Source organism: Chelonia mydas, chromosome 1 (assembly GCF_015237465.2).
Source record: "Chelonia mydas isolate rCheMyd1 chromosome 1, rCheMyd1.pri.v2, whole genome shotgun sequence".
Lineage (NCBI taxonomy): Eukaryota > Metazoa > Chordata > Testudines > Cheloniidae > Chelonia > Chelonia mydas.
The window spans coordinates 209,003,467-209,146,844 of NC_057849.1; the positions used below are offsets into that span (position 1 = coordinate 209,003,467).

The window sequence follows — 143,378 nt, forward strand, 5'->3', positions numbered from 1 at the left end:
TTGCTAAAGTCTGCCTTCTTGAAATCCATGGTTTTTATTTTGCTCTTCCCCCTCCTACCATTCCTTAGAATCGTGAACTCTTACCATTTCATGATCACTTTCACCCACACTACCTTCCACTTTCAAATTCTCAACCAGCTCCTCCCTATTCGTCAAAATCAAATCTAGAACAGCCTCTCCCCAGTAGCTGTCTCCACCTTTTGAAATAAATTGTCTCCAATACATTCCAAGAACTTGTTGGATAATCTGTGCCCTGCTGTGTTATTTTTCAAACAGATGTCTGGATAGTTGAAGTCCCCCATCCCCACAAAGTCCTGTGCTTTGGATGATTGTTAGTTGTTTTAAAAAAGCCTCATACACTTCTTCCTGGTTAGGTGGTCTGTAGTAGACCCCTACCATGACATCACCCTTGTTTTTTACCCCTTTTATCCTTACCTGGAGACTCCATCTCAACCTCAGTCCAAATGTATATATATTAAAAATGTAAGGCAACATCTCCTCCTTTTTTCCCCAGCCTGTCCTTCCTGAGCAATCTGTACCCTTCTATACCAATATTCCAGACATGCATATTATCCCACCCGGTCTCTGTGATGCCAACTATGTCATAGTGTGTTTATTTACTAGCATTTTGAGTTCTTCCTGCTTATTCCCCATACTTCTTGCATTAGTATACAGACATCTAAGATACTGATTGATTCCCCACCTCCATTGTCTTGTCTCTCCTTTATCCCTGCTATAACAGCCCATGCTCCCCCCAAATTCTGAATCTTCTCCCAGGTCTCCATGTTCTTGACTTACCTGCAGGCTTTGGTCACCTGCCCCCTGCAAAGCTAGTTTAAAGCCCTCCTCACTGGATTAGCCAGTCTGTATCCAAATATGCTCTTCTCCTTCCTTGATGGGTGGACCCCATCTCAGCTTAGCAATCCTCCTTCCTAGAACAGCATCCCATGGTCAAGGAAGCTGAAGCCCTCCTGGTGACACCATCTTCGCAGCCAGGCATTCACCTCCAGGATGCATCTGTGTCTGCCTGGGCCCCCACCCTTAAAGAGACATATGAATCTTTAGCGCATCTGGCATGTAAATATCTTGTGATGTTGGCTACAACATCTGCTTTCACTTTCATGTGACATTGTAAGCAAGAAGTGGGCATCATTATCTCCTGCAAATGTAAACAAACTTGTTTGTCTGAGCAATTGGCTGAACAAGAAGTAGGACTCAGTGAACTTGTAGGGTCTAAAGTTTTACATTGTTTTATGTTTGAGTACAGTTATTTTTTGTACATAATGCCACATTTGTAAGTTCAATTTTTATGATAAAGAGATTGCACTACAGTACTTGTATTAGGTGAATTGAAAACTACTGTTTCTTTTTTACAGTGCAAATATTTGTAATAAAAATATAAAGTGAGCATGGTGTACACTGTATTCTGTGTTGTAATTTTAAATCAATGAAACTGTAGAAAACATTCAAAAATATTTAAATAAATGGGATTCTATTATTGTTTTACAGTGCGATTGATCAGGATTAATTTTTTTAATTACTTGACAGCCATAGTTTGTGCTTGAGATTAAATAAAGCAGAGAGACTTTGAGAAAAGGCATTTCTGGTGAGAGTGCTGGAGGCTAATAACGTGAAGGCTTTAAGTAAAAGCACTTGATTTTGTGTGATTTATGCCAGCCATATAGCAGATGGAGGTGCTTGGTTTACTTCCTGATACCACCTCACAGAGAGTAAAGTTACCACAAACTTTGGGTTTAGGGAACTCCAGGTAATATATAGATGGATGCAAATACTCAGTTCTCTGGTTACTGTTTTCCTAAGCAACACCTGGGACAAAGATTATAGATCTTTGCTCTCCACATTCATTGCCTCAGCAGCTGAGTGGCAAATTAGGCCTTCAGCAGCAAGAGGGTCAGTCCTAAAACAAAGTAGATATAATTTTGGTGAGATGGAAATGATCATTGATTGGTGCAGGAAGATACTTGTTATTGCAGGTGGTAAAAACCAATCCATGCAGTCCAGTTAGGGACATAAATAGATGTGATCTCACTCTAAAATTTGGGGGTCTCTGGTGCATGCCAGAGACTAACTCCTGCTTTCCTAAGCTGTTTGCTTGTTAAGTATCCCACCCTGACAATTTTAAATCTGTGCTTTCAGACCTTCTGACAGCCTGTTGGCTTCTGGGTGAGGTTTAAAGTGTTGGATTTGAAGCTTCTATGAAGCTGTAAATTATCCAAGGCCTACCTGTCTGAGAGACTTCCTCTTCTCCCTCTGCTGTGCTGCCATATTATAGTCAGCCAAGGTGCTCAGAGAGAGGCAGTTGATGGCAGGGAATTCCCTGTGAGGGCCCCTTAATTTTGGATTTAACTCTCCAGTTGGGCTGAAATAGGCCAAATGTATTGACCCTCAGGGCAGATCACAAATCCTATCGATTTGAACAGCCAACTAAGGAGGGTTATAATAGCTGAGGTTTCGGTTTTATTTGAGAATCTGAAGGGTGTGGATTTTCTTTCAGGTTTTCTTTCATAGACTGAGCGATTCTAAGGTCAGAAGGGACCACTGTGAGCATCTAGTCTGACCTCCTGTATAACACAGGCCAGAGAACTTCCCCAAAATAATTCCAGTTTGAATTAGAACATATCTTTTAGGAAAACATCCAATCTTGATTTAAAAATTGCCATGGATGGAGAATCCACTGTTACCCTTGATAAGTTGTGACAATGGTTAATTTCCTTCACTGTTAAAAAGTTGTGCTTTATTTCCAGTCTGAATCTATGTAGCTTCAACTTCCAGCCACTGGTTTTTGTTATATTTTTGCTGGCTAGGTTGTAGGGCTCTCTGTTATCAGATCTGTTCCCCATGTATGTATTGTGATGACCTGTCCCTTTAAAAGTTGAGTACTCCCCACCCTCCCTGCACCAGCACTGCCCCCACCACAGTGCAAAGTCTCACTTTCCTGTTGGTTTCTGTTTTGTAGCCTGAACAATAAAGTCTCCTCAGCAGACAGCTCTGTTTCTATCACCTTACCCTGTAGGGTGACCAGATAGCAAGTGTGAAAAATCAGGATGGGGAGGAGGGGTAATAGGTGCCTATATAAGAAAGCCCCCAAAATTGGGATTGTCCCTATAAAATCGGGACATCAGGTCACCCTATGTCTATCTCCTTCTCTTCTGGATCCAAATATAACAGATACTTACAGACTCTGATCAAGTCACTGCTTCTCTGGGTAAAGCTAAACAAATTGAGTTCCTGAAGGCTATCACTATAAGGCACTTTTGTGACTTTTCTCTGAACTCTTCAATTTATCAACAACATCTTGAATTGTGGACACCAGAACTGGACCCAATATTTCAGTAGGGGTCACCCCAGTGACAAATCCAGAGAGAAAATAACCTCTCTGCTCCTACTCCCTCTATTTATACATCCAAGTATCACATTAGCCAAACTCTTTTGGCCACATTGGAAACTCATGTTTATCTGCTTATCCAACATGACCACCTAGTCTTTTTCCCCCCAGAGTTCCTGCTTCCCAGGATAGAGCCCTCCATCCTGTAAGTATGACCATCATTCTTTGTTCCTACATGTGTAACTTTACATTTGGCCATATTAAAATGCATATTATTTGCTTGTGCCCCATTTACCAAGTGATCCAGATCACTCTGTATCGTTACCTGTCCACCTCATTATTTACCACTCTCCCAATCTTTGGGTCATTTGCAAACTTTACCAGTGATGATTTTATGTTTTCTTCCAGGTCACTGATAAAAATGGCAAATAGCACAGGGCCAAGAACCAATCTCTGCGGGATCCCACTAGAACATCCCCACTCTAGGAAGACTTCTCATTTACAATTATCCCATTTTGAGACCTGTCAGTTAGCCAGTTTTTAACCCATTTTAATCTGTGCCATGTTAATTTTGTATCATTCTAATTTTTGAATCAAAATGCTGTGAGATACCAAGTGAAATGCCTTACAGAAGTCTAAGTATATTACAGCAATACTATTGCCTTTATCAACCAAACATGTAATCTCATAAACAAAAACACAAACAAACAAGTTAGATCCTGTAAGACTATTTTCCATAAAGAGATTATGATCATGCATTTTTACATTTCACTCATGCAGATCATCTCACATGGGATGTAATACCAACTAGATCAAGTTTATGCTCAAGAATGAGCAATTGGAATTCCTATTGTTTATTAATGAGGCATCTAGTATTAGTGTATAGTCAATTAGAGAATTTCCATTCTTTGGTGTCTTGATTAATTTTGTTCTCAATACCTTGATTTTGTGCTAAATGAATGCCCATTTCTTCCCTCTTTTTAGCATCCCATTTTGTTACTCATGTAATGTCCTCCTGATTACTCTAGCCAGCCTGTCTTCTGGAACATTGGTTTCCATTCCACTGAGATGGAGGCCATCCAAATTGTCCCCATCCTGCCCCCAGAAGGTGGACAATTTTCCAAAAACCCAAAACCCTATACCATTTACCTAGCCAGAGGTTCACTTCCAGAATCTTCTGCTTTCTGTCTTTCTTTGCTTACAGGACAGGAATGACCTCCAAGAAGATCAGTTGGACATTATTCTGTGTCAGCACCTTTTCAAGTTCCCTGAAGTCATCTATAGTTTATGAGATATCCTGTGATGCATAATTAATTCAAATATGCACCATCACCAGTGGATCCTTGCCCGTGAATCTCAGAAGCCTATCCAATCTTAAAGTGACATATTGGGTCTTGGATCCAGGAACACAGCACACTGTCTTTCTGTCCACCTGTCTCTTGCTTAATTTTCTTGCTATTCTTTTTAGAATAGAACCCCCACAACAAGGTTCATCTGTCTTCCTTGGATGGGAGATATCTGTGTGGGCAAACCTGATGGTCTTGCAGGTTGGGCTGAGCAGCAATTCACTGGCCAGTCCCATACACAGCTCCATTCCATTTGACCAGCTGGATCTGCAGAGGTATTTTCTCCAATTTCCACATTGGAGACCAAGGACTAATTAGAAATTGCTACCTGTGTGTTATTTGTCCTGGTCCTCTTCTCTCTGGTGGTCACAGCCAGGCCATCCTCCTCTGCCTCTAGCCATGTAGAATGCCACCTCATGTATTTGCCTCTAGTGGTTACAAACTGCCAAGCCTCCTCCCTGGCTTCCTCTCTGTACCTGTCCTCCAAACCAAGAATATTTTCTTCCATCACTGTAATCAACTTTCACTTCAGACAGAAAGTCCCTTCAGGCAGGAAAGAAAACATAGCACATTCACTGGCCTTCACAATATTGGTCATAGAAAAGCACCTAGAACAAGTTTCAGAGTAGTAGCCATGTTAGTCTGTATTTGCAAAAAGAAAAGGAGTACTTGTGGCACCTTAGAGACTAACCAATTTATTTGAGCATATGCTTTCGTGAGCTACAGCTCACTTCATCGCATGCATAAAGTAGAAAGTACAGTGACGAGATTTTATATATACACAGACCATGAAAAAGAAAAAACTTACACTGTAAGGAGAGTGATCACTTAAGATGAGCTATTACTAGCAGGAGAGTGGGTGGGGGGGGAGAGAAAACCTTTTGAAGTGATAATCAAGGTGGGCCATTTCCAGCACATTTCCAGGAGTTAACAAGAATGTCTGAGGAACAGTGGGGGTGGGGGGGAAATAAACAAGGGGAAATAGTTTCACTTAATATAATGACTCAGCCACTCCCAGTCTCTATTCAAGCCTAAGTTAATTGTATCCAATTTGCAAATTAATTCCAATTCAGCAGTCTCACTGGAGTCTGTTTTCAAAGTTTTTTTGTTGAAGGATCGTCACTTTGAGATCAGAAATCGAGTGACCAGAGAGATTGAAGTGTTCTCCGACTAGTTTATGAATGTTATAATTCTTGACATCTGATTTGTGTCCATTTATTCTTTTACATAGAGACTGTCCAGTTTGACCAATGTACATGGCAGATGGGCATTGCTGGCACATGGCATATATCACATTGGTAGATGTGCAGGTGAACGAGCCTCTGATAGTGTGGCTGATGTGATTAGGCCCTATGATGGTGTCCCCTGAATAAATATGTGGGCACAGTTGGCAACGGGCTTTGTTGCAAGGATAGGTTCCTGGGCTAGTGGTTCTGTTGTGTGGTGTGTGGTTGCTGGTGAGTATTTGCTTCAGGTTGGGGGGCTGTCTGTAGGCAAGGACTGGCCTGTCTCCCAAGATTTGTGAGAGTGATGGGTTGTCCTTCAGGATAGGTTGCAGATCCTTGATAATGCGTTGGAGAGGTTTTAGTTGGGGGCTGAAGGTGACGGCTAGTGGCGTTCTGTTATTTTCTTTGTTGGGCCTGTCCTGTAGTAGGTGACTTCTGGGTACTCTTCTGGCTCTGTCAATCTGTTTCTTCACTTCAGCAGGTGGGTATTGTAGTTGTAAGAATGCTTGATAGAGCTCTTGTAGGTGTTTGTCTCTGTCTGAGGGGTTGGAGCAAATGCGGTTGTATCGTAGAGCTTGGCTGTAGACAATGGACTGTGTGGTGTGGTCTGGGTGAAAGCTGGGGGCATGTAGGTAGGAATAGTGGTCAGTAGGTTTCCAGTATAGGGTGGTGTTTATGTGACCATCGCTTATTAGCACTGTAGTGTCCAGGAAGTGGATCTCTTGTGTGGACTGGACCAGGCTGAGGTTGATGGTGGGATGGAAATTGTTGAAATCATGGTGGAATTCCTCAAGGGCTTCTTTTCCATGGGTCCAGATGATGAAGATGTCATCAATATAGCGCAAGTAGAGTAGGGGTGTTAGGGGACGAATAGGAAGCGTTGTTCTAAGTCAGCCATAAAAATGTTGGCATATTGTGGGGCCATGCGGGTATCCATAGCAGTGCTGCTGATTTGAAGGTATACATTGTCTCCAAATGTGAAATAGTTATGCGTGAGGACAAAGTCACAAAGTTCAGCCACCAGGTTTGCCATGACATTATCGGGGATAGTGTTCCCGACGGCTTGTAGTCCATCTTTGTGTGGAATGTTGGTGTAGAGGGCTTCTACATCCATAGTGGCCAGGATGGTGTTTTCAGGAAGATCACCGATGGATTGTAGTTTCCTCAGGAAGTCAGTGGTGTCTCGAAGATAGCTGAGAGTGCTGGTAGCGTAGGGCCTGAGGAGGGAGTCTACATAGCCAGACAATCCTGCTGTCAGGGTGCCAATACCTGAGATGATGGGGTGCCCAGGATTTCCAGGTTTATGGATCTTGGGTAGCAGATAGAATGCCCCAGGTAGGGGTTCCAGGGGTGTGTCTGTGCAGATTTTTCTTGTGCTTTTTCAGGGAGTTTCTTGAGCAAATGCTGTGGTTTCTTTTGGTAACCCTCAGTGGGATCAGAGGGTAATGGCTTGTAGAAAGTGGTGTTGGAGAGCTGCCGAGCAGCCTCTTGTTCATATTCCAACCTATTCATGACAACAGCACCTCCTTTGTCAGCCTTTTTTGATTATGATGTCAGAGTTGTTTCTGAGGCTGTGGATGGCATTGTGTTCTGCACGGCTGAGGTTATGGGGCAAGTGATGCTGCTTTTCCACAATTTCAGCCCGTGCATGTCAGCGGAAGCACTCTATGTAGAAGTCCAGTCTGTTGTTTCGACCTTCAGGAGGAGTCCACCTAGAATCCTTTTTTGTAGTGTTGGTAGGAAGAACAAAACCCTCACAGTCCCTCTCCAAATCCTCTCTGAAGCTCCCCTGTTTTCTGCACTTTTTCTTACTGATAGTTTGCTTTACATTGGGTAGGGTATGTTCTGATATTGAATTTATTGCTGTGGATAGTATTTTTAAGATGGGATTTTCAAAGTGCTCAGTGTTGGTCTAACTCTGATCCCATACACTTCAATGGGAGCAGTTTGGCAAACACTTCTGTAGGTTTTTTTTAAAAAGCCCCACCTTAATGGCTATCCAAGTGGTGGAGGATGTGAGAAATGTGGTACATTCTGGACTACAGGTAGTAATCTCCTCCATGGAGATGAATGTTCTGGGTGTCTATTGCACATGAAATTTGTGCCTGGTGTTGGTTGTAATCTAGGAGAGGGCAATTCTCTTGGTCTATTCATGTATTTAATGCTTACTTTCTTTCTTAGTAGTGATACAGCATTGTAACCTATGACTAGGACTTCCTTCTTTTTGTTGCTAATTTAGTACAGTTTAGGGGCTGATCCTGTAAGATGGTGAAGTTCCTCAACTCCTCTGAGAGTTACAGACTGAAGTCCCTCTCCAAAGGGGCTGAGTTAAGAGCAAATGCTGTTAGAGCAGACTGAACTCTAGATTGCCTGCCATCTGCCAATGTGATATATGCCATCATATGCCAGCAATGCCCCTCTGCCATGTACATTGGTCAAACTGGACAGTCTCTACATAAAAGAATAAATGGACACAAATCAGATGTCAAGAATTATAACATTCATAAACCAGTTGGAGAACACTTCAATCTCTCTGGTCACTCGATCTGACCTAAAAGTTGCAATATTACAACAAAAAGACTTCAAAAACAGACTCCAACGAGAGACTGCTGAATTGGAATTCATTTGCAAACTGGATACAATTAACTCAGGCTTGAATAGAGACTGGGAGTGGGTGTGTCATTACACAAAGTAAAACTATTTCCCCATGTTTATTCCCCCCCCCCCCACTGTTCCTCAGACATTCTTGTTAACTGCTGGAAATGGCCCACCTTGATTACTACTACAAAAGGTTCCCCCCCAGCCCCCGCTCTCCTGCTGGTAATAGCTCATCTTAAGTGATCACTCTCCTTACAGTGTGCATGATAACACCCATTTTTTCCATGTTCTGTGTGTATATAAATCTCCTCACTGTATTTTCCACTGAATGCACTCGATGAAGTGAGCTGTAGCTCACGAAAGCTTATGGTCAAATAAATTTGTTAGTCTAAGGTGCCACAAGTCGTCTTTTTTTTTTGCAAATATGGACTAACACGGCTGCTACTCTGAAATTTGCCTATCTGTACATTTCTATTACTGATGGAAATATTTTTTCATTGGTTTGTGTGTATACAGTGAAATCAACTTTTCCCAACATTTACTGAACAAATATAACTCTTCCAAATCTAGTCATAACTAAGTTTTCTATTTGCTGCAAAAACAATTTGTTTGCACTCACTTAGCAAGCCTTTGAATAGACAAATGCAAATATGTATCTGAGTTACAGAAAGTCAGAGACAGAATTCTTCTCCAATCTTTATCCTCATGAACACAGCTGGATCTTTCATGGTTAATAAATCACATAACTTTTATTCTGTCTCCAACCTCCCATTCCTAGGCAAAGTCATCAAGAAATTAATGACAACTAACCTGCAACAGCATGTGATACCTGCCAACATCCTGGATGCTTTGCAGTCTGACTTTAGACTGCACACAGCACTGAGGCAGTCTTACTGGCACTAAAAGATGAGTTCCTCATGGCACTGAATAGAGGCCACATCTCAATGCTTATTCAGCTCAGCTCCATGACATCACTGGACTAGATGGCACAATTATCACCCAAAGAATGGTGATGGGCAACTGCTCCTGCTCCCCAAGGAGCCATAGCAAGTATATCCCAAATCCTGCAAGAGATCAGCTGTTAGATGAAGACCAAGGCACTGGGAGCAGAATGCTAACCATTCTCTATGTCAGCTGATTAATGTCTGACAAGGTTCCAAGAGCTGTGAAGCACCCAATGGAGGTAGCCTCCTTGCAGCATCACAGTATGGTCTCAGGGTTTGGTGGCACAGATGTAATGCCAAGGCAGCGGAGGGACTAGGAGTGGGAACAGGAAAGACAAGAGCAGGACATTCATTTAAAACTAATAAACATTAATTCAGGCTCTAATTTTCTTCCATCCATCCAGGGCCAGATGAACAAATTTTCCTATGCCTCCAGAACAGCAAGGAGGTTTGCAGGAAGCTCCCACTGGTTCAATCTAATGCTAGGAAATAGGCCTTCTTCAAACCTTAGTAGTCTCTGCACTTAAAATTCACTTAAAAGTCCCTGGCCACCTTCCCATTCGCTACAATGGACATTGAGAGCTTGTAAGGTAACTCCCTTCTCTTCATGTGCCAGTATATTTATGCCTGTATCTGTAATTTTCACTCCATGCATCTGAAGAAGTGGATTATTTACCTACGAAAGCTTCTGCCCAAATAAATGTTAGTCTTTAAGGTGTCACCAGACTCCTCATTGTTTTTGTGGATACAGACTAAAATGGCTACCCCTCTGATAATTGAGAACTAAATATGTTCAGCACAGTTACTACTGAAAGTTGCTCAGTGTTACCATTCCTGGAAGCATTGTTGGCTGCAAAGAGCGATAGAGTTTGTGTGAGAGTGTGCCATCATCTTCATAGGGTCTCTTCCCTACCTGTCCCCATTCCCAAAGTCCCTATATGAAGTACAGCATGCATGGTAACTGAAGTGCCCTTTAATATAAGCCTGAAGAGATCCTTGTCCCATAAGGGCAAATGAGACCAGTTTGTAGCTCATCCATGAGAAATTCAAAGAACTTCCAGAAATGCTGGGTGAACATTCGTGCAGAAACCTCATCTCATCACACAATCTTGACTCTGCAATATTTCAGCTGCATACATGAGTGGGGGGTGAACCCCCCCTTCAGGGAGGCTAGCCCCTGGCCATACCCCTTCCAACTGAGGCCCTGCCCCCACCTGCCAGAGCCCTCAGGTGTCTCCCCACCCCACCCCCACGGCCAGGGGAGCCCCAGCTGGCGTGCCCTGGGCCAACCCGAGCTGCACCAGGTCATCAACCGGCTCAAGCATCGGCCTGAACCACCCCTGGCCACCCCAGCCTGAGCCACGAGCCAGATTCATGGGAGAGGGGGAGTGGGGATGGGGGCCTCAGGGCAGAGCGGGACCATGGCTTGGGTTAGGGAGGCTTAGCTTCCTGTGGCCTTTGATACCCACCACCCATGGCTGCATAAGCTAAGAAACTGCTTTGGTATTAAGCAGTTGCCAACAAAGCTGCCGAGGTTCCCTCCTTCTACTGCAGGGAAAGGGTGCCACACAGAGCTCACAGAAAGGCTGGAAAGGTACAGCTGGAAGAGTAGCATTCACAAGGCCTTTTGAACATCACAGCTCTGGGCACACAGGCAAAACCCTTCAGCTCCCAGCAATTATCCATGCAAATCTCACACATAATTTTCAGAAAAGATGTGCATCCAGGGCCAAGCTGTTCAGAAGTGGGAGCCTACAGTTATGTGCCTAAGTCCATATTCAGGCACCCAAATAAGCAGCTACTCAGTGGCTTCTCCTGGAGTTGGTGGGAACAGCTGGGTGCTCGGAACTTTTGAAAATCAGACCATGTATTTAAATGTCTGGCTATGAATTTATGATCTTATATTTAATCTCCAAGTTCTGAAAATTTTTGGCCAAAAACAATCTTGAAAATCCAAAGCCACTGTCTCACAAGAAGCTGAGTGCATAAAATCAGATTTAGGCGCACACATAGGAAATTCCAGACTCATTTCATTCACTAAGACTGGGACATGTCCCTGAAAGATCACTACAGAAGGAGAAAGGCAAAGATGTGACCATGTAATCAAGAGTCAAAAACAGAATCTTTCCCTGATTTACATCCCTTAGATGCTAATTTATTAACTCTTACCTAAAATGAAACATCTGCCTCTTTCCACATAAGACCACTCTCCAGGTCCATCCGTCATGGGGCTGGAGATCATCAGTCACCTCAGAAACAGAAATGCAAAGATGTGTTTAGATGACTGAGAGTCAGTAAAAGAATCCTTGCCTGATTTGCATCCCTATGAACAAACAAATGGAAAAACAACCACTACTTTTTAAAAATCTGACAAAAGCATGTATTATGAATCTGAGAAGAAGATACCAGCAGGCCAGCTCTGTACGGAAGGTATTGTCTTCAGATCGACACTGGAGAACCAGTGAGAGACACTCCTCTGCAAATTTACCAGTCAGTAATTGCGCAACAAAGGTGTATTCTGAATCAGCACTAAGAGGAAGCAGAGGCAATCTAGAGGCCAAATCAGGTTCTCTCAATCAGCTGAGATAAAGTAGACATCAGTTTTGTGGGGAATAATCACAAGTAAATCATAGTTATTTGCTTTTGTGGGAACTACTACTTATTTATATTGTAAACTTCTGTAAATTAGCACTATCAACTGTTTATTAACTACTATTATCTTAACTAAACTCCCCTTAACATAATAATTCACATTTATGAACTACCAGAATTTTGAATTAGAAAATACAATAAACTGGAACATAAACCCCACAGTTATTATTACCTTTTCAGTTGCTCAGTTTTCAGCCTATATAAGCCCAGAGTTTGGAGAAAAAATTAGGATGTTTAGTTATAGCTTGAGCAATCCTCTTGTGCAGCCTTTGCTTATAGTTTTGAATTCCATCTTAAATAAAATGTGGATTCCATGATGCAATGTGTTGGCTTCTTGACTGAATAATTATCCCTCTGCTCCTTTTAGCTTACACTCTTTTACTCTCTGACAATCTCTCTATTTCTGTCACTTCACCTTGTATACTTTAAGATGCTATCCAGACTTTTTTTTTTTTTACAGTCCTTGCTATGTTCTTATTTTCACTACAGCTCAGGTCCTCCTTATTTCTCAAGTATTTTTCTCTTTTATTAGAGTATACTTTTTATTACAGCTTATTTCCTTCACATTTCATTCTTGCTTTACTTTTTTCACAGTTTTCTAGTGATGTTTTTCTAATAGTTTTTCAATTACTTAGAGATTCTTTAGTTGTTTTTCTTTTTGTTTAACTGTGCTGTTCTTCCTTTGACTTTTCTTCTTTTTCCTTATACCACCATCTTTCCTCTTCCTATATACTGTCCCTTTTGTAGCCATCCCTACTGTTCCTGTCTCTCCTGAACTGGAGTTGTCTTTTTCCCTTTCAGCTCTGTTCCTGGAGCCCCTCTGATGATGCAACTCACCCACCAGGGGACCCTATGCACTGGCTCCCCACTTACTGTATCCCTTCTTTTCTGGTGCCAGTTGCTGCCTCACTCACAACTGGACTCTCTCTCTTCCAGCACTGGGCAACCTCCCTCCAGACTCCACTAGCCATTTCTGCTGCTGCCTGTTTGGCCTGATCACAGCAGCGCTGGAGGGTGAGGGTGGAGAGGTGAAGCTGCCACCTGCTCTACCCAGCTATTTTTTCTTTTCTTTTTCCCCCCCAAAACTATTCCAGGCTCAAGTTCACCCCTCTTCTACTGCCCTGGGATCCTTGGAGTTCTCCTGATAGCCCCTGGAGCTGCTTGTTTGGGCACCCCTTTTTTTAAAAAAACCCCCATGCTTAACACTCTGAGGCTGCTCCTGAGCAGCCAACTTGCACTGCTCCCATTGCTTTTTTGGCCCAACAGCCTCCAATACAGATGGGGCACTACAACTGTGATGCTCTTGTTAGAACCATGAAACTAACTGAAGTTGGCAGCATCTGTATCATCATTTTAGTCACTGAGGTTTGTCTGACTCAGGCTCACAAGGCTCAGGATGCAGGCTCTTTCATTGCAGTGTAGAATTCTGGGCTCTGGCCAGAGCCCAAGGTCTGGGACCCTCTCACCCCACAGGGTCCTAGAGTCCAGGCTCCAGACCACACCCAGAAGTGTGCATTACAATGAAACAGCCCTGCAACCTGAGGCCTGTGAGCCTGGGCTAGCCATGGTTGTCTAGCTGCTATGTAGTGTGGCAAGATGGCCAATGTTAGTATGGTGGGTCCTACACTTTTCTTGGGAGGGAGGCTAAGACACCACTCTTTGCCCCTGCTCTTAGGCCACCAAGGTCCCCACTAGTGGCCCAGGAAGGTGACAGAGGAGGGAAGCAGGGGAGGGGTCTGGGTTTGCTCCTCACTCTGAGCCCCAGCCCCTCTTAACCCCTGTGGGTTCTTACCCTCTTTCCCCTTGGATGGGGAACCTTCAGTCCTTAGATGCTGGGGCAGGATCTCCCTTACTTCAGTTTTCTGGTCTTTCAAATCTTACAACACAGCTTCAAGCTCCAATCCTCTCTCCTTCTCCCCTGACTGCCTGAAGCAGGGGGCTTTTATTAGGTTCCTGACTGGGCTTAATTGATTACAGGTGCTCCAATTAAGCTGTAGCAACCCTCCCTAGTCTACAGAGAACCACGCCTTAATTAGCCTAGGGCTTATATATTTCCCGTTGACCACTCTACCACTGCTGCCTGGCCCTCCTGTATCACAGTAGACAGACCCTGAGTTCCTTACAAGAAATGTAAATGGATTCATTGTGGTGGTGAATTTAATTGATTAGATCAAAAACAGAGAAGTCTTCTCCTGTAATTGATTCTGCCTGCAGATTTTGCCTGCAGTGCTTGTTATTCCTGGCAACATCTATTTCATTTCCACTCCAGATACCGGTTCCAGGCCAGCTCAAGTGAAGATTACATTAATTGCAATCTGGATGTTTATATATCAGTCAAGTCTCTGGTTTACCACCTGGTTCAACATCTTCTGCTACCTGAAGATCACCAGTTTCACCCATTTCCTCTTCCTCTGGCTAAGGCTGGTGCTGTGGCTGCTCCTGAGATCCCAGCTGGGGTCCTTGTTCTTCACAGTGCCATTATCTTCATGTGTTTATAACAGTTTTCTCCTCCACACAACTGAACATCTTACTGGAAATATCACTGGGAAAAATAATGAGAAAATCATTGATATCTGTTTACTTTTTTTTCAGTAGTCTGGAATCCTTCTTCCTCTTTGTGATATTCCTGGTTTTAATCATCCTGCTAATCATCTCTCTTTGGAGAAACATCAGGCACATGCAACACAATATATCCAGCTTAAGCAACCCCAATACTGAGGTCCATGCTGGAGCTGTTAGAGCTCTGATCTCCTTCATCTTCTATGTGTTATATTTTGTGGCTAGTGTTGTCTCAATGATAATGGTTGCTGTAGTCAAAATTCCAGTCAAAACTCCAGGATATGGATGATTTGTGAAATCATGATGGACCTGTATCTCTGTGGATGTTGTTGTTCTCACTCTCGTCAATCCCAAATTGAAAGAGGCATCAGTGAGACTTCTCCACTGGGCTAAGTGCTATCTGAGACAAGAGACTTGATAAACTTCATCACAAAACTCCCATGGAAAGAACTTTTCTCTAGAGCTAGTGGGGAAATGGAATTTCCAGTCCATGAGAAATAATTATAAAATTGTATTTATTTATCCTGTATATACTTAAAGACTGAATAAATTGGACCCCATGTGGGAAAATATTTTAATTTCCTTTGGACTGTTTTGAGTTTGTTTGAGGAGCCCTGAAGAAAGGGAAAGCAGAGGCAGGTGGCTGCAGTTCAACCTTTGGCCATGAAGGGGTGCTCTGGTGGCGGCCAACCCAGCTACAGGTCTTGTTGCCATTTGTTGTGTTTTACAATTACATTTTCCTATTTTTAAAAATATTTTTCTTGCTTCTGTTGCTGCGTGAAAGAATCACACAAATAAGAAACAGTGAAACTGACTGTAAACAAAGAGCAGTCAAATGCACAAAGTAAAGAAACTGGAGTGAAGGAAGGAAAAAATATTAATCTCTTTCAGTTATAGCAGCATTATTTGATAGAATAGAAACAATAATAGGTGAAAAAATCAGTCAGAATTGTGAATTTTGATTTGATAGTATCTCTAAAATTATGGTTTGTTAAAAATCTAGATGCATAATTTTAAATTTACACATTTTCTTACAGAAGCTTCCAAATAAATCATCCAATCTTTCGAAGTGCTGAGCATTCAGCAGCTCCAACTGGCCAAAACGGGTATGTCTCAGTGCTTAAAGTGTGCCAGGACTTGCCAGGGCTGATTCTAGGCGTGGCAGTTCATAGCCCCAGCACCTCTGGGCTTGCATCAGTTATGAAAGTAAAACAATTGCTTGAACCCCAGCACCTCTTTCATTACAAATTAAGCACTTGAGTAGTACGTCTACACTGCAATTAAAAGCCCATGGCTGGCCTGTGCCAGCTGATTCGGTTTCGCAGGTCTTGGGTTAAAGGCTTGTTTAATTTCTGTGTAGCTGTTCGGGCTCAGGCTGGAGCCAAGGCTCCAGAACCCTGAAAAATTCCCAATTAACTTTATTCATTTGCCCTCTGTGGGTTGTTCCTTTGACTTGAAAGTCGGTTAGGTTCATTTTTGAGTAATTCATTGTGATTTTTGCTTGACTATTGGTAACAGCAAAATTTATAAACTGTTATTGTCCCCTGTAGAACACGAGGGTTAACACATTCATTACTACAAGCTGTGGGCTTCTTAAAATATGAGAGGAAGGAAGGAGCCAGGGGTTAGAGCATTAGTCAGAGACCTGAGTTCAATTCCCTGCTCTGTCACAGGCTTCCTGTGTAAACTGCGACAAGTCACTGTGGCTCAGATCCACAAAGGTATTTAGGCCCCTAACTTTCATTGATTTCAATGGAAGTTAGCAAGCTAAATAACTTCGTGGATTTGGGCATTAGCTTTGCTGCACCTTAGTTCCCCATCTGTAAAATGGGGATAATGGCACTTCCCTACCTCACATGGGTGTTATGAGGATAAACCCATTACAGATTGTGAGGTGCTCAGGCACTACAGTGATGGGGTATATATGTACCTTCGATAGAGCAATACACAAAGTGGCAGTGCCCTCCTGCTCAGCCCTCATTAGTTCCAGAGGTCCCTCAAGTCCTCCTTCCAAAGAGCAGTTTAAAAGAGAAACTTGGGGAATTTCCCTATAGACAAACAGCAGATAAGGTAAACGCTTACTTAGGCTAATCATGTGGCTGCTGATCTGCAAAAGTTTTCAGCATCATTTTAAGTGTCCCATTAAACCTCTCAAGCAGCCCGTTAGTCTGGGAGTGACAGGGAATGACCAGAAATGTTGAACCCCATATTTCTCTCTTAGTGTGGGCAGACATAAAGTATTGTGCTTTCTTCTCCTTGATTAAATCACTTGAGAAATAAAACCATCATTGTGTTGTCTCAGCTCTTTAGCTGTTGTGAAGGCATGATGTGTTTCCTAACCTCAAGCTATTTGGAAGAGTACCCATCCTGTGAAATGATACAAAAGAGGAAGCCTTTATAGACACTGATTCTCTTCTGAGAGACAGAGAGAGAGGCACATACACAAAAGGAACCACAGCGTGATTGCCAAGGAAGCCAAGAAATATAAAAAATTGTGATCAAGACCCAAAGGACACATACTGTTAATTCCTTTCCACAGCATCCATTCCAGACCAAGAGATATGATGGAAAAAGATTTTTGAACTATCCCCTCAGTGTGGTGAGCTCTTTCTGAGAAGTACTTCTGTTCTATTTTATTTGTGTAGCTTGCTTCCTGTAATTCTCCTGCCTTTTATGACTCTAATGGTTTCCTGGGATTGCAAAGATTTCAGTGGGCTGGAATAAGCATGATTCACAGTCTCTTAATTGTGAGAGACTCCAACTGGTGTTTCTAATTGAGGAGCATGGAGGGTATATATAGAACTGGGCGTAGGATACAAGTTTGTAGATGACCTGGGAGATGTGACTGCTCAGAATGGTGTGTGCTGCTGTCTTCATGGGGCTGAAGGATCCAGAGTAAGGCAGGGGAGTGGCACTTTCTCCAACAGGCTGATTTTTAAAAAAACAAGTTTTGTTTTTTTATTCCAATCCACTGAAAAAAAATGTTAAAGTTTTGGGTTTTTTAATGAAATATTCCCCATCACATACCATCTCCTTTTATCATTATATAGATGCTGTCTGCTTTTGCAAACTGTCCTGGAAGGATTCAGTCAATGAAAGTTAAGGGCCTAGATACCGTTGCGGATCTGAGCCTAAGTGACTTGCCTCAGTTTACACAGGAAGCCTGTGACAGAGCAGGGAATTGAACCCAGGTCTCTGACTAGTGGTATCCCAGGTATAATAACTGCTTGGCTGCATTACATGATTAATATGCAAGAACTACCTTATTCAATTTAAAGGGGTGTATGTTAGTTGCCCTAGTTATTGCATTGGAATCACACCTTTGTTAATACCCAGTGGAATTTATCTGTAGAGATTCAGTCATTGTGAATAGATTATCTACTTTATTGTACAGGTACTAAAATTTGAACAGACATTCTGAGCCAAATTCAGGTCTTGTGCAACTTCAGTGAAGTTCAGTTATGTTACATTACAGAGTAATTTGTCACACTCTGATTAAATAATTAAATAATTTGTCTCTCTCTCTCTGTACCTAAATGTTACTAGAATATCTGAGCACCTACCAAGTATTTACAACAGGAATAACAAGAACAATCTCTCTCTCTCTCTTTCTCTCTCTCTCTTCCTTCCTTCCTAACCTGTGAGAGAAACAGCTTGATTAGTTTATTGGGGTGTGTAAACAACTTTTTTTTGGGGGGGTGAATGAAATTGAAGGAGTTAGTTTTGCATTTAGGTCTGATTGAGGTGAGGCCATGGTCATATTTCTCATGGGAGTGAGTTTCATAGTTTATGCCCAGCTTTTGTGAAAGTCCTCTCTCCTGCATCCACAAGCCTCCCCGTCTTAGTCAACAGTTTTATTGTTCCAGTGGAACGTAGCTGGTGAGGGAGGTCATAGTTGTGGAGGGAGATGTGTTCTGGGAGGTCTTTTCCAATCTAGGAATTTATTTCCTAAAATTTTCTACTGTTGCTAACCCCTTGTTTCAGCTTCACCAGTGGAGGCAGTCATAGGAGTTTTACTGTAGGCAAGGTACCCACAGCTACTAACATTTAAACCACTGTCATCTAGACCTGCTGTGAACAGGGTCAAATGGCATGGTGATGAAAATGCTAGCAACTGCCAGGAACCCTGTCTACTCTAGCAGTCCCACAATGGCTGTGACTGGTAGAACTGAAACAGTGATAACACCAGTGGGAAATTTTAGGAAAAAAATCCTAGTATAAGCACAGCCACAGGGAGCTAGGGCTTGTCCCATTGAGGGCTATGAATATAAGGACAGAACATTGAACTGGACTCTGTAGTCAGTGGAGAGTACAGAGAACCAGTGTGATATGTTCATGCCAATCTGTGTTACTAAGCAGATGAGCAGCAGCATTCTGTGGGAGCTGGAGCTTTCTCACGTGGGCTGCTTCATTCCTTGATATAATGAGTTGCAATCATAAAGCCTGGAGGTTACAAATACGTAGATCACTGTGACCAGGTACATCTCATAGACTGAGACACAATCTTTTGGCCAGTTGCAGATTCAAATGAATATTGTTTTGGCCTCCGTGGCAATTTGCTCATTCAATAGACTTAAGAGTCTCAGTTTGTAGCGTTGTTGTAGCCATGTTGGTCCTAGGATACTGAAGAGACAAGGTGGGTGAGGTAATATCTTTTATTGGACCAACTTCTGCTGGTGAGAGAGACAAGCTTATGAGCTGCACAGAGATCTTAAGAGTCTGAGGGCAGATACCATCAAGAGTGGAATTGTTAATATAGGAAGCAAATAGTTCACTCGAGATCTCCATTAAAATGTCAACTGATACCATTTATTAATTTACCAGGGTATGTCAGTTATTGCAGTTATTTCCAATTCTAAGTCCACCACCGTTGTTGGCAAGTGTTGGTTTTATAATGGTGACTGAAATTACTGTATGAGGTAATCGTTTTCAGAGAATCTAAATTCATCCATATTGGGGAGACCTGATTTCATTTGTGATGTGTTCTGTTATTGCATACTACTTTTGCATTTCAGCTTTACCTGCTGGTGCTGCCAACCTAATAATCAGTTGAATGTTAGAATGTTCTTCCAAGGACAGTAGTTTGTTAAACCAGACAGCAGTGACGCAGATAGCTTTAGTCCGACTGTAAGAAGGAATGAAGGGATTAACTGAAAATAAAAGAAACTAGTACTTTACTAGTACAAACTTTACTAGTAAATGATGACACCCATTCTATTTCATGACAAGCTGCCATAGATCCCTGTGTGCTCAGATATCATGGAGATGAGTGCAGATCCCAGGAGGCAATGGAGAACACTTGCAAAGTGGTAAATGGTGTCATTTTAAACTTTTCAGGGCTAAAATGCAGAATAACATGAACTGGCAGCTGGTGATTCCTGGCTTGATCATCTTGGCCATTAAACTTGCAGGAACGTCCCTGTTCATGGTATATTGTGAGTATCAGTCAATATTTGTTATTTCTCAAGTGGAATTTACATTCTCTGGGATCTTGTAATTAAATCTCACTGCCTCAGGCAAGGCCCATGTAAATCCCACAGGGTGGCATTCAACAAGATTATCCATACAACTGGTACTACCTTTGCCATCTCCAGGGTGGACAACTGTGCATTGGATTATGCTTGAAAACAACTCATATCCTTCAGCTAGTGCAGAACTTGGTTGCCTGTCTAAATGACAGACTGTTGTGAACACATAATACCTGTGTTCTGTGCCTTACACTGACTGGTTTCCCTTCCCCGCCCAGCTGCAATTCAAGATGTTGATGATTATCTATAAATCCATAAGTGGCCAGGGACTTCACTATCTTGGATATCTCTTTTTCCCATATACCTTTAAATGCTCTTGTTGACTATCTCTATGGTCGAACTCTAGGAAGGGAGGGATGTGGCATTTTAATGGCGGGCTCTGAGTCCTAGTACTAGTACTCTCTACCATTGCTTACATTCTGCAATTTTTAACACAGTGCAAGACACATCTGGCCAATCCGTCTTTTTAGCCTGCAAATGGGTTTTGCCAATGGTGTGAAGATGAAAGAGAGTAGCTGCTCTATGGTGCTTGTGACCATATTTTGCAACTGGTATTGATTCTTTACATCTTTATACCTACCTGGAGAGATTCCCAGACAAAAGACTTTGGTAAAATGGAGTTAAAGCCAAGAAAAAAATCCATAACTTACAGGAAAACATGTAAGATAACATCATGGTTCTCAAAACCTAAACATTTAAGAGCCAGGAAATTCAAGATAATATTAAGTTTTAAAAAGTGTTTGAAAGTATGGGAATTGACAGTTAAGATAGGGTTTGGTATTGGTATTGCATAGGGCATAGAGACCACACTGAGGGATCGGGGCCCATTGTGCTAGGTAGTGTCAAACATACAGCAAAAAAGAGGCTTCCCCTAAGAGCTAACAACCTAAGTACAAGACAAGAGATAGCAGGTGGCTACAACCAATCGATGGGGAGGGGGAGCACAAGGCAACAGCGAGGTGTCTATCACCCATGTGAGCTGCACCGAGGTCCGTACAGTGGCTGGTGTGTAAATTGGCTTATTAACTGAGGTGCAGACTGTCTGCTGTATGTGTTTGTATTTCATAATAACTAAATCCTGTCTTATAGTCAAAGGAAGAAGTTTGCTGGAAGGTGCAACTTCCTACCTCAGAGAAGAGAGAACCATCAGTTTCTTTGCTTATACAACTCATACACAAAACACACCCTGACCTATACAGAGGAGATCACCATTTACAAATAATATATCCATATAGTGATGGTAGAAGTGTGAGGGCTGCCCTCTTGGATGACACATTTGAACTGAACCAGAGACCTCCATTATTAAAAGCACAAGCTGCTACCGCTTGAACTAAAAACTCAACTTCCTGTAGCTGGTGGCTGTAACACTCACATCCTCTATGGATTAGTCCACAGGGGTTCCTGTAACACACACTGACCAGTGGGTTACAAAAGTGCTTCCCAATATTGTTTGATATGTGTGTTATACATCAACATGTATATATGTGTTTGTCATGTGTATTTCCTCCATTTGTATTTATTCTACAAAAATTCTCTCTATGATGTTACTTCCCTATAGGCCAAATTGACAAATTACACCCCCACCAACTCCACTGAGACACAGTTAATGCATAAATGGAAAGAAAGGGGGATGGTTGGCTCAGAAGTGACTAATCTGGCAGGCACATATTCACTTTGTTGCACAACACTGCCACAGCCAGTTTCCTATTTTACTATGAACTGACAATTTCCTAAGAGGTCCACAGCTACCAAAGGAAATGGTTTATGTATGTTTACGGCAAGTGGGAGAGAAAGAAAAGACTGGAGTTTGCAAGCATCTCCATCTAAACCAGTGGAGATGCTCAGTGAATGGCCATCATGTGCTGTGTGCTGATGAACAGGTTCCACTGCCAATGGGAATCCAGTTGTATGGCATGTTTAGAGAACTATAATTATCCCCAAATCTACATGCACCCCCAAGTATGGATTATGCCCTTTCCCCAAAGCCATTCACGGTTGCTTCCATGATTGTGATGTGAAGTTCATGCTTTGTGGAAACTATAGCATGTGGGACAGCAGCTGAGCGACACATCTTGTAACAGAAAACCATGATAGCTGGGCAGTCAGCCTTAACATGCACCTTTGTCTGTGCCTGTTCTTTTCCTTAATTTTACTATCTGTGCCTCTCATTTTGCCGAGTTTGCATCTGAACCCATGATTCTTTTGGCTGTACATGTGCCTGCATCACTTCCCATGCTCATAACTCCACCTAAACTTGTTGTCTGTATCTCTGCTTGTGTGCTTGACCTCTTCCCGCTCTCTTTTTGCCTAAATCTTTGCATGGGTCTGATCATTTATCACTCGATGCTATTTGTTAGAATGTCAGAGGTGCATTACTTCCTCCCCTGAACGCTATATTTTCCCACTGTATTATTTGCCATCCTAAGGCTAAGGGCATGCTCCAGTGTCTTGGGAATGGGAGGCAATGACAAACTCTTGCTGAGATCCTTGGGGTTCCCAAATGCAATATTAATAATAATAAAGTAAAACAAGAAATGGACAGCCATCCAACAAGTTATCACCACAGGTGCACTTTATATTGAGTATTACAAATCATCTCCCAGAGATCAACAGCTGGGCTTGTGTTCAGTTCCACAGATCTTCCCAACTCTGGGTTTTCAGAGGATACTCAATTCCACAACTGAGGGGAACAGAACAGGTAATGTCCAGGCAGTGAGTTTCTGGGATTTGCTGTGAAATTCTCTGGGGGCAAAAGGGGAGTTATTTTGGTTTATGTTCCTGATTTCCCATCACTGATGTCCACTTCTGCAAAGTACCCTATTGGCTGGGATATTTGCCCAGAGAGATACTAATATTTGTGTTTGCGTCTCAGCTGGGGCAGGGGCTGCAGAGATGGGATTGTCCCTCACTCATCATGGTGGATGGGAAATGGTTAGCAGCATCCACCTGGGATACGAGGTCTTTCCTGTCTGCCCCTGTGTCCTGAACTTTGTGTGCTATAGGTATACCTGTGCTTTTTATGCCTGGATTTGTGTTTGTGCTTTCCTTGGAGCCCTTCCCTGCACTTCTGGCCTATGATTATGCCATTGGTCCAAAGAAGTGACAGTCTTCTGGCCATTCACCATTTTTTGCAGGTCAGGGTTCAATGAGGAGCCCTCTGCTGCCATTCCCAAAAATCCCAGCAACCATAATAATGAAATAAAACCTGTCCTTGCTTTGGTTATCTCCAGACCTTCCTAACCTCTAATTTCTAGCATGTGTGTGTGTGTTCGGGGACTTGGGGAAAATGATAGGCGCAGCAAAGAGGGAAATCTCAGCCTTTTTAATTTTGCATTGTAGACCAGGAAGCTCACTGTGACAGGTTGGATCACAGAAACCCCTTTGGGAACTGCCACCTGATGTGCTGAGACTACCTCTGAACCTGTTTTCCCTGTCAGCTGGGGACTTCAGGGCCCTGCCTGGTTGTGCCAGACATGCTAGCCTGCTACAAACACATCTGAACCACATCCCCCACAAGCTGCAGGCTTAACTGAAAACAGTTTATGAAGTGTTCCTGTCTCCAACACTCAAATACCCAACTCTCAATGGGGTCCAAACCCCAAATAAATCTGTTTTACCCTGTATAAAGCTTATACAGGGTAAATTCATAAATTGTTCGCCCTCTATAACACTGATAGAGAGATATGCACAACTGTTTCCCCCCACCCCCCAAGTATTAATACATACTCTGGGTTAATTAATAAGTAAAAAGTGATTTTATTAAATACAAAAAGTAGGATTTAAGTGGTTCTAAGTAATAACAGACAGAACAAAGTGAATTACCAAGCAAAATAAAATAAAATACGCAAATCTAAGCCTAATACAGTAAGAAAGTGATTACAGATGAAATCTCACCCTCAGAGATGTTCCAGTAAGCTTCTTTTACAGACTAGTCTCCTTCTAGTCTGGGTCCAGCAACCACTCACACCCCTGTGGCTACTGTCCTTTGTTCCAGTTTCTTTGGGGGTGCAGAGGCTAACTCTTGAGCCAGCTGAAGACAAAATGGAGGGGTCTCCCAGGACTTTATATAGTTTCTCTCTTCTGGGTGGAAACCCCCCTCTCCCCTTGTCTAGAATTACAGCTACAAAATGAAGTTTTGGAGTCACATGGGCAAGTCACGTGTCCATGCATGACTCAGAACTTTACAGGCCAAGCCAGACAGCCAGGAAAGCTCAGATGTGGATTGGCTTCTATCAAGGTCTATTGTCAGCTTAAGTGTTTCTTGTTTGGGCACTTACTGAGAATAGTCTTTTCTCAAGAAGCTGACCAAATGCTTCACTGAGGCTACTTAAAATCAAACAAGTACACAACCAATATTCATAACTTTGAATACAAAAATGATACATGCATACAAATAGGATGAATACACACAGAAGAACATAACCTTTGCAAAGATATGTTACATGGCATATCTGGCATAAAATATCCAGTTATGTCACATTTACACTCTTAAGCATATTTCTATGAAGCATTAGGGGGTGCAACGTCACACTCATCTCCTTCAACTACTTTCTTTCTGGCCTTCCTGATCCCCATCACAATCCACCTCCAGACTAGAGCATCTAGACCACTGTTGAAGGAAAATCTTTTTCCTCACCCACCATGCAGACCATGTCCCTCCCCTCTCTGAATTCCTCCACTTTTCATCCTCTTACCTTCCATAGCAAAACATGCTTCTCATCCTCCCCTTCTAGGCCCTGCACAGCTATGCCCTCATCATCTACCATTCTTCCCCTTGCTCCCTTGGATCCATCGAAGAATCCAACCTCACCGCTAACATCATCTTTTCTCAGGCTTTTCTTTTGCCCTCCACCCAGGCTGGCTTAGGATGCTGAACATGTCCTGACCTGTTTTGTAAATGGTCTGTCTTTTTGCTTGTCTGGATATAACTTTTAATGTGGTTGTGTTCAGCCGAGCCAAAACTGACCCTTTACCAGACAGGTGATGAGGTTAGAGAGGTCTGTGTAAGGGAAGACACAGGCTGGGGATGGTCTCCAGGCATGGGGCAGTTTTTTACTGGAAAGAAGACATAGTATTTTGGCCACCCATGCCTGGGGAGCATTCCCTGTCCCAGAATGCCAGCACCTGCAGTGCAATCAGTAGTCCCCTTCATGGCTGCTTGGTCCAGGCCAGGACTTAAGGTGAGCCTGCTCAGCCCAGACTGTGTTAGCCAATCCATCTGGAAGCAACAGGGTCACAGGCTCTATTTGTGTCCCAGCAGCTCCAACAAAGAAACCCCTTTATATTCATTACAGCTAAGCCCTGTCTCTTCTCTGCAGTGGGGGACACTACGTCACAGTCACCTACCTTCTTGTCTTTCAAATCGTTCCTCAAAACTCACTTCTTCCCTGAAACACACTAGCCCACATCAGTAAAATGCTCTCATCCACCCCATAATTAACAAATAAACAAAAACCCACCAAGACAGAACCTTCCTGTGGATCTCCCAGTGCCTGTGTTGTGCTGCCCATCTGTTCAGGTCACAAGATTTCCAGGACAAGAATGGTCTCTCCTGACATGTCTTATAGGGCAGTGTTTTTCAAAGTTTGGGTCATGACCCAGTATTGGGTCGCTGCATGTAAGGCACTGTGTCGCTCTGGTCAGCACTGCCGACCGGGACGTTAAAAGTCCCATCGGCGGTGCTGCCCAGCTAAGGCAGTCTAGTGCCTACCTGTTCCAACACCGCGCTGTGCCCTGGAAATGGCCAGCAGTGGGTCTGGCTTCTAGGGAGGAGGGCCACAGGGCTCCACGCACTTCCCCCACCCGAGCACTGGCTCCGCACACACATTGGCCAGGAACCAGCCAATGGGAGCTCGGGGGACGGTGCCTGAGGGCGAGAGCCATGCAGAGTCGCTTGCACACCTCCGCCTAGGAGCTGGACCTGCTGCTGGCCACTTCCGGGGCGCAGCCTCTGCCCATGGGCTGTGCCACTGACCGGGAGCTGCCAGAGGTAAGTCTTCACCCCAACCCCATGCCCAATCCCCTGCCCCAGCCCTGAGCCCCCCCAAACCTAGAACCCCTGCCTTCACCCCAAACCCTTCATCCCAAGCCTCACCCCAGAGCTTGCACCCCCAGCCCAGAGCCCTGAAACCCTCCCACACCCCAATCCCCTACCCCAGCCCAGAGCCCCCTCCCACACCCTGAACTCCTCATTCCTGGCCCCAAACCACAGCCCTCACCCCCTCACCTCAACCCCCTGCCCCAGCCCTGAGCCCCTCCCACACCCCAAACCCCTCATCCCCAGCTCCAGTGGGTCATGGGAATCAACTATTTTCTTCAACTGGGTCCCCCCAAAAAAAGTTTGAAAACCACTGTCATAGGGCATCTTGCACTTTATAAATCAAGAAGAGCAAATGCTGACCAAGCATTTATTGCTAAGTATGTTTTTATAGCATTCAAGATATCAGACACTAAAAGCTAGGTTTGTGTTCAGTTTCACAGATTTTCTCCACTGATGACTCACCAGAGAACTCTAGGTCTTCAACCAGCGGGGGAAGAACAGGTAAAATCAGTGCCGTGAGAGTCTGATGTTTGCTGTAAAATGTGATTGGGAGAGAAGAGTTCTTTTCCTGCCAATTACATGTTGGTATTTCCCTCTTTCTTTGTGTGTGCCCTTCCTACAGACTGCCCAATCCGGTGGACATTTCAAAGGGGGAAATGCTACTTCTTTTCTGTTCAAGAAAAGACTTGGAATGCCAGTCAAAGAGCATGTTCTGAAGCAAACTCTAGTTTAGTGATCATCAACAGCAAAGAGGAACTGGTGAGAGCTATTGTAGAAAGAGCATATAATCCTGTGGGAAATGAACCATGAACTCTGCTTCAAAGAGCTTCCCAGCCTGTCTTCTCCATCTCTGAGTTCCCCACGCAAGTTTCCTATCTGCACTCTTCCAAGTTCTCCCCTTCCCTCCTTAGCTACACCCTACCTTAGTACCAATGCAGGGGTTCAGCTTTCTTTGTGCAGCCCCAGATGCATTACCTGCTTCTCTGCTACCTAATTAAAGACACCCTGTTAGGATATAGATATTCAGGCCTGTCGGTAAAGGCCTGTACTCGAAGAATTTAGGTGTATTCTTATCACTTCGCTAGTTATAGAGGTATAAAAAAAAGAATCAAAATCACTGTCTGCTGGTGTAAGGTCCTTCTCTTACTGTGACAGTCTGAGGCCCTGTTCTTAGGCTAAGGCCTTTGGCTAAGCAGCAGAGGCAGCCATAAGCTGGGAAGCGACCGGTCACATCCTCACATTCCAAACTAGTCACATTGAAAGAAGGTGCTATTGGGCTGTTAGGAATACAATCCTGTCCTGATAGTGCCTATCACCTCCAGAGAAAGGGAAGTGCCTAGAAAATGTAAAAGGAAACTTAGTTTGATAGCATCCTGTCTGGCAAGAACTCACTTATCAATAGCTGGGATGTGAAATCCTCACTTCTGTATTGTTTTGTCATTATAGTTCACACTTTGCTATTATTTATTTGCATGGTCTCTGTCTGGTTCTGTGATTGTTTCTGTCTGCTGTATAATTAATTTTGCTGGGTGTAAACTAACTAAGGTGGTGGGATATAATTGGTTACATAGTCATGTTACAATGTGTTAAGACTGGTTAGTTAAATTTCAGGAAAATGATTCGTTAAGGTATAGCTAAGCCGAACTCAAGTTTTACTATATAGTCGGCAGTCAATCAGGAAGTGGGTGGGTGTGTGGGTGGGTGTGGGAAGGGGAAATGGGAACAGGGAATGGGGGTGGGGAAATTGGAATCATGTTTTGCTAAAGGGGGAAATGGGAACAGGGAATGGGGGTAAGGAAATTGGAATCATGTTTTGCTAAGGGCAGGAATGGGAACAGGGACACACGTGTAAAGCTCTGTGGTGTCAGAGCTGGGAAGGGGGACACTAAGGAAGGAAACTGGAATCATGCTTGCTGGAAGTTCACCCCAATAAACATTGAATTGTTTGCACCTTTGGACTTCGGGTGTTGTTGCTCTCTGTTCATGCGAGAAGGACCAGGGAAGGAAGTGGGTGAAGGAATAAGCCCCCTAACACACCCACTCCAGGATTTATGGTGCACTACAATGCACAGTGGGCTAGTTTGACTAAGTGATTTTAATAAGCACGCAGAGAGGCAGGGCCCAGCAATACAACAGCCAGGCCCCCTGTGTCTAAGGTAAGAAGAGCATGGCAACATCACCAGATGTCAAAGTACTTGGCAGGGAGCTGGAGTGGAGAGAGACTGGGGAGAGGCATAAAGCTCAGGTGGGCATTCTGAAATGTGGCCAGATAGCCCACCATGGGAATATGCTGTAATATGCACCTTTCATTTCATAGGGTCCTTTTATGAGACATTGGCAAATCTGTTAGACAAAGCCCTGTGAGAGCATTGTCCTACAGAGAGTTTCCGATGGGGGATGGGATCTAATAGGCTTTGTGCTGGGTTTGCAGCAGGCTACTGGGGATCCCTTGGTCATGTTTGGTTTGTCTAGACTAGGAAAACAGTTTTTGGCTAGGACAATCTGGACAAACCCAAGCAAATCACCCCTAGTGGCACCCCAAATAGATGTTAATGCTATTGAATTGTCTCTGGCCACAGGTGAGAACTCTCAGAACTCACTGTACGCTTCCTTTGCAGGAGTTCCTCCATAATAACACAAAAGCTGAAGATCACTTCATAGGATTGTCAATCAGAGGTGCTGAAGGTAGATGGAAATGGATTGACAACACAGAGTTTAACACAGACATGTACGTTTATTCCTTATTATACCTCCAAGTGTCAATTATTTCCTCTGAGGTATCTGCCACAGGTATACTGTGGAGAAAGGGACAGAACACAGGCTAGGATTTTCCTGTGCCTACAAAAGGGAAGAATAACACAGGCAAAATTGATGCTAAGGTTAAAAAGCTACTCCTTGGGGCATTCTGCTCCAAAAATTAAAAATTCTGTGCACAATATTTTAAAATTCTGCAAATATTATGTGTCAAAATAACACTATATAATCATGCCAGTTTTAATTATTTTGGTAATTTATTTCAAAATACCTGTCAGCAGGTATGTCTGTAACAATACAGACACACACACACAAAATCCCCAAGGAGTAGAGTTAAAGAAACCTATATGACAACCTAATTCCTGTTTCTCTGCCCCCTTCCCCCACCCCCAGTGTCCAGCTGCGGGGCCAGAAACCCACAACCCCTCTCCCACAGAGCCCAGCCACGGGGCCTCCCCCCCGCCAATACACCTGAACCCCCTTCTCCCCCAGAACCCACCCACGGGGTCCCCGCGTTCCAGATACCTGCATTCTCTCCCCCCAGAGCCCAGCCATAGGGCCCCCACTTACCCAGATACTCACATGCCCTCCTCCCCCAGAGCCCAGCCTCTCCACCAGCCACAGCTCCAACCCTGGCCCTGACTGTATCCCTGCTCCCAGCCACCGCCACAGCCACAGCTCTGGCCCCGACTTCAGCCCTGCTCCTGGCCCTGGCCATGGCCCCAGCTGCAGCTCTGGCTAGGCCCTGCTCCTGGCCACAACTCTGGCTGTGACCCTGGCCGTGACTCCCAGGGAGTGTGGACAAATTTTTCCATTACCCGGGGGGAGGGGGAGGGGGATGAGGGGGGAGGGGAACAGAAAAAAATTGGGGACCACTGGTCTAGAGAGTGAGAATCTCCCAGGCTATTCTATAGAACTGGATAAAGAACTCACTGTATTTGTATGTGCATCAGAGGGAGATTTGGATAGTAAACTGAGGAGTGTGTGTGTGTGAGAAATGTGGGGATTGAAGGAGGTGTCAATATGAAGTGGCTTCCATCACTCATCAGGAATCTTCTGACTAGAAGGTGAAATACCTTAGTCTATCCTTGGGTTTATTGCATGAACTTTGGATAAATCAGAATAATAGGAATGAATACCCTGATTCTCATCTCTTTCTCTTCTCCACACAGATTTATTACAGGTTTGAATAGTGACACCTCTGATTGTGCTGTAATCGGATTAACTGTCGTGGGTACTATATCTTGTTCTGTACCAAACCGCTGGATCTGTGAAAAGAAAGCATAACAGCTCCCGTGGACAGAGGAAGACTCTGGGGCTGGCACACACAGGCTAACTGGAACTTGGGTGGCATGGTTTAGTGGTTAGAGCAAGTCACTTGGAGTCAGGAGACAGGTTTTCTTCTATACTGTATTGGCTGAAAGGCCTTGGGATAGTTACTTTGGCTTTTTGTGCCTCAGTTTTCCCATCTGTAGAAAAAGAATAATAGTATCCACTTTTGTAAAGTATATCCTCAGATGACATGCACTGTGGTGGTGCCACGTACTGATGTTAATGCCCATATAATGCTGTATTCACACAAACTACAGTAAACTTGCATAGAGGCTAATTCTCTCTCTTATGCGCACATGCAGCCAGGGACAAACTTACCACTGACATAAGAATCCTTGAATTAAAATAAGCATGACAGATAAAATTGGAGGCTGAAGAAGATAAAAGTGGCGTTGGAAATGACAATGGTTAAAAACACTGTTATGAAGCAAGGTGTGGGGGCAGACCAAGATCTGTGCACCTGGAAGACCCTGTTCAAACCAAGAACATTAGAATTCTTGGAACTCTTGAGAACAGCACAATTTTTCTGGAAGCCCTTGTTAAAAGCAATGTAGCAGCTCAGCTATATTTAGCATTTTGGTAGAGCTTGATGGGCCTGATTCTGTGCTCACTTTCACAGGAATAACTTCAAAAATGTCCATGGAGTTACACCAGTTCAAAATCAACCTGGCACCAGGAGTGAAATCTTGACCCCACTGAGTCAATAGCAAAACTCTCACTGACTTCAACAGGGTGAGGATTTCACCCCTAATCATGTGAGAAATGCAGAAACATTAGCTAATTAAAGAGAACAAAAAGAAAAGGAGTACTTGTGGCATCTTAGAGACTAACCAATTTATTTGAGCATAAGCTTTCGTGAGCTACAGCTCACTTCAGTTTCCTGTAGGTTGAACACTGTTGTTACTGACCACCGCAATGAAATACATGGAAGGTACAAAGGGAAATACAATGCTTGTCACACTTCCTGTGATGTGTAAAACAGAAGATTTTTAATAGCAGCAGCTGTGGTGGGGAGCTAAGATCCTATTATAGATGGCACGAACTGTTAACATTTCTGGACTTAAGCCTGGTGATGCAACAGGGGAGTCAATGGATATTGTAAAAAAGATATGCAGTGTTGTTATAGCCGTGTCAGTCTCAGCCTATTAGAGAGACAATGTGGGTGAGGTAATATCTTCTTTTATTGGACCAACTTCTGTTGGTGAGCGAGACAAGCTTTTGAGCTTAAATAGAGCTCTTCCTCAGATTACCTGAAGAAGAGCTCTGTTTAAGCATGAAAACTTGTATCTCTCACCAACAGATGTTGGTCCACTAAAAGATATTACCTCATTGTAAAGAAGAGTTTCTTTGACAGAGCGTTTCCATCTCAGTCTATTGCAGGCAAAACTCTGAAAAATTTATCCTGAAATAAACCACCTTGTTTTGAGGGTAAATTCAGCAGTGCAACTGCTGGAGATTATCACTGAGGAGACTGTGAGGTGAACGCTCCCAATCCATACTTTTGGAGAACTAAACCATACTTATATTCAAGACTACCCTAAAAAGCTACCGTTTCTTTTAAGGGATAACATCAAAGTATTCCTCAGTTGTACTAAGTACAGCTCAGCTCCACTTCTATTAAACGACCCCCTCAATTAAGCAACCAAATGTCAATCCCTTCAGTGGTTACTTAAAACAGGTTTCACTATATACCCATTTCATATACCCAGATTCTTGGTAGAGTGACCAGACAGCAAATGTGAAAAATCTGGATGGGGGTGGGGGAGTAATAGGAGCCTATATAAGAAAAAGACCTAAAAATCGTGACTGTCTCTATAAAATTGGGACATCTGGTCACCCTAATTCTTGCTCCAATTTGTGCTGAAGATAGAGCCCTTACTGGGTTTCATCACCACTATATTGACCCATTATCCTGAAGGATTGCTAACTGAAATTTGAGATTTGCCTTTTATTGTAATGTAAGTATAAGGTTACCAATAAGAGTGCTGTTGTCTTGCTATGCTTTTAGATTATTTGATTTATACTGTGTCTTCAATTGTATCTAATCTAATCCATTCTATTTATATCACATGCGTAGCCACAGTATGTAACCATCTATTGTCATCTACAAATAGCAGGTGGATTTTCTGCAATATTCTGAAATCCTCAGTCTCCTCTGTTTTCCCTTTTTTATTGTGATCCCACATGTGTTAGTGAGGTTTAAGCTTTATATATTACTGCAAATACTGTACTAAATAACATGTCACTATGAATTTCTGCATATGCATACTGTGACGGGGCAAGGCCAGATGGCTTAGAAAAGTAGTGGGAGATAAATATATTAGCTCCAGGCTAAACAAATCCCTGGTACCAGGATAAGTTAAATGGCAGCTGCTCCAGGTCAATTAAGACACCTGGGGCCAAATAAGAACTTTCCAGAAGGCAGGGAGAAGGCTAGGTTGATTGGGACACCTGAAGCCAGTCAGGGGCTGGCTGAAACTAGTTAAAAGCCTCCCAGTTAGTCAGGTGGGTGTGCATGTCAGGAGCTGTGGGAGGAAGTTGTGCTGTTGGAGAGACTGAGCAGTACACACCATATCAGGCACAAGGAAGGAGGCCCTGAGGTAAGGGTGAAGTGGAGCTTGAGGAAGGTGGGGGCTGCTGTGGGGAAGTAGCCCAGGGAATTGTACGTGTCATGTTTCTAAAAGGTCAGTGACCATAGCTGATACTATTAGGGTCCCTGGGATGGAGCCTGGAGTAGAGGGCGGGCCTGGGCTCCCCCCCTTTGCCCCCCCCACCCCCCGCCCAAATTTATCACTGAGACTGGGAGACAACAGAGACTGTGCAAGGGAGGATAGCTTCTCCTCACCTCCCTCGCTGGCTTATGATGAAAATGGCTCAGTAGACTGTGACCCTTGTCTCTAGAGAGAGAAAGGTTACGTGGAGGGTCACAGTGAGCCTCTGAGGCTAGTGAAATCCACTAGGAAATGTGGGACCCACAGAGACAAGGACAGAGCTTTGTCACAATACATATATGAAGCTTAATACAGAAGAAACCACAATCAATGACTGTGTATGAAAAATATGGCTTTTATGAATTTACAATATTAAAAACAATGTTTATCTTTAAAATGCTGTGTTCATGAGCATGTCTTCCTGTCACCCACTCTGAATGCCTCATCTGGCAGTGTTGCCTGGGACTTTCCTCTGAAAATGGTTTTTAGGTGCAGCATTTCAAGAGGCAACCCCAGAGAAAGTGATGCCTTTTTCTGCTCTGTGAATTAGCTTACCCAATGGTGGAGAAGATTTACTAAGCAGCTGCTCCCTATGTGTACATACTCACCACATTATCGAAGCCAAAACTCAGTCTGGGAGTCTTGTGAGATCTTCAAACAGCAGGTCTCAGGTGAGCCAAGACAGTGTCTTTCCCCAAAGTCAGCCTTCCTGTGACCTAAAGATATGCTCTGTATCCTACTCCTAATTCATTAAACCAGTCATCCCACATGGATTTATGTTGGATTCAGAACAGGGACCTGGAAATGGGAGGCTTCCTATCCCATTCCTCCATCCTCCTGTGCTAGGGCTGTAGCCCAGACCTGTTCACCCCTAGTCAGGAATGTGTCCCCAAGGTAAGGGACCCTCACCTCTGGGGAGTTAGCAAGCATGCTCTAAACTGTTATGGCCAATGGTTAAGGCATTTTTTTCTCCCTTGAAGGCACAGATGCATGTTTTTAACCTTTTAACACAACTTTTTGTCTGAAAATGTCCTTTGTTTTGGGGGAGTGATTTTTAAGAGCAGTTCAGTGACACTAGGATGCACATGAATGACTTTGGAGAAGCTCTGTCCTGGCCCATCTGCCTCTTGGAAGCTCTGACCTGGACGTTTCTATTTTTGCCCTGTTAATGGTGACAACAAACAAAATGAATGCCACCCCTATCTCCATCTCAATTCTACTTTCTAAGCCATGCCCACTGTTGCTGGACTGGAGTCCTCATATGAAGGCAATACAGCCAGGGATGTTTGCAGTGCAGCACTGTGCTTCTGCAAAATGCAGAGAGCATCTAATAATCCCACATAGGATTTACATTTGCAAAACACTGAGGGCCAAATTCTACTATCCTTACATAGCATGGGGGGGGATAGCTCAGTGGTTTGAGCATTAGCCTGCTAAACCCAGGGTTGTGAGTTCAATCCTTGAGGGGGCCATTTAGGGATCTGGGGCAAAAACTGGGGATTGGCCCTGCTTTGAGCAGGGGGTTGGGCTAGATGATCTCCTGAGGTCCCTTCCAACCCTGATATTCTATGATTCTAGTACCTTGCTCCTTAAACAGTCCCACTGATCTCAGTGGCTACTCACAGAATAAGGTTCTGTGTGAATAGGGACACAACCTACCCATAACTATTTAATCTTCTAAAGTACCTAAGTAACTATTAGCCCCATGAGGAAAGTGAGACACAGAGTGGTTATGTAACCTACTTGGAAGTGTGGTCCACTGGATTAAATATGTGGGACTGAGAGTCAGAAATGTGAAGTCAGATCCTCAGCTAATGGGAATCAGGATTGCTTCATTGACTACAATGGAACTATGCCAATTTACTCTAGCTGAGGCTCTGGCCCCTAGTTCTTTATCCTAATTCCATAACTACTTCATTGTGTGATCTTGGCCAAGTCACTTAATTTATCTATGCCTACCTTGAATGCACAATGGGAATAATACTATTTAGTCTGTAATCATTAGTCTGTAAAATACAGCTGTATCTTTGTATGAGCTATTCTGGATAAATGCAATATATCAAGTGCTCACAGTATAGCAGAGCTAGGAAAAGTACTCAAGAGCTTCTTGCTCCCAGAACCCACTCAAGCCACTATTTCTCCCTCTGTAGCCAGGATTTCTCATAACAGACATACCCTGGGAGCTTCCAAGGCATCTTTTTAGATATGGCATTGAAAAAAAATTACAAGAATTCTCAAAAAGCAATGCTCCTCTAGTTGTCCAAACTCTCCTGTCTCCAAAATGCCATGTTTGATTCCCCTCCAACTTTACTCCTCTGACTGGGGACTACACATGGGAAACTTCTACTGGATTGGTTGAGTTTTGTTGACGTTAGGGCAGAGGTTTAAAATCAGGTATTTAATGGAAAGTGAGTCTCTTTCCTTTCTTTGAACAAATATTAGGTGAGGTGAGTAATCCCTTCATAAAAATCTCTCCTTGTTAGGAACTTCTGCTGGTCTAGTAACCAAACCTCCATCTTCTATCTTGCTTAATCACCCTGTGGCAGCACTTCTCTGATTTTAACGCCACAGATGTTGCTGCACTTGCACAGTCAACTGCTCTTTCTCAAAAGGAATCTTTGAGTTTTGCAACTCTGCAATCTGTTTTGTAATTCATCTGCTGTGTTAGCAAACCATGAGCTGATTAGGTAACATGCTGATGCAAGATAGGGAATGCATATCCTTCCTTTTTACACGTTTAAACGCCATGGCTTGAAAGACAGTCAGAGGATACTTAAAGCAAAAAACAGATCTCATCCTTTAATGCTTTCTGGCAAATGTGCAGAGAAAGAGCACACTTTGAGCCCTATATAAATTCTAATGATAACAGTGTTCTAAGTGCTTTACAAACATAAGGAGAGACGGTCCCTGAACTGAGCAGCGTACAGTCAGAATAGACAAGGAGCCGCCCAGGAAGGGAATGGTCTGTTAAAAATGTAACTAAATTGTTTTTCATGCCTCACTATTTAATAATCTAATTATTCAAAGCCAGACTGTGTGTTTATGTCACTGGGTTGGGGATTGTGCAGAGCTGTCCCACTCAAAAAGGAGCACAATAAAGCACAATCTGTCCTGCAGTCCATGTGAGTGCCCCTGTATGAGAGTTTACCATGTTCCCTGCTCTGCATAACCAAGAGCCACTCAATAACCAAGAGCCACTCAAAAGGATTTAGGTAACTAAAATGGGGGTCAGGCACCTATGTCCAAACTGTAGGCACCACTGAGACAGTCAAAATCCTGCTCAGCTGCCGCCTAACCCTGGAGGCACCTACATTTTTGCTGTAAAAATCCTAAAGACACCGAGCATGCACCCTGCTGCCCCAAACAGGTGTCCAAGCACCTACCTTTTGCCTAAGCCTCTGTGCAATCCTCAAACCAGGGGAAGGCAGGCTTTCCCCCTCCTAGCTCGCTTACAAGGCCTGATCCAGGAGGCATGCTCAGAGAGCACCAAACTGTACACAAGGGTAGTTGGGAGGAAGGGAGACAGCCCTTATAAACCCATGATGTGGGAGATCCTAGTTCAGTTCTGTCCTCTACCTGCTGTGGCCAAGGGATTTGAATTTAGGTTTTCAGTCTTCCAAGAGACTGCCGTAGCCACTGGACTATGGGATGTTTTGATATAGGGCTCTCTCACGCCCTCCTCTTGAAGCTGTTACATAATTATTTATACACAAAATGTACACTGGGCCAGCAAGACAATGGCTCTATAGTTCTGTGATTGGGGAATTCGCCAAAGAGGTGGGAAACCCACATTCAAATTCTTTCTCCTCAGCCCCAGTGGGGGACTGAACTAGTGTCTCTCACATCCCAAGTGAGTGCTATAACTGCTGGGTGAAAGTTTATAAAGGAGGTCCTCCCTTCCCCCCACCCCCGTGCCCAGCCATTTTGTATGAACTTAGGCATGTGCCTCTGCATTTCTGGCAAGAAATTTCTTAAGAGCCTGATTCCAGGAGACAATTCCAGGCTGTGACTACCAAGCAGAGATAAGAGCCTCCTTCCATCCTGGATTTAGGCGCCTAAGACCCAGAGAGGGGTGGGGCTTAGGACACACCCCTCTCCTCAGTATCTGCTAGTGGTTGGTGAGACAGCTCCATGCCCTAGTGTGTGGGAATTTTTGTGGATCCCATTTTCAGGCACGTATATCTCCCCATGAATCTTATAGGGAGCCTATGTGCCCAACTCAGGTTTTATGGCTTCCACTGGGTAGCCAGATACCTAAAGTTTAGGCATTGAACTGGACTGCATTGCCATGCCTAAGGCTCTTTGTGGATTAGGGCCCAATGCTTTTGCACAGTGCTGGGAGGAGGAGATAGGGCTATGGTCCTGCTTCATGCCCACCTCTGCTCTGCAGAGAGCAGTCCATGTGTAGGAGCTGTGATCTTTCCTGGCCCTTGAGTAGTTCTTGCACCCTATATCCTTTCAGCATGTGTGACCCTCCATGGAGGGCAGAGTCTATCAGATTGGTGAAGTGTCCTTATTACAGAAAATGAAGTCCTCCATTACTCTTCCTACAATGTGCTGATGAAAATGCATCCAGAAATGGTGTCCAAAATGCATACCTTGGTCTGGAATTTGTTGTGGATAGAAAATAAAGTGCCATAGGCCAGGATCATATCATGGTTCCTTTTATTATAAAATGAGAATACATGTGCATATTTGTGTCTGAGATTAGGGGGAAATGCTCCAGCTGGATTCCAGTGCCACAGACTACCTGTGCTGGGACTCTTCCTACAAAACAAGAGTTATTTCATTGTCTTCTCGCAGATCCAGTGGTTTAGTTGGTTACAAGATGCAGGACTCACTTCTCCAGCTCTGATAACTGCACAGTCTTTTTCATAGTCCAATGTCTTTGGTTTCAGAGTAAATCTGAGCAAAGAGAAATAACCAAAAAAGAAGCTGAACTGTTGAACTAAATCCTTATTTTCATTTCTTTATATGTATGCACATGCATACACAAGTGTCTCCCTTCTTCCCACTCCTCCTCTACTAAGGAGATATTCCTTCTCCCTCAAGCACAGAATCTGCTAACATTATTCCCCATAACAGCCCCAGGGAAAAAACTCAGTCCTGTCTGACACTAATGCAGACTTCGATGACAAACACAGTTCTTCTGAGACAGCTTCAATGAAATTCCAGACTAGAAGGAGCCCTCTGCCCATGTGACAATGGCACTGACTTCTTCAGCAAACACTGTTCACTTGACAAAGTCACAGGAAATCACAGCCTGTTTTCAGAGGAGATTCTAGCACTACCCACAATGAACTAGAAGTTGCATTGGTAGATTCACTTACATTTATTTAGCCAGATTCTCATCTTGAACACATGCATATAAATGATGATGCTCTGGCCCATTATGTTCATTAGCTATGAGAGAAAAGAATAAACATACAGGCCTCTCGTAAGCTCTGTCTTGTCAATCCAATACCATCTCCTCTCCATCTCTGAGTAAGTTAGTCCAATGAAATAATCAGCATCCCTTGTTTTATTACGAAGAAACTCCTGACAAGGAAAGGAAGTGTGTGGTGAATCAGTGACACAAAGGAAATGTGAGAGGAAAATCCAAAGAACGTCTCCTTTATCCTGCTCTTACCACTGTGTCTGTAATGGCTGTGGGAGCCAGGAACCAGGTTATCATCTGAATTGAGAGTAACTGGAGAAATGTTACCGCCTTCATTTTGCCAGTTACAATTACTTTGCAAACCAATGATCTACTCCTGTGTATAACTCTGCATTTCACACTTAAGCTCATTCCTCCTGGCAACCAAATGTCCCTTGACGTAGTTGCAACATGGTTAATATTTGTAGTGCAGACAGGATCTAACCTTTTTGTTAGTGACTGTGTGAATCCTGGGATAATTCAGGTTGTTAACTAGGATATTGGGATATGATTCTAGTGCAAATTTTCCTGGCCCCTAGCTTGGATACATGAGGTTATGAGGATGGAAGGAGTTTTTCCCCACCTTGGCTTACTCCAAACAAGAAAGAGGGATGACCGCAGCCTATGCGCATGAGATGAATACAGGGATTGTTTCCTCTCTGCACCCTGGGGTATGCAAATCACCCCAAGAGGAGTGAGGTGGGATGGGGAGGAGGTGAGGCACTAGAGCTAGACAGGGATACTGTGGGGAGCAGGGTACACCATCCCAAGGTTACATACTATAAAGTTAAATAGTTCAATTTAATTCTCTAAAGCTTAGCTGTACTATAATGAGGTCCTTTGATGTGGTTATACTTGGAGGGCCAGATCTTCAGCTGGTTTAAATTGATGTAGCTCTGAACCCTGAGCGTAGATGAGGCTTTACAATGAGTGTGAAACACTAGTTTACACACTGTGTGAGGTTACTTTGCCTTAGGTTACTGAATCTCCTTCATTGTTGTCAAAGGATGCACGTGCATGGTTGGATACTTGATTAATCGGAGATCAGAGAGATGTATCTCATTCCTCTGAGGCCTCTGATCAGAACCTCCACTGTGGCTGCATTTTCTCAAACTCTGAGGCCTCTCCTGGTGCTTTGCAGAATGCAGCATGTTGATAACAAAATGGTGGGTGACTGAGGTATTGGGGGGACTGGTGAGCCCAAGAAAGGATATCTTTCTTTAGAAGAGATGCTCATAATGAAGAAGTTGGAGAATCACTGCTATACAGATGACTGTGTCTGGTATCAACAGCTTACAGAGACCCAGTGATCTGGTCATGGAAAGCTGTCTGCAGTGGGAAGGACTGATTACAAACCTGAGTATTGGAGGCTTAAGTTCAGAACCTCAAAGATTTCTATGGGAGTTAGGCACCTAAGTACATTTGAGGATCTGGGCATTCAGCATAATCTCAATTCCCACAAAGCAGTGTTTGATCTTACCAGCTCTTTTCTGTCACTGATGACAACTAGATCCGAGCTCTGTTCATCACACTCTGTTCGGCTGGAACTCCAGACCCCTTTGGCTTTAGAAAATAAGTAGTAATTCCCTCGGTGCCCCTCCCACTGTAAGGGTTTAGCTGTAGAAGGAGACATGACCACACAGAAAAACATAGAATTTTGAACAGAAATGAAGAGACAGTCAACTTATAAAATAAATCACAGAGAGATGAGAGGCAAAAATCTTATTTACAGTTGGGAAACTCTCTACCCTTCCAATGCCTACAGGACATCACTGGAAAGGCAGGGAAGACCAGTGGTGAGGTGGATAAATGCCAGTAAAGGATTCACTACAGGTCAGCCATAGTACAGCAGAACTATGGATGAGCCTAACGGCTCTGAATCAGCTGCTACTCAGTCTGTTCAGGTTTCAGAGTAACAGCCGTGTTAGTCTGTATTCGTAAAAAGAAAAGGAGTACTTGTGGCACCTTAGAGACTAACCAGTTTATTTGAGCATGAGCTTTCGTGAGCTACAGCTCACTTCATCGGATGCATAGCATATCGTGGAAACTGCAGAAGACCTTTCCCGTCTTCTGCAGTTTCCACGATATGCTATGCATCCGATGAAGTGAGCTGTAGCTCACGAAAGCTCATGCTCAAATAAACTGGTTAGTCTCTAAGGTGCCACAAGTACTCCTTTTCAATCTGTTCAGTTACACACACATTAACCGCACCAGGAATCTGGTTGACTCGTCTCTGAAGTTGGTCCTATGTGTTTTATTTTCAAGATGTCACATCTATATAGGTTAAATATATAGATTAGACTATGTAGGCATTAGATGTATATATTAGATGGGGTTTATTTGAATTTCTACTTGAATTAAGTTAAACATTATTGAATTAAGTTTAATACCCATGGGATCTATTGCATTAAAAATGTAACAGTTTGTGTTACTGTAGGATTGTATGTAACTTTTTCAGGAGACGGACTAATGTAAACCTTGGGAATACGTTAGGAACTTCAAAAATTTGTTTGGGATAATACATATGAAGTGGGTTTCCTAGGAGGTACTTGGAAGGCCTTTGAAGCTACGACCTGGGAATAAAAACCTATTGTCTACTGATTACCTGCTTCTGGGAGAAAAAGCAAGCAGGTCTGTTTAGGCAGTCTGTCTTTTGCAGGAAATACCACAATAAAGGCATAAAACTGTTCAGCCTAAAAATATCCTGGTCGGAAAAGAAAAGAGAGAGACGTGTCTCCACCCAAGAGAGGTGAGGGCCAGGGGAGCCGAAAGCCTGGAAGTGGATGTTCTTGCTGAACCCCTGAGGGGAAATACAAGCGCAGTTGCCCTACACTGTGACACTAGACCTGCACCCCAGCTGCAGACTTTGCATCCAGGCCTCCCAAAGCTCATGAGTGTTTGCATCTGGAGTTTTGTGTCAGCACACTATAGAGAAAGAGACTAGATGTGATATTGGATACAGATTCATATTTCAAATACCTCCCAATACAAACAGTTTGGGGTGCTTTGGGTGAGAGGGGAGGTTTGGTTCAGGCCCATCTCTCATAGTCAATTAAATAAACATAACTGCGTGGGCCAGGGGGTGAGTGGATGTGAGTGTGTGAATTTGACATCAATGGAAATGGAGGAGTATGGGTAAGGACAAAATTTGTCCCTAAGGACCAGACTCACACTTTGTGTAAACAGGTTCAACTCTCTGTGGGCTAGATATTGCTCTCATTTCCAACTGTATAAATTTGAAGGAAATCACTTACTTTCACTGAGTTAACTAGGATTTACACTAGTGTAACGGGGGGGGGGGGGAATTGTTCCATTGATTTACACATATGTATATCCATGGCAAATTTCTGCTTTGAAGGAAAAGCCTGGTTCACTAATCTGAGCATAAAAAAGCATCTGGAAATGTGGTGGGCAAATGCTGTTTACTCACACTCATATATTTCAGAAACATCCATGTCAAATGTACTAAACTTCCAGAAATTCACTTTTGGGTTGGGAACAAGCATGACCAATTACCAGTTTATATACTTTAAAAAGAATGATAAGCACCTGAATGTAAGCATTTAAACACAAGTTCAATCTCAGCCCTCACTACAGCATCTATCTAATAGGCATGCAAACAGGGCCGGATTAACCATTTGGTTAATAAGGCTATAGCCTTAGGCCCTCCTATTTTTAGGCCCTACTGGTCAGGCAGGGGGCACGGCCGGGGTGGTGGGGGAGGGCAAGCTTGCTCATGTAGTCCTGCTGGAGCACTCCTGCCAGCAGAAAAGGCAAAGCACTCCCCTGTGGCTTGGAAGGAGCTCAGCTGCGTCTCCCCGCACTGCAGGAACACACTGCCAGGTATCTGGTTAACACTGGTGACCGGACACTCAAAATCCGGTTACCACGGGAACATGTGCCAGTTGCGGATACAGTTTGAGCAGGCATTGTCTCCCCGCCCCAGCTTCCCCCATCCCTGAGTCTCTGGAGCTCTGCTTAGCTGTCAGGGCGGGAAGAAGCTCCCTATGTCCTTCTCCTGGGCTGAGGCTGGCAGGCAGTTCCAGGACGCTGCCTCCTGGATCCTAGTGCCTGTCACCATCATCTTCTATGTGTGCTGGGTCCTGTTTCTGGACAACTGGTGAGTGCCGGGGTGGGGGGGAGGGTGGGCAGGGCAAGGGGGTGGCGGGAGAAAGAGGCAGTACCAGAGAGGTAGGGTGGGAAGCTTGCACTGAACCTGCACACACTCTATCCAACTCCAGCCAGAACTATTGCCCCTCCCATGTATAAGGAATGAATTCCCACACATTTGTAGGAAAAAGAAAACAAAACAAAACATCCCATTCTGGATACCAGTACTTTAACAATACCTTCCACTGAGGGGCTTCAGATTTATGATGCACTGTGTTCCATACTGTATTGAACTCTACTAAAAATCAAAGAAATCTAATTTTTTTCTTTGATATATTTTTCTGTACTGGGATGCACAGGCAACAAAGTTCTTTCCTCATGCTCAGCCTAGTTCCACAGGCCAGCGCATCTTTGTACTTTTAAGGGGTGGCAAAAGCACTGGAGGAAGCTCAACACACAATGTTGTAAATTTCTCCCTCCCCTTTCCCTCACAGATTTTAAATCCACTTCTTAGCAGGCTATGATAGAAAGACTGGCTGAACAGGCTAAAGGCAGGTTCAGTCCATATGCTGGTTCTCCAGCAGTTCAATCCATCATGAAAGTATCTCACATTGGATTTCTTTTGAGTTTCATCCCAAAAACTTAAAGCTAAATAAACCTGAAGTTAGTCCTCATTTTTCTGCCCCAACTCAAACTAACTTCTCTCCCAAGTGGCAAATGTTGGGTAAGCATGGAATGTGTGTGATTCTAGAACACAGGTCGATTCCTGCTGACAGTTACACCTGTGTAGCCTTATTGACTTCAGGGAGAACAGATTTTTGTACAAGAATAGATTTTGGTCCCTTCTGCTTTTTCACACCTGGTATAAGCAGAATTTCATTCACTTTCCTCCCCTAAACTGTGAGCACTTTAAGGGAAAAAAAATAAGCAAGGTCTGCTTGATTTACACATGCAAACGAAACAGGAAGCTCTCCTTTCATTCTACCCAGCCCTAAACAAACACCAGACCTGATGTAACAAGGGTGTCAGTACAGCAGCCTTGGTTGGACCGTTCTTTTGAAAGATCCTGAATGGTTCTTTTAGATGCTGATTTTCAATGAAGTCTTTTTGTTCAGGAGGGCAGAGAACACAACAGTTTTGTCAATTCCTAGTCATTCAAAAACTGAAAGGCTTTAAGTTTGTTTAATGCTTGTACAGTGATTCTGAAGAGCTAACATAGTACAGAAGCACTAAATATTATGGCTGGGCAACCATCTAAAGATCTGTGTCACTTCTAGCTGTTGCCTTTTTCTTGCGGAAAGTTTGAAACAAACCAATGCAAACCATACGGGTCTGGTGCACACAGAACTCATGCTTAAAAAACGTCATGTCAGAGCTGCTGATCACACATTCTAGAACAGATAATACTTAGTCCTGCCATGAGTGCAGGGGACCGGACTAGATGACCTCTTAAGGTCCCTTCCAGTCCTATGATTCTATTGTATTATTCTAATTGTGGAAGAGCTTGGTGACAGATTAGCCTGATGTGATGAATCACTGGAGATTAACTATGCAAACTGGATATCATCCCACAAATAATATTTGGGTTCAATGTGAAAACAGTAATTCATTTTCCTCAGCTAGTGCAACACTGGGAGGCAGCTTTCAGAGCAAGACAGCCTAAAATACGTCACCCAATGTAATTTTCCCACTGCTACTTCCTCTGCTTCAGTGGATTTTACACCTGAGTGGTTTTCTTTTACGTAACAAAAGCTGGCTGCCTCCCAGACTGCAGACAGAGTGAGACAGGGTATGTGGTGTAGAGTCCATAGCCTGGGGGAAACACCTACAGGGCTTGGCTTTGCACTGTGTCATGTGGAGAGCTGAGGGTAGAAGCACAAGGTTGGAAGAGGTGAGCAGGATGGGGCAAGTTGCAGTGTTCGTCCTCCTACAGATGAGCACTTCTTAGGAGGCCTAAGAGAAGGACAGCGTAGCATCCCTCATGCTACCTCTGACTCAGCAGTAACTGTTTGAAGAATTGAGTGTAGTGAGAGTAGAATAAAGTTATTAATTTTACATAAATAAATAATATGTAAATATGTATGTACATAAATGTTTGATGACTTCATTATTTCTTTGCAATATGTAATTCTTACTTAGGCCCTTCCCTCCCATTAGCCTTGGGCCCCTCATAACCTTAATCTATCCCTGCGTACAAAGGTCCATCTTCATGGACCTTAATTCAATTAATCTTCATTTACATCAGTGTAAGGGGAGAGGTCCTCACCATGTATGTATAGCTGAATACAGACATGTCTGTATATTTCAACACAATACTTAATCTGCCCATCTAGTCACCAATATGCCTAAAATATTGTAATGTGCCCAGCACTGTAGCTCCATATCCATCCTGCAAGTCCCGTAAGGGCAGAGAAAGTATCCCACAGGAACCATCAGAAGTAACTATCCAACTTCAAGAAATTCTAGAGATGGCCTGAATAGCAGGTTTGGATTTAGCATTTAAAGCTGTTTAGGGCTTGGCAGTGCCAAAACCTACTGAACTGTCCTTGGGAGATTTTGATCCCTAGTGAAAGAAATGTCTTGATATTAGCTAAAATGGACAGATTTCTGCCATCTAGAATGGTGGAAATCTTCCAAGAACAGATATTCTCATGGTATTTTAGCCATTTTAAGGCTGCATCCAAATTGGATCTGGAAAATAGGCCCCTTTAGGGTTTGGATTCAATCAAAAACAAAACCGTAGGGTCAAATTTGGATCAGGATATTTGAACCTTATTCTCCACCAAACTTTAGAAAAGAGGGGCTAGATATGAGGTTCTGCTTTAGGCCCTCCTCTACTTTTATCAAACTGATATCTTAAATGGGATAATAAATTCCACAGGCGTACCTGTTCTGTCACGAGCTGTAGGTGTGATTGTGCCGGAATCAGGTTGTGTCTTAGGCAGGCCTGGGGTAGTCTGTACAACTGAAAAGAAAATCCAGTTCCTTTCTGAGCAATTCAATTCAAAGTTGGAATCATTTTTAGGAACAGTATCACTGTACATTAGAGCTGGTTGAACAGTTAAAAAAAGCTACATGGATAAAACTAGCATGTTAATTTTCCTGTATATATTAATTAATTACCATTATATTATATTATATATCCTGTTTAAAAAGTTTCTGCCAATCAGGCAGTAGAAACAATACCATGTGATTCAGACAAACAGCCACAAATTGGTTCATCCAAACACTTTGGCAATATTCACGAATAACAATTCACTAACTAAAATTGGGGATGAATTGATAATGCATAGTACTGATTGAATACCAGGGGAGATCATTTATCAATATTTCACAAAAGCTAGGAATAAATTTTTCAAAAGTACCTCAGTGATTTAGGAGCCTAAGTCTCATTTTAAAAAGTATCTAAGGGATTGTTTAAATGGAGGCACTCAGAAAGTTAACCTTAGGCCATGTCTACACTACGAAATTAGGTTGAATTTATAGAAGTTGGTTTTGTAGAAAGCATTTTTATACAGTCGATTGTGTGTGTCCCCACACAAATGATCTAAGTGCATGTAGTCGGCGGAGTGTGTTCACCAGTACCAAGGCAACCGTCGACTTCTGGAGCATTGCACTGTGGGTAGCTATCCCACAGTTCCCGCAGTCTCCTCCGCCCATTTGAATTCTGGGTAGAAATCCCAGTGCCTGATGGGGCTAAAACATTGTTGCGGGTGGTTTGGGGTACATGTCGTCAGGCCCCCGTTCCCTCCCTCCCTCCATGAAAGCAACGGCAGAGAATCGTTTCGCGCCTTTTTTCTTGAGTTACCTGTGCAGACGCCATACCACGGCAAGCATGGAGCCCGCTCAGCTCACCGTCACCGTATGTCTCCTGCGTGCTGGCAGACGCGGTACGGCATTGCTACATAGCAGCAGCTCATTGCCTTTTGGCAGCAGAGAGTGCAGTATGACTGGTAGCCATTGTTGCCGTACTCCAGGGTGCTCTTTTAGCAGACCTCGGTGAGGTCGGTCGGGGCGCCTGGGCAAACATGGGAGTGACTCAGCCAGGTCATTTCCCTTTTAAGTTTCGTCTCATGGCAATTCAGTCCCGCCGGCAGTCCTACTGCACTGTCTTCTGCCAAGCACCCAGGAGATGACGATGGCCAGCAGTCATACTGCACCGTCTGCTGCCAGCAAGATGTATAAAGATAGATTAAGTGGATCAAAACAAGAAATAGACCAGATTTGTTTTGTATTCATTTTCTCCTCCCTCCCTCCATGAAATCAACAGCCTGCTAAACTCCGGGTTTTGAGTTCTATCCTTGAGGGGCCATTCTGTTTCTCCTTGATTCAAAGCCACTCATGTTGTTGATTTTAATTCCCTGTAAGCCAACGCTGTAAGCCATGTTGTCAGTCGCCCCTCCCTCCGTCAGAGCAACGACAGATAATCGTTTTGCACCCTTTTCCCTGGATTGCCCGAGCAGACACCATAGCACAACAAGCATGGAGCCCGTTCAGCTCACCGCTGCAGTTATGACCATTGTAAACATCTCGCGCATTATCGTGCAGTTTATGCAGAACCAGCACCTGAAAAACCAGGCGAGGAGGCGAAGGAAGCGCAGTGATGAGGACATGAACATAGATTTCTCTGAAACCACGGTTCCCAGCAATTTGGAGATCATGGTGTTATTGGGGAAGGCTCATGCCATGGAACACCGATTCTGGGCCCGGGAAACAAGGACACAGTGGTGGGACCACACAGTGTTGCAGTTTTGGGATGATTCCCAGTGGCTGCGAAACTTTCGCATGCATAAGGGCACTTTCATGGAACTTTGTCACTTGCTTTCCCCTGCCCTGAAGCGCAAGAATACCAAGATGAGAGCAGCCCTCACAGTTGAGAAGTGAGTGGCAATAGCCCTGTGGAAGCTTGCAACGCCAGACAGCTACCAGTCAGTCGGGAATCAATTTGGAGTGGGCAAATCTACTGTGGGGGTTGCTGTGATGCAAGTAGCCAACGCAATCAAAGATCTGCTGATATCAAGGGTAGCGACCCTGGGAAATGTGCAGGTCATAGTGGATGGCTTTGCTGCAATGGGATTCCCTAACTGTGGTGGGGCCATAGACGGAACCCATATCCCTATCTTGGCACCGGAGCACCAAGCCGCCGAGTACATAAACCGCAAGGGGTACTTTTCAAAAGTGCTGCAAGCACTGGTGGATCACAAGGGACGTTTCACCAACATCAATGTGGGATGGCCGGGAAAGGTTCATGATGCTCACATCTTCAGGAACTCTGGTCTGTTTAAACAACTGAAGGAAGGGATTTACTTCCCAGACCAGAAAATAACCGTTGGGGATGTTGAAATGCCTATAGTTATCTTTGGGGACCCAGCCTACCCCTTAATGCCCTGGCTCATGAAGCCGTACACAGGCAGCCTGGACAGTAGTCAGAAGCTGTTCAACTATAGGCTGAGCAAGTGCAGAATGGTGGTAGAATGTGCATTTGGACATTTAAAAGCACGCTACCACAGTTTACTGACTTGCTCAGACCCCAGCGAAACCAATATTCCCATTGTTATTACTGCTTGCTGTGTGCTCCACAATCTCTGTGAGAGTAAGAGGGAGACGTTTATGGCGGGGTGGGAGGTTGAGGCAAATCGCCTGGCCTCTGAATACGTGCAGCCAGACACCAGGGCGGTTAGAAGAGCACAGCAGGAAGCACTGCGCATCAGAGAAGCTTTGAAAACCAGTTTCATGACTGTCCAGGATACTGTGTGACACTTCTGTTTGTTTCTCCTTGATGAAAACCCACCCCCTTGGTTGACTCTAAATTTCCTGTAAGCCACCCGTCCTCCCCTCTTTGATCACAGCTTTCTCACAAAGGAAATAAAGTCACTATCATTTAAAAAACATGTATTCTTTATTAATTGATTAAAAAAATAGGGAGATAACCCACAAGGTAAGCCCGGGTGGGGTGTGGGAGGAGGGAAGGAAAAGGCCACTTTAAAACTTCCTGAATGCCAGCCTTCTGTTGCTTGGGCTGTCCACTGGGGTGGAGTGGTTGGGTGCCCGAAGCCTCCCCCCGGCCCCCGCGTTCTTGGGTGTCCGGGTGAAGAGGCTATGGAACTTGAGGAGAAGGGAGGGCGGTTAAGCAGCGGCTGCAGCGGCAGTCTGTGATCCTGCTGCCATTCATGAACCTCCACCCGACACTGGAGCATGTCTGTTTGATCCTGCAGTAGCCCCAGCATTGCCTCATGCCTCCTCTGATCTTCCTGCCGTCACTTCTCCTCACGTTCATTGGCCACTGTCCTGTACTGCGCTATTGTGTCTCTCCACACATTCTGCTGAGCTCTATCAGTGCCGGACAACTGCATGAGCTCAGAGAACATTTCATCACGCATGCATTTTTCACCGCCTTATCTGAGATAGCTTTTGGGACAGAGGAGGGAGGCTTGAAACATTTGCAGCTGCGGGAAGAAAAAAAGGGAGTGAAGTATTTAAAAAGATCCATTTTACAGAACAATGGCTATACTCTTTAACGGTGAACAACACTATTCACATTACATAGCACATGTGATTTTGGTACAAGGTCGCATTTTGCATCTTATATTGAGTGCCTGCGGCTTTGGTGTTAGAGATCACACACGCAGTGCTGGGCAACAGAATTCGGCTTGCAGGAGGCCATGGTAAGCCATAGTCTTTCGGCTTCTGCAACCTTCATAACAGCAGCGCCCTCCTTTCCTATACCAAGTAAAGCCCATTGAGTTGGCCATTTAGTGCTGCGGTTTTCATGTTAACGTGCAGCAGCAGAAACCAAACTAACCCCGCCCCCACCATCCAATTCTCTGGGATGATCGCTTTACCCCTCCCCCCACCGCCTGGGTGCTATCAGGGAAGATCCCTGCTAGCCAAACATGAACATCTCAGCACCAATGACCCCCCCTCACCCCCCTCACTGCGTGGCTAACTGCGGGGAGGATTTCTTTTCAGCCACAGGCAAACAGCCCAGTAGGAACAGCCACCTCTGAATGTCCCCTTAATTAAATTCCCCTATTTCAACCAGGTTACCATGAACGATATCACTCTCCTGAAGATAACACAGAGAGATAAAGAACGGATGTTGCTTGAATGCCAGCAAACACCAGGACCATATGCTGCCAGGCTTTGTCATGTAATGATACCAGATTACTTGCTACTTGCATGGCGTGGTAAAGTGTCCTACCATGGAGGATGGAATAAGGCTGCTCTCCCCAGAAACCTTGGGCAAAGGCTTTTAGAGTACCTCCAGGAGAGCTTCCTGGAGATGTCCCTGGAGGATTTCCGATCCATCCCCAGACACGTTAACAGACTTTTCCAGTAGCTGAACTGGCCACAAATGCATCCCAAGTCCTCAGGGGTATTTAATCATTAAAAAACACTTGCTTTTATAACATGTATTATATTTAAAAAGGTACACTCACCAGAGGTCCCTTCTCCGGCTTCGTTGGGTTGGGAGGGTATTTCAGTCAGGGTGATAAAAAGATCCTAGCTGCTGGGGAGAATGGTGTGCTGTGTGCTCCCCTCAAGCTCGTCCTCCTCCTCCTCATCTTCCCCGTCCGCAAAATCCTCAGGCATGGCGGAGAGTACCCCATCATCGGAGTCCATGGACAGGGGTGGGGTAGTGGTGGTGGCCCCCCCTTGGAATTGTATGCAGCTCAGCGTAGAAGCAGCATGTCTGGGGCTCTGTCCTGGAGCATACGTTTGATTCTTTGGTTTTCTGGTATGCTTGTCTGAGCTCCTTAAGTTTCACACAGCACTGTGTTGCGTCCCTGCTGTAGCCTCTGTCCCTTATGGCCTCGGAGATTTTTTGAAATGTTTTGGCATTTCGTCTTTTGCAACGTAGTTCTGATAGCACGAATTCCTCTCCCCATACAGCGATCAGATCCAGTACCTCCCGTTCGGTCCATGCTGGAGCTCTTTTTTGATTCTGGGACTGCATGGTCACCTGTGCTGATGAGCTCGCCTGGCCAAACTGGAAATGAGATTCAAAAGTTCCTGGGGCTTTTACTGTACACTTGGCCAGTGCATCCGAGTTCAGAGTGCTGTCCACAGCGGTCACAATGGTGCACGGTGGGATAGCTCCCGGAGGCCAATACCTTCGAATTGCGTCCACACTAACCCTAATTCGAAACGGTGATGTCGATTTCAGCGCTAATCCCCTCGTTGGGGAGGAGTACAGAAATTGGTTTTAAGAGCCCTTTGTCGAAAAAATGGCTTCGTTGTGTGGACGGGTGCAGGGTTAATTCAATTTAATGCTGCTAAACTCAACATAAACTCGTAGTGTAGACCAGGCCCTAGGGTAAACTACAAATGTTTGTACCTGGAACAAATGTTTGGGGAGGTCAGCACTAGCCTTTACAACTGTATTAACTACCTTGCGTAATTGGCAATCACTTAACAGAAGTTAAAATCTCGGGTAGACAAACCTTTAGTTTAGAAGGCATCCCAGCTCCTGTGGAAAGACACTGGCCTGGCCATTAGGACTTATCTACATGGGAGATTTATGCTGGTTTAAGCTGAAGTGTGAATTTAAATCAATATAGTTAAATCCCTGGGTGGACAGTTTTATTCAGAATTAAGGTGGCCTTACTTCAACTTATTTTATTCACTTTCAAAGTTCTGCAGCCTGGGTTTAAGCTCCTATCCTCATGACCTTGCCTACGCTTGCAGCAGTGTGTACAGTACATGCAGCTGTGAAAGACTCTGGATGGAGGGAGGCAGCGGGGAAAGGCTCATTCCTCACTGCCTCCCCCGTCAGAGCCTTTCCCCACTTCCCCCCACCAGAAGCTTTCACTGCCGCATGCAGCTACATGCCAAACTGTGGAAATAGCCTGTCTTTCACTGTGGCGTGTAGCTACACATACCCTACACACCACCACAAGTGCAGACAAGGTCTATAAGAGGGGCGGGGCATAGCATCTCATCAGCATCTCACATTGGCTATTTTAGGCAACTCCCCACCTAGTGTGCTGGCTTTTGTGAATCACATTCCAAGGAACCTATCTCTCCTTATTCATTGTATAGGGAGCCTAGATGCCTAACTCAAGCTGTGTGGATTGCAGTGTTGTTCCTGTGATTTTCTAGGTGCTTAAAAGATAGGTGTTGTGATGGATCTCACCATCTACATTGTTTTGTGAATCTAGGCCTTGGGCGTTTCTGAACATTTTACCTTAGGGCTGTAGTTCAGCTCATCCCTCTTGGAGCCCCTTCACACTCACAACCTCATGAAGTTTTCAAAGTGGTGTATCATTTATTTCAATGAAAGTATCAGACATGTATATCTGTGAGGAAATGCTCATATGAGGAAGGATGATTTTGTGATTAAGACACATTGGTCTAAATTCAGTTCCTGGCCACTGAGTGTGAACAGTGGGTGCTCAGCACTTTTGAAAACCAGGCAGGTACCTAAATATGGATTTAGGAGCCACACTTTAGGCTCCTAGTATTGAAAACCCTCGCCAAAAATCTTGGCTTGATCTTTCTGAGCCTCCCCCTCTGTAAAATTAGATTAATGATATTTGCCAACCTGAAAAGGTGTGTTGTGTGGATAAATTCATTAATGTTTGTGAGGTTCTCAGATACTACAATAATGAGAGCCTCATCTAGACAGATATTTGATCACAAATGCACATTCAGAATACATGTGGTTAGGAGACCATTTTAAGTCCAAATACTGAATCTTAGCATCAGTTACTGTGCAAATAATCCATAGATAGTCATTTGTCTGAACAATTTGAGTATATTAGATACAAAAAGTGAAGCTAACCCTTTTAAGGTACTTCTGTGGCCCCTATTACCATAATATTTGAGCATCTCATAATTGATCTGTGAGGTATGGAAGTACAATAACATGCATTTTATATGTGAGAAACCGAGACTAAGTGACTTCCCCAAGATTGCACAGGAAGGCTGTGGCAGGTCAAGGACATGAATTTGGATTTCCCAAGTCCGAGGCTAGCATCTTAACCATTGGGACAAACTTCTTCTCTAATACACTCTCAAATTTAAGGATTTAACCACAGTTGGGAAATTCAGAGTTAAAGCGGTCCATGAAATTCTGCCCCCTTGCTATTATATTGGTCCAATAATACAATGATATGCCAAGGAATTGCATTTTTTCTACAATATCAGGTACATATGTGGCAGTGGGATTATCACTAGAGTTGTAGTTGTCAATTAATCTCTTTGTGCCTCAGTTCCCCAGCAGTTAAATGGGGCTTATGATACTTATCCTGTGGTTTCTATTTAGACAGTACATTCTTCAGGGCAGGCAGGAACTTTTACCATGTAATTGTACAGGGCCAGTTCTAGGGGTAGTTGAGCAGGGCAGTCACCCTGGGCACCAGTTTCCAGGGGCAATGAGCAACTGGGCTTTTTTTTTTTTGAGAAGGCCATTTCTGCTCCACTCTGATTTTTTTTTCACTTGGCTGTTGTGAGCAGGGGTGCTCCTTGCCCAGTACAATAGGCCCACAAACTCAGGTAGGCCCTCTAGTGTCAGTAATAATAATATGAGCATTCAACAGAAACAAAGAGAACACCCCCTTTGCTCAACAGAATTTCATAGAGAACCCCAGCATCTTACCTGTTATGTTCCCCTCAGTTGTGGAATTGAGGGTCCCTTGAGAGCCCGGCATGGGGAAGATCTGTGGAACTGAACACAAGCCCAGATGTTGTTCTCCTGGAGATGAGCCTTAATGCTGCCTATACAACATTTGGTTAATAGCAGTTGTTTGGAAAGGGTGTTCATAGCCCATGACACAACCGCATGCCCAGGGAGCTATCATCGGAATAGGGGTGAGGGAGATTATAGCATAAAGCTAATGGGAGCACTAATATCTCTGGTATTCCTGCCAGTAACAACACTCATCAACACTGGTATAGGGACAGGCTACAGTACAGACACAAACAAAGGATAAATGGTAATACAGAACCCTAAATACAGACAGAGTGCAATGAATCATGACTATGGATCTGAAATTAGCTTGCCATAAATGTCCATAGAACAAATCTTGATTGTCACACATGTCTTTGTATAGCATGTAACACAATGAGGTCCTGGCCCTTGACTTGCGCTCCTAGGCACTCCGGTAATACAAATAATGATAACATGTTTGTAAAAAGTAAGCAAGAAGGGGTGCAAACTTGGGCAAAGAAAAATTCTCTACAGAAATCAGCCATGTTTGTGAATAATTTGTCGGTCAAATCTAATTCCCAGAATAAGTGACTTTCCATATTCCAGACACATCTTGTCCATAGCAAAAAAAACCCTAGGAATACTCCTGGCTGTGTGGGAATCATTTCACTTCCCTACCCCCAGAAGAGGACTGGGTCTGCACTGATGTTTCAAGCCCTATATGCCCACAGGATGGGTCACTCCCTTTGCTTCACCACCAAGACAAATGTTGTAACATACTTTACAAACTGCTGTCATGCCCTCTTTCTCCCCCTGCCACAGAAACAAATGGAGATACAAGGTGGGTGAGGTAATATCTTTTATTGGACCAACTTCTTCTGGTGAGAGAGATCTTTTATGAAGATCTCTGTGTGGCTGGAAAACTTGACTCTCTCACCAACAGAAGTTGGTCCAATAACAGATATTACCTCACCCACCTTGTCTCTCCAATATCCTGGGAAAAACACAGCTACACCGAATACAGAAACAAATGCCATTACTCCTAAGGGCATTCTGCACCAAAATATTTAAAATTCTGCACACAATATTTTAAAATTCTGACAATTTTATTTATCAAATAAATGTGGAGGCTCCAGCATGGCATTGGGGAGCACAGGCCATGGGCCTGTGGGAGATCAGAGGTGGGAGATCACTGTGCAGCTCCCCCCCAGGACACAGACTCAGCGGTGAGGCTGCACCCAACCTTGACACAGTGCAAGGACTGGGCCTGCCCCAGAAACACCGCAGGGCCCTGCCCCTCCATGCCAGGTTCACCAGGTGTGGGCAGGCAGGCTCAGCAAGGCAGGATCCAAGTGTGAAGGGGCTTAATGTGGGGGATCCGGCTGTGGGTTGAGAGCGTTATGTGTGGGGCAATCTGGGTGCTGGCGGCTCAGTGGGGGATCTGGTTGCGGTGGGGATCTGGATGCACAGGGGCTTGTTGGGGGCTTCTGGGTGAAACAGTAATGGGATTCTGGAGGGGGGTGAAGGTGGTTGGGGCTCAGTTGAGGAGGTCTGGGTGTGGGGGAATAGAGCTCAGCAAGGGGTCTGGGTGTGGGGGGCTTCAGATGCTGGGGGACTGGGGCTCAGTGGGGTGGGGACCCATGTGTAGCTGGTTGGGGCTCAGTGGGGTGCGGATCTGCGTGCATGTGGCTCATCGGGGTGGTCCAGGTGCAGGGGGAGTGGGGTTCATGGTGGAGATTCTGAGTGCGGGGGTGAGGCTCTGTGGGAGGGTCTGGGTATGAGCAGCTCCCTGTACTGGAATCCCTCCCCCTGCAGCAGAGGAGCAATGGGTGCAGGAAGCAGGGGGAGGGGAATTTTGTAGAGCTTCCTGCACCCATTGCTCCTCTGCTGCAGGGAGAGAAATCTGGGAGTGGGTATGAACCAGCCCCAGATGCCATGCAGAGGCAGAGGAAGTCCCATCCTCCCCAGCCCAGCCAGGACTAGCAGATGAGCCCAGCACAGGGTAAGAGCTACCAGCCGGTCTTCCCCAGTCCTGCCTCCTGCCTCACAGTGATTTACCTCTCTGCTGGCTGTGCTGGGCACCCAAAACATACTGCTGGGGAGGGTCGCATGACTGCTCTTGTGGCTTCCCTTTGCTTCCCTATCTGAAAGTCATTTTTCTGAGGGAAAGCAAAGAAATCTGCGGGGGACATAAATTATGTGCATGTGCGGTGGCACAGAATTCCCCCAGGAGTAAAATGCTCAGTTTTTCTCTATGCCTCTGTGACCCAGGCAGAAACTGTCAGCTATCAGAGAAAGAGGAAACTCCAGCTGTGAGATCACTTAGTGCAACTAGGAGTAAAAAATTCCCTTAGCTAAAACAATCACTCCTTGGAAAACAAATTCTTCCCTTCCCCACTATGAATCCTTTCTATCCAGGGCACATATCTGGTAGGTTGTGATCCATTTCTCACTTCACAGAGACCAGGAATTCTGCAGGGAAAGCATCAGGAATCACTCAAAAGTGACTCTGTTTGGCCATTCTTGGAGAAGTGTTGGTGGCCACTGGAAAACATTTCACTCAGGTTTCCTAAGTGAATGTGAGCAAGAGGGTCTTTATACTAAGGTGACAGGGAAACACAAATATAACAATCCTAAATTAAGACTAGTAATAGAGAAAGGGGAAGAGATGTATTATGACATGGGAGATGGAGGCTGAAGTTACACATGAAATCGTATTACCAAGTGCAGCTTCACCAGTTAATTAATCTAAAAGTTTGCTATTACCCTTCTGGGTTTAGATCCCAGGGGACAGCAGCCTGACACACGTACTTTACTATGATACTCACTCTTTACTATTTAATATGCAAACTATCTAAAAAGATCACACACCATTGTGCAGTCACCGTTTCAGTTCTTTTTCACTCCCAAGGTACATTAAAGTGCACATTATGAATGGCTTACTCATACAAAGTAGCAGAGGGGTAGCCATGTTAGTCTGTATCCACAGAAACAATGAGGAGTCCGGTGGCTCCTTAAAGACTAACAGATTTATTTGGGCATAAACTTTCGTGGGTAAAAAAACCCACTTCTTCAGGTGCATGGAGTGAAAATTACAGATGCAGGCATAAATATACTGACACATGAAGAGAAGGGAGTTACCTTACAAGTGGAGAACCAGTGTGAACAAGGCCAATTCAGTCAGGGTGGATGTGGTCCACTCCCAATAATTGATGAGGAGGTGTCAATACCCAGAGAGGGAAAATTGCTTTTATAGAGCCAGCCACGCCCAGTCCCTATTCAGACCCAAATTTATGGTGTTAAATTTGCAAATGAATTGTAGATCTGCAGTTTCTCTTTGAAGTCTGTTTTCGAAGAAAGTTTTTTTGTTGAAGGATGGCTACTTTTAAATCTGTTATTGAATGTCCAGGGAGATTGAGGTGTTCTCCTATTGGCTTTTGTATGTTACCATTCCTGATGTTTGATTTGTGTCCGTTTATTCTTTTACTATACAAAGTCATGCAGCAAAGAGGAGTTGTTGGGTTACCTCAGGATGCTGCTCAGCTCTTCAGCGAGCCACAGAGAAGTGTTCCTAGGACACCACCACTGCCTAGATCCAATCCCAGCACCATTCTTGGGGGTATTTTGTGCCTAGTTTGGTTTGTGTGAGATGCTGAGATTCACTGTAATATCCCACACTAGACAACACACACATGAAAGTATCAGCCGCTATAAGAAAAGTGCTATAAAATCAAGAAATAATAACTGAAAATTACAAATGCACAGCGATACTCACAATAGATGAGAAACAGAGCTGTCCCTACTAGTTTAATGGGCAGGACGACTAATCCAGGAATGACCAGTTGCAAGTTCATCTTGCCCCTGTGGAATGATCTGAAAGGTTTAGAACATCCTTGCTTAATGTACACTGGCACTTCTCAACACTGGACAGAATGGGTCAAATTTCAAACTAAACCATGAGAATTTAGACAGTCAAAATGGTGTTTATCAATTACATTGCATTACTTGTGAAGAAAGTTTTTACTAAATTTTAGTAACATAACTGAATAGGTATCTAATAATAGTTCTTGAATTTCAACAGATATGAAAAGCTCCCCACTGTTCAGTTCCTGGTTGGTAGATGATGGTATATCAGACTAGATGGGCCTGTAGCACCATATCCTCACTTGTATAAATCAGCATAGCTCCACTGAAATCCATGGAGCTGCACCAATCTATGCCGGCTGAGGATCTTGTCAATAGTGTGTCTCCCAATAAGGCAGGTAGCTAGATAGCTAGACAGTATATGTTCTGAGGACCCTGGATCTAAATGCATGGCTGTGTGGCTAGTATTGCCAGAGGGGCTTCGGCTTCCTCAGCCGTGGGGTGCTGTTCCAAGAAGAAGGACTGCTTAGCATAGATGGGGTCCACCTATCAAGGAAGGGGAAGAGTATCTTTTGATACAGACTGGCTAGGCAGGCTTTAAACTAGGTTTAATGGGGGAAGGAGATAAAAGGCCATAGGTAAGTCCAGAACATGGAGATCTGGGTGAAGGGTCAGAATATGGGGGGAACATGGGCAATCACAGTGGGGACAAAGGAGAGACCAGAGGGAATACAGAGGGGAAATTTAATGAACATCTTAGATGTCTGCATTCTAGTGCAAGAAGAATGGGGAATACACAGGAAGAACTAAAAATACTAGTGAAAAAACACAATTACAACATAATTGGCATCATGGGTTCATTCACATGACTGGAATACTGCCTAGTGTAATAAGGATTGAGATTTAGATTGTGCACTTATTTTTATTTTCTTTGGTGACCATCTTTGTCCTTTTATGCCTACCACTAATAATCACTTAAAATCTATCTGTAGTTAATAAACCTGTTTTATGATTTACCTTGAAGTGCTTGGGAAACCTCAGCTCAGGAACAAAGACTGGTGCATATCCTCTCCACACTGAGGGAGGGGTGGACTGGGTAATAAACGTACACTAGTCAGGCTTCTGACAGTACAGCTCAGGGCTGCATGGTTAGGAGCTGAGGGAACTGGCTGGAGCCCCTCTATTGTTAGTTAATGAGTGTCTGGGAAAAGCATTCATGTAACTCAGTTGGATGTGTCCCTGCCTGTGGATGTCTGTGTAAGCGCAGTACCTACCAGAGGTTTGCAGCTTGTCACAGCAGTACAGTGTGAGAGGGAGCCCAGGTTGGTGAGCTCAGCAGTACTCCAGTTCCAGGTTGTATCTTGGGAACTCGTCACAGATACCAAGCTGGGTGGGGTAGCAAGCACTTTGGAGAACAGGATTAGAATTCAAAATCTTAACAAACTGGAGAAATGGTCTGAAATAAATAGGATGAAATTCAATAAGGACAAATGCAAAGTACTGTACTTAGGAAAGAATAATCAATTGCACAAATACAAAATGGGAAATGACTGCCTAAGAAGGAGTACTGCAGAAAAGGATCTGGGGGTTATAGTGGATCACAAACGAAATACGAGTCAAAAATGTAACACTGTTGCAAAAAAAGCAAACATCATTCTGGGATGTATTAGCAGGAGTATTGTAAGCAAGATGTGAGAAGTAATTCTTACACTCTGCTCATCACTGGTAAGGCCTCAACTGGAGTACTGTGTCCAGTTCAGAGCATGACACTTCAAGAAAGTTTTCAGAGTAACAGCCGTGTTAGTCTGTATTCGCAAAAAGAAAAGGAGTACTTGTGGCACCTTAGAGACTAACCAATTTATTTGAGCATAAGCTTTTGTGAGCTACAGCTCACTTCATCGGATGCATACTGTGGAAAGTGTAGAAGATCACTCTCCTTATAATGTGTATGATAATCAAGTTGAGCCATTTCCAACACAAATCCAGGTTTTCTCCCCCCTCCCCCCCAACCCCCCAAATCTCTCTCAAGATTTGTGAGAGTGTTGGGTCATCCTTCAGGATAGGTTGTAGATCCTTAATAATGCGTTAGAGGGGTTTTAGTTGGGGGCTGAAGGTGACGGCTAGTGGCGTTCTGTAATTTTCTTTGTTAGGCCTGTCCTGTTTATATTCCGACCTATTCATGATGACAACAGCACCTCCTTTGTCAGCCTTTTTTATTATGATGTCAGAGTTGTTTCTGAGGCTGTGGATGGCATTGTGTTCCGCACGGCTGAGGTTATGGGGCAAGTGATGCTGCTTTTCCACAATTTCAGCCCATGCACGTTGGCGGAAGCACTCTCTGTAGAAGTCCAGTCTGCTGTTTCAACCTTCAGGAGGAGTCCACCTAGAACACAATGCCATCCATTACCATTACCCTCTGATCCACACAAAGATGGACTACAAGCCGTCAAGAACACTATCCCCGATAATGTCACGGCTAACCTGGTGGCTGAACTTTGTGACTTTGTCCTTACCCATAACTATTTTACATTTGGGGACAATGTATACCTTCAGATCAATGGCACTGCTATGGGTACCCGCATGTCCCCACAGTATGCCAACATTTTTATGGCTGATTTAGAACAACGCTTCCTCAGCTCTCGTCCCCTACCGCCCCTACTCTACTTGTGCTATACTGATGACATATTCATCATCTGGACCCATGGAAAAGAAGCCCTTGAGGAATTCCACCATGATTTCAACAATTTCCATCCTACCATCAACCTCAGCCTGATCCAGTCCACACAAGAGATCCACTTCCTGGACACTACAGTGCTAATAAACGATGGTCATATAAACACCACCCTATACCGGAAACCTACTGACCGCTATTCCTACCTACATGCCTCCAGCTTTCACCCTGACCACACCACACGATCCATCGTCTACAGCCAAGCTCTGTGATACAACCACATTTGCTCCAACCCCACCGACAGAGACAGATACCTACAAGTTCTCTATCAAGCATTCTTACAACTACAATACCCACCTGCGGAAGTGAAGAAACAGATTGTTAGAGCCAGAAGAGTTCCCAGAAGTCACCTACTACAGGACAAGCCTAACAAAGAAAATTACAGAACGCCACTAGCCGTCACCTTCAGCCCCCAACTAAAACCCCTCCAACGCATTATTAAGGATCTACAACCTATCCTGAAGGATGACCCAACACTCTCACAAATCTTGGGAGACAGGCCAGTCCTTGCCTACAGACAGCCCCCCAACCTGAAGCAAATACTCACCAACAACCACATACCACACAACAGAACCACTAGCCCAGGAACCTAACCTTGCAACAAAGCCCGTTGCCAACTGTGCTCACATATCTATTCAGGGGACACCATCACAGGGCCTATATAACATCAGCCACACTATCAGAGGCTCGTTCACCTGCACATCCACCAATGTGATATATGCCATCATGTGCCAGCAATGCCCCTCTGCCATGTACATTGGTCAAACTGGACAGTCTCTACGTAAAAGAGTAAATGGACACAAATCAGATGTCAAGAATTATAACATTCATAAACCAGTCAGAGAACACTTCAATCTCTCTGGTCACGCTATTACAGACATGAAAGTCGCTATTTTACAACAAAAAAACTTCAAATCCAGACTCCAGTGAGAAACTGCTGAATTGGAATTCATTTGCAAATTGGATACAATTAACTTAGGCTTGAATAGAGACTGGGAGTGGCTTAGTCATTATGCAAGATAGCCTATTTCCCCTTGTTTTTTCCTAACCCCCCCCCAGATGTTCTTGTTAAACCCTGGATTTGTGCTGGAAATGGCCCACCTTGATTATCATACACAATGTAAGGAGAGGGGTCACTTTGGATAAGCTATTACCAGCAGGAGAGTGAGTTTGTGTGTGTGGGGGGGGTGAGAAAACCTGGATTTGTGTTGGAAATGGCCCACCTTGATTATCATATACATTGTAAGGAGAGTGATCACTTTAGATAAACTATTACCAGCAGGAGAGTGAGTTTGTGGGGGGGGGGGGGGAGGGGGGGGAGAAAACCTGGATTTGTGCTGGAAATGGCCCAACTTGATTATCATACACATTGTAAGGAGAGTGATCACTTTAGATAAGCTATTACCAGCAGGAAAGTGGGGTGGGAGGAGGTATTTTTTCATGCTTTATGTTTATATAATAAGATCTTCTACACTTTCCACAGTATGCATCCAATGAAGTGAGCTGTAGCTCACGAAAGCTTATGCTCAAATAAATTGGTTAGTCTCTAAGGTGCCACAAGTACTCTTTTCTTTCAGGAAAGATGTGGACAAATTGGAGAGAGTCCAGAGGAGAACAAAAGAAATAATTAAAGGTCTAGAAAACATGACCTATGAGGAAAAATTCTAAAAGTTGGGTTTGTTTAGTCTGGAAAAGAGAAGACTGAGGGGGGGACATGATAACAGGCTTCAAGTATGTAAAAGGCTGCTAGAAAAAAGAGCATGATATCTACTGAGGAGAGGACAAGAAGTAATGGGCTTAAATTGTAGCAATGGAGATTTAGGTTAGACGTTAGGAAAAACTTCTTAATTGTAAGGGTACCTAAGCACTGGAACAAATTACTTAGGGAACTTGTGGAATCCCCATCAATGAAGCTTTATCAGAACAGATTAGACAAACACCTCAGTGATAGTCTAGATAATACTTAGGCCTGTCTCCGGGCAGGTGATTGGACTAGATGACCTATCAAGGTCCCTGCCTGTCCTGTACCTCTATGATGTCAGCTCCTGTGTTCAGGAATGTGCTGGGTATGCTAACATTATATTTTTAAAAATCAGTTATTTAACACCTATGCAAATAATTAAATCCTTCTTTAGACACCAGTCCTTGTCTTGAACTCAATCGCCCATTTGACAATGCATTGTAATTTTACTAGTCAAAGCCCACCTCCAGGCCAGCCAATGAATACAGAAGATCGCAGGAGAAAGATACACAAAGAAATTCTGTTTTGGTTGGGGGGTTGGGCTCCTTTTCTTACTAATCCTATTCAGGATTATAGTAGCAGACAAGCACATCTATCATTCAGAGGATAAAGCAAAGTGCCCATGTACCGTACCTTGCAGTACCAATAGATTAAGATTGTGGTTAAAGCCCAGAACTGAGAGACTTGAGATATGCTACTGACTTCTTAGCAACTTTGATCAAATCATTTACCCCCTCTATGCCTCAGTTTTTCCACCTATAAAATGGAAATAATATTTTATAGGGATGTTGGGAGGCTTAAGCCAAAGAGATTTGGAAAGTGCTTTGAAACCTTCAGATGATAGGTACTATAACAGAGCAAAGTATTATGAAGAATAGATAGATAGATAGATAGATCTATCTTAATCAACTTCTGACCACTGCGGGCCAAAATCTGATCTTGGCTACATCAGTGGAAATCTGGAATAGTTCCATTGACTTCAGTGGAATTACTCTGCTTTACACCAAAATTACTGAAAGCAGAATTTGGCCCTGCATCTCCATCTGGATGCCTTGTAAAAGAGAAGATGATAATCCAGACTTGTCCATTTTTGTGTTTGTTTTTATCCTCTTTTGTAGCCTAAGGGAACAGAACTCCTATCTGCCACATCTCCCTGAAACTGCCTTGACATGAAAACCATTTGAGTCTCTGAGGTTCAGACCCACCCTAATTTGATCAGTTTCCTTATCTGAATTTCCATTTTCTTTCTATTGAACTGTAATGATGTTTTAGGGGCAGGTGAGAGGTGCCTTATAAAGTCCCACATTTTCAAGAGTGCCCCAAACTCTGGGTACTTTTGTTTTTGTGTGCGCAACTTGAGACACCCATGGGCAGATTTTCAGCAGTTCTCAGCACACTGAAAGTCGATGGGTGGTGAGCACGACCTTTAAGATGGGCATCCAGAAGTGGAGGCTCTTTGATCACATTATTACTCCTTTTTATTTGCTACTCAAAGTCACCAAAATTTTAGTTGATAGAAAATCTAACAAAATAACAATGTAATAAAGACCAGCAAGATAAATAAGAAACAAAAATACTTATCAGGAGGAGCTCTATGCAGACAGATCTCTGACTTCAGTCCACTTCAGTGCTGATAAGGCTTTCTATAAGGAAACTGACAAAAGGCTCCTTGGGATTTATCGGTCCCTTGTGGTTTTCAGTTACCTTAGGGGTCGTACTTTTATTCTTTGCTCTGACAGTGTATTTCTTGTTCTTCTGTCTCTCTCTTTCCAGACCTGAGGTTTAGTGTCTTCTTCCTCTTTTTCTTAGTGGTATATGCCAGGATAAGTGCTTTGTGCAGTTACAACTAATTAAACAATGTTTTTTAACTCAAGGCTTCCTGAAATGAAAGTATGCTGGGAATCAGAGACAATGGGATGACTCAGATGTTCTCGTGGTTCATTGTTTGAGGGTAATGTCTGAGAAGACTGCTACAACAGCAAGGGATTGGGCTGTGGAATGGTGACTTTGTTCCCCTATAATTTTTTTCCCTTGGTTTATTCCAATGTCTACCAGTTTATCAGCCATGAAGGCTGTTTCCCACTAAATGGATTTTAAAGGGGACCTGCAAAGGGAAAATGGTTGGTGTCCTTTTGTTCTTCTTTAATATTTATGAAGAAAGTCTGAAAAGTCTCATTTTACAAAAAGTGTGGTGCATATGTGTTTGTGTAGTGGGGCAGCTGCTCCACTCCAGTCAGCAGGGGTTAAAAGCCCTGGAGAGGGCTGCAGCTGGGAAAAGCAGTGAGTAGCTGACCACAGGTGTGGCTAGCTCAATCAGGGCCAGCTGGCCCTTATAAGAGGGCTGTGGGCCAGGAACTGAAAGATTCTCACTCTAGCCCTGGAATAGGAAGGGCTAGTTGCCTGGGAGCAAAGTACCTGAAGTGGAGCCGTGAAGGGCAAGGGTAGCTGAGGAGCACCAACCTAGTAAACCTTGATGAAGGCCTATGAAAAGGTACTGGGGCAGCCTGGGGATAGGCAAAGGCAGCAGGTCCTACCCCCTTGCCAATGATGAGTGGCCTTTACAGATTGCAGTTTTCCCCAGTGAGAGGGGCTAGATGAGGGCTGGCAGTAGCCACTGAGGCAAGGTGGGTTTAGAGGGTTGGGGTTCCCCTGGGATGGGAGACCCAGAGTGTGGGGGTACTGCTGGGGCAGAACCCTGAGGTAAAGGGTACCACGGTCTGGGAGGGACATGGGGCCCTAAGGCAGGTGAGACATGGGCCAGCAGAGGGCACTCTGAGACTGAAGAGCTAATTCCCAAGATGGCCAGCAGGTGGTGCTGCACTGGTGAGTCTTCGCTTCACTACAGTGTGGGTACACACCCATGCATATGCAAATAGGGCACTTATACTTATTTTTAAATTAGAAATTCAGATCTTGTCTACCCAATCTGTTAAATATTCAACATCACTATGTAAGAGCTGAAGACGCTCCAAGTCCCCTTCTCTGTGTGAGGAGCAGTGGCATGGGAGCCAGCAAACAGACCTGGAAAAAGGATGTTTGAGTGGACATCTGCTGGGGAAGAAGGGAGCAAGTCTCTGTTCCCTAGCGGCAGTGAGTGAGTTCTTGCGAGAGTGTGTGGTGTGTGTGTGTTTTTTTTTTTTTTTTTTTTTTTTTGCTTGGTTGTGTGTTGGGTTTTAAGTTTACAGGGGCCGGTAGGGGGCAGTGTGCTGTGGGAGAAGCAGAACCTTTGAACACAGCAGAGTCCTGATTAGGCGTAACCCTTCCCTGAGTAGGGGGCTTAAGGCAATGAAGCAGCCAGCCAGCAGCACAGGAATTAGCAAACACAGCTGGAAAGAGCGGAGTTTGTGTGGCAGTTTGTAAGGGGCGTTTGGTGGAGGAGTGTGTGGTTTTCTGTGTTTTCTCCTTGTCAAGAACTTAGGTGGGGAGGCTATGACAGGTACAGAAGCAGCAGTGGTAGTGACCCAAGAAATGGAAGAGACAATGAAGTTGACTGGATGTGGAAGCTGTGACATGTACATTTTCCTGGAGCAGATACAAATGAAGCATTTTTCAGGTACCAGTACCACCTCACAGGGCTGATGGAGGTTTGGAGATGCAGGTAGAAACTATAGTTGAGTTTCAAAGGGAATTAGCGCAGATGACAGAGGGAAGGCGAGAAGAGGCTGAAGGGGGGAAAAAATCAAGATTAACAGATGCAAGCTTGTCTGAAGAACTCTGAGGGGAGACTGCTGGGTGACGAAAGTGGCCAGTGAAAGCATGTGACTACAGGAACCAGCTGGAGGAAAAGACCAGCTAATGAAAGAGAAATAGAGCTCAGAAACAGATTAGCTGAGTTGGACAATGAAGAAGGGGCACAGCAGGCAATAACAGAAGGTGGCAGGGCAAGGAAGAAAAGAAGAGCATCTAGTTCTTCCAGCACAGGGGAAGAGTCAATGGAGATTGCCTGGGGCTCTGAACTTTGGCTTACCCTGTGGGTATAACAGCCCAGGGGAGGCTTGGCTTAGCTTCTCCTGGTGCAGCTGCCACCAACCTGCCGTCAGACGCCTGGGCCATGGTGACCCCACCTGCACTCTGCCTCTTCCTATCCCTACTCTGTCCTTTCCCTGAGGCCCCCGCTGCCTGGCTGACTCCCTCCTCTCCTCCATTCCACCCCACCATCTCCAGAGGTCCCTGCCACTCACCACATCCCTGCAGGTGGGGGGGGGGCTCACAAGGGAGGAGGGATGTGGAGAACATGAGTGGTGGGGGTTTAATGGGGAGAGGGTGTGGAGGAGAGGAGGGAGGTGGGGAGTGGTGGGCAGAAGGGGCATCACAAGGGGGGGAGAGGAGGAATGCAGTGAGTGGTGGTGGGTGGGGCTGAGTGAGAGCAGGGGTGGAGTGGGGATGGAGTAGGGCCGGGGGTGGAAGAGGTGAGACAGGGAGCTAGCCTCCCACAAGGGAAGCTTCACTTGCTGCCCATGGTCCCTAGAGGATGACTCAGAGAAGATTGCAAGTGAGAACAAAAGACAAGAGGACTTGCAGCCAGAAAGAACAGGAGGGGGAAGGCTGGAGAATCATCCCACCACCAGGAAGAGGTAGGTCTGTGTGATTTATATCTCCCTATGAAGAATAATGGACAGGCCTGTCAGCAGAACTGATCCTGAGAACAGAAGGGTGTGCTGTCTGCTTGGAGCTAAGATATGGGATGTGGACCTGAGGCTGAAAAGGATCCAAATGGGGGCTGGAAATCTACTGATTGCCCCTCACATGGGAACAAAAGATACAGCTATATTCTCACTGGCATGCATATGCTGGATGGGGAAGATGATTAAAGAAATGGAGGCTTAGGTGATCTTCAGTGGGATTCTACCTGTCCCTAGAGGAGGAAAGCAAAGGCAAAACAAGACTATGATTATCAATGGATGGCTTGGGCAGTGGTCTTATAAAGAGGGCTTTGAGGCTTTCAACCACTGGAAGGCATTCATAGACAGAGGACTGTTCTCATGGGATGGACTCCACCTGAGTAGAAAGGGAAATAGGCTTTTGGGATGGAGACTGGCACAACTGATTAAAAACTTTAAACTAGGAACTCTGGGGAGACAGTGGGGAGACGCTTATAGAATCAGGTGTGGCGATTATATCCTTGAACAGGAGGAAAATCAAGTAAGAGGATGCTGCAATGGAGAAAAGAGCAACGGAAGGTAGGAGAAAGTGTCTGACACTAACAGTCAGGTAGGTGATACTAGCAGTGGAGTGACTGTACCTAATTGGGTGAGGAATACAGGCAAAGCCAAGCAGAAACTACTAAGATGTCTGTACACCAATGCAAGGAGCCCAGATAACAAAATGGAGGAAGTAGAACTGGTGCAGGAGGTGAAACCAGGGATTTATATATATATATATATAAATAAATTATAGGGATTTATTACAATCGTGTGAATACAGGGGTACAAACCATCACAGGTGGATACCTGAGGGTTGTCCATTATCTGGTAAATATTTGAGGTAGGCAGCAATGCTGCCATTGTGAGGGATGGCGACACCCATAGTGGCAAGGATGGTATTCTGAGGGTGGTTGTTAATGTGTTATAGTTTCTGGTGGAAGTTGCCTGTGTCCTGGAGTCCTTTGTGTGGTGAGTAGTCTGAGAATGGCTTCTATGAGCCCCGATATTCCTTCAGTAAGAGTGCTGTGGCCAGATATGATGGCTCTTCCTGGGTTCCCTTCTTTGTTTTTCTTTGCAAGCACATAGAAGGTCTCCAAGGTGGGTTTGTGGGGGGTGAGACTGTAGAGTTTTTTTATGGAGCAGTGGCTGGCCTCTGTGGGGCAGAGGGAGGAGCCTCCTGTGAGATGTGTGGGCATGGAGTGGTGATGTGGGCACAGGGAGGAGTCCCTGGGAGCAGAGGGAGGGGTCCCCCAGGCTTTGGGGAAACAGACCCCCTGGGCTGGGATCTAGAGGCACAGGGAGGACTACTGGGGGCACAGGGAGACGTCCCCTGGGAGCTGGGTGGGCTGGGACCTAGAGGCACAGGGAGGGCCTCTGGGAGCTGCAGGGGGGCTGGTAGCAGGGGGGCACAGGGAGGGGGTCCCCTGGGGGCACAGGGAAGGGGCCCTTGGGTGCTGGGGGAGCTAGAAGATAAGGGCACAGTAATGGGTCCCCTGGGATTTGGTGGCGGGGGGAGCCTAGAAGCTGGGGACACAGGTTCAAGAAGCCCTAAAACTTTCTGCAAAAAAGAAAAGGAGTACTTGTGGCACCTTAGTCTAAGGTGCCACAAGTACTCCTTTTCTTTTTGTGGATACAGACTAACACGGCTGCTACTCTGAAACCAAAGACTTACTGGTCTCTCTGCCCTGCAGTTTTTGTTCCCAGTCCCTTCCCTTCCTCTTCCAGGTTGGGAGGGGCCAGCAACTTCCAACTCCCATTGGCTAGTCGAAACACCACACTCGCCTTCCATTGTGTGGCGTGGCTTTCTTTCAGGCTGCCCCTGTGGAAAAGGAACAGCAGGGCTGGGACAGTCTGGGAGGAGGAATGGGGGGGAAGAGCTTGGCTTGCAGTCGCAGAGACTGAGTGCGCAGGCAGGACTTGGAACCAGGCTGGGAAACCATGTGGGGTGGTGAGCAGGGGGCCTCTGCTCAGGAGCAGGGAAGCAGATGCTCCTGCCACACCAGACTGCACCCTGCAGGCAGTGAGAGTAAGCCCAAGCCCTTGGCCTCTGCACCACGATGCCCCCTGACTACGGTGCCCTGGGTAGGTACGCACATTGCCCTGCCCTAAGGCAGGCCCTGAACCTACAGCTTTACTCTACTACTGCATGGCTTAAGTCTAATTGAAATGGACTAGATTTGGAAATATAGAATACTGTTTTCCAAACACACACACTCAGTTCACTGTTTACAGCCAGCTGCATAGACCCAGGAGGAGTGATTGCAGAGGGGTAAATTTCTAATTACTAAAAGGAAAACAAGAATGATTGTAGCAAATCTCTGACTTAACAGTTAAAATAACCTTTAAAATATTGTGTGAAAGTTTGAAATTCCAAATTGCAATTTTGAACTACACATGTTGGGAGGGCAAGGGAAATACCTAGGTGCTGTTATACAATCTGCCATTAATGACCAAATGCTGGTAGCTGGGGCTTATTTTTGTATTATTAAAACTGAAATCCCTACCATTATTGTAAGCATAAGCTTTTAGTTTGAATTATACTTACTCATCTGTGGGGTGGCTTCTGTCCCCACTGGGTTCTCTGCATGCTTGTCAGTAGGCTGCTCCTCATCAGTGGGGGGCAGAAATAGCTCCTCTGAGCAGGGGCTGAGATTTTTCTGTTGAGCCTGATCCACAGCCTACTCTAGGACTGGTTTAATTAAGAGTCACTTCATGATCTTGGCGGGGAGCCTGCTGCTGACTGCAGTCAGTCCCTGGGCTGGATTCACAGCTCACCAGATCATCATGAAGCAGGGTTGGCTCTGTGCTGGGTGCAGCAGCCAGGACCGGGTCAAAGCCGTCATAAAATGGGCATGTTGCTGGCTGCAGCAGACAGACACCAGGTCTCATGGCTCAGACTAAGGCCCAAATTAAAATCAAGCTCTGCCATGTTACAAAACATGTCTACTTGTAAGTTCACAATAAACCTGGCAAGAACAGGGCTGGTATTGCAAAAGCACAAACATTCCTAAAGTGCTAGGCACAGGACATTCATGAGTTGGCGGATGTGGTTGCAGAGCCATTGGCCATATCTCTGAAAACTCATGGTGATCGGGGGAGGTCCCAGATGACTGGAAAAAGGCTAATGTAGTGCCCATCTTTAAAAAAGGGAAGGAGGAGGATCCTGGGAACTACAGGCCAGTCAGCCTCACCTCAGTCCCTGGAAAAATCATGGAGCAGGTCCTCAAGGAATCCATTCTGAAGCACTTAGAGAGGAAAATGATCAGGAACAGTCAACATGGATTCACCAAGGGCAAGTCATGCCTGACTAACCTAAATTGCCTTCTATGACGAGATAGCACTGTTGCCCCCTTACTAACATTCAGTGGGGGAGTTCTGGTTGGCTAGCTCCCAGTAATAAAAGGGGAAGGGTCTATGGGAAATCAGGACTCTAAGACTGATAGTCCCCAGGAACAATGGGGAGAGGCCTATGCTCCAGGTCAGCCTGAGTGACAGGATGGGCAGGCTAATCAGGGAGTCAGGAGGCCAGGGAGGTCCCATCTTCTGTGTGAGCTGGAATTGCCTGGGTCAGACAGAGTGGGGCCAAGCTAAGGAGAAAACAGGGGTGCAAGCTGAGCTGGGGAGCAGAGCTGTGCCAGATCCAGAGAGAGCAGAACCTGTCCTGGGAGCAGAGCAGCAACCCCAAAGCCAGAGGCACAGCCCAGAGACAGCAGACTTGCCCTGGGAGAAGAGCTTCAGTAACCAGAGCCAGAGAGGCCAGAAAAGCAGCCCACGAAGCAGGTCAGTGCTGGGAGCAGAGTCACAGAAGCAGCCTGCAAAGCAAATCTGTCCTGAGAGCAGTGCTGCATCAACCAGAGCCAGAGGGGCCAAAGAAGCTGCCCAGGGAGCTGGAGGCAGAGCAGCAATGCAGAGACAGAGTGGTGGAGCTGGGGCTGGAGCAGTCCGGAGCTGGGTGCGATGAGCAGCTGGGTAGACCGAGAGGGACCCTGGGCAGCAGGCCCAGCACAGGGAGACGCCTCAGCCAAGAGGCTCTGCAGGCCAGGCTTGGATCGTAACCCTGACAGGGCGGGGGCGATACTGGGAAGAAGGGTCCTACCACTTAGAGCCTGAGCGTGTGGCCATCACCAGAGCAAGTGTCCAACCCACAGCACCCTTACAGCACAGCCAGGGCCTGGGACTTACAAGGAGCAGACTGTGAACTGCCCTGACATTCTAGAGACACTGTTTGTGATGTTCCCTGCCACAGAGCGGGTTGATGTGTTCCCTTTAACCTTTCCCATTTTCCCTTATTCTTTTTAAAATTAATTGTTGATTAAATAGCTTTAACTTGTATGTAATGGTCAGTGGGTCAGAGAAGTGCCCAGTGCAGAGAGAGTACCCCGGAGTGGGGACACCCTAGCCCCTGTCCTAGGTGACCACAGCAGGGTTGGGGGTCAAGCCCCCCAGGAATCCTGGGTCCAGCCTTGTTGGGGTTACGAGGACTCTGCCAGACAGAGTGGAAGGGGAGCCCTCAAGGGCAGGGAGGCCACTGGGTAAAGGAAGTCGGAGCGAGGACTTGGATCCTTTCACTAGCCCACTTCACTGGGGTAGTGCAGAAGTCAGGAAACTTGCCCACAATAGCAGGACTATTCCCCCACTTACACAAAGCTTTTGATACTGTCTCCCACAGTATTCTTGCCAGCAAGTTAAAGAAGTATTGGCTGGATGAATGGACTATAAGGTGAATAGAAAGCTGGCTAGAGCGTCGGGCTCAATGGGTAGTGATCAACGGCTCCATGTCTATTTGGCAGCCGGTATCAAGCGGAGTGCCCCAAGGGTCAATCCTGGGGCCGGTTTTGTTCAATATCTTCATTAATGATCTGGAGCATAGTGTGGATTGCACCCTCAGCAAGTTTGCAGATGACACTAAACTCAGAGGAGTGGTAGACACAATGGAGGGTAAGGATAAGATACAGAGGGACCTAGACAAATTGGAGGATTGGGCCAAAAGAAATCTGAGGTTCAACAAGGACAACTGCAGAGTCCTATACTTAGGACGGAAGAATCCTATGCACTGCTACAGACTAGGGACCAAATGACTAGGCAGCAGTTCTGCAGAAAAGGACCTATGGGTTACAGTGGACGAGAAGCTGGATATGAGTCAACAGTGTGCCCTTGTTGCCAAGAAGGCTAACGGCATTTTGGGCTGTATAAGTAGGGGCATTGCCAGCAGATCGAGGGACGTGATCGTTCCCCTCTATTCAACATTGGTGAGGCCTCATCTGGAGTACTGTGTCCAGTTTTGGGCCCCACGCTACAAGAAGGATGTGGAAAAATTGGAAAGCATCCAGCAGAGGGCAACAAAAATGATTAGGGGACTGGAACACATGACTTATGAGGAGAGGCTGAGGGAACTGGGCTTGTTTAGTCTGCAGAAGAGAAGAATGAGGGGGGATTTGATAGCTGCTTTCAACTACCTGAAGGGGGGGGGTCCAAAGAGATGGATCTAGACTGTTCTTAGTGGCAGCAGATGACAGAACAAGGAGTAATGGTCTCAAGTTGCAGTGGGGGAGGTTTAGGCTGGATATTAGGAAAAACTTTTTCCACTAGGAGGGTTGTGAAGCACTGGAGTGTGTTGCCTAGGGAGGTGGTTGAATCTCCTTCCTTTGAGGTTTTTAAGGTCAGGCTTGACAAAGCCCTGGCTGGAATTATTTAGTTGGGAATTGGTCCTGCTTTAAGCAGGGGGTTGGACTAGATGACATCCTGAGGTCCCTTCCAAACCTGATATTCTATGTAAACACATTCCAGAAGGGTGGTACCAGAACACCCCGATACAGGGTTATGGTGTAAACACTCCCCAAAGATGATGGATGGACACACTTGCCCCACCTAAAGATAAGGTTAGGATGATGGGGTGATGAATAGAGATGTTTTGATAGAACCAACAGGTGCAAGTTAAAGGGTGGTAACTAACCATGGCAGAGGGGCAATACGTAACTTCTTTGTATCAGTGTATAAAGAGGGGTCACAGAGGGAGTGTCTGTTTTTGGCTGAGGGGGGAATGGAAAGTCTCACCACTCACTGAGCTAAGTCCATTGCAATAAGCATACTCCTGTAGAGTCTATGGGATACTAGGACCGTGCTTCATTGACAATAAGCCTAGCTGAGCGCCTTCACTACTGAACCAAGTCTGTGGTCTTCTTGGGCATACACACGCAGCCAAAAACTGACTACACTGGCAAATTGCCCCAGGTGCAGTTGTTATCCCTGGTCTTCCTGTGCTCACTCTTCAGTCTCTTAATTTGCTTCCTGCACTGACCACCTGTCCAGAAATCTGCAGACCTGCTAGCTTTTTAGCTATCTGCTGGTATACGGGGTAATTCCTGGTACTTTTGCTGAAGTCCACAGTTTTACAGGCCTCATGCCACAGATTCACCAAAATCTGGCTGTGCTCTCTCGATGAGGAAGCAGCTCGCTTTGCAAAAGGCTTGATAAGACTTGTCTCCATTGAAAACCCTGCAGGCTCTCCAATCGCTTTCTTGCGGTTCAGTGATCAGAAGACAACTGACCTGAGCTGCTGCTGTTTGCAAAGGGGTTGTGGCTTCCGTTTGCAAGACAGTGAATTGCAGATTGTTGGCACAAAGAGGATTGATTAAGTCACCCCCAAGGAATTCTGGGATACATCCAGCTGACTCTCAGGACCTGAGTCAAGCCAGGCCCACAGCGGAACACCAAGGTTCTGCCTTAACCTGAGCTCAGACCCTGCAGGGTACTGGGACCCTGGGTTTGAGCCCTGGGTTAGCATAATTGCAGTGTGGATGCAAGAGGGATTTGCTTTGAGCCTGGGCTCAAGCCTGGGGTTATGTTGCAATGTATACCTACCCAGGCCTAAGTCCCTCCTCATGACAGGAACACCAGAACTCCCCCTGGATCCAGGTAACAATTTACCTCTCAGTATGTATCTTCCCCTTGTGGCAGGAGCCCAAGCTCCAGCCCTCGTTCTTCGGGACTATTTAGAAAAGCTGGACGAGCACAAGTCCATGGGGCCGGATGCGTTGCATCCAAGAGTGCTAAAGGAGTGGGCGGATGTGATTGCAGAGCCATTGGCCATTATTTTTGAAAACTCAGGGCGATCAGGGGAGGTCCCAGATGACTGGAAAAAGGCTAATGTAGTGCCCATCTTTAAAAAAAGGGAAGAAGGAGGATCCTGGGAACTACAGGCCAGTCAGCCTCACCTCAGTCCCTGGAAAAGTCATGGAGCAGGTCCTCAAGGAATCAATTCTGAAGCACTTAGAAGAGAGGAAAGTGATCAGGAACAGTCAGCATGGATTCACCAAGGGCAAGTCATGCCTGACTAACCTAATTGCCTTCTATGACGAGATAACTGGCTCTGTGGATGAGGGGAAAGCAGTGGACGTGTTGTTCCTTGACTTTAGCAAAGCTTTTGACACTGTCTCCCACAATGTGTATGATGATCAAGGTGGGCCATTTCCTGCAGAAATCCAGGTTCTCTCACCCCCTCCAAAAACCACACACACAAACTCACTCTCCTGCTGGTAATAGCCTATCCAAAGTGACCACTCTCCCCACAATGTGTATGACAATCAAGGTGGGCCACTTCCAGCATAAATCCAAGTTTAACCAGAACGTCTGGGGGGCGGGGTAGGAAAAAGCAAGGGGAAATAGGCTACCTTGCATAATGACTTAGCCGCTCCCAATCTCTCTTTAAGCCTAAATTAATAGTATCCAATTTGCAAATGAATTCCAATTCAGCAGTTTCTCGCTGGACTCTGGATTTGAAGTTTTTGTTGTTGTTTTTGTAAGATAGCGACCTTCATGTCTGTAATCGCGTGACCAGAGAGATTGAAGTGTTCTCCGACTGGTTTATGAATGTTATAATTCTTGACATCTGATTTGTGTCCATTTATTCTTTTACATAGAGACTGTCCAGTTTGACCAATGTACATGGCAGAGGGGCATTGCTGACACATGATGGCATATATCACATTGGTGGATGTGCAGGTGAACGAGCCTCTGATAGTGTGGCTGATGTTATATAGGCCCTGTGATGGTGTCCCCTGAATAGATATGTGGGCACAGCTGGTAACGGGCTTTGTTGCAAGGATAGGTTCCTGGGTTAGTGGTTCTGTTGTGTGGTATGTGGTTGTTGGTGAGTATTCACTTCAGGTTGGGGGGCTGTCTGTAGGCAAGGACTGGCCTGTCTCCCAAGATTTGTGGGAGTGTTGAGTCATCCTTCAGGATAGGTTGTAGATCCTTAATAATCCGTTGGAGGGGTTTTAGTTGGGGGCTGAAGGTGACGGCTAGTGGCGTTCTGTTATTTTCTTTGTTAGGCCTGTCCTGTAGTAGGTGACTTCTGGGAACTCTTCTGGCTCTAACAATCTGTTTCTTCACTTCCGCAGGTGGGTATTGTAGTTGTAAGAATGCTTGATAGAGATCTTGTAGGTGTTTGTCTCTGTCTGAGGGGATGGAGCAAATGCGGTTGTATCGCAGAGCTTGGCTGTAGACGATGGATCGTGTGGTGTGGTCAGGGTGAAAGCTGGAGGCATGTAGGTAGGAATAGCGGTCAGTAGGTTTCCGGTATAGGGTGGTGTTTATGTGACCATCGTTTATTAGCACTGTAGAGTCCAGGAAGTGGATCTCTTGTGTGGACTGGACCAGGCTGAGGTTGATGGTGGGATGGAAATTGTTGAAATCATGGTGGAATTCCTCAAGGGCTTCTTTTCCATGGGTCCAGATGATGAATATGTCATCAATATAGCGCAAGTAGAGTAGGGGCGTTAGGGGACAAGAGCTGAGGAAGCGTTGTTCTAAATCAGCCATAAAAATGTTGGCATACTGTGGGGCCATGCGGGTACCCATAGCATTGCCGCTGATCTGAAGGTATACATTGTCCCCAAATGTAAAATAGTTATGGGTAAGGACAAAGTCACAAAGTTCAGCCACCAGGTTAGCCGTGACATTATCGGGGATAGTGTTCTTGACAGCTTGTAGTCCATCTTTGTGTGGAATGTTGGTGTAGAGGGCTTCTACATCCATAGTGGCCAGGATGGTGTTTTCAGGAAGATCACCGATGGATTGTAGCTTCCTCAGGAAGTCAGTGGTGTCTCGAAGGTAGCTGGGAGTGCTGGTAGCGTAGGGCCTGAGGAGGGAGTCTACATAGCCAGACAATCCTGCTGTCAGGGTGCCAATGCCTGAGATGATGGGGCGCCCAGGATTTCCAGGTTTATGGATCTTGGGTAGTAGAATATCCCAGGTCAGGGTTCCAGGGGTGTGTCTGTGTGGATTTGATCTTGTGCTTTTTCAGGAAGTTTCTTGAGCAAATGCTGTAGTTTCTTTTGGTAACTCTCAGTGGGATCATAGGGTAATGGCTTGTAGAAAGTGGTGTTGGAGAGCTGCCGAGCAGCCTCTTGTTCATATTCTGACCTATTCATGATGACAACAGCACCTCCTTTGTCAGCCTTCTTGATTATGTCAGAGTTGTTTCTGAGGCTGTGGATGGCATTGTGTTCCACACGGCTGAGGTTATGGGGCAAGTGATGCTGCTTTTCCACAATTTCAGCCCGTGCACGTCGGCGGAAGCACTCTAGGTAGAAGTCAAGTCTGCTGTTTCGACCTTCAGGAGGAGTCCACCTAGAATCCTTCTTTTTGTAATGTTGGTCGGGAGGCCTCTGTGGATTAGTATGTTGTTCAGAGGTATGTTGGAAATATTCCTTGAGTCGGAGATGTCGATAATAGGATTCTAGGTCACCACAGAACTGTATCATGTTCGTGGGGGTGGAGGGGCAGAAGGAGAGGCCCCGAGATAGGACAGCTGCTTCTGCTGGGCTGAGAGTATAGTTGGATAGATTAACAATATTGCTGGGTGGGTTGAGGGAACCATTGCTGTGGCCCCTTGTAGCATGTAGTAGTTCAGAAAGTTTAGTGTCCTTTTTCTTTTGTAGAGAAGCAAAGTGTGTGTTGTAAATGGCTTGTCTAGTTTTAGTAAAATCCAGCCACGAGGAAGTTTGTGTGGAAGGTTGGTTTTTTTATGAGTATCCATTTTTGAGAGCTCATTCTTAATCTTTCCCTGTTTGCTGTAGAAGATGTTGATCAGGTGATTCCGCAGTTTCTTTGAGAGCGTGTGGCACAAGCTGTCAGCATACTCTGTGTGGTATGTAGATTGTAATGGATTTTTTACCTTCAGTCCTTTTGGTACGATGTCCATCTGTTTGCATTTGGAAAGCAAGATGATGTCTGTCTGTATCTGTACAAGTTTTTTCATGCAGTTGATAGATTTCCACTCCATACGGCTAAATGCCGTGCCTTGCATAATGACAGGTTTCAGAGTAACAGCCGTGTTAGTCTGTATTCGCAAAAAGAAAAGGAGTACTTGTGGCACCTTAGAGACTAACCAATTTATTTGTGTTGGAAATGGCCCACCTTGATCTTCATGCACGTTGTAAGGAGAGTGGTCACTTTGGATAGGCTATTACCAGCAAGAGAGTTAGTTTGGGGGGAGGGTGAGAACCTGGATTTGTGCTGGAAATGGCCCAACTTGATGATCACTTTAGATAAGCTCTTACCAGCAGAAGAGTGGGGTGGGAGGAGGTATTGTTTCATGGTGTCTGTGTATATAATGTCTTCTGCAGTTTCCATAGTATGCATCCGATGAAGTGAGCTGTAGCTCACGAAAGCTCATGCTCAAATAAATTGGTTAGTCTCTAAGGTGCCACAAGTACTCCTTTTCTTTTTGCGAATACAGACTAACACGGCTGTTACTCTGAAACCTGTCTCCCACAGTATTCTTGCCAGCAAGTTAAAGTAGTATGGGCTGGTTGAATGGACTATAAGGTGGATAGAAAGCTGGCTAGATTGTCGGGCTCAACGGGTAGTGATCAATGGCTCCATGTCTAGTTGGCAGCCGGTATCAAGTGGAGTGCCCCAGGGGTCGGTACTGGGGCTGGTTTTGTTCAATATCTTCATAAATGATCTGGAGGATGGTGTGGATTGCACCCTCAGCAAGTTTGCAGATGACACTAAACTCGGAGGAGTGGTAGATACGCTGGAGGGTAGGGATAGGATACAGAGGGACCTAGACAAATTGGAGGATTGGGCCAAAAGAAATCTGATGAGGTTCAACAAGGACAACTGCAGAGTCCTGCACTTAGGATGGAAGAATCCAATGCACCGCTACAGACTAGGGACCAAATGGCTCGGCAGCAGTTCTGCAGAAAAGGACCTAGGGGTTCCAGTGGACAAGAAGTTAGATATGAGTCAACAGTATGCCCTTGTTGCCAAGAAGGCCAATGGCATTTTGGGATGTATAAGTAGGGGCGTAGCCAGCAAATCGAGGGACGTGATCGTTCCCCTCTATTCGACATTGGTGAGGCCTCATCTGGAGTACTGTGTCCAGTTTTGGGCCCCACACTACAAGAAGGATGTGGAAAAATTGGAAAGCATCCAGCAGAGGGCAACAAAAATGATTAGGGGACTGGAACGCATGACTTATGAGGAGAGGCTGAGGGAACTGGGCTTGTTTAGAAGAGACTACAGAAGAGAAGAATGAGGGGGGGATTTGATAGCTGCTTTCAACTATCTGAAAGGGGGTTCCAAAGATGATGGATCTAGACTGTTATCAGTGGTAGGAGATGACAGAACAAGGAGTAATAGTCTCAAGTTGCAGTGGGGGAGATTTAGGTTAGATATTAGGAAAAACTTTTTCACTAGGAGGGTGTTGATGGGGGAGACTCTCCCGCTGACTTACTTTCCACCTCTCGGGGAGGTGGAGTACAGACGTCAACAGAGTGCTCTGCCATCGACTTAACTTGTCTTCGTCAGACCCACTAAATCGACACTGCTGCATATCGATAGTTGTGGCGGTGCCAGTTTAGCCAGAAGCATAGATAACTTCTGAGTGTAGAAAAACTTTAAATGAAAGGAGGGAAGCAACTTGGCATTGATTTGGGAAAACGCCATAATCAGGATTCATAAACATAAAACTGGGGTGGGCATTTTGCTCACAAAGTATGCTGGGTGATGTCTTTTGCCTCAGGTTCTTGAGTCCAGTCACCAAAAGTTCCTTTCAATGTGCCCCTCCCTTCTCCCTCTAACAGGGGTGACAGATTCTTCCTTAAAAGTGAGGGGCCAAAGAGTCACATCCCCTCCGTAGCCTCACCCCTGCTGCTCCTCTTTCCCCGAGGCCTCACCGCCCCACCCCCAACCAAGCTGGAAGCTTGAGCCAGGCTAGGAAGCCTGGTCCTCTCCACCTGCCTGGGGTGGGGGGCTCAAGAGCAGCCCCCAACCTTTGTCTCCACCCCCCAGGTCCCCTACTCAGGGTAGGCAGAGGGTCCACATCTCCCCACAGTGGCCTGTTTGGATCTTACTCTGACCTGGCCTGGGGTCAGGTCTTTGGGGGCCAAAGAGCCACAGCCCAGAGCCAGGGGGGCCCAGAGCATGGGGACACAGGCTGGGGGCAGCTCTCAGCCCTCCCAACACCAGGCAGGTGAAGGGGCCCAGGCTCCCCACAGCTGCCTGGGCTCCCTGGGCTGCTCTTACTGGCCTGGGCTCCAACTTCTGGCCTGGCCAGGGGATGGCATCTTAGTGAAGTCCCGAGGGCTGGCGCGTGGCAAAAAGTGGAAGGGCCATGGCCTCTTGGACACTCCCCCGTTCCAGCGCCCCTGCCCTTCACCACACCCCACTCACAATGGTTGTCCTTGGTCAATGAAGACCTAGAGTTCGGGGGTCCATCTGTGTTAAATTTACCTCTCACTCTGGCGGGGAAGAAGGCACCTTGTTCGCTCTACTATCCAAGTACTTGCTCTGCCATCGCTGCAATGCTGGCCAGCCACTGCTCCACTCTGCTGGCCACCCTGCCAGCTGCCTCATTCCACCATCCACCTTGCTCCGCCAACCATCACCGATGCATATTGTCACCTTCTGTTGCAACCCACTTCTCTATTGTGACCTCTGCATGTTTGTCTTTTGAGATTCCTCCCAGCTATCAGTGATTTTCAGCTGTCACTGATTTTCAGTGCTTAGTGGGGGAACTTCACTACTGAAGAAGGATGGGCAGAAATGTTGCCCCACAATAGGTGATTTCAGCTCTATTTATTACTTAACAAAAGGACTCTTAAGGGAGCCTTAAGTAGCTCTGTCTTTTGAAAAGTGGCAGGGGGGCTGGTTAAACCATGCCTAGAGCTCTTAAGCAGTACCCACACCTCCAGTAAGGTACACTCCCTCTTACCCTTCACAGGGGTCTGGAATCCGAGCCCTCTGCTTAGTCAGCTCAGTTCAGTTGACGGTGACCCCCCTGAATCAGGAAAGCTAAATACTTTTACTCATACAATAAGGATAACAACATTCCATTACCCCTGAATTCAATATTAAAGTGATTTGTAACCCAACACAAGCCAAAGTTGATCACTTTGACAACACAGATCTGTCTTCTGGATACTTAGGCAGAGTAGGTGTGTTCATGTAAATACAGTCTGGTCCTGAAGCTTTTCCCCCCTCCCTAGATCATCACTAGCTGTCAGGGGAGAGCTCATTCAGACCCTGCTTACATCTGCAGCCACCTACCCAGCTTCCTGATTCAAAGGGACAGCCTCTGGGGTGAAAGGGGAGTTAACTCTCCATTTAAGAGTGGTCTGGGCAGAGCTCTCAATATTATTTTCAGGGGAACAATCCTACACTGGCTGAGACAGTGGGAGTGAGCATGATGTGACCAGATTTCTGAGATCCACAGTGCAGAAGACAATCTTGCACTAGATAGATTAAGCAAGGGTTTAACCATACAGGTTTCCTGGTCTGGTCTCCAGCTACGAAACTGTCAATTCTTAGCTGCAGTCTGGGCAAGAGCTGGCATCTGGCCTGACAGTGTCACAACTGGCACTTCAGGATTTTGTGAGTGGTACTCTAGGATCCTCCTTCCTACCTTAATAATTTTCTGTATTATGCTGGGCAATGGTGTGGAAAAATGCCTGCTTGCCTTTCATTCAACTGTGTATGCTGCAAAACTAGTATCTAGAATGACCTACGTTCCATTGCTGTTTATATGATACACAAGTGATTGGGGGAAGGTGGGGAGGAGGGAGGAATGGTTGATATAGCCAAAAATCAGCCTGCTAAAATGGTTGCATTGCCTGAAGATATTACTAATCCATGGAATAGATGATTTAGGAGTTCTTCATCCTGAGGGTCTATCTGGGTTTTCTAAGTATCTTTTTTTTTTAAAGAGCTTGGGAGAAAAATGTCCACGCAGGGACGATGAGGACTGAGTCTCACAGGAGAATATTATAACTGATCGTTTCCCTCTATTTACAGACTTGTTTTTAATAGGTCTTGCTGGAGCCCTAGGCATAACTAACAATGAGAACCAAAGACTGTGAACCAGTGTAGGCCTGGCCTTGGCAAGATAACAATGCACTAGGTATTGGCAAGTAAGCACATTCCTGACCGGAGAGGATGAGACAAACACCCAGAGTTCTCAAGTAATTACAAACACATTCTTAAGAGATGGTACAGGAACATGTTGAGCCTCTGTAAGATAAGGATGGGATGACAGGATAATGGATAAGGATGTTTTTTTCAAACTCGCAGGTATAAAGTGTAGGGTTGGTAACTAACAACGTCTGGAATGTAATACAGAACTTGTTTGTATCAGTGTGTAAAAGGAGAAGTCATAGAGGAGCACCTTTTTCCATCCTAGGGGCAGGCACATGTGTTAGTGTACCTGTAACCACAGAGCTAATACTGTGCTTCGTCGACAATAAACCTGATCAAGCACCTTCACCACCGAACTGAGCCTGTGGTCTTTATGTGTGACATCAGCCTGCTAATTCAGCAGACCTTGTGCTTTCTACTCGTGCTAATAACATTGGAACTCCACAAACAGAAGCACTGAGCATCTGTAACAACTTAAAAAAGGAGGACTCGTGGCACCTTAGAGACTAACAAATTTATTTGAGCGTAAGCTTTCGTGAGCTACAGCTCACTCCATCAGATGCATTCAGTGGAAAAACAGTGGGGAGATTTATATACACAGAGAACATGAAACAATGGGTGTTACCATACACACTGTAACAAGAGTGATCAGGAAAGGTGAGCTATTACCAGCAGGAGAGCAGGGGGAGGAGGGGGAACGGACCTTTTGTAGTGTAATCAAGGTGGGCCACTTCCAGCAGTTGACAAGAATGTCTGAGGAACAGCCGGAGAGGGGGCGGGGGGAATAAGCATGGGGAAATAGTTTTACTTTGTGTAATGACCCATCCACTCCCAGTCTTTATTCAAGCCTAAGTTAATTGTATCCAGTCTGCAAATTAATTCCAATTCAGCAGTCTCGCGTTGAAGTCTATTTTTGAAGTTTTTTTGTTGAATTGCCACTTTTAGGTCTGAGATCGAGTGACCAGAGAGATTGAAGTGTTCTCCGACTGGTTTTTGAATGTTATAATTCTTGACGTCTGATTTGTGTCCATTTATTCTTTTATGTAGAGACTGTCCAGTTTGCCCAATGTACATGGCAGAGGGGCATTGCTGGCACATGATGGCATATATCACATTGGTGGATGTGCAGGTAAGCAAGCCTCTGATACTGTGGCTGATGTGATTAGGCCCTATGATGGTGTCCCCTGAATAGATATGTGGACACAGTTGGCAACAGGCTTTGTTGCAAGGATAGGTTCCTGGGTTAGTGGTTCTGTTGTGTGGTTGCTGGTGAGTATTTGCTTCAGGTTGGGGGGCTGTCTGTAAGCAAGGACTGGCCTGTCTCCCAAGATCTGTGAGAGTGACGGGTCATCCTTCAGGATAGGTGGTAGATCCTTGATGCGTTGGAGAGGTTTTAGTTGGGGGCTGAAGGTGATGGCTAGTGGCGTTCTGTTTTCTTTGTTGGGCCTGTCCTATAGTAGGTAACTTCTGGGTACTCTTCTGGCTCTGTCCATCTGTTTCTTCACTTCAGCAGGTGGACGCTTCCTGGACACTACGGTGCTAATAAGTGATGGTCACATAAACACCACCCTATACTGGAAACCTACTGACCGCTATGCCTACCTACATGCCTCCAGCTTTCATCCAGACCACACCGCATGATCCATTGTCTACAGCCAAGCTCTACAATACAACCACATTTGCTCCAACCCCTCAGACAGAGACAAACACCTACAAGATCTCTATCAAACATTCTTACAATTATAATACCCACCTGCTGAAGTGAGGAAACAGATGGACAGAGCCAGAAGAGTACCCAGAAGTTACAAATAAGTTACAGTGTGGGGACCAAGCTTCATGGCCCCGATGTGATGACAGTATGTGGCAAATTCTTGTGGAACATGGACCCGGACAAGTTCATGAATTTTATCTGATCTCAAACATTGATTGGACGGATGGACACCAGTTCATAGCTGGCCCTCTGAGGAAGAAACATCCATTTCTTTACTAACTGCCTTATGGTGTTGTCTGACTTGTTAAGTGGTATCTTCACCATGGCAGATCCCCCTGAGGACAAATGAAATACATGGGATCAGGAAGGTGTTCAAGGCATTGATCTTCTGCCATGGCACCAGTAGGGAGTCAATCTTGGCCATGTTCCATAGGATCTCTGCAACGTTATCCTCAGGTGTCTGCTGGACATGGAAACCTATGGGTCTGCTGAGATGTTGGTATGCTTGCCCATCCTCAAGGAAGGCCATGATTTCACCCTGGATGTGAAATGGTATTGCCTGGACAGAGTCTCTTCTACTGCCATCAATATGTAGGGATGCACACTTCTTCGTGTTGAAGCGGAGTCCCATCCAGTTGGCAGCCTGGCTTGTGACACTGAGCATTTGTTGGAGACTCTCAGGGTTGTCTGCAATAGGACCAGGATATTCAGGACCAGATCATCTGCATAGGCCAGGATATTCAACCTGTTGACAAACAGGTCAAAACCGCCTAGACTATTGGAGATCACTCGAATGAGAGGCTCCATGGCTAGGTTGAAATGATGGGGCTGACGGGGAAACCTGGCTTCATGCCGCTACAGTTTGGAATTTCAGGCCTTCCTCCGTCCATGGAGCAGATGATGGTGGTGCAGCTTTCATAAAGTTCCCAAACCAATTGGAGAAAGTTTTCAAGCATCCTGTACTCTCTGAGCATGACAAGAATATGCTGGTTGGGCATGGATCCAAAAGCATTAGCAAGGTCAAGTCATGCTATGGCACATTGCTTCCGTGCCCTCCTGGCTGTCTGGATAGCAGTTTGAAGGAAAAAGTTGTGTTCATAACAGCCTTCACACAATATGAAGCCCTTCTGGATGGAACTGATGGCTCCTCCGTTCACCAACCAGTCTGTAATCCTAGCTACGACACAGCTGGCGTACAGTTTGTACATGGTGGGACACAGAGATGGGTCTCCAGTTGCTGGGGTTGTCTCGCTTGCCTTTCTTGTAGATGAGCACCATCATAGACTTCTTCCAGGAACTGGGAATATGGCATAATTGTTTGCCTTTCTTGAAAATGGCAGTTAATACTAGGCAACCAGGATCTCATTTTTTCAGGAAGTTATAGTGAATGCCATCTTTTCCTGGGGTTGTGTTTTTTTGTCTTTGTAAGTCTGGTCATTATTTTCTGTGATGTAAAATCTTCTTCCAGGCTCCCTGCATAGTTAACCTGTGGCAGAGGATGAAGGCTCTCTGGACACCACACATCGTTCTGGGCTATGTGGTCAAACACACCCTTGAAGTACAAGATAGTCTCTCAGATAGGAGGTCCAGCTGAGTATCTCTCTCATAGCCTTAGGGCAGTTTGACCGGTAGAGTTTCTGGATGCTGCTGCTGGATCATAGTAATGACTGATGTTCCTTCTCCTGACTTCCCTGATGTTATGGCTTGACGCAGGAGTTCCTGGAGCAGTCGATGTGTTCTCCTGATTTCCCTTCTTCCCAGATAGGTCTTTAGTGAGTCTGTCTACAAGGAGGTCAAAGTCATCAAAGGAGGCTGTTGTTGCTACCTCCTCCTTCCAAGCAGCTTGCCATGGGGTGGCGGCCCTCACCGTAAGCTGCTGCTCCTCTGGTTGCTCAATCTCCGCAGGCTCAAACTGTAAAATTGCTGTGGAATTAGCCTGTAGCCTCTTTTCTTCCCTTACAGACTTTAGGGCTGCACCGGTCCTTTTAGAAAGAACAGTCTTGGAGGCATTTGTACTGGTCCTTTTAAGGATGCAGTCTTGCTTGGAAGTTTCTGGTATGACTCTGGTCTTTTTGTGGATGAGTTCTGTTCTGTCTGTCTTTGATGTAGCAAGAGACCTTCTGGGGGCAAGGTCCTGTTGGGTGGTCTTGGAGGCCATGTGGGTCTGTCTAGGGATGAAGTCCCATTGTGTGATCCTAGCAGTGGAAACAGCTCCTCCACTGGTTGGGTCTTGCTGGGTGACCTGTGAGGTAGTGCTAGCCCTTCCGATGACAGGATCCCATGAAGTTACCTACAGGGGGCACTGACCCTTCTGATGATGGTGTTGTGCTGGACATTCTGTGAGGATGATCTATGCTGTCTGGAGATGGAGTTACCTTGAGTAAACTGGGAGAAGGTGCCAATCCTCCTACTGGCAGGGTCCAGTATAGGGATCTTTGAGGCAGCACTTCTTTCAATGGTAGCATCCTGTTCGGTGGTCCCAGGGACAGGGGTAGTCCTTCCATCAGTAAATTTTTGGACCACCTTTTTGTATACTGGCTCTGGGGGAGTTGGCTGGTATGCAGTACCGGAGTATTAGGATAGTTGGAAGTCAGAGGTAGAGCACTCAGCGTTTCTGCATTTGAAACAGAGATGCGGTGGGGACAACATAGTCTGTTAGAGTTGGCCTCTTCTGGTGTGAGATGTCCTTTGCAGGTGACTTGATATGACTTACATTTCTTCTGCGTCTTGAAAGGCAGGTCGCAGAAGGCACACCAGAAGGCAATCCTCCTGCTATAGATTCTCTTCAGGTGTCTGCTAAGATTATCAAGGTATTGGAATCCTTGGACTAGATAGCAGGTAGGGCAGAGATACATAGGGAGGCGATACTTAAGGTAGATGCAATCATTCTCCCTTTCTTCTCCCTCCATTGGATGGGCTTCAGTCATATCAGCAGTGTTGCTAGATGGTTCTCCTTGATCTGGGTGAGTAATATTGAGAGATTCAGTTGGGCAGGTATTGAGGTCCTGCTGTGTGCTTTCTGAGGAGAGGCTGGTCCCGTCAGCTGAAGTACCTTCCTGCATGGCATTTGGAACAGCAGGAGAACAACCAGCATCAGGATCCTGGTAGGGGAAGAGGTTGCAGAAGTTCTCCTTGCAGCATCGTTCTGCTGAAGAGCAGGCAAGATGATGTGTGGGAGGAAAGGAACATAACTTGATGCAGAGTTTGTATTACTGGCAGTTTTAGGTAGAAACCAAGCACATTTGCTACAGAAATCATTGAGATTATAAACATGAGTCTCCCACAATTTAAAGTATGCCTGCTATATTTATCAAATTAACAGGCAGATTAAGACTACAGGGTTATGTATGACTGGAGGTGGCTGAATAATACAATAAACTCCAAATAAGCATGGCAAGTTCATGTCACTGATACTTGTAGGGTCATCTTATTTGTTAAGAAGTATTCAAGTGGTTGTTCTACTTCTAAAAATACTGACAAGTCCTGAAAGTCATCAGTCTTACCACACAAGATTATTTGTTCAAAAATGTTATTTGTTGCTCATCATTTGCTATTTACCTGTTTCAGACATGGAATCAGAAACAGCAATGTGATTTGAGTGACTGATCCCAAGAAAATAAGGAAGTCAAAGCAAACAATAAATAATCTGCCATAGATGACTCATGCCTCCTGACACTGGGGGGCACAATGTAAAGAGTGGGGTGGGGGTAGGGAGATGAGACCATTTGTCAAGGTTCCTTCCCCACTCTGAACTCTAGGGTACAGATGTGGGGATCTGCATGAAAACCTCCTAAGCTTATTTTTACCAGCTTAGGTTAAAGCTTCCCCAAGGTACAAACTATTTTCCTTTTTCCCTTGGACTTTATTGCTGCCACCACCAAGCATCTAACAGATATATAACCAGGAAAGAGCCCGCTTGGAAACATCTTTCCCCAAAAAATCCTCCCCAAACCCTACACCCCCTTTCCTGGCGAAGGCTTGATAAAAATCCTCACCAATTTGCATAGGTGACCACAGACCCAAACCCTTGGATCTTAAGAACAATGAAAAAGCAAGCAGGTTCTTAAAAGAAGAATTTTAATAGAAGAAAAAGTAAAAGAATCACCTCTGTAAAATCAGGATGGTAAATACCTTACAGGGTAATTAGATTCAAAACATAGAGAATCCCTCTAGGCAAAACCTTAAATGACAAAAAGACACAAACAGGAATATCCATTCCATTCAGCACATTTTCTTATTTTCTCAGCCATTTAAACAAACAGAATCTAATGCATATCTAGCTAGATTACTTAAGTTCTAAGACTCCATCCCTTTCTGTTCCCGGGAAAAGCAACACACAGACAGAGAGAGCCTTTGTTTCTCCCCCCCTCCAGCTTTTGAAAGTATCTTGTCTCCTCATTGGTCATTTTGGTCAGGTGCTAGCGAGGTTATCCTAGCTTCTTAACCCTTTACAGGTGAAAGGGTTTTTTCCTCTGGCCAGGAGGGATTTTAAAGGTGTTTACTCTTCCCTTTATATTTATGACACCATTCCACATTGCTTCTGGGAGGAACTTCCAGCCGCATGTCCATGGAACAGGGCAGCTAATCTCACTGGCTCCAGGGCTGGGGCCATCCAGAGTCCAGGGAGACTCACAGCACCAGTTTCTCCCTGGAGCTCGCAGACACCTCAGTAGGAGAGGTGTGGGCACGGGCAATGCCCATACCTCTGGCTGAGAAGAGACCAAGAAACCTGCTCCTGGTACCTTCCCCAGCAACCCCCTGCCCTGTGCCCAGCCTGGTGACCTCCATGCTCTTACTGTCCCACCAGTTACCTGCAGGGAGGAGGGGAAGGGGCTCTGTCTTTCTCCCACAGCACCTCCTTCCAGCATGTTTGGCTGCTCCCCTTGGCAGCCGAGCCCAGACGGGGAGTGGGATGGAACCGCTACCCACGCCGGCTGAGGGTGGCTGCTCCAGGGTGCTGCCTCTGTGAAATGCAGCAGCTGCCAGAAAGAGCCTGGTTGGGGAGGTGGCAGCAGCCCGCCTGGACCCAGCTGCTATGGGCAGAGGCCGAGTGACCCAGAAATGTGCCGGCGGGAGGGGAGATTCGGCTTTCTCAGCCCCTGTCCCCAGCAGCTGAGTCCAGGCAGGAAGCAGAGGGGGCAGGCTACCACTGCCTGCCCAGCTGGGTTCTTGAAAGCAGCCGCCTCACTGCACAGAGGCAGCAACTCCGTCCCAGCCTGGGCCCAGCAGCCAGAGCCAGGGACCAAATGTGCCAGGAGGTAGGCGCAGCAGGAGAAGGACAGAGCCCCTCTCCTTCTCCCCCTTGGGAGGCTGAGCAGAAATCTGGGGGGCACTTGATCTTGCATGCCCCCCCATGCATCGCCTATGTAATCAACCATCTGAGATTTGTAATTCACCATCGGAGATTCAATACTTAAATATATGGGGAAGTTACTCGTCTTGCAGTAACTGAAGTTCTTCGAGATGTGTGTCCCTGTGGGTGCCTGGTCGGGACGCAGGCGCTCAGTTGCTATCTCCCGTCTCATTGGAATCTTCCTGAGTGCCTGTGTCCTGCACCCCCCTCAGTTCCTTCTCTACCGTGGAGCGATTATACTAGTACTCCAAAGTAGAGGGGAGGAGGATGGGGAGTGGAGCACCCACAGGGACACACATCTCGAAGAACTTCAGTTACTGCAAGATTGGTAACTTCCCCTTCTTCTTTGAATGCTGTCCCCGTGGGTGCTCCACTCTACGTGAAAGTGTAGCAGTACCCACTTTGGTCGGTGGGACTTTGGAGATGCGGCAGAGAGTACTGTATGGCCTACTATGGTGTCTGACATGGTATCTTGCATAATAGCATAGTGTTTGGCAAACGTGTGTTCAGATGACCATGTAGCTGCTCTACAGATGTCAGAAATGGGTATGTTATGTAGGAAGGCAAAGGATGTCAACATAGCTCGAGTGGAATGAGTTCTAATGCCTTTGGGCGGTTGAATATTTTGAATATGGTAAGAGGATCCGATGCAGTCAGAGATCCACTTGGACAGACGTTGTTTAGAGATAGCCGAACCTTTCTATGTTTTGGTGATGGAGACAAAGAGTCGTGGAGATTTACGAAATGGATTAGTCCTGCCTAAGTAAAAGGCGATTGCTCGCCTGACGTCGAGAGTATGCAGGGATGCCTCGTGTGGACTCTTGTGAGGTTTGGGATAAAAAGTAGGCAAGTATATCGGTTGGTTAAGGTGGATACTACCTTAGGGAGAAATTTAGGATGTGGTCTCAGAGTGACTTTGTCTTTGGAGAAGATTGTGAAGGGAGGATGGGCCATTAGGGAACTTATTTCACCTACTCTCCTTGCTGATATTGCAACTAAGAAAGCTACCTTAATGGACATATGGAGAAGAGAGGAGGTAGCCAAAGGCTCGAATGGAGGTTTCATGAGAATGTGAAGAACAAGATTCAGATTCCATGTAGCTGCTGTTGGGTAAATTTCAGGGTAGAGATTTTGCAGGCCCGTGAGAAATCGTTTTATGGTGGGGTGGGTAAAGAGTGAATAACCATCTAACAGGTCGTGGAAGGTGGTAAGCGCTGCCAGGTGTACTTTGATGGAGCTGAGCGAAAGTCCGTCCTGTTTTAGTTTCAGGATGTAGTCTAGAATGTTAGGGAGGGTCACTGTATTGGGCGTTAAGTGATTACGTGAGCACCAGAGGGCGAAACGCTTCCATTTCTGCAGGTAAGTTTTATGAGTGGAGTCTTTTCTACTGTGCAGGAGGATGAATCGGACTTGCTTGGAACAGGCTAGTTCATGGGTTTGGAACCGTGAAGGAATCAGGCTATCAGGTGGAGCTTTTGGAGCTGGGGGTGAAGAACCCATCCGTTATCCTGGGAAAGACAATCTGGCCTGTTGGGGAGAGCCCGTGGATGATGGGAGGACATGTGGAGTAGGTAAGGATACCACGTCTGTCTCGGCCAAGCCAGGGCAATAAGGATGACCCAGGCCTTGTCGTCTATGATCTTCTGAAGAACCCTGTGTAGCAGAGGGATTGGTGGGACAGCGGAGAGGAGAGAGAGTTGTTCCACAGGATGAGGAACGCGTCTCCTAGGGATGCAGTCCCGAGTCCCACTCTGGAGCAATACAGCCGACATTTTTGGTTCTGGGTTGTGGCAAAGAGGTCTATTGACTGGATACCCCAGAGGGAGAAGAGCTGTTGAAGTATTGTGGGATGCAGTTCCCGTTCGTGTTCTGTTGAGAAGTGTCTGCTGAGTGCGTTGGCAGTAGTGTTGTGGCAGCCTGGTAGGTAGGAAATGATTATTTGTATTTGATGTTGTATGCACCAATTCCATAGTCGGATGGCTTCCATGCAAAGGGAGTGTGATCGGGCTCCCCCTTGTCTGTTGATATAGTACATACATGGTAAGTTGTCTGTTAAAGAACAAATCTATTTGTATCTTATGAGGGGAAGAAAGTGAAGTCATGCTCGCCTCACTGCTCTGAGCTCTAAGAGATTTATGTGTAGGTGTGTCTCTGATGCGGACCATCGGCCTTGTGCCCTGTGTCCCCCTAGATGTGCTCCCCAGACAATTAGGGAAGCATCTGTGGTGAGCATGAGCATTGGGGATCGTTGCTGGAAGGAAACCCCCTTGCAGAGGTTTTCTGGTCTTGTCCATCAATGTAGGGAAGCTAGAACATTGGGAGGAGGAGTTAGCAGCATCCCTAAGGTGTGTCTGTTGGGTTTAAAATTGGAATTGAGCCAGCCGTGAAGACATCTCATGTGTAGCCTGGCATACTGGACCACAAAGGTGGTGGTTGCCATGTGACCAAGGAGCTGTAGACAGATTCTTGCTTGTGTCCTGGGACGAATAGAGAGAATGAGCATGAGCTGCGTCATAGCAAGGAATCTGTGATATGGGAGCGAGGCTCTGCTCTGGATTGAGTCAAGATGAGCTCCAATGAACTCAATCTGTTGTGTAGGTGTCAGGGTGGATTTTTGGATGTTTATTTGGAGGCCTGGGCTGTGAAAGAGGGAGATGGCGAAATGGGTAGCTTGAAGTGTCTCACCATAGGAATTGCCCTTGATGAGGCAATCGTCCAGGTAGGGGAAAAACATGATCCCATGTTTGTGGAGGTGAGCCATGACCACGGCCAGAGTTTTGGAAAAGACTCTTGGCACTGTGGAGAGGCCAAAAGGAAGAACTCTGTATTGAAAATGGTCGTGACCGATTGAATCGTAGGAAGCGTCTGTGAGCTGGATGAATTGATATATGAAAATAAACGTCCTGTAGGTCGAGGGCTGTGAACCAGTCCCCTTGATCCAGTGCAGGAATTATTGTGCCCAGTGTGACCATCTTGAATTTTTGTATCCTCACGAATGTGTTCAGTTGGCGTAAATCTAGTATAGGCCTCCATCCCCCAGTCTTTTTCTGGGTCAGGAAGTGATGGGAGTAGAACCCTTTCCCTCAATGTTGCATCGGCACAGGTTCCACTGCGCCTAGCTGGAGAAGGTAAGCCACTTCTCCGTGAAGTAGGTGCTCATGAGAGGGGTCCCTGAAGAGAAAGGGGGAAGGATAGGAGGATAGGATATGAATGGGATAGAGTAACCGGACTGAACTATTTCCAGGACCCAGCGATCCTGTGTAATCCGCTGCCAGGCATGTTGGAAACTCTGGAGGTGGTGGCCAAATGGGCAAGTAGGCTGTGGAATCAAGGGGTGGTCGCGCAGATCCTTGACCAACGTTTCAAAATTGTTGTTTATTCCCGGATGGGTGGGAGGTGGTTGCTTGAGCTTGATTTTGTCTGTGCTTAGGGGGTCTAGAGCAATTCCTATTTATGTCATATGGTTTGGGTTGAGGCCGATAATGTTGTGTGCGCGGTCTTTGGTAAGGTTGGTATTATTGTCTCCTGGGAAGAGATGGGTGAATATCTAGCGTGCGTAGTGTCGCTCTAGAATCTTTCATAGTGTGAAGTAGTTCATCGTTTTATTTGGAAAACAGTTTGTCTTTATCAAAGGGGGAGGTCCTCCACTTTGGTCTGCAGATCTTTAGGGATGCCAGATGCAGAAAGCCATGAAGATCTGCGCATAACCACAGCAGTTGCAGTAGCACGGGCTGCTGTGCCCGCCGTGTCTAAAAAGGCTTGTAGGGCCATTCTGGAAATCAATTGGCCCTCTATCAGAATTGATTTAAAGTCCGCTCTCCTATCCCCCAGAATGTAGGAGGCAAATTCAAAAAGTTTATTGTAGTTATCAAAGTCATAGCTGGCGAGGAGTGCAGAGTAGTTTGCAATCCTGAATTGTAGAGTAGAAGACGTGTAAACCTTGCGTCCCAAGATGTCAAGGCGTTTAAGGTCCTTGTCTTGTGGGGTGGGCCGATATTGTGGCTGTTTCGTCCTTTGTGCGACTGCATCCATGATGAGAGAGTTAGGTTGTGGGTGAGAAAATAGGAAGTCAGCATCCTTAGCAGGAACATAGTATTTACATTTGACCTTTCTGCAGGTAGGTAATAAAGAAGTTGGAGTTTGCCAGAGTGTGTCAGCTGGTTCCAGGAGTGCTTCATTTATAGGGAGCACAATCTTTAAGGGTGAAGAGGGTTGAAGGATTCTGAGGAGTTTGTGTTGTGTCTCCTGAACCTCTTCTAGGGGGATGTCTTGACTGAGTGCCACCCTCTTGAAAAGCTCTTGAAATTGTTTACAGTTATCCACATTCTGTACAGGTGGGGGGGGGGAGAGGGCTCCGTCTGGAGCAGATAGAGAATTAGGGTTCAGTGAGTCAGGATATGGTTCGTAGCTCCCGTTCTCAGGACGAGGTTCTGGTACTCTAGAAGTGGACGGAGCTGAAGATAGAGGCACAGAAGCAGGCAGTGGTTTCGTGGAAGAGGTTTGAGGATGAGTGGTAGCAGGATGTGGCCAAGGGTACCATTGGGGCCAGGGCATAGGGTAGGAGAACCCAGGTGCCGTCCATGGAGAGGTGGAGTAGGGAAACTGAGGCTGGTGGCTGTGGACCATAGCCTGAGGTGGAGGAGGGTCCAGTGGAGGAGGAGAGGCAGGTGGGGAGAACTCCTCCTGCAGCTGTATATTAGGTTCGCTGTCAGTGAAGGTAGCCAGTTCAGGTGGAGAGAGTGGCTATTCGAAGAGTGAGCCCTGTGTATCCAGGAGTGGAGAGTTAGGCTCAGGTGGCACTGAGGGGTCACATTGAGTGAGGAACTGTTGCTCCTGCTCCCTGGGCTGCACTAAGCCTGGACTGTGCTCTTTCTAGTGCATTAGCAAGTGAAAGTGTCAGCAGTGCCGCGGGTCTGTTGGAGGTGCCCTGCAGGGGGTCCGCTGCTGGTGCTGGGGCAGGAGGCAGGCTCGGTGCCGACGTTCTTCCCGGCACCGGGGCAGAGCACGCAGTTGGCACCGTGGCTATTTTTAGCGGGGAGAGGGTCGGTGCTGATGTCCTTGTTGGCAATGGGGCAGAGTGCACAGCCGGCACCGGGGCTATTTTTAGTGCTGAGGAACTCGGTGCTGCGGAGACCTTCCCGGTAGGGGAGGTCTGGTTCCTGCCCCTGCGGTCTGTGGGAGCCGCGGCTGAGGCTTTAGAAAAAGCTGAGGCACCTGCCTGTGGCGCTGTCAACACAGAGGGTAAGGATCTCGTGGGAGACCCTTTACCCTTGTCAGAGTCTCTCCCATGAGACTGCTGTGCTTCTTGCCTCTGTTCCAGAGAGGGTGAAGCAACGCTCCGCATTGGTTCGGATCTGGCTGGGGAGTGTGTAGGAGCAGGTTTAACTTTCCCCATCTCCGAAAGCGGCTGCAGGGATTTTTCCATCAGAAGCATTTTAAGCCGCAGGTCCCTGTCACGCCAAGTCCTTGACTTGAGGCTTGTACAGCGGAGGCACTTTACGGGAATGTGGGTTTCCCCGAGGCACTTCACACAGTGTGAGTGCCCATCAGACCATGGCATGGAGTCCTGACAGGAAACACACTTCTTGAATCCTGAAGCCCCTGGCATTGTGAACTAGAAATGGCAGGGAGAGTGTCTCACCAGGAGACAAGCCTGAAGCGAAAAGTTTTGTTTTTTTGCTTTTTAAACTAAGTAACTCTGTAACTACACTAAAGGAAGGGAAACAACTGGGATGTAACTAATAACTAATTCTATATTCTTTGTTTCTTTTTGCCTACAAAGACCAGGGAAGAGAAGTAGCACTGCCCTGAGTCCCATCTTCAGTCGGGGACAGTAGAGAAGGAACTGAGGGGGATGCGGGTCGCAGGCGCTCAGGAAGATTCCAACGAGACGGGAGATACCAACTGAGCGCCTGCGTCCCGACCAGGCACTGCTACCGAAAATCTCTGATCAACTGTGTTGGGACGCACCGACACCTAGAGTGGAGCACCCACAGGGACAGCATTCAAAGAAGAATTTCAGATATCAGGATCAAAGTAAGGTAATTATAAATCATTTAACACATTTCTATCTAAGCACCAGCCAACATGGAGTAATCCATTTGGGAGTCTCAGATCTGTCTGTCTCTTATGATGGTTAGCAGTAATGCAGTAGAAAATATTGATAGTATTCAGGAACCGCCAGGTAGCCATGCTCACATTACATTCTAGAGGCAGCTTCATGCACATTTGTATAGCACCCACCCACTGCCCCTTCAGAGCTTGTCTAGCTCTATATCCATCTTACTGCTCATAGGCTCTGCAGTGATGTATTCTCTCCTTTCTGTCCTACCTCACTTCTTTAACAATTCTCTCCTGTAAGCCCTCTCAGACTCCTTCTTCCTGTCTAGCACCCACTAGCCATGGTTGTAAATTTTGCTACAGAAGCAGCTACTCCACTGGCCTTTGGCATTGCCACTTCTCTGTGACTGCACTTGACCACTTCCCACTGGGTTCAAGGGAGCACAGCAGCAGTAGCGCTCAGGATCTCTCCAGTGATAGGAGCAGCTGGGCCTAGCCCACTTTCCAGCTTCACTTCTCTGAACCCTGTGGATGCCTCTGCTGGCACCCTTTCCTAATGAACCACATCCCAGCTAGAAGAGCCAAACACTGTCCTACAAAGGTTTCAAACTATATTACAAAGAGCTTCCTCACCCCATAGGCAAGGGCACTTCTTCAGAGTGCTCCTGAACTAGTTCCCCACCACAGTAGATCACTAACTCTCTCTGACTTTCCCTTCCGCATGCTGGGATTATGGTACTGGCTCAAAGGGAGGTGAGTCTCCAGATGCCTCCTTCCATTTCTCTTCCCCTTCTGTTAATGTTAGGCTTAAGTATAACACCTAAGGATCTAAGGTCCTTCTGCACTGGCAGTTGGCCTCATATGTCCCTGTCTGAACAGGCCCTTGCTCCTCATTACACACCCTATCCCTATCTAATAATTCAGATCCTTCTGTCCCTGCTAAGGAACCTTTATACAAATGCCTGAACAGTCACAAGCATGGCGGGGGGAAAAGATTCAGTTACTTTCTTCCCAGTGGATATGAGTTCTTCCCATTGACAGTCAGCCCACTACTAGGCTTGGAAGGATTTGATTTAAATTGTTGTCAGTAAACATCAATTTCGCCTGAAACAGAAATCAATGTGCACTAGCTCCTATGCTCCTAGTGCCTGCAGGGATCCAGTATCCTGAGCCCACAGCATGTATCCTTGGCCCCACTTACGCACTCACTCAAAGACCAGGAACATGGTGGACTGGCCACCTCCCTCAGGCTGGAGTTCTTCAGCAGCAGGGGTCCTCACCACAGTTGGGGACTCATCCTTCTCCCCAGCCAGGACTGTGATGGTCTCTGCTCCAACAGGCCAGGATTCCAAACTCCTCTGCATTTTGTATCCACACGGATTCCGTATTCTTGCTCCTGCAGCCATGTAAGGAGCACCCTGCAACCCTGCTGATTCTTTCACCAGCTGGGAGTATGGAGCATCATTCGCTGCCCCTGAGCCAGAGCTGTTCAGCAACGGGATGGCCAGGGACTCCTCTGCTGGCCCTAGCAAATAATTATGCTTTCCTGTACCTGTAACAAAAGGCCTACAATTTTCTTTTTAAGCTCAAGCCTCCTAGCTGTGGGATCTGAAGACTTTTTGGGTAAAATTCTCTGATTTCCACTCTTAAATTAGGCTTGTTAAAAATAAATGAAGCTTTACTATTTGGAATCTCAACATCTAGTGTCATTAACTTATTGTGTGCTACACACCCTTAATTTCCCACAACTATGAAAATTCAAATAAAAATTGCTTAAATTCCATAATTTTGGGCAACAAACTTTAAAAATAGATAAAAATCCTTAAAATAAAAATTGAGGTTGTCAAAATGTCAAACATAAAAATTGAATTCTGCCAAGCCTCCCTGGCCCAGTCTGGAGTAATTTCAAATCATTTGATTTTTAAAGAAGTGATTTAATTTAACTGATACTTTGTAACACCAATAGAAACATTTGTACTATGCCAAGTTGAGATGAAAATTTATAATAAAGCAAATGATAAATAATGTGGGTTTGTTTTTTTAATAGGCAGTATTGGTAGGGAGTCAATAGAATTTTACAAAATTTCTAAGAGGCAAAACAAAATATTGACAATTAAGGCCATAATCATGAAAACACATAAGCAGGTAATTTTACTCACATGAATAGTCTGCCATAATTAAGACTATCATGGCAGTTAAAGTTCATAGATTCATAGAGTTTAATGCCAGAAGGGACCACTAGACTCTAATCTAGTCTGAGCACCTGTATGTCAGAAGCCCTTAACTTTCATCCTGTTATCCCTGTATTGAGCTCAATAACTTATATTTGACTAAAGCATGTCTTTCATAAAGGCATCCAGTCTTGATTAACTTCCAATACATTATCAAAGCTATTGTGAACTTTTTTCTGTACACAGGCCCACATCTTCAAAAATAGCCACCTGAAGTTAGGCTCCTAAACCCATATTTAGGCACCCAAGGTTTTTTGTCCTTTCTCTTCTCCCCCCCGCCCCCATTACCTAAGTGACTTCAGAGCACAAATCCTATTGACTTCAAATAGCAAACCCTGATGAAAGAGAATAGCTTAGCCAACGTTTTTCAGCTTTCTTGATTTGCAGAAGTTCAGTATACTGGAGGGTGGTGTTGATTACTACTTGCTTTTTCCCCACAGCAAGGATGTTAATGTGGTCCTGGACTTGTCAGCAATGAGCAGCATTTAAAGTGTGAAACTACTTAGTAGAATTTCAAATTTTGCACACATATGTTGGGGACACTGGGGCATGGCCACTAGGTAACTCGAGGGGATGGAAGACCACGAGTGTCGATGAAGCCCCCTCGCACTAGGCCCAGGTGTCCTTGGCCCCCCCCCCTCCCGCCTGGAGGCACTCACAGCAGCTCTGCGTACTAGGCCCAAGTGTCCTTGGCCCCCCCCCGCCTGGAGGCACACACAGCAGTTCTGCTGAGAATCTGCAACAATATGTTGCAGAGTCAAACTGCCTGAAACTAAGCAAGGCCAAACCAGGCAGATATGGAAGAACAATGCTGAATAAAGCAGCTTTATGTATAGTTTAACAAATGATACAGAGAATCAGGGAACTAGCTGGGAACTGGATTGGCTGGCTATATGGATACTTGGGGCAGCTTGCTATTGGATAAGTATGCTGGGAAAAAGGATGTATAAAAGCCTGTGTAACTTCCTGCTCTGGGTGCAGGATTTGAGATTTTATTCTCCCTGTACCTTTTTTTTGCAGCTGCAAATAAACTTTTCTGCTTCTCCACCCCGTTGTGATTATTGGGTGTAGCACACCGGGTAACGAACCAGCTCAAGCTGTTGTTCAGCCTCTCGGCACTGGGTGCCGGCAACAGCTTTTGGCGTCCCTGGGTGGGCACGAGGCTGCAATTTAGCCTTGCCCGGACCCCTCCTGGAGGTCGAGGATTGCGGCGAGAACCGACGCCCAGTGCGCACCGGTGAGTTCACCGGGGCCTCGGAGGAGACGCGATTTGATCGACCCCGGAGGGCACAACGGTGCAACGCACTCATACAGTGGAGAAGCAATTGTGGTGGACAACAGTGAAGAACTGGTCCCTTGGATAAGGTAGGAACCTTTTGAAATCCGGATTGTATGCTCTGTTGGAACCTGGGGACGCCCAGAGTTACCCTGTAGGTATGGGACAGGGACAGAGCTCAGGGGTTAGGGCACAGTGTACGCCCCTAGAGTGCATTCTAGAAAACTGGAAGGTATTTGGTGCGGATCCGATGACTAAGAGCCAATTAAAACAATTCTGTACAGTTGACTGGCCTCAATATCAACTAGAGGACCAGGAGTGGTGGCCACCAGGAGGGTCAATTAATTACAACACGATCCTTCAGTTACTCCTGTTCTGTCAGAGAACAAGGAAATGGAATAAACATATGTATGCACATTTGTTTCTGACTTTATGTACTCGACCAGATATTTTACAGCGCTGTAACCTGACTCCGACTGGTTCGGTAGCAGCTAATGTTAGTCCCCAGACCCCCACCCCCACTGTAATGGCAGAGCCGGTGTCCCCTTCGGCCCCTACACCCACACCTTGTAAGTCCCCAGTGGTTGGCCTATACCCCTTAATCACCGAAACTAAAGTCGCCCGGTCTGGATCGGACAGGCGTCCGGCCACGACGATGCAGGTTTATACTCATGTGCCCTTTAATCCTGTGGATTTGGCTGCTTTCAAAGCACAGGCAGGAGAGTTTTCCACCAACCCAAGCAGGTTTATATCAGTCTTTGAGGGGTGCCTCAGTAGTCACAAGCCGGACTGGGATGATTGTAACGTCCTCCTGCGAACCCTATTGTCTGAGGTTGAAAGACAACAGGTTGTGTCCAAGGCAAGGGAGGAGGCGCAGAGACGGTACGACCGGGATCATATTAATGTCCCTGACCCGGATGCACAAGTCCCCCGAGCAGACCCCAGGTGGGATCCAAATGATCATGGAGATATGACCCGCCTTACCTCCTATAAGGAGTTGCTTTTGCATGGACTCCGTCACTCGGCTGTCCGACATAATAATTGGGCAAAGCCATATGAAGTAATGCAGGATTTAAAAGAAAGCCCAGGGGCCTTTCTACAGCGTATTCGGGACACCATTCGACAGAACACTAATGCAGACCCCGATGATCAGGCAACTGAGTCAATTATTAAGGGAATTTTTACGAGCAGAGCAGCCCCTGATATTAAAAGAAAGTTACAAAAAAAGGAGGATTTAATGGGTATGACCATGGCACAAATCTTAGAGACTGCAAACCGAGCTTATAGTCTGAGAGAGACAGAGAAGGAGAGAAAGCAAGTGAGATTGATGGTAACAGCGGTACAGGCCGGCACTAAGAGAAGTGGCCGGGGAGAAAGGGGCCGTAGACGCGACCATCCGGGCCCGCAGGAGAGACGACTGGGTCGCAACCAGTGTGCCCTGTGTCGACAGGAGGGACACTGGAAAAATGAGTGCCCAAAGAGGAAAGAAAATGGGGGTGCCCCTATGATGGCGATGGCGGAGCAGGAATAGGGGTGTCAGGGGAGACGGACCACCCTACCCCCGGAACCCCGAGTAAAGATGTGGGTGGGAAGCTCAGAAATAGATTTTTTAGTGGACTCTGGAGCGGCCCGAACTGCTGTAAATCAGCCTCTTCAGTTGCCAGTAGCAGATTCCCTTACTGTGGTGGGAGCCACAGGCAGGGACACCAAGTGCCCAGTGTATGCCCCAGCGGAATGCGCTTTGGGAAACAGGACTATATCCCACAAGCTGGTATACCTCCCTGAGTGTCCAACACCTCTGCTGGGACGGGATCTACTTTGTCGCCTCGGTGCCACCTTGCATTTTACTGAGGACGAAATAACCCTTACCTTACCCCCTGAGAATGCATGGATCATGACCCTTGCAGTTGAGCCCTCAGCCATGCAAGCCCCAGAATGGAGCCCGTGGGAAGACCAGGTGTACCCCCTCGTGTGGGCATCAGGAATTCCAGGAAAGGCCACCCACCAGACCCCCATTACTATTCAGCTCATACCAGGGAAAGGCCCAGTGCAAGTAAAACAGTATCCAATCAAGAGGGAAGCCAGAGAAGGTTTACAGGAAACTATAGATCGATTCCTAATGTATGGTATTCTCCGAGAATGTCAGTCAGCCTGGAACACTCCCATTCTACCCGTACAGAAGCCTGATGGCACATATCGGCTGGTACAGGACCTAAGGGCAGTCAATGAACGGGTTAAGACTCTGCACCCTCTTGTCCCTAACCCATACACCTTATTGGCTTCTATAGGGGGACAGTATACCCATTTTTCAGTCCTTGACCTGAAAGATGCTTTCTTTACCATCCCAGTTGCCACCCCGTCACAGGAGATCTTCTCCTTCAAGTGGGAGGACCGAAAAAGGGTTAAAAAGCAACTTTGCTGGACAGTGTTGGCCCAGGGATTTAAAAACTCCCCCACCCTCTTTGGCCAGGCTCTGGCCAGGGACCTACAGGAGTGGGATAATGAGGGGGTCCTCCTTCTGCAGTATGTCGATGATTTGTTAATTGCCACTGTGGGCCAAACACCCTGCCTTAAAGCCACCGTGAGCCTCCTGAATTTTATTGGACTTCGGGGATATCGGGTAGCACGGAGTAAGGCTCAAATTGCCCTCCCAGAGGTACGGTACCTTGGGTTTCACATACGGCAAGGGGAGCGTCAGCTTTCAAGCGAAAGAAAGGAAGCTATCTGTCAAGTTCCTACCCCAAGTAACCGTAAGCGGCTCAGGGCATTTCTGGGTATGGCAGGCTTTTGCAGGATATGGATCCCAGAGTTTGGACTGTGGGCTAAACCCCTGTACGACTGTGTAAAAGGAGCAGATCATGACCCCTTTTATTGGACCTCAGAGGCTGACAGGGCATTTAAAATCCTGAAAAGAAAATTGATGGAAGCCCCGGCTCTGGGCCTGCCAGATCTCTCTAAGCCGTTTCAGTTGTATGTACATGAACGAAGGGGGGTAGCCCTAGGAGTGCTTACACAGCTGTTAGGAGCATGGAAACGTCCCGTGGCTTATTTTTCTAAGCAATTGAATCAGGTTGCAAAGGGTTGGCCGGCATGTTTACGGGCGGTCGCAGCTACTGCCCTATTGCTTGAGGAAGCCGAGAAGCTAACATTGGGAGGGGTTATGCAAATCTATACTCCCCATATGGTCCGAGCCTTATTGGATGCAAAGGGAGGGCTTTGGCTCACCCAGGCTCGGATTGCTCGGTACCAGGCTAAGCTGTTAGAGAACTCTGAAGTCACCTTACAGCCTTGCCCCTCCCTTAACCCAGCCACTCTCTTGCCAGAAACAGAGGAACAGAAACATGACTGTTTAGAGATCATAGATGTCCAGTACTCCAGCCGTCCGGATTTAAAGGATGTACCCCTCCCAAATGCAGATTATGAGTGGTACACTGATGGTAGCAGTACTGTAATAGATGGGCAAAGGAGGGCGGGCTATGCTGTTGTGACCCTCCATGACACCGTGGAAGCTGAAGGTTTGCCTGCTGGGACCTCTGCCCAGCTTGCCAAACTGATAGCCCTGACCCGTGCACTTGAACTGTCAAAAGGAAAGCGGGTCAACATTTTTACTGATTCAAAGTATGCTTTTGGGGTGCTGCATGCTCATGCTGGCCTATGGAAGCAAAGGGGAATGCTGACAGCCCAAGGCTCCCCAGTCAAGTACGGGCCCCAAATCCTCCGGCTCCTAGAAGCCGTACAACTCCCCTTGGAAGTGGCGGTGGTACACTGTAAAGCCCATCAAAGGGAAGATCAAGATGTGACCAGAGGTAACGCCCGGGCAGATAGAGAGGCTAAGCATGCTGCCACCCTGCCATCCCCTCAGACTGAGAACGCCCATATGCATGCCCTTATCCCATCAGTAGGGGAGCTTCCAACCCCTCAGTACTCTGGGGAGGAAAAACAGCTAATTGACAAACTCTGTCTCCGGGAAAAGGAGGGATGGCTCCATTCCCCCGAAGGGAAGGTCCTCTTACCAAAGGGCCTAATCCGGCCAGTGCTGCAGAAACTACATCAAACCACTCATGCTGGCAGGGAAGCACTTATCCAGCTAATGGGAAAATACTTTATCACATCTGGACTCCGACCCCTGGCTGCCCAGGTACAAGCGGACTGCTTAGTCTGCCAAAAGAATAATCCACGACCGGGACATCCTGTGCCACCAGCTGCCCTAGAACCCACTCCGGGCCCTGGACAAGTGTGGCAAATAGACTTTACTGAGTTTCCCCGGACTCAAGGGTTCAAATATCTCCTAGTTATAGTGGATCGGTTCAGCGGATGGCCAGAAGCCTTCCCATGCCGTAACTGCACTGCCAGAACAGTGGCCCTCAAGTTTGTTAAGGAGATCATTCCTCGCTTTGGACTCCCCCTGTGGATGGAATCTGACAACGGGACACACTTCACGTCAAAAATCGTTCAAAGCATCTCACATGCCTTACAGATCCCCTGGAAACTCCATACGCCCTGGAGACCACAAGCCAGTGGGGTAGTGGAGCGTACCAATCAGACCCTTAAACGGCATCTCTCAAAAGTGTGCCAAGAAGCCTCACTGCGATGGCCTGATGCTTTGCCCCTCGTCCTACTCCGTATCCGCGTTCTCCCAAAGGGTAGATTAGGGCTCAGTCCCTTTGAAATTATGTTTGGAAGGGCATGGCCTATGAATGGTACCCCGGTTCTGTCAGGGGAATGGGAGCTGGGTAATAGTTTTTTGTCACAGTATATGTGTTCCCTGTCTGCTGTTCTTTTGTCTCTTCACAGGTATACTAAGGATTCCCAGCCTCTCCCCTTGGATGCTCCCGTCCACTCCTTACAGCCTGGTGACTCTGTGCTTGTTCGCACCTGGAAAGACGAGCCTCTCCAGGAGAAGTGGAAAGGACCCTATACCGTCCTGCTGGTCTCCCATACAGCAGCAAAGATCGAGGGACACAAGAACTGGATCCATCACTCTCGTCTGAAGGCAGTACCCGCCCCCTCGTCAGCAGAACAGTGGACCGTCCAACCTGCTGACTCCTCATCTAGTGACGATCTCGGGCTAAAGCTACTGTTTAAGAGACACAAATAGCGGGCACCTTAACGCTAAAATGGGCCCACCCAGGTACTGGAGACCCTGGGTTGGGAAGACTCTGGTAATAATTAATTGGGTAACATTGTTATTCTCTGTATTGGTATTTCCAAACTGTGCATATCGGGAGCATAACTCCTTTGTTTTGCTTGCGCACCATGTTGCTAATTTAACAAACCAGACTGATTGCTGGGTATGTGCTCCAACTCCACTATCCCCCAAAACGGGAATGCCCCTTGACATGTTGCCCCTGACCCTAGCAGAATTAGCCACCACCAAAGAGCAGGAAAAAACGGACTCGCCGTTCTGGAATAAGACCTCTTTACAGCAGGCCACCTATCAGGACCAGGAGTATTCAGTTGCAGTACTCACTGAGGGAGTGTTATGTTTTACCCGAAACCAATCTGATCACTATGGGCGTCCTGTGGGGAAAAGCTCCTGTGTTATTACACAGTGGGCTGATGGTTATTGGATAAAGACCAACAGGGGAGGCCAACAGTGTGGGTGTAATGGTTCCTCCCCTTTTAGGGAAACTCTTACAAATAATCTTACCACAAGAAAGGGGTTTGGAAATGTAACTTGCCGTCCAGTTAACATCTCCAATGTAGCAAGCCAATGGTGGGTTTGTAATGGTCCCTATGGCGAGTGTAATTTGAATGGCACAATTAGAAACGCCCCCACATGTACCCAATTAGGAGGATGGGATGCCCCCCTAGGGGCATATAAACTGTTTGGAAAAGCAGCCTTAAATATCCCAGGAATCCCCTTAAGAAACAGTCCTTACTGGGCCCTACAGGGTCACTATTTTGTATGTGGCCGAAAGGCTTACAAGGTGCTGCCAGCCAACTGGACAGGTAGCTGTTATATAGCTCATGGAGTTCCTCATCTTTCCATAACTGTCACACTGCCCAAAGGAAAGATTAGAAATGCCCGAGACACCTCTGTTGAGTCACGAGAAAAGACCCTGCAGCGACTGACTAAGGCATTGGAGGGCAATATGAAGAATCCCCTCACAACCGAGAAGCTTGTAGGGTGCTCTGTACTGGGAATAGCACCACTGGTTTCCGGGCCAGCCATGGCATGCATAGGCCGCTATACTGTAAGGCTGCAGATGGTACTTGAGAAGGTGGCCTTAGAGTTAGAGGACTCGGTTAGTAATTTAGGGTCAGCAGTAAAAACATTAAATAAAGAGGTACAGCAGCTCAGGACGTTTTCCCTCCAAAACAGGCTGGCTTTGAACTATCTCTTGGCATCCCAAGGAGGGGTTTGTGCCCTCATCGGGCCCCGATGTTGTGTATATGTAAATGATAGCAGTTATGAGATCTATGAAAAGGTGGTACAGGCTAAGGCCCATGCCCGAGCCGGAGCACAGGTTGCCTATACTGCCCCAGAGAGCGATTGGTTGCAAACCTTGTTTTCAGGTTGGGGTTTGTCATCTTGGCTTGGTGGTTTATTTAGCCTGCTATTAAAAATCCTCTTTCCTGTATTGCTTGTATTACTGGTATTATGCTGTGCAGTATCATGTGTTAGGGCCCTTTTGCAAAAGTTAATAAGTCATTCTCTTCAGGGCTATCATAAAGTGCTTATGCAAAGTCCTATTGTAAAGAAATAAGTAGCCCAAGTGAGAAAACTCAGAGCCAAGGTTGTTGAGTGTTCTCAAAGGGGGGAGTTGTTGGGGACACTGGGGCATGGCCACTAGGTAACTCGAGGGGATGGAAGACCACGAGTGTCGATGAAGCCCCCTCGCACTAGGCCCAGGTGTCCTTGCCCCCCCCCCTCCCGCCTGGAGGCACTCACAGCAGCTCTGCGTACTAGGCCCAAGTGTCCTTGGCCCCCCCCCGCCTGGAGGCACACACAGCAGTTCTGCTGAGAATCTGCAACAATATGTTGCAGAGTCAAACTGCCTGAAACTAAGCAAGGCCAAACCAGGCAGATATGAAAGAACAATGCTGAATAAAGCAGCTTTATGTATAGTTTAACAAATGATACAAAGAATCAGGGAACTAGCTGGGAACTGGATTGGCTGGCTATATGGATACTTGGGGCAGCTTGCTATTAAATAAGTATGCTGGAAAAAAGGATGTATAAAAGCCTGTGTAACTTCCTGCTCTGGGTGCAGGATTTGAGATTTTATTCTCCCTGTACCTTTTTTTTGCAGCTGCAAATAAACTTTTCTGCTTCTCCACCCCGTTGTGATTATTGGGTGTAGCACACCGGGTAACGAACCAGCTCAAGCTGTTGTTCAGCCTCTCGGCACTGGGTGCCGGCAACACATACATCTTTTGTCTATTAAGAATTAGGAAACTAAAGAGTCAAGTACAAAACATCACTTTAGTTTATAGTCTTAAGTGCTTAACGGGTAAAGAGAAAATCTGAGTTAAAATAAACATTTTAAAAAATCATTTCTTTACATATAAACATTTTTACTAGGGCTGTCAAGCCATTAAAAAAAATTGTGCAATTAATCACTGTTAATAAAAATAAAATTTATTTAAATATTTTAGGATGTTTTTACATCTTCTAATATATTGATTTTCATTACTATACAGAATACAAAGTGTACAGTGCTCACTTTATTTTTATTGCAAATATTTACACCGTAAAAAACAAAAACAAAACCAAGGGACGTGATCATTCCACTCTATTCAACATTGGTGAGGCCTCATCTGGAGTACTGTGTCCAGTTTTGAGCCCCACACTACAAGAAGGATGTGGAAAAATTGGAAAGAGTCCAGCAGAGAGCAACAAAAATGATTAGGGGGCTGGAACACATGAGTTATGAGGAGAGGCTGAGGGAACTGGGCTTGTTTAGTCTGCAGAAGAGAAGAATGAGGGGGGATTTGATAACTGCTTTCAGCTACCTGAAAGGGTGTTCCAAAGAGGATGGATCTAGACTGTTCTCAGTGGCAGCAGATGACAGAATGAGGAGTAATGGTCTCAAGTTTAGGTTGGATATTAGGAAAAACTTTTTCACTAGGAGGGTGGTGAAGCACTGAAATGGGTTACCTAGGGAGGTGGTGGAATCTCCTTCCTTAGAGGTTTTTAAGGTCAGGCTTGAGAAAGCCCTGGCTGGGATGATTTAGTTGGGGATTGTTCCTGCTTTGAGCAGGGGGTTGGACTAGATGACCTCCTGAGGTCCCTTCCAACCCTGATATTCTATGATTATATGATTCTACAGTTGGATTCCAGGGCCTTGTACCATCCAGAAACATATGTAGCAGCGACACGTCCTACTTTGCTTAAAAAAAGGACATCTGGTGTAGCTAGTTGCTACAGATAGCAGTCTCATGAACCTATGGTGTGAGAAACTGCTAGTTGTAGGAATTAGCTTCATCAGATTGCAGTGTTACAGGTAGCACGTCCCTACAGATTGCAGTTTCGTGTGTGTGTGTGTGAAAATGCTATCTGTAGGACCGGGCTACCTGCAGCAGTGACAGTTCTTACTTTGCTAAAAAAGGACATCTGATGTAGCTATTTCAAGCAGTCTCACATGTAAAACCAAACTGATAGTTTTCTTTAACAGTGTAACAAGCCTTGTGTATGGGGGGGAAGTGGTTGACATGGTCTATCTTGCCTTTAGTAAGGCTTTTGATACTGTCTCCCATGACCTTCTCATAAACAAACTATGGGAATGCAACCTAGATGGAGCTAAAATAAAATGGGTGCAAAACTAGTCGGAAAACAGTTCAGACAGTAGTTATCAGTGATTCACAGGCTGAAAGGCCATAACCAGTGGGGTTCTCCAGGGATCAGTTCTGGATAAGTTTCTATTCAAAATCTTAATCAGTGATTGAGATAATGGCATAGAGATTACAACTGTAAAGTTTGTGAATGATAACAAGATGCATGCATACAAAATGGGAAATGACTTCCTAGGAAGGAGTTCTGCAGAAAGGGATCGGGGGGTCCTAGTGGACCACAAGCTGAATATGAGTGAACAGTGTAACGCTACTGCAAAAAAACAGATTACTCTGGGATGTTGTTAGGGGGCTTATTCCTTCACCCACTTCCTTCCCTGGTCCTTCTCGCATGAACAGAGAGCAACAATACCCAAAGTCCAAAGGTGCAAACAATTCAATGTTTATTGGGGTGAACTTCCAGCAAGCATGATTCCAGTTTCCTTCCTTAGTGTCCCCCTTCCCAGCTCTGGCACCACAGAGCCTTACACCTGTGTCCCTGTTCCCATTCCTGCCCTTAGCAAAACATGATTCCAATTTCCCCACCCCCAATCCCTGTTCCCATTTCCCCACCTACCCACACACACACACTTTCTGATTGACTGCAGACTATATAGTAAAACTTGAGTTCTGCTTAGCTATACCTTAACCAATCATTTTCCTGAAATTTAACTAACCAATCCTAACATACTGTAACATGATTAGCTAACCAATTATATCCCACCACCTTAATTAGTTTACACCCAGCAAAATTAATTATACAGCAGACAGAAACAATCACAGAACCAGACAGAGATTATACAGACAAACAATGGCAAAGTGGGAACTATAATGACAAAACAATACAGAAGTGAGGATTTCACATCCCAGCTATTGATAAGTGAGTTCTTGCCAGACACGATGCTATGAAACTAAGTTTCCTTTTACATCTTCTAGGCACTTCCCTTTCTCTGGAGGTGATAGGCATTATCAGGACAAAAAGAAAAGGAGTACTGGTGGCACCTTAGAGACTAACCAATTTATTTGAGCATGAGCTTTCGTGAGCTACAGCTCACTTCATCGGATGCATACTGTGGAAATTGCAGAAGACATTATTATATACACAGACACCATGAAACAATACCTCCTCCCACCCCACTCTCCTGCTATTAGCTATTACCAGCAGGAGAGTGGGGTGGGAGGAGGTATTGTTTCATGGTGTCTGTGTATATAATAATGTCTTCTGCATCCGATGAAGTGAGCTGTAGCTCACGAAAGCTCATGCTCAAATAAATTGGTTAGTCTCTAAGGTGCCACAAGTACTCCTTTTCTTTTTGCAAATACAGACTAATACGGCTGTTACCCTGAAAATTATCAGGACAGGACTGTATTCCTAACAGCCCAATAGCACCTTCTTTTAATGTGACTAGTTTGGAATGTGAGGATGTGACTGGTCGCTTCCCAGCTTATGGCTGCCTCTGCTGCTTAGCCAAAGGCCTTAGCCTAAGAACAGGGCCTCAGACTGTCACAGTGAGAGAAGGCCTTTACACCAGCAGACAGTGATTTTGATTCTCTTTTATACCTCTAGAACTAGCTAAGTGATAAGAAGACACCTAAATTCTTAGAGTACAGGCCTTTACAGACAGGCCTGAATATCTATATCCTAACAGATGTCCACTCTACTCTGCGCAGATTAGGCCTCAACTGGAGTATTGTGTCCAGTTCTGGGCACCACATTTCAGGAACGATGTGGACAAATTGGAGAGAGTCCAGAGAAGAAAGGGGGGAAAAAAAAATAAGATCTAGAAAACGTGACCTATGAGGGAAGTAGCATCTTTTTACAAAAGTTGTTTCTTCCAATCTAATATGTATCAGTAACTGCTACCAGTAGCACATTCCTACGTGGAGCAGTTTACTACACTACACCAGCAGCTTCGGTCCCAGAGAGGCGGCAGCACGGACAAATTTCCCCCTGTCCCACCACCCCAGCTCAGCGGAGACCAGGTACACAGGCAGGGAGGAGCGGGACACCCTGACATCAGCCTCTCTCCGGTCATCCCCCCACACAGCAGACAGGACACTCCCAGTCCTGAGCAGGGTGGCCAGGGGCGGCTCTGGGGGAGGAACTGGGTGCGGGGGAGGGGGAACAGGAGCAGCGGCGGCTGCGCACAGCAGTGGAGTAGGGGGGAGGAGGGGCATCCCCGCTCTGGAAGAGTCACCTGGCTGGTCATCAACTGCCCCCCTGCAGCTCAGGTCCCTCCCTCCTCTCCAGGCACTGCTGCTCGCCTGCCTGCCTGCTGCCTCCGTCGGCCCAGCTGGCTCTCGACAGGTCAGGTGGGACTCAGGCATGGCAAACCCTGCGCATGGCGCCCTCTTTGGCAGGCCATCCTGGGCTGCCACCCGGACCGCCCACACCAAAAGCCAGCCCTGAAAAGGCATCCCAGGCTGGAGAGCCACCCTGGGGAATGTCACAGGCATATATATGACAATTTGTTAACTGAATGAGGCAGGGGTCCTGTGTACACAACAGGACAGGATACAGTCATGTAATTAAAGACTGTCTCATAATGCATACACAAAAGGGGGGCAAATTAAGGTTGAAGGGAGAGGAAATGACAGAATTAAGTGTAACTTCTGAATACTTGACTTAGCAACCTTAATGTGTAGGTTTTTGGATGGAATTGATTATTTAGTTTGGTTTGGTCTCTGAAATTGTGTTCAGAAGAGCTATACGCTGTGCTGCCATGGTCTCTGCAGCCACAGCTAGGCCAACCAACCCACTTGGTAAGTTTAGATCTAGAAACCTGGAGTTTCCATGGAAGGGCTTCCATGATGTCAGAGAAAGGAGGGGTGATACTGCACTGGCTCACTTCCCCCCAGCAGACTTTTGGTAGGAAGAGTGAGGTTCCTGCTCCTTTCTATGTATCTGTCTATCTAGTATTTATGCTGTGGGGATCACTGTGATGTCTGAACATCAGTGGCAGCATGTCTGCTTGGATCAGAGGAGATGCCTAGGCCGAGCTGTGGGTGGTGGGCAGGGCCAGAACAGCAGTAGGTACTATAGCTGTGGTCTCTGCCTTTATCACTCTGGTCTCTAAATCCTCTTGCGTTTCTGATTTCCTAATTCCTTCCTGCCCTTGAAGAATGGTTAGAAGTGTGAATCCATTGCATCATTGTAATTGATGTTTCTTGTAGCTTCTCACATCTTGGTTTCCTTGATACACACCTAGGCCAAAATGTATTAAACTTGGGTGGTTAAAGCTTTGCGCCTACATAAATATCTAGGCACCTAAGCAAGTGGCAGGATTTCAGAGATGTTCTGCAGCCACGGAGGGCGGGAGCTCAGTGGGAGCTGAGGGTGCTCAGCAGCTCTGAAAGTCTGTCCTTTTTTATTTCCGTTCCTAAACATGGATTTAAGTGCCAAACTTTAAGCACCCAAACTTGAACATTTTGACCGTCATTCCTATGAGAGATGCATACCTACAACAAGGTGATGGTCAAACCTTTCATCATTTCATAGCACTAGGCCTGGATATCTGGTTTGGTTTTCCTTATAGTGAACAGGCCTTTGGTGTTTTGACCAATCAGATATCAGTATACTGTACTGGTATGAATCAGATGACTGACATTTGAATGTTCAGTTCCTGCTTTGTTCAGTCAATAATGGTTAGTGGGCTAGAAAGTTATGTTATCTGATTGACTGGCTGTCACACGTTTTGTCAGAGATAACAACTAGCGACATGGGGCGAGATTCACATCTGATGTCAATGGTGTTTCACCAGTTTACACAAGGCCTGAATGTGGCACATGAACTCTGTGTGCACTGGAACAGAATTAAGCAAGCAGAGATCTAACCCAGAAAACACGGGGCCTGGTTAGGGTAACACTGGACTATAACAGGTGTAAATGAGAACAGACTTCAACACAGGACCATGGTTTTCTGTGAGATATTGTTGGGAATTTCCCTTTAGAACAGAAGGTCTTGCCTCTGGAATGGGTACAGAAAATATACACTTCCCAGGGAGGAAATTCAACTTGTTGTAAACTTCATTTTTTAAAGCATTTCCTAATGAATCATATCCATATGTGAGACTCTTTGATCAGACTGCACAGGAGATGGGTGAACAGCACCAACCTGAATACAGCCCTATAAGTTCCCCTTCACTTGTACTGGGTGCAGATTGGGTATTGGAGAAGTGAAGAAATGAATACATGAAGAAGAAGAAGCCTTTAGGGTAGGAGTCATACTGGTATGAGGGTGAACTGCAGGCAAAACTGCCATGAAGAAGTCTTAGCAGGGGCGACAGATTCTTCCTAAAAGTGGGGGGCCACAAGGCCCTGCCAGTCTCCTCTCTTCCCCCCGAGGCCCCACCCCCAGTCAGCGTAGATGGTGGGTCCAGGGTACCCCACAGCTGTCTGGGCGGCTCTTACCCTGACCCAGCTCCTGCTTCAGGCCTGGCCTGAGGACGGGGTCTTGGGGGCCGAAGAGTCACAGCTGGGTTGGGGTAAGAGCTGCCCGAGAAGCTGTAGGGTGCTGCGGGCCCTCCATATACCCTGTGCGGGAGACCCGGGGGGCGAAGACATGGGCTGGAGGCTGCTCACGGGCCCCTGATGCCAGGCAGGTGGAGGGTCCATGCCCGCCACAGCTGCCTGGGCTCCCTGAGTCAGGCTCCAGCTTCTGGCTTGGCTAGGAGGCAGGGACTCAGGGGGAAGAGGAAGGGCAGGAGGTCAAGCCCATGGGGAAAAGTGGGAGGGCTATGGCTAGGGTTGCCAAATGTTTGGTTTTTGATTAGAACGCCTGGTCGAAAAGGGACCCTGGCAGCTCTAGTCAGCCCCACTGACTGGGCCATTAAAAGTCTGGTTGGGGGAGCAGCAGGGGCCCGGGGTGAAGGCAGGCTCTCTACCAGCCCTAGCTCCGCGTGGCTCCCGGAAGTGGCCGCCAGGATCCTAGGCACTTCAGCAGCCAGGGACTGGGAGGTGCGGCGTGCTGCTCCTGCCCCAAGTGCTGGCTCTGCAGTTCCCATTGGCTGAGAACTGCAACCAATGGGAGCCACGGGGGCCGGTGCCAAGAGGCTGCAGGGACCTAGCAGCCACTTCCTCTGAGCTGCGGTAAGCAGCGCTGGGACCCTGCACCCCCTCCCACATCCCAACCTCCTGCCCCAGTCCCCTCCCACACCCCAAACCCATCATCCCGGCCCCACCCTAAAGCCCACACCCCCAGCCAGAGTGCAGAAGGTGGGGGCCTGCAAAGATTCTAAAAATTAATACTAGCCACTCCAGGCTTGTATTAAACTCCCAAGGTAACAGCTTTTCTCTGACATTGGATGGGTAGATGCTGCCACCACGCAAGTGCAAAACCTCTTTGAGAACTCAGGAAGGCGCACTTGAGAATTCCTTCCTGTGGGGTACCCTCAAGCCCTTTCACCCCCCTGCCCCTCCAGGGAAGAGCTGAGAAAGAAAAACAAAGGAAATCAGCTGTTGCCACCAGCTAATTAAACAACATGTGCACAAATCTCTTAAGACATAAAAATCCAATCCTGTTCTTAAAAAGGTAAATTTTATTAAAAACAAAAAGAAAGAAAATACATCTGGAAACTCAGGCTATTGCTAGATTTTAAAAAGAAGCAACAACAAGGATTAAGCATCAAGAAATAACTTTCTTGGGGTCCAGCTTAAAGGTTACAAGCAAAACAGAAGCATCTGGGATTAGCACAGAGGAGTCCACAAGCCATAAAGTAATAAAAAGAGATAAACCTAATTGCATCTTGCTAGACATTTCCTGATCTACTGACATATCTGGGATTTCAAATGAGTAGTTTCTAGGTATGATACCAATGATTTTTCATACCTGATCCCAAGCTTTTTACAGCATAGTTGCTCTCTGTCTGCCTCTCCTTGAGAACAACAGACAGACAAAGGGGAAGTTTTTTATCAATTTTAAAAAGTTCTAGCCCTCCCATTGGCTCTGTTGGTCAGGTGTCCACTCCCTTCCTTTTACCTATGCAATACAGGGAGACTTTTTAACCCTTTACAGGTAAAGCAAGTAGAGAACAGCTACTAAGTGGGATTTTATAGCTAACTGGCTGGTTGGGTGTCCATAAAAGGGAGCTACCTCCCCTCCCCTTTCATTTTTCACTGTGTTTTGTCAAATATTCTGTAAAAGTGTTCTTAAAATGAACAACATGTGCTGGGTCATCTGAGACTGCTATAACACGAAATATATGGCCGAATGCAGGTAAAACAGAGCAGGGGACATACAATTCTCCCCCAAGGAGTTCAGCCACAAATTTAATTGACACATTATTTTTTTAATGAGTATCATCAGCATGGAAGCATGTCCTCTGGAATGGTGGCCGAAGCATGAAGGGGCATACAAATGTTTAGCGCACCTGACCCATAAATACTTTGCAATGCCAGCTACAAAAGTGCCATGCAAATGCCTATTCTCACTTCCCGGTGATATTGTAAATAAGAAGAGGGCAGCATTATCTCCTCTAAATGTAAACACACTTGTTTGTCTTAGCGATTGGCTGAACGAGAAGAAGGACTGAGTGGACTTGTAGGCTCTGAAGTTTTACATTGTTTTGTTTTGGAGTGCAGTTATGTAAACAAAAATCTACATTTGTAAGTTGCATTTTCAGGTCAAAGAGATTGCACTACATTACTTGGATGAGGTGAATTGAAAAATACTATTTATTTGTTTATCATTTTTACAGCGCAAATATTTATAATAAAAAATAATATACATTTTGATTTCAATTCCAACACAGAATACAATATATATGAAAATGTAGAAAGACATCCAAAATATTTAATAAATTTTAATTGGTATTCTATTGTTTAACAGTGCAATTAAAACTGCCATTAATTGCTATTAAGTTTTTTAATTGCAATTAATTTTTTTGAGTTAATCATGTGAGTTAACTGGGATTAATCGACAGCCCTATTAACTGAGCCTCCTGTGATCATTTAAACTGGTAATGTGAACGGTTGGTATTTGTTATGTGACATTTTCCATTTACAGATTAAACCCTCTGCCCTTTGTTGACCTTGTCCCTGCACTGCATAAAGTGGCCATGCTACCACATGTTAAGCTAGAAGTAAAAAGTATAGTTAGATTAACTGTCAGCAAAGCATTTAGAAAAATTTAGCACGTGTACTAGAAAGGTGAAGAGCTGAAGTCAACAGATGTGTCTCACAACTTCACACTATGCCTGACTGGTGCAGAGTCATTAATAACAAGTTCACCCTTTAGCCCTTCAGTGTCCTGTTTCTTCTCTCTACCTTTAGAGAAAATGAGGGACATTTTCATGTGCAGCGTGTGCAACAGGAAGCTGCTCTCACTTCTGCTGGAGGTCTGTTATAGAAGAGTCTAAGCGCTAACAATGCAAGAGGCGGCCCTTTCATACATACGCTCTCTACAGTCTCTTTGGTGCACTGGCATTCTGTGTAAGGCAGGTTTCAGAGTAGCAGCCGTGTTAGTCTGTATTCGCAAAAAGAAAAGAATGAAAAGAAAAGAGCTACAGCATCCGATGAAGTGAGCTGTAGCTCACGAAAGCTTATGCTCAAATAAATTTGTTAGTCTCTAAGGTGCCACAAGTACTCCTTTTCTTTTTGTGTAAGGCAGTGGTGCCATCTCTTGAAAGAGGATAGCACCACCTCCAGAGTCTGATATTAGCCCCAGCCACTCATACTGTCAATGGGAAATGCATTTAAATGGAAAAAGAAGCTGAGGAATTCACTGTAAAGCATGGCTAATACAATCACTACAGCAGTCCCCTCTGCTCTTTGTTTGAGGTTGTGGGAAAGGCCGATTTGCTGAAGATTTCTGCTGAACTGATCAGCAGTGAAAGAGTTAGCAATGCTGATGAATTGTAATTAGGCTCCAAAGACAACCCTCAATGAAGGTGTTAATGGCTACCATTGATCACAGACCTGGCTAAAGCTGATGCATGCTCTCTGTATAAATAAAGGCACAACCACATGCCTTTGTGTAGAGATAGATGAAACAAAAAAGCTACTGTCCAAGGCAAGGGCCAGCATGGCAAGACCTGAGCGGAAGATAAATCCATGTGAGCCAAGGGATTTCCTTAGGGCCTGATTGCAAACATAGGCTGCAAATATTGACCGGTTGCAGCTGTGTGTGTGTGGTGTGTTTCAATGAGAGAAAGCCGAGAGAAAGCTAGCAGACAGAGTATGTCTACACAGCAAAGAAAACCTGCAGCTGGCCCATGCCAGCCAACTCAGACTCGCAGGGCTGGGGTAGTTTCATTGCTGTGTAGACTTCTGGGCTTGGGAGGGAGGCCGAGCTCTGGTACCCTCCCACCACACAGGGTCGAGCCCAGGCTCAATTGTATTTGCAGATCCATACCTGCTAAGCTCCCACATTAAGGGCCTTGATGCAATAACCAATGAAGTCAATAGCAATGTTTGCATTGGAATGGGCCATATGTTTGTAAGAGGGCATTTCGGGAAAATCCAGTCAGTGTCATATGCTGAGGCGGTATATAATAGAGCAGAGGTTCTCAAACTGTGGTCTGTGGACCACCAGTGATCCCCCAGCTGCATTCAGGGGTTCACGGATAGTTCCCTCTAAGGTGCGCGCCTGGGCAGCCGCACACGAGAGAGTGAAGGACCAGCGTGGATGCACTAATTAGGTGTCTGGACCCTGGAGAAGATGCAGGTGTAAGGTGAGGTGGTGGCCTTGTGGGGAATAGGGGGTAGGTGGGAGGGGGCAGTGGAGTGAGAAGAGGGGGTGGGGGGAATTTGGGATGTGCAGGGCTGCGATGGCCAGAGAAAGAGGTGGCTTTCCCCAGCTCCAGGGCTGTGGCTGGTGGGGAGAAATGGTCCTCCTTTCCTAGCCTCAGCTCTGTGGCTGCTGTGGCGGGGGAGAGAACCCCCCCCCCCCCCCCCGCCCTGCCGCTTCCCAGCTTCAGCTCAGGGGCTGCCACGGTGGGGGAGAGAGGGAGAGACCCCCCGCCCCCCTCCTTCCCAGCCCCAGCTTGGGGACTGCTGTGGCGGGGGAGAGAGGGCACATCCATCGCATGAGAAAGGTAAAACTACTGATATTAAAATATGAGTTGTGTGCTTTTATTTGTAGAACAAGAAAACATTCATTAGTATTAAGGGGTTTTTTATATAGCGCTTTTATCCAAAGAGCTTTACAATAATTAGCTAACGGTACAAACAACATTTGGAAAGATCATTAAGTGGTCCACTGAGACCCTTAGAAATTTTCAAGTGGTCTGTGAAAAAAAAAGTTTGAGAAGCACTGGAAGAAAGTAGCTGGAGCACAGTGCACTCTGGGATGTTCTGTTGCACAGAGAACTGGGAGGAAGAACAGGAACTGGGTTAAACAGGAACAATTAGGGTCCCATCTGCACTGAATAAAACTGTGGTAAGTGGGTTACAGATATGTGCCAGCCTAGGCCACTGGCAAGGGTGGCACACAACTGCAGTGGTTACTAGCCATGTGGTATGTGGACATAAAGGAACCAGTTCATTAATGACTCAGCATTCAGTGGTCCAGCATACAAAGAGAGAGAGCCAAGACAGTGCAACATTCAGGCTTTATTCCTTCCTCTACATGTACTTTCTTCTCTCATCAAGCACTTCCTGAAAGAAAAGTTCTCTAAATTCTTAGATGACAGCACATACAATCCAACAGGATATAAATGTTCAACACATCAAGACTTTTAGAATGATACCTTACAAGGCATACTTTGTACAAAACATATAATTATATCACCATGGTGAATATGGGGTGCTAGGATGTTGCTTTGGAGTACAGAATGTCACAAGTGCCCTCTATTGGGAAGCAATCCATTTGAACATATAGTGTGACAAGGCTTGCGTATGCAGCTAGTCCTCCTGCAGTGTTTCAGAAATCCAGCAGAGTTGCCTGTTTCTTACAGATCCACTTGAATGACAGCTATCCGCATGAATCTCCTGCTTCCTGAAAGCAGCACAGCCCCCTCCACCTTTTCTGTCTTTCATGGTAAAACTGCGGGGGGAGGGAGGGGATCTCAAAGGTGACCTAATAACTTCTGAAATGGGGATGAGGAGGCCCCATTATGCTTTTGGATTTACAAGACCAAACCCAAAATCAGGAATTTTCAGATCTGGGTTCCATTTTCTCCAAACCGTCAAAGCTTAGATGTGTTTGGATACAGAGTTCTGATTTTGGACCATCTCTACCTAACTTTTAAGCTGGTTGAAGGAAGCAGTAAGTTTTTGAGATAGGTTTTGATTTAGTGTTTTGGTATAGTTAGAGCACATCTCCCCATATCTAAATGGATACCAGGAATGCAAATAGTAAGCAATAGGGGTTGCAACCGAGGCTTGATGGATGCCTACTGACTAAAGCGGGACAGAATTCCCCCCCCCACACACACACACATACACACAATTTTGAATTTTCAGTGAAAAATCAAAACCAATCATATTTTGACCAAACACTGACATTTTCATTCCTTCAGGCTGGAAAGAAGCTGCTGCCAATTGCAGTGGAAACAAGGAAGTTTCAGTCAGAGTGAGCAAATCACAGAAACACTGCCTGGAGCAAGGTAAGTGCCTAGGATTCCTTTAGCAAAGGTCAGTCAAAACAGAGTTTAAGATACAACAGTGCCCCTTGAAAGTCTCCATTTGCTCTCAGCAAGGACCAGCAAGACCAGGAACATTTCCCACCATGAGTATTAAGGCTTCTTCTGCTTTCCTGCCACACACACTGGTGATATCTCTGCCCACAAACCAACCCTTGCTCCTACTAGAGCGCCAGAAGTTTGTCTGCGCTGCTGTAACCCAGTTTCCTATAATCTTGTCATGCCTGCTCACCACTTTGTTATGTTAGCTGCAGTTCAATGCATACACAGTTATACCACATCCTTCAAATAAAGCATGAACAGATTTTACAGAAAAGAGGAAAAGTGAGAGAGAGATTTAATGTTTTACTGAGAAATGCTTTACAGATGTAAGCAGAGTCAGGATGAGCTCCACCCTGACATCTGGTGGTGAGGTGTGGCAAGTTGTGGAAAAGAACTTCAGGGGCTGATTTTATTTGCATAGGCACACCCACCCCACCTAGAATGAGGCCATAACTGCCCAAATGGTCACTTTGGCTGTTGTGGGATCCCCAGTGTCTCTGTTATTGGGGCGGGAAGAATAAATTGTTATTACCCTGATTATGGGAACTGTGCTTGGAACTGTACTTGGCCTTTTGTTATGATGGAGGGACTCACCATCAACTAAGTAGCACTCGCTAGGCAAGGGACATGGGTTCCAAAACTCTGTGAATTGAGAGAGGCTTGAGATAGGTGTTTGTACCTGGTGGTGTGGGCCCGAAACACCAATTGCACCTCTGTCTCTCTCCACTGTGGAATGTCAGAGCTAATTTTGGGTCTATTAAGAGTCTTGCTACAGGTACCATGCTGAATTCACTTTGGCCTTATGGTGCACCAGCTCTAAGGCTCCCACTACTATGAGCTGGAATCACTGAGCACTGTGTCAAGTAGTGGGGAGCTGGAAGAAATAGAGTGTAGTGGTGCTGTTCGTGGATAGGCTGGCGGAGTGTTCGTGAGACGGCGAGGTGAGCCGTGCAGAGCGGAGCCGTTTGTGAGACAGCGGAGTGTTCGTGAGACGGTGAGCTGTGCAGAGCAGAGCCCTGTGGGGCAGTCAGCTTCAGGACACGTAAGGTGCCCCTTACCTCTTTCTCCCCCACACAGGCACATTTTAGCCAGACTGGGGAGTAACACTCTGCAGATGAACTTTTGAACTCTGGGGCTGGACTTTTTGAACTTTGGGTGATTTGTGGATTGCTGGACTCAAGAGACGTTTGGGTTCTGGGACTCAAGAACCCGAGGGAAAGGATGTGGCCCAATTTGCTGGGGTGGGTCTTTTCTCATGGTTTGGTTAATGAACGCTAGTTGTGGTGTTTCCCCAATTTAATGCTGATGTCTTTTACCTCATGTTATTAAAGATTCTCTGCTACACCGAGACTCTGTGCTTGCGAGAGGGGAAGTATTGCCTCTTTGACGCGCCCAGGGGGTGTGTAAGATTTTCCCAGGTCACTGGGTGGGGGCTCGAGCCAGTTTTGCATTTGCTTTGATGAGAGGGAACCCCTGTGTACTGAACCCGGCCCTTGCTGCTATCAACTTGGCCTGGCAGAAGGGTTACACAGAGAAGAAGAGAATAGAGATAGTGGGTGAGTGGGATTGTAGCTGGGTATGTGAACTGTGAAGCTGAGTACCGGAAAGAAGCAGAAAACGGCAGGGGTAATGGTAAAAGAGGGCTCCGGAGAAAGCTTCAAAATGTGACTCCAGAGCACCCTGCAGGCTCAAAAAGCAGAAGGCAAATAAAAAGAACACCACATCTATTCTTTGTACATAATCTCATGATTTTAAAGCCAATCTCGTGATATTTGGTGAGTCTAACTCAGGGGTCGGCAACCTATGGCACGCGTGCCAAGCACAGTACGCGAGCCAATTTTTAATGGCACGCTGCTGTCTGCCGGACCCAGGCAAACAGCAGCGTGCCACTAAAAATCCTGCCAGGCCCGGCCCGCTCTTTTCCGCCCCCCCGTCCCCCGCTCTCTCCTTGCAGGACAGGCAAGCTTCCCCCTCCCCCCGCCTCTTCCCGCATTGTGCTGGGTTCCTGCCCCTCCTCCTCTCCCTCCCTGCGGCTGATCAGCTGATGGCCCTTGCTACGGAGGGGAAGAGGGAAAAGTGGAGCCGCAGCGCGCTCTCTGCTCTGGGGACCTTGGGGAATGGGGGTGGAATCAGGGCATATCCCTTCCAGCCCCCTGCCGTGAGCTGTTCAGGGCTGGGAGCACCCCCACGACCCCAGCCCACACCCCCAGCCCTCTGCCCTGACCCCTGTACCCCCCCACAACCCCAGCCCTCTGCCCTGACCCCTGCATGCCCCCCCCACAACCCCAGCCCTGACTCCGGCACCTCCCACACATACCCAGCCCCCCCCCACCCTATGCCCTGACTCTTGCACCCCCCACATCCCCACTCCCAACTTGAGCACCAAAAGGGAGCTCCTGCACCCCCCACTCCATTCCCACCTGCACCCCTTGCCCCAAATAGGAGCTGCCCAGGTAAGCACTCCACACCCAAACCTCCTGCCCCAGCCCTGAGCACCCTCCCACATTCTAGCTCCTGGCCAGACCCTGCACCCCAACCCCCAGCCTGCTCCTTCACCCCCAGCCCTGTGCTCAGTGCACTCCCACCCTCAGCTCAGTGCAGAGAGAGAGGAAGAGAATGGGCTAGAACCAGGGAGAAGGTAGGTACCCACTCTATGTGGGCAGGGCCGGGATCCCAGACCGGCAGCGGGCTGAGTGGGGCCGGCAGCCAGAACCGTGGCTGGCAGGAGCCGGCGGACGGAACCCCAGACCGGCAGCGGGCTGAGCCACTCAGCGCACTGCCAGTCTGGGGTCCCAGCCACTGGCCCCGTTCAGCCCACTGCCAGCCTAGGTGAACGGAACCCCAGGCTGGCAGCAAGCTGAGCGGGCCGGAGGCGTAAGATCAGCATTTTAATTTAATTTTAAATGAAGCTTCTTAAACATTTTGAAAACCTTGTTTACTTTACATACGACAATAGTTTAGTTATATAATATATAGACCTATAGAGAGAGACCTTCTAGAAAACGTTAAAATGTATTACTCACACGCAAAACCTTAAATTAAAACGAATAAATGAAGATTTGGCACACCACATGAAAGGTTGCCGACCCCTGGTCTAACTCATGATTTTTGAACATTTGGGGTTGGCAATACTGTGAGTGAGTGAGTGTTGCAGTCATGAGAAAAGAGTTAGAAGGCTGCTGGTCAGTGGCAGACGGTATATGGGGTAAGTGTAAGTGTGGGGAGGCATTAGTGGGGGGATGGGAAAGTGAGTGTGAGAGTGAGGGGAAATCTGAGGGAGGCAGCAATGTGGAGTGGGAAAAATCAGTAGGGTTTAGTTTGAATCAGAGGCTAATTCTGACTGAAAAGGATGTATCAAAAGGCTAAGGGAGGGCATGTAGTGCTCTTTCTACCTGAGATACACAACGTGACCAGGGAAAAGTGAGTAGCAGCTCTGTGGGATTTTGGTACTTTTCAAGCAAACATAGATGAAGCTCAGCCTGCCTCAGCACTCAAGAGCCTTCTTAGGCTGAGGTATCTGGGTAAAGGGAATGACGCAATGGGAGCAGCAAATTGTGGACTAGGGCTGGGCAAACCAATTGCTTTATAACTAATTTAACTTCAAGAAGAAAAACAACACTGACCTGTATCCTTGTAATTTGGGGTCATCAAGCCACGTCCATCCTCCTTCTTTGAAATTTAATCCAATCCAGTGAAAACTAGCATCTTCATATTGGGTACTGAAAAATCCCTGTGGGTGAGATGATAACCTGAATATGCAAGTCTCTTGCTGAAATCCAGGAGTGTGGTGTCTGTTTTGCTCCTCTTTGAAGAATAGGGCAATGCTTCAATACTCACCATTTCTGCCTCACTTTCAAAAATCAGGAGGCTGGATTTCCTGGCTGCACAATAATCTTTGCTGGCCTGCCAGATTTTCTTCTCCTCTGAGAAGTAGTAACATCTTCCTCTATACAGCAGCCACTCAGGAGGGCAGAGCTCACGCTCTATTCCTGCAAGGGAATTAATATATTTTTGGTCCTTTTACGATTCTTTACATCAGTACATTTTTTAAAGTTTATATCTGTGAAAATTCTCAATATTATAGGCTTTTCACACAAACAATACAAAGCTTTACTGTTCTGTCGTTAAGAAAGGAAACGGAGAGTCAGGATAACTAGATGCTGATCTGAACTCTGCTTGTAACTTGCTATAACCTTGGGGAAGTCACCTAGGCCCTCATTTTCAACACTTCGGGTGCCCAGCCTGAGGCTTTTAGGGGCTGCTTTTCAGAGGTGCTGAGTATCCACAGCACACATTCACTTCAGATGGAGTTGTGGCTACTTAGAACCTCTGAAATTCAGGTCGACAACGTCTCAAGTTGGGCTCCCAAAATTAGTGGAGAGTCTTGAAATTTGAGCCTATCGATCTATGACTTCATTTACCCATCTGTAAAATTATTATAACAATACTTATGCTGTCTTGTAGAGGTGTCATGAGGCTTAGATAATATTTGTTAAACCCTTTGAGATCCTTGAATGAAACTTGCCTTATACCTTGGTATTAAAGGACAGCTTTCCGCTTTTTTGTAGTGCCCAGAAAAAATGCACCTAACTTTTTGCACCCACAACTATGGTGGCAAATCCAACAATTTAGAGGCATAAATAACTGAGCTGCAACTACATTTTTGTTTGGATTTTTGTGCTCAGCTAACTATGGGCACAAAAAAATGCAGGCACAATTTTTGTGGGTCTGATTTTACCTGCAAAAAACCCTCTTAGTATTGTATTGCCTTTCACTGGTCTGTCTCAATAAAGCTACATACTTGAAAGACCAGAGGCATTCAGCCCCTGGAACACCAAGGCCCACAGTAGACTGGCAGCTTTTCTAGGCGTTTGAGAATTGCATCAAATGTAGGTACCATTTACCCTTTTAAAATAAAAATAAATGCACACCACTGTAATATATGCACATAAGGGACTTTTCGTTGCCAGATTCATAGAAATTACTGCTTGTTCGGGTTCACCACCAGTAGAAACCTGCATTTGATCAGTTTTGTGCTCTCCCTTAATTTACAATGTGGATGTGGCCGTAGGCTGAATATTAGGATTACACTGCTCCCGGGGCAGTGTAAGCATACCTTCCGCATAGTGAGCAGCCTTCTACTACGTTGCCTGCCCCTGCTCCCACTGAAATCAAAGGGAGTCTTGCTATTAACTTCAACTGGAGCATGATGGGACCCAGAGATATGACAAACAAACATCTTCTTGCAGAAATAATTTATCTCCTCACCCTGTTTATTTCCACACAGATTCTCTTTCAGTCTGCTCAGTACCAAGGAGTGAGCTCCATGAGTATCTTCCACTGAAGTGTGGTTTGCGTTATGCCTTAGTGACGCCTCTGTCTTCACAGCCTTTTCACAACACTCCCTCAAGGCTTACACACAAAAAAGGAGATAAATTGATGGTTAATAGGGACTTTGGTTACATAAAATGAGGGGAAAGATGGTTTTGCAGCTAAGGCACTGGGCTAGGACGTAAGAGATCTAGGTTCCCAGCTCTCCCTCAGCCTTCCATTGTGACTTCAGATGAGGTGTTTATATTCTCTGTCTGTAAAATAGTGGTAATGATACTTCCTTTACCTGACAGGTGGTGGTGAGGATTCATTCATTATTGTTGGTGAGGCGCTTGTGTACTACTGTAATGGGAGCATGCATTGCCTGTGATAGCAAGGGGACTGGACTCGATGACCCAGGAGGTCCCATCCAGTCCTATGTTCTTATAAGTAGACAGATAAAAGGTTGGTAGATGAGGCCTGGAAGGGACAGGCTAGGTCTGCACCATTTCATTATGCAGAGTATGGTCACTGGGGAAAAACTAGATATTGACAATATGATTCTTCTCACTATACCTGTGAAACTCCACTGACTTCACTGGACTTACTCCTGATTTACAGCAAGGTATGAGAGAGGAGAATCAGGTCCATAGAACGAATACACCTTTCGGAGTTGCCCTTCACCCTTCTCAACCTCAGATCAAAGTGATATCAGATTAATCACTCATCTGAAATTGCCCATCACAAACCCCAAATGCCAATGGCAATACAGTACAGAACTCACACTTATTGACTGTGCCATTTAGGCAGTGTCACTCACCTTGCAGAGCTAAGACGATTGCAACTCCTTGCAGCAGTGCCTTAGTCCCTAGAATTAGAGCAACAATGCACCAGCCTGGCTGCTGAGAGCAGGGACCTGGCAATAAGAAATGAAAGAGTTTGGTTTCAGCAGAGAGAAGCTGCTGTACGTTAGCTCTGTTCCGATAAGTGTCAGTAGCTGGGTAGTCTAGATCTGAATAGAGGTGAGAGGTGCCCACAGGTAAAAAGGAGTCTACAAGCCAGGCTAAAAGGTCCCTTTTGAACCCTGATACATTGTTAGAGGTGCTGCTGTTCAGAGAAGACAGAGTAAATTTTTTGTTAAGCAACAAGCAGATTGTGGGTTGGGGTGGCGTCCTTCAAAGAAGATGTTAAATTATGTGCCTTTCTGCCCAGGTCCACTGGAAGTACGGTACTGTCTTGTAAGAAACTATGTTCTTTTGCAGCGTGAGAAGACTAGCACTTTTCTTCCCTACTCTGATGAACTGCCAAGGTGGAAGTTCAAGATCACATACCACTTTGAGAAAAAAGTTAGGGGATAACTGACTGGAGAAGAAGGATGATCTTGTAGCTAAGATGTTGGACAGGGGTTTGGGAGATGGGAATTCTATTCATGTTGCTGCCACAGGCTTCATGTATGACCTTGGGCAAATCATTTAATATTTTCTGCTTTCCGGGAGTGTTGTGAGGATTAATTCACTATGCCAGGTCTTCAGCTGGTGTAAGTTAGTGGAGCTGACATTGAAGCTACATTGATTTATATCAGATGAGGATCAGGCTCTTATTAGGCTGTATGGCCCAGATCTCCAAATGTATTTAGGTGCCTGTCTCCCATTGCTTTTAGTTGGAGTTAGGCACCTAAATACCTTTGAGGATCTGGACCTATGTCTTCTCTCTCAACTTTATACAGATCCAAGATATAGAAGCAAACACCAAGAATAGTTTAGATAATACTGGTGCTGCACAGAAATATTTTCTTTACACTTGAAATTGAACTTGTCCCCTAGAAGTCTATTAAAAAAAACAAAGCTATTTCCACTAGGATCTATATTTCCCTTTGAATTTCATATTCAGCAGCTTGAGATTTGACATCCGACAGTAATCTCACTTGCAGCAGTGTATCTAGACTGGCTTCAGTGAAATTACTCCTGGATTATGCTGGTGAGATCAGAATTAGACAGCGGAGTGCCTCACCTGTGGCTTCTAATGCAACGGCATCTAGTAACACTAAACCAAACTTTTATTAAGATAGAGCCAAATCTTGCTCTCACTTGTATCTCCTACCCAGAGTGGAAAGTCTGATTCTGTGCAGAGAAAGTAAGAGAGGAGAGAGACAGCACAGGAAATAAGCTCCATATCTGTATTTTATATCAAACACACACGTGTCTTAATCCTACCTGTGTAGGAGCTTTGTTTCCTTTCTTTGAATTGTGGGGTTGTGTAACCACAACCAGCCTCATCCTCCATCTCTAGGTCCCTAGAGTATGAGCTTTACTGCCAGGCAACTACAGACGGCAAGTACGTACAGGAAGGGAGCAGGGGCAGGTCTCTTGAGAACTTCTGGGGGAAACTACAAAGCAGATTGGCTGTGATCATTTCTTTGTGACTACTGCCTCGCTTCGGGATCAGAGGTGCCTCCTACCAGCCACAGTCATTCAAGACTCCTCAGGCTGAGTTCACACTAGCAAGCATGTGAATAGTCTCATTGAGTCTCCATAGGATTATGCATCTGCTTAAAATGAAGGATGTGCTGAAGAGTTTTGCTGAAAAGGGCTGTGATAGTTCACATGTGCTTGAGTTCTTTGCTAAATTGGGGCCAAAAAGATGATTGCATAAATATGTTGCCTTGTTCCTACTGTGCATATCTCTGACCTTCCCCTAGAGTCACAGCAGGAAGTGCGTCAGGCACAATACAAGAGCCTGAGTTAAACTGTGGGGAAGGCAGCCAGTCAGAATGAATGTTCTCCCCAGGCAGGGATGAAATTTGCATGAGGGTTGAAATTTCCTGAGTCATCCCCAGTCTGACTCCAAGAGAGGCCAAAACTGTGCCACGGGATATGAAATCCCAAACTGCAGTTGTGGCCACTGGGGGGTGGGGGAAGGATTGGGCCCTGTGCACTGGGAACATATACTCTCAGGGTTATACCTGCACCTTTGTGGTATGGACACCTATGCTACTGATTCCATGTCCTGGGACCGGCCCTCCTGGACTGCTCTATGCATATGGCAGCAGCAGAGGTGGGAGATTGATCCCAGCAATGTCCTTGTTCATATGCCACATATTCCCTGTCACATCCTGCATATGGTTATGGCTGTTGTCCAACAGTTATGTCAAGTGTGTGTGTGTGTGTGTGTGTGTGTATACTTGTACATGGCTCCAGGAAAGTCCAAACAGGGATATTCTTGCTGGATTATCCCAGTGGCCCCATATCCTGTGACTCCTGCTGGGTGTTCAGTTGGACTCTGCTCCATTTCTGGGTCTCAGACTTTAAAGCTAGATGGGACCATCGTGACCATCTAGTCAAACCTCCTGCACATCACAGGCCACAGAACCTCACCCACCCACTCCTGCAATAGGCCCATAACCTCTGGCTGAGTTACTGACGTCCTCAAATCATGATTTAAAGACTTCAAGTTACAGAAAATCTACCATTTACTCTAGTTCAAACCAGCACATGACCCGTGCGCCATGTTGCAGAGGAAGATGAAACCCCCCTCTCCAGGTCTCTGCCAATCTGATCAGGTGGAAAATTCCTTCCTGACCCCAAATATGATGATCAGTTCGACCCTAAGCATGTGGGTAAGACCCACCAGCCAGACACCTGGGAAAGAATTCTCTGTAGCAACTCAGAGCCTTGTGTGTTTTGTGAAGGTCTAGTGAGTCTTTTCTTCCTGTTTCTGCTCCCTTTCCCTTCCTGCCTGGGGTTGGGTTGGCTCAGGAGTGAGCTCTGAAGATGTTGCTGGTGCTGTGTTCAGCAGCAATGACCAGGTTCTGAGTGACTGCTCTTTGTCTCTGGCTGGTTCATGTACCACGGCTGGTGAAATGAATAATTGCACAGCAGCTGGTGGGGGCGGGGGGGGGGGGGGGGGGGGGGGGGGGGGAAGAGTGGGGGTGGTCACCTGGTCAGGCAGTTAAAAGCTCAGGCCTTTGGAAAATGTAGCTCTGAATCTGTAGGGATCATGAGGCAGCCTGCTCCCCATGAGACAGGTCTCCGGAACACGTAACACCCACTCTCTTTAGAGACCAAGGGGTTCCAATTTATATGTAACAGGGTCTGAACGAGCTCTCCCCTGACAGCTAGTGATGACCTGGGGAGGGGAAAAGACTTCAGGAGCAGACTGTATTTACATGAATACACCTAATCTGCCTAGCTATCCAGCAGACAGAGCTGTGTTGCCAAAGTGATCCATTTTGGCTGGTGTTGGGTTACAAATCACTTTACTATTGAATGCAGGGGAAATGATTATATTGTCCTTATTGTCTGAGCAAAGGGCAGCAGAACTGTGCTTAGCCTGCCCTGAATGAAGAGGTTACCCTCAACTGAACTGCACTTGGTAAGCAGGGGATAAGGGGCTAAATCCTAGTGAAAAAGAGAGAGAGGGTGTGGGTAGGTGTTCCTATCTGGTGGTGTGGATTCTACCTAAGAGTCTTGGATGCTATTCAACAACCCCTCCCCTGCCCCCATTTAAAGACAGAGCTGATTAGACTCAAATGTGAATCTTTTTTCTTTCTGAATCATTCATACACCATCAACATGTTGCTTAGGATGCAAATAAGGCTCCACCATCCCTACCTGTCCTGGGAAAATACACGCGAGACTAGAGGAGTAAAAGTAAACCGAGCTGAACGTCCTTTGGTTCTGTCATAGAATTCGATGTGCAGATGCAGAACAAGGCTCTAACCAGACCCTTTGTAAAGAAGAAAATATTTCTCATGAAACAATCTATCACCCCAAGGGCCGGAGCCTGTGTGTAGGGAGACAACTGACTGCTTGATTGTGGAATATGATACAGAAGGGAAATGTGGTTATATAAGCACACTCTGATTTTTTACAATGGCTAGGAAGACCTGAGTGGATTTAAGAAAAAATCAGCTTAGTGGCAACTAGAGAGAGAATGATCTGCTGTTGCTTCCCATCCTGACACAAGACTCCTGAGGGGCTGGAGAGACCATACGCTTCTGAGCAGTAACACACCGATATAGAACACTGACTTCTGACTCTATGGGCCTGATTCCCCATGGCCTGGCACCATCCATAGTCATTTCCCCCTAAACAAAGCGAGTGCAAAGTGAGTGGAAAATACTGAAATAGTTTATGAGATGGGAGAACTCATCGGATTCTGACATCACAGTCAGTTGGGAGGCACCAATGGAAGGGAAACTTGGGCAGTTGAAAATAGATGGGATTTTTATTCAGATTGTTAAAATCTCTGGGCCTGATTCCCCACTTCAGTCACTCCAGTTTTATACCAGTTTCACTCCCCTGACATCACCCAATGTCACAGTCTGGTCTTTGTACAATTGAAATTGGTTTGTATTAAAAAGCAATACCAGGCACATTTCACAGGCAGTGACAGGAAAGTGTGTGATCAGATACAGAAGTTTTCTCCACTTCTTGCAGTGACATTTACATAGTGGCCGAAGCATTAAAATTTGCTAAAACCACAGTGCTGTTTGCTGACTGCTCATGTCAAATTATGTCAGCAAGTGCTACCCAGCAAAGACATTTTTTCTCATAATCTCTCATGAATGTGGGCAAGAAGGCTGAAGTGTAAATGATATAGATGGAAGAAAGACTCTTGCAGGGAGACTGGAGGGAGGGACTGACTGAGAAGAGGATGGTGAGTAAGGGTGAATGTTACTGGGTTCAGAAACTGAAGGGGGGCAGTAATGCAGGCAGGAAAGAAAAAGGTAAGGAAAGCAGTAAAGACCTGATCCAAAGCCCATTGAAGCCAACAGAACTCTTCCACTGACTTCAGTGCACTTTGAAAGAGCACTAACAAGAAGGATTGGTATGTTCATATCGTGAGGGTGTTTATACTGAAGCTAACTGTGATGATCTAGTTGATTGTCCTTGTAGATGAAACAGCCAAGAGTTTCTCTGCCACTGAGGCAAAAATTACCAATGAAACCTTGCAAAAGTGCCATTCCAGTATGCTATATGTTAGGGGCAAATGTAAAATTTGTGCCAGGATCATTCAAACACTGTCTGAAACAGGTAAAGCCATCTTCCTTGTCAAGCAGTTGAAAAGCCTGAATGTTGATATCTGCATTTTATCTGAAGTGTGATGGCCAGGGAAAAGAATGTTGAGCACTATACATTTTTGTTGTCAGGCTGCCCCGATAGGTTTCTCCAGCAAGGGGTGGCTATTGTACTTTCCCACAATGACCTATGGGCACAGCAGTTTGGTAGGTGGTTAATGAGTGACTTAGCAGCATCTGACTCCTTACCAGCTCTGGACATTTTACCACCATCACAGTATATGGTACAAGGCCAATGATGTGGCTGGAGATGATTTTTACCAGCAACTGCAGTTATTCCTCAATGAAACTCCAAGAAGATATGTCATCATGAGAGATGTTATCATGATCCTGAGTGACTTTAATGTTCAGGAAGGAAAAGATAATGACACCTGTGTGAGTACTCTCAGGAAGTTTGGTATTGGGCAGAAGAACAGGGACAGACAGTGATTGTTGGAATTTGCAGCTGCCAATGACAGGGTGACCATTGACTTGCTCTTCTGTCATCCAAGGTTTCACAAACTGACCTGGTACAGCCCAGATGGTTTCACTGTGACTGTTACTGATCATGTCCTCATTAACAATCATTGGTGGTCAATGGTCACTGATGTACGCCTTCACAGAGGTGCTCCACTTGACACTGCCCATCAACTTCTACTGACAAAACTGCTTCTTCACCTTTGAAGGCAGACAGTGAATGGGCCAAAATTAGTGCAATTCAACCAAAAGCTCGTATTACATCCAAGCTATCAGATAGCTTTCTGTTCTGACCTGTGTAAGGCCACTGAAACATTACAGACTGAAGTCTCACTTCCTCTGCCCGCAGTACTGACTGGTGCCAGCTTGGTGCTGTGGCCTCAGCCCTTCAAACATCAACCGTGGATCAGTGAAGAGATGTTTACAGCAGTTGGAACTAAGAAAAAAAATGAGGTGGCAATCCTGAGACATGTTTGTCGAGAGCAAAGGGCTGAATGGATTTGACTTCAGAATGTTGTCAAGCCACTGTAAAAAAGATAAGGAATCCTGGTGGTTGACTCAGGCAGCCAGTTCAGAACAGCCTGCTGCCACGCACAGTCTCTGAACCCTGTACTCAACTTTGTGGTGTTTGCGGGGGAAGGTGGCACAAGCTTGTCCAGTAAAGCATCAGAATAGTATCATCTGCCATAGTCTGCAGGATCAGTTGCATCGAAGTGAAGATCATTTCAAAATGCTCCTCAATTGAAAAGGGGCCGGCACTTACAATAGAGCCACCTTTCTTCAATCAAGAAGAGATCCGGATTGCAGTCCATAAGCTGAAGTCTAGGAAGGAACCAGAGGTTTATAACATCACCCCTAAGTTGCTGAAGACAGGTTAGAGTATTATTATACCATGACTGCAAAGGCTTTTCCAGACATCCTGACACACCAGTATCATTCCTGATGATTGGAAGAAGGGAATTATTCTGACTCTGTTCAAAAAAGGCTATAAGGCTGAATGTAGCAACTATAGAGGTATTATGCTGTTGTCAGTCCCAGGGAAGTCCTTGCTTCTGTGTAAAGACGCTCTAAGCCAACAGGAGAGAGCTCTCCCATCAGTTTAATAACTCTACCTCCCTGAGAGGCAATAGCTATGTCAGCAAGAGAGCTACCCCCATAGTGCGGTCTACATGGGGGGTTAAGGTCAGTATAACTATATCCCTCAGGGGGGTGAATTTTTCACCCCCCTGAGCTACGTAGTTATACCACAGTAAGTGTGCAGTGTCCACCTGGCATACAGCAGTGCAGATATGCTGCTGAACTGCTGCAGCATTTAAGTGTAGACAAGTCCTTAGAAACACACAGTCGACAGTAGCCATTTGCTTCACGCTAAGGTAAGCACAGTTCAAGTTTTGGCCATCATTTTTCAATGGAATTCTGGAGAGGGTGAAAACATGGGAATAAAGTTGACTCCATTGTGAAGTTGGCATTTAAATTAAGTAACAGGGCCACCGATAGTGTTTGTCCCCCTGTTATATATACATGCATTCACACACACACCCTACCTCACCCCAAATCAAAACTAACCAGCAAGTACCACTTCCTCAACTCTGCTTTGGGAGATTTGATTTTTTCTCTAGGTTTGATCAGCCAGATGTGCCAACATCCCCCACACCTGCCAGCCACAGCTGAAATAGCTTACATACCACTCCCATCCCTTTGCTCTGTTGGATAGTCCAACCCAGTAATACCCATTTGTAAGAGTTGATCATCATCATCATCATCAAGACTAAGCTTGATAAGTTTATGGAGGGGATGGTATGATGGGATAGCCTAATTTTGGGAATTAATTGATCTTTGACTATTAGCTGTAAATATGCCCAATGGCCTGTGATGGGATGTTAGATGGGGTGGGATCTGAGTTACTACAGAGAATTCTTTTCTGGGTGTCTGGCTGGTGAGTCTTGCCCACATGCTCAGGGTTCAGCTAATCGCCATATTTGGGGTCGGGAAGGAATTTTCCTCCAGGGCAGATTGGCAGAGGCCCTGGGGGTTTTTTGCCTTCCTCTGCAGCGTAGGGCATGGGTCACTTTCTGGAGGATTCTTTGCACATTGAAGTCTTTAAACCATATTTGAGGACTTGAATAGCTCAGACATAGGTTAGGGGTTTGTTACAGGAGTGGGTGGGTGAGATTCTGTGGCCTGCATTGTGCAGGAGGTCAGACTAGACTATCATAATGGCCCCTTCTGATCTTAAAGTCTATGATTCTATGTTCCTATTTTGTCTTTGGCGTTTAGGGCAGTGACGAAGCTCCTCCACTCCTGTCTGTTGCTGGCAGGTCTTTCAATGGTTCCCCAGCTGTGCCCCAGGTTTTTCAGCTTGGCTTCCACAGGTCTTCACCGTGTTGTTTTTGGATGGCCTCATTTTCACTTGCCTTCAGGTGTCCATTTTATTGCTACTTTGGTGATGGAATCAGTTTCTATCCAAAGCACATGACTGATCCATTTCCAACGCCTCCTGGCAATGATGGTGCTCAGATCCTCTTGGCTGCTTTGTGTCAATAGATCTTGGTTTGAAATTGTTCTGGGCCAAAAGATAAGGAGGAATTTTCTGAGGCAGGTTGTATGGAATGAAGACAGTTTGGACATGTCATACTTTCTCATTCCCCAGCATTCTGCACTATAAAGTAGTGTTGAAAGTACGCAGCTCTGATAAATCTTGAGTTTGGGTTTGGTGTTGTATTTTGATGATTTCCAGCCTGTATTTAAGCTCCTGAAGGTGTTCCTGGCTTTATTGATTTTGTTCTGGATGTCCTGGCTTGTTCCACCATCCTGGCTGATGGTGCTGCCCAAGTATGTGAATGTTTCTACATTAGTGAGAACATAATCCTCTATCTGTACTGGTGATGGTGAGGCAATATTAAAGGTCATGGTATCTGTCTTCAGAGTAGCAGCCGTGCTAGTCTGTATTCGCAAAAAGAAAAGGAGTACTTGTGGCACCTTGGAGACTAACAAATTTATTTGAGCATAAGCTTTCGTGAGCTACAGCTCACTTCATTGGATGCATTCAGTGGAAAATACAGTGGGGAGATTTATATACACACAGAACATGAACCAATGGGTGTACCATACACACTGTAACAAGAGTGATCACTTAAGATGAGCTATTACCAGCAGGAGAGTGGCGGGGGGGGGGGCAGGGGGGGGGAAGAAAACCTTCTGTAGTGATAATCAAGATGGGCCATTTCCAGCAGTTTACAAGAACGTCTGAGGAACAGTGTGTGTGTGTGTGGGGGGGGGGGGGGGGGGGGGGGGGGAATAAACATGGGGAAATAGTTTTACTTAGTGTAATGACTCATCCACTCCCAGTCTCTATTCAAGCCTAAGTTAATTGTATCCAGTTTGCAAATTAATTCCAATTCAGCAGTCTCTCGTTGGAGTCTGTTTTTGAAGTTTTTTTGTTGAAGAATTGCCACTTTTAGGTCTGAGATCGAGTGACCAGAGAGATTGAAGTGTTCTCCGACTGGTTTTTGAATGTTATAATTCTTGATGTCTGATTTGTGTCCATTTATTCTTTTACGTAGAGACTGTCCAGTTTGCCCAATGTACATGGCAGAGGGGCATTCCTGGCACATGATGGCATATATCACATTGGTAGACGTGCAGGTGAATGAGCCTCTGATAGTGTGGCTGATGTGTTTAGGCCCTATGATGGTGTCTCCTGAATAGATATGTGGACACAGTTGGCAACGGGCTTTGTTGTAAGGATAGGTTCCTGGGTTAGTGGTTCTGTTGTGTGGTGTGTGTGGTTGCTGGTGAGTATTTGCTTCAGGTTGGGGGGCTGTCTGTAAGCAAGGACTGGCCTGTCTCCCAAGACACCTAAATACCTTTAAGAATGTGGATCCATGTCCTTAACCTAGGCATTCCCCAACAGGGCATCTTATATTCCAGGGGTGGGCAAACTTTTTGGCCCAAGGGCCACATCTGGCTATGGAAATTGTATGGCGGGCCATGAATGCTCATGAAATTAGTGGTTGGGGGGTAGCTCAGTGGTTTGAGCATTAGCCTGCTAAACCCAGGGTTGTGAGTTCAATTCTCGAGGGGGCCATTTATGGATCTGGGCAAAAATTGGGGATTGGTCCTGCTTTGAGCTGGGGGTTGGACTAGATGATCTCCTGAGGTCCCTTCCAACCCTGACATTCTATAATTTTGTGTTGGGGTGAGGGTGCAGGAGGGTGCTCCGGGCTGGGATGGAGGGGGTTGGAGTGTAGGAGGGGGATCAGGGCTGGGGCAAGGGGTTGGGGTGCAGGAGGGAGGGAGTCAGGGGTGCAGGTGGTGCATACCTCAAGCAGCTCCTAGAAGCAACAGCACGTCCCCCCTCTGGCTCCTACATGTAGGCACAGCCAGGCAGCTCTGCGCGCTGCCCCGTCCGCAGGCACCTCCCCTGCAGCTCCCACTGGCCCTGGTTCCCAGCCAATGGTAAAGTAAAGAACACCACAACCTCGAGCCCACTCTTGACAGGTGTAAATGACTATACAAGGTGCAAGCAGTGTTGTTGCATCCGTGCCAGGCCCAGCATATGACAAAGACAAGGTAGGTGAGAGAAACAAGGTTTCAAAAACATTACTCTCTCAGCAACAGAAGTTAGTCCAATAAAAGATATTACCTCACTCACCTTGTCTCTCCATATGAGGTGCAAGACAGTGGAAAGGCAAACCCAATGCTTGTTTTATCATCGATTCAAAGAGAGCAATCACAGGTCCTTGTTTTTCTCTCCACCAGGATAAATATTCTACATAATTCCAGAGTCATTTTGCAGTGCTTTGTGTCCCCTCCCAGTACATTGCAAGCTTGATCCATAATTCATCTTTCATTCACAAATTCCAATCAGCCAATATATTTCCAAAAGGCTGAGATTTTGTAACAATGATAAGAATAGCAACCCATTTTATTGAGAGGGGGAATGTTGGCCAGGATACTTCATGGACACCTCTACTCTTTCCATGGGACCTTTAATTTCCAATTGGGTAGCCACCAGTGAGGCACAGAAGGGTTAAAAACCATAAAGAATGTGTGAAGTCCATCAATAATGGCAGATCCTGTGAGATGCCCCCCTTCTGTGTGACCCAAAGGAAGCCCCATCTCTGTGGCCTTTGGGGACCTGACCTCCAAGTCTCAGTCCCTCTGAAAGTAAGGTGGTACCAAGAAAGCATCTGTTCTTCTTTGTTTCTCTGTTTATGTTTTATGGTGTTGTAGAACCAAGTTATACTTTGATCTCCCTTATCTTTGTGTTGGTTTGTTTTTCAGTTTTAAAATAAAAGGAAGGAAGCAAGGAGAAAATTGTGCTGCTTATAAGATGATGGGAATGCATGCTGATACCTGCAACTCCTGATACAAATGGATTTGTGAGCAAAGGGCCACTCTGATGGAGATCTAAGACATCCTGGATGGTAGTGACAAATTGGTTTAGCAGGTTTAACATAATTTCACATCAACTGGGATATTCCATGCAAAATGAAGGGAACGCAACTTGAATTCTGGTGAAATTATACATAAAAGTATATTTAGGCATCAGACTCAGGTCTCACTCACAGCCACACTTCCTTCCCTGATGAATGTGCCAAATCTGTGAGCCTGACTGTGCTGTCCTTAACTACTAAAGCCCACTCTCTTCCACAGCTGTGAAGATAACCCAGATATTCTGGTTACCAACTTTCTACTGTCTAGCATACAGTACCTAATAGTTGTAAGCCATTTGCAAAGCATATGCAGTGTTCCCTTCTCGCAACTAGACCATATGGAGGATAACAGCCTACCACTGTTGTTAGTTACTTCTTTAGCTCAAAAGGTAAAGATTTGTGTTGTGGATCTCAAAATCCTCTGTTGAAATCCTTTTGATGACCTATGTGTGAGGTCAATGTCATTCCAGATAACAGAAATTTAGTGTATTTTAATGTTTCTGTTAAAATATTAAAATTACATTCAAAACCCACTACATTAAAAGTACATTAAAGTTTCAGAGCCCATCACTTAAATGGAAATGCCAGAATTTAGGTTACCTTGTAATTATGAAAAAATGTTAATTATTTGATCGCATATTCTTTGTTCTATGGGACTCTAGACTCTTTCAATGCATATGCTAGATAGTAAATGAGGCAGAGGGTTGCAAAAAGAGAAAGGACTTTCTCCTGTGGTCAAAGCATGTAAATGAAAGGCAGAAGTGTGGGGTTTTGGCTCTGCTACAGACCTCTTTTATGATGATGAGAAAGACTCTTTCAAAATACATATGCCCACGTGGGATAAATTAAGACTGCATGAGCAACTTTAATTCTGGCATTGCCCAATTTTTGAATGCTAGACTTTGCAACCTTAACATTTATTTAAGGTAGTGTTTTATATGTAGTTGTAATTGTTGTATATAATAGAAATTCATAAATGCATTGCATTTAATATTCAGTGACATTTTATTGCATAATCATTTAAATGAGAAATACTTATATTGCAGCATCCACCCAAACTCTGGAACATCAGAAGGTCCTTCATGACAATTACTGTTAAATACGCTTTTGCAGAGTCCAGGGAAAACTATACATGTAGGATTCCAGAGCAGTGAATGGGTTTCATGTGCCCATACGAATGCATCAGACTAAATTCAGCTGTCCACCAGCAGAGCAAATGACGACACAAGAGCATTATTAAATGTACTTAGTAGACAAATTAAATGGAAAAATTAAAATTTTCTCTAATCCCATGCAGTTTTACACCTCTTATGGGTTACTTGTCACAACATTAAATGAAAAAAACTTTAGACAGAAATGTGATCAAGTTGAAAGTGTCCAGTTAAACAAAGAGTGCAAACCAGCCATCTCTCACACATTTCAGGAGATACAAGAAGTGTATATATACAGTCTAATCCTTTACATTTTCACAGGTCAAGACCCTAGTCCATACAATGGATAGGTTGCGCTTCAGGTGCTTCCATTGGACTTGATGGCAGTGAACTGATCAGACATCTAGCAAATGGGAAAGTTGGGTCTATGGTAAACTGCACACAATGGCTTTTTTTGCTTAATGATATACTCCAGTTTAAGAGACTGTATGCTTAAATAATAACATTTTGTTAAAATGACACAAGAAATCTGATGAGGTTCAACAAGGACACGTGCAGAGTCCTGCACTTAGGACGGAAGAATCCAATGCACCGCAACAGACTAGGGACCGAATGGCTAGGCAGCAGTTCTGCAGAAAAGGACCTAGGGGTTACAGTGGACGAGAAGCTGGATATGAATCAACAGTGTGCCCTTGTTGCCAAGAAGGCCAATGGCATTTTGGGATGTATAAGTAGGGGCATTGCCAGCAAATTGAGGGACGTGATCGTTCCCCTCTATTCGACATTGGTGAGGCCTCATCTGGAGTACTGTGTCCAGTTTTGGGCCCCACACTACAAGAAGGATGTGGAAAAATTGGAGAGAGTCCTGCGGAGGGCAACAAAAATGATTAGGGGACTGGAACACATGACTTATGAGGAGAAGCTGAGGGAACTGGGCTTGTTTAGTCTGCGGAAGAAAAGAATGAGGGGGGATTTGATAGCTGCTTTCAACTACCTGAAAGGGGGTTCCAAAGAGGATGGATCTAGACTACTCTCAGTGGAAGCGGATGACAGGACAAGGAGTAATGGTCTCAAGTTGCAGTGGGGGAGATTTAGGTTGGATATTAGGAAAAACTTTTTCACTAGGAGGGTGGTGAAACACTGGAACGCGTTACCTAGGGCGGTGGTGGAATCTCCTTCCTTAGAAGTTTTTAAGGTCAGGCTTGACAAAGCCCTGGCTGGGATGATTTAGTTGGGGATTGGTCCTGCTTTGAGCAGGGGGTTGGACTAGATGACCTCCTGAGGTCCCTTCCAACCCTGATATTCTATGATTCTATGATTCTAAGTCCCTGAATTTTCTTTCTTGCATTCCGTGTTGAATTGCAGTGAATTCTGCTGCCCTGAGACTCATTATCAGATGTAATCCATGCTTGAAGAGGAGTATCCTACTTCACAGGATTAATAATGCTGCTGCAAAAAAGGGAGTGAGAGAAGGTTACTAGATGATGGAGAAGAAAGGAGATGCATGTCATCCCTCTGCTGAGCAGAAGCAGATGTCCAGGGACTTGCAAGTCAGCTTCTTATTGGAGGAGCAATCAGTGATGGAATCTGGGTACATACATTTACTGCAAGTTGATTATTTTACACTGTAGACAGCAGTCCCTGAATAGAGGTGGCCATAACTAGCATCCAGGCAAATCCCTCTGTCATCAGTGCCAAGTTCCCAGAGAGCAACTCTGCCTCAAGAATTGACTCTAGTTACAGAGATTAAGGCAGAGAACAAACTCCCTTGCTGTTCATAACAGCTCCCCCCGAAAAGAACAAACATGACAACATTTTCAAATACTGAACAGTGAACATACTAAGGCTCCTCACTATTCAAATGTGCTTACAAACCTTTGTTATCAGGAGCACTAAATTTCTTGGAATGACCTTATGAAGATTTGCTGTGCGGGGTGGGAGTGGAGAGAAAGGTATTCAGCCATTCTTGTTTTTTTTAACCATTCATTATCAGTGGTGCTAACTGCACTTATCGGCTGTTATACAGCACCAATCCCTGCTACAGTTGGGGAGGGAGGTGCTGTTTATGTACAGGGTAGTGGCAGATGCTGCCATTGCCTGAATTGTAACTGGAATTGTGTTTTGATTGTTTGCATGCACACAAAGCTGTAGAGACTTTCATCTAATCCTTTTCTGTGTTGTAGAGTTCTGCCGCATTGAAAACTAGCGTGCTTTCTGCATTTCTTTAATTGCATTTCCCCTCTCCCTCCTGTGTATTCCTGGGACTTGGATATTTCTGAAGCTGGGGGGTTGGGGTTGGGTGTGGGACCACCCAACATGTCGTCTGTTTCTCACACTAGGAAGGAGGGTCCACACACAAGAGAAGGAAAAGACAACGTTTATTAAAAGTACTAGATAGAATGTGTAATTAAAATTTCTTTAAAAAGAAAGATCAACCAAAAAATCTTCAAAACACAAAGGGAACTCATTCATGAACACCAGTCAGATGTTACTGTCTCTGCACCTGCCTCCTTGTCCTCCCCCTGACAAGGAGGGAATGACAGGGGAGAAAACTGGGGATGTTTCCTCCACAGGGCTTGGGGGGGCAGGTACTTGGTGGGGTTCAGGGACTACTGCAGGCTCATTGTTCCCCTACTGGATGTGAGGGGTTTGGGTTACCAGTGGAGGGTGTGGTCCCAGAACTCCTGCAGGTTCCATGTTCTCCTCCTGGTCACTGGGATAGTTCTTGAAAGATGAGTCTCTGGCTTAGCAGCACCCTCGGAGGAGGTGGAGATTTATGGACATGTTCAGGGGCCTAGGCTGCAGGCAGATCCCAAACTCATTCAGCCACTAGTTCAATGAGCCTCTCCCTTAGGGAATGCTCCCAATTCCTTCTGGCGAGCCTTCTGCTACATGAACCGGTTCATTAGTGTCTCTTCTTGCTGAAAAGCGAAATCCTCCCATGCCCTGAGGAACTCAAACTTCTCCCAATTCCTCCTGTCCATCCCTATGAGCAGCTCTTCCAGGGTCCTTCTTCCTCTGCTGTCTCTGTAGTGCTGCTCCTGCCCCCCCGGTGGCATGGTTTCACCTCAGGCGCTGAAGATCCTGTCCTTTCAAATACAAGGATAGCACTATATTTTTTTTTCCTTTCAAAGAAGCTGAGAAATCCCCCCATGTAATATAACTTTGCTGTAGAAAGCCAAAATTTTGATACCTTTCAGCATTCCAGGACTACAACTGTTAGACTATCCTTGCCTCCCAGACAACTTCTGGCAGTCCATGAGGAAGGAGCAGAGGCTATTAATGGTAAGGAAAATTTACCGATAATTTAAAAAAATTAAAATGTTGATAGGGTGCTTCAGAGGGTCCTGGGGCTTCATTACTGGTTGGCAATGTCTTCTTTAAAGGCTGGCCAACATTTGGAAAACATAGTGGTTTTCAACGCACCAGAATGGAATAGAAGAGGAGATCCGGCGATCTATGCCAGAGAGATGTTTCTGCTGAAGGTCAAACCCACCCATTGCTGAATGGAGGGGGTTGGTCAGCTCTGAAAGTGGACCAGGCAGATTTATGCTGTTGTTGAACTTCAAGACCTGACTGGAGTTTCTGCTACACCAGACATTTGCTGAAATACATTTACAGCACTGGGAGCTAACTTGACTGGAAATTGACTATATTCTCAACTAGCAGATGGAGTTTCCACACCAAGGAAGATGTGAACCATGAATACCGTCTACACTCCACCCACCCCAGCATCACAGAAAATCCTACTCCTATGCTCACAACAGGGAAATGGACGGGGCAAGAAGGAGACACACTCCACAACTTTATTTGGTTCTCTTAAGTTTCAGATCAGCACCACAAGTACCTTGGTTCTCCAAGGCAAAGGGACACTGCATTGTGTTTATCCAACTGCCAGATCAGCTCCTTCGCCCAATCCTGTTTCCTATGGCATGTGCAGCATGGCTTGGTGTAAGAAGCCAGACACCAGAATCAGGGGTGCTGCAATCTTCCAACAGAGCCAGGACTGCTGTGACTAACTTTCTGTCAGAGAGCCAAAGTGTTCCACAACCAGGTTATGTTGCTTTCCTAGGATTAACCCTCTGCCCACCTCAGCCACACCCTGGGAGGCATTGCAAGCCTAAATAATTTATCTCCTGTCTTAGAGCACATGGACAGCTCCCTTGGTCACAGAAGGAATGGTTCTAAAGGACAGCAGATAACTTCTGCTCCTCCTGGGATCCCCATGCCAGAGCCAGAACTTTGTCAGCCTGGCTAGTCTGAGGACGAGATATCATGTAACAGAGAGGTGCTAAGGTCCCAGCATTCTAGTTAGGAGGCAAGTATCAGAGGGGTAGCTGTGTAAGTCTGTATCCACAAAAACAACGAGGAGGCCGGTGGCACCTTTAAGGACCTTTAAGGTGCCACTGGACTCCTCCTTGTTTTTTCTAGTTAGGAGGGGCATTCCCCTGTCAGATTACAGCTCTGGTTTTGACCATGCTTACATCATTTTTACATCAGTGCAACTCCACAGATTTCAATAGTTACTTCTGCTTTACACCAACATGAGAGAACAATCAGGCTTTGAAACTTTAAAAAATGAAACAAAAACACAAGCACAATCATTCTTGTATTGGTTTGCTGCCTGTAGGGGAAGATTATATTACATACTTGTAATTTTTGTGAACTGACACTAGAGAGAGCTGGTGATCAGGGGAAAGGAGGTTTTCTTTGTAGTCTCACTTGTTCTGTTTACCAGGGTTCCTGCTGGCAGAAGGCTGCTGTTTTCAGTGGGGCCTGGAGAGCCTAGGATGGAGAACAGCTGGACCTAGACTAGTTCAGTGGTACAGACAGATCTGGAAGCTCAGAGTTACAGAAAGGGAAGGTGTGGGAGAATTCTGAAAATGTTTTTAATTCATGGAAGACTCTTCATTTCAGTCTGTATTTAGCTACAGTTCAATGGTATTTTTGTTCTTGTCTTACTGTTCCCTCCCCATTCCACAGATACATATATTCCAAATATCTCCAAAATATATTAATTGCAGTTTATTTTTGTCTAATTGTTTATTTGGATTAACACATCAGACTAATAGAAGTTCAGGTCTTTGGACCCCAAAACCTTGCAATCAGCATACTTTTAGTGACATAGTCTTCTATTTTTAGCAGTCCATAAACTATTAGCAAGTATTTTATTTATCGTCACTACTCCTTACATGTAGTTTTTTTTTCTCTCCCCACTCTGAACACTCTGATTGGGTATGTACCCCCACGCAGGCCCTGAAAGGGTTAATGTGGGTCTGAGAGGCTAATTAACATATCTGGCAGCACCTGAGAGAGAGAGAGAAAGAGAGAGAGAGCTTGCCTCCCCTGATTTCATTGATAATTGAGCCCAGTGTGGGAGGGGCTGGGTGGTGATTATAAAGCCAAAAAGGTTGTAGTAGAAAGAGGCTGAAAGAAAACAGAGAACATGAGAATTATAATTAAAGCTGCTGAAAAGTGTTGTGAATGAATGACTTCATATTTTCCGAAGTGCAGGAAATATTGAAGGTTAAAAGAACGATAATGACTATTTTCAGCTGGAATGCCTGCAGTCTAATAGCAGATGGGCAGGAATTAAATAAAAATATTACTGATATGAAAACCAAGTCTGATGTAATGTGCACACAAGACACTGGGCTAATAGAAAAGCTAGACTATAAAATCCAGGGATATGGTATATATAGACCTCAGAGAGAAATAGGAAAGGGTGGTAGTGTCTGCACCTTCATTAAGTAGAACCTGAACTACTTGGAAGCAGAAGCTAAGTATCGAGTATACTGCTACTGAGATACTGATGCAAAGCAATTCTGCCCCTCTAAGACTTTATAATGTCTATAACCCATGCAGGAAACTAGAGGCTATGGAACTGAAAGAATTAATTGTGGATGTCACATGCCTGCTCATTATCTGTGGTGATCTGAATAGTCACAACAGATTATGAGGAAGTAAGAAAAATGATAAAAATGGAAAATGTTTAGAGCTATTCTTTGAAGAGAATAATTTAGTACTATTAAATGATGGAGCACCTACCAGATTCAATGCAGTTGATGGAAGCTTCTTTAGCTTCTATACCATAAAATTCAGCTGGGAAATTTACCGAGAGAAGGGAATTAATTACATATTAAGGAAATAGGAAATACCAAAGAGGAGGATAATATCCATAGGCGTAGTTTGACTTCTGTATTTGGGAGGGAGACAGCTCCTGTCAGGCCATGGGGCTGCATGTGAGGGCCACTATGTTTCAAAAAGTCAGCAATGACAAGGATCAGAGGATAGAAATTAGGAAGAGGAAAAGAACGTTCATTAAGGATAATTATGAGAGGATGAAGAGGTGGGAGGAGGATGTGGATATTATTTTAATGAAAATTTTAGTATGAGAGAACTCCAGAAAGTGATAAGGAGTAAAAGCACCATACCAGGTAAGGATGGAATAAGCTTGAAATGCTTTAACTCCTAAGTGAAGGAAGCATGAGGGTGATACTAAAATTCCATAATATCATATGGCTAAAAGGCGAAATATCTAATGAGTGGAAACATGTAATTATTGTCCCAGTGAGGCAATCGGGTAAGATGTGCTCAGGTCCTGAGGCATACAGACCAATTGCCCTCACAGCATGTTTAGATAAAACTATGGAAAGAACGGTAATGGAGACATTAGTAGCTCACCTAGAAAGAAATAGGTCCATAGAAGGAATACAAAGTGGGTTCAGAAGAGGTAGGAATGTGATTGATCACACTGTAAAAATACAGACAGATGCATAAAAAAGCATGAATACCGAAGTATTCATGATACATAGACATGGAAGAAGCCTACGATGTGTCATGGAGAGAAGGACTTCTTTATAAAGTATCCTCCATGTGTGTTACAGGAAAATGTACAGATGGAAAAGGGACTTCTTGAGCAAAAGAACTATACATCTCTGACTAGGGAAACCTTTTTCCAACATATATTCAATTGCAAATAGAACTCCACAGGAGAGTGTAATTAGGCCAACCCTTCTTAACATCATGATAAATGACCTCCTTAAGGAGATGAGTACAGGAATAGGGATCATGTTATTTACTGATGACTGTGCCATATGGACCAAAAGCAGAAACCATGAAAGCACCTCCAAAAGATTCAACGATGCACATGAGAGAAGTGCAGAAAAGAGAAAACAGATGGGGGCTTCAGCTTCTCCATAGACAAAATGAAGGGAATGATTTTCACAAAAAAGGAAAATCCAGAAAGATGTAAAGTTATATCTGTATGACCAACAGATAAATGTAATGAAAAACTACAAATTCTTAGGTGTGATATTTGATAACAAGCTCACTTGGAGGGACCACAATGAAAATATTAAAGATAAGTCCAAAGGCAGAATTAACTTACTTAAAAGTGTCTGTGGAACATCCTGTGGCGTGGATAAGAAAATGGTGGTAAGGCTAGAAAGTTAGTCCAGTTATTGAGTATGGATGCCAGGCCTTTGGGTTAGCAGTGAACGCAAATCTAAGAAGATTAGACTACATCCAAGCGCAGGCAATATATATTGATGTGGTGCATTTATTACCCTGCCACTGTATGTACTACAGATAGTAGCCCGTGAAATGCCCATCACGCTTACCAGGAAGCTTTTGGACCTTTGACTAAGTAATAGTGAAGATGACATCACAAAGCTGATATATAATGATTGTTGGGAATTAAGTGAAGGTTGGGTAAGACAAAAAAAATCAGAATTCCCAAGGTAAGTAGAGTACAGATGTGATAAGGAACATTGATGGAAATAGAAGATTGAAAAATCTATAGCTATGGGGAAATATTCTTTATCCCCCCGAGAGAAACATGGAATTATATAATGAAAGAAATGAGAAAAGAATAATGATAAATATACAAGATATAGCAAACCAATAAACTGGTGATAAGTATGAACACTACTGCCAAATATATACAGACAGCTTCAAAGAGGAAGGAACAGGAAGAGTGGGAACAGCTTTCTACATGCCTTCACTCAGAGTCAAGAAAACCATAATGCTAACTAACTTCGTAGCTATCTTTACAGCTGAGCTAAGAGAGATTATTCTAGCACTACATTGGGCTTTAAATGTGTGGCTAGCTGCCATAGCCATCTTGACTGATTCCTTATCCAGACAGCAGGCAATATTCAGTGGTAAATCTGACAACAGAAATTATATTCTTAATGAAATATTACTGCTAACAACCAAACTGTTACAATTGGATATAACCATAGAAATAGCATGGCTCCTGGTACATGTAGGGATAGCAGGCAATGAACTGGTGGATAAAC

General features: G+C 45.6%; 4 protein-coding genes and 1 long non-coding RNA gene across 13 annotated transcripts; 3 read left to right on the forward strand and 2 right to left on the reverse strand.

Moving 5' to 3' along the window:
* Positions 1–14,202: 14,202 nt before the first annotated feature.
* On the forward strand, positions 14,203–15,210 carry LOC122462208 (taste receptor type 2 member 41-like). The gene is given in 2 exon segments (XM_043524648.1): positions 14,203–14,707; positions 14,709–15,210. Coding segments are annotated over 2 exon segments (528 nt in total). The 5' UTR covers positions 14,203–14,431; the 3' UTR covers positions 14,961–15,210.
* A 1,843-nt stretch (positions 15,211–17,053) lies between these two features.
* LOC102930393 (C-type lectin domain family 5 member A) lies at positions 17,054–33,433 on the forward strand. Of its 4 annotated transcripts, XM_043547044.1 has the most exons (8): positions 17,058–17,270; positions 17,722–17,885; positions 20,009–20,106; positions 22,829–22,897; positions 26,672–26,740; positions 26,862–26,998; positions 28,858–28,967; positions 30,166–33,433. In XM_043547044.1, the coding sequence occupies exons 3-8, from the start codon at positions 20,016–20,018 to the stop codon at positions 30,278–30,280; spliced, it is 591 nt and encodes a 196-aa protein (XP_043402979.1). In that variant the 5' UTR covers positions 17,058–17,270; positions 17,722–17,885; positions 20,009–20,015; the 3' UTR covers positions 30,281–33,433. The 4 variants fall into 4 exon arrangements, with proteins under 4 accessions (XP_037767672.1, XP_043402979.1, XP_007071674.2 ...); XM_037911744.2 differs by lacking the exon at positions 17,722–17,885 and having other exon boundaries at positions 17,054–17,270; XM_043547127.1 differs by lacking the exon at positions 22,829–22,897 and having other exon boundaries at positions 17,062–17,270.
* A 4,251-nt stretch (positions 33,434–37,684) lies between these two features.
* Positions 37,685–63,428, reverse strand: LOC102931271 (C-type lectin domain family 5 member A). Of its 6 annotated transcripts, none has more exons than XM_037911797.2 (8): positions 63,254–63,428; positions 58,352–58,482; positions 56,989–57,086; positions 53,163–53,231; positions 45,450–45,527; positions 39,933–40,069; positions 38,465–38,574; positions 37,685–37,941 (listed from the first exon to the last, which is right to left on the reverse strand). In XM_037911797.2, the coding sequence occupies exons 3-8, from the start codon at positions 57,065–57,067 to the stop codon at positions 37,818–37,820; spliced, it is 597 nt and encodes a 198-aa protein (XP_037767725.1). In that variant the 5' UTR covers positions 57,068–57,086; positions 58,352–58,482; positions 63,254–63,428; the 3' UTR covers positions 37,685–37,817. The 6 variants fall into 6 exon arrangements, with proteins under 6 accessions (XP_037767725.1, XP_027689576.2, XP_027689578.2 ...); XM_027833775.3 differs by having other exon boundaries at positions 56,989–57,074; positions 58,352–58,533; XM_027833777.3 differs by having other exon boundaries at positions 58,352–58,533.
* Positions 63,429–63,847: 419 nt separating this feature from the next.
* On the forward strand, positions 63,848–96,037 carry LOC122465927. The gene is made up of 3 exons (XR_006291083.1): positions 63,848–64,040; positions 93,460–93,718; positions 95,077–96,037. It is a non-coding gene; the product is annotated as an uncharacterized LOC122465927 (long non-coding RNA).
* Positions 96,038–115,859: 19,822 nt separating this feature from the next.
* Positions 115,860–124,286, reverse strand: LOC119565726 (killer cell lectin-like receptor subfamily F member 1). The gene is made up of 6 exons (XM_037893782.1): positions 124,165–124,286; positions 122,772–122,867; positions 121,910–122,053; positions 120,479–120,630; positions 120,265–120,371; positions 115,860–116,001 (listed from the first exon to the last, which is right to left on the reverse strand). Exons 1-6 carry the CDS (start codon positions 124,232–124,234, stop codon positions 115,860–115,862), a joined length of 711 nt encoding a protein of 236 aa, XP_037749710.1. The 5' UTR covers positions 124,235–124,286.
* Positions 124,287–143,378: the final 19,092 nt, after the last annotated feature.

Bases quoted from the DNA above. Each gene is read 5' to 3' on its own strand.
- LOC102930393 (XM_037911744.2), top strand. From the start codon at position 20,016: ATGCAGAATAACATGAACTGGCAGCTGGTGATTCCTGGCTTGATCATC. The intron at 22,898-26,671 runs GTAATGTCCAGG...GTTTGTGTTCAG, and splicing joins AACTGAGGGGAACAGAACAG to TTTCACAGATTTTCTCCACT. The intron at 26,741-26,861 runs GTAAAATCAGTG...CCCTTCCTACAG, and splicing joins AACCAGCGGGGGAAGAACAG to ACTGCCCAATCCGGTGGACA.
- LOC102931271 (XM_043546987.1), bottom strand. From the start codon at position 57,067: ATGAACTTGCAACTGGTCATTCCTGGATTAGTCGTCCTGCCCATTAAA. The intron at 53,232-56,988 runs GTGAGTATCGCT...GCTTGTGTTCAG, and splicing joins AGCTCTGTTTCTCATCTATT to TTCCACAGATCTTCCCCATG. The intron at 38,575-39,932 runs GTAAGATCAAAC...TTTCCTTGTCAG, and splicing joins TCAGTGACAGAAAAGAGCTG to GAGTTTCTTCGTAATAAAAC.
- LOC119565726 (XM_037893782.1), bottom strand. From the start codon at position 124,234: ATGGAGGATGAGGCTGGTTGTGGTTACACAACCCCACAATTCAAAGAA. The intron at 122,868-124,164 runs GTAGGATTAAGA...TCTTATTGCCAG, and splicing joins GAAACAAAGCTCCTACACAG to GTCCCTGCTCTCAGCAGCCA. The intron at 122,054-122,771 runs GTGAGTGACACT...TTTGTGTGTAAG, and splicing joins AATCGTCTTAGCTCTGCAAG to CCTTGAGGGAGTGTTGTGAA.